This window comes from Notolepis coatsorum, assembly GCF_963971535.1.
Source record: "Notolepis coatsorum genome assembly, chromosome: 7".
Classification (NCBI taxonomy): domain Eukaryota; kingdom Metazoa; phylum Chordata; class Actinopteri; order Aulopiformes; family Paralepididae; genus Notolepis; species Notolepis coatsorum.
In genome coordinates this window covers 131,781,716-131,925,894 of record NC_140171.1, presented here as the reverse complement: position 1 = coordinate 131,925,894, position 144,179 = coordinate 131,781,716, and positions in this window count along the sequence as shown.

Below are 144,179 nucleotides of genomic sequence, written 5' to 3'. Positions count from 1 at the left end.
CTGTCCCAGGCACACCTAGGCCTATCCCAGCCATCACTTCTCCCAGACCCGGACTCCTACAGTCCTCCCCAAAAGACAATGAAACTGACTTGCCTACAGGTCGTTACCCCAGTAGAGTCAGACGCCCTCCTGATAGACTAACCCTTACAATTGGGGCAGAATAATCCCCAGGGTTCAGTCTGGGAATTGAGGTAGTCTACCCTCTTTCCCTAGTTCAGGCAAAGGTTACTAGCCAATGGAAGTTTAAGTTTAAATACGATTTGTTAAGTTAATTATAGAATGAGGGATACCAAACCGCAGTGACACTTAGTGTTTTTTGTTAATGTTTAAGTACTTACTTTTTAGGGGAACCTTCAAAGTTAAGGGGGAGGGATATGTTGTGTATTGACATTCTAAGTTTGCCCCTTATTAGATATCGTCACGCCCCCTGCTAATAAGTACTGCCGTCATTGTAATCACCTGTGTTGAGTTTTCCACTAAAGAGCTGTCAACTGGAATTTACCCGTGTCTCGTGTCTCCTCATTATTATATGTTATACTAAATAACCAGATGAGTATACAACAGTAATATTAATATAATATTAACATGGCCGATGATGAACACTCCACAAACGGTTCTCCTAAGCTAGATCGCCCGGAGCGCAGACGGCAGCCACCTCTTCACCTAGAGGACTACGTTGTCAGTCCAATACCTAGCTTTAAAAGGAAGTTAAATACGAATAAAGTAACTAAAGCGGATAGTAAAAGTATGCCAAACCCTAACGACCAGGCGACCCCGCCAGTAGAGACCCTAGTGGGTTCTAACGTAACTGACCAAGCTCACGGGGGGGACCAGGAGGGACATGACATGACTTTACCCCCTGACAACGCCAACGGGACAGTCCCCGGAGAGCTCCAGGATAAAGACAGCGCTCCAGGGACGGAACCCGACCCACTACCAGAAGAGACGCACACCCAGGAGATGGATCTCCTCGGAGCGCGACAGGAGAACGGATCTCCAACGAGCACTGCCAGAAGCCGATAACCTCCGCCTGTGTCTTCCCCCAGCGAAGCGGACAAGATGCTGGCGCAGGCACTCATCGCCACCCTGGCAGCCTCCACCGAGCGCGAACGAGCTGCAGACCAACGAGAGCGCCTTCACGCGCAACTCCAAGCGCAAGCCCTCAGTGAACGCGAACATTCTGCAACCGAGCGAGAGCGCTTCCAGGCGCAACAAAGGAGTGAAGACGACCGCATAAGACTGGAGACCAGACGCCTTCAGACGGAAGAGAACATTGAAAGAAGCCGCGCCGAGGCGCAGCACGCCGCCGCCAATGCGCAGCGCGACGCCGCTAATGCCCAGCGCGAAGCAGCGCGCGACGCAGCCCATGCCCAGCGCGAGGCAGAGCGCGACCGGCTGCAACCGGACCGGGAAGAACCGGACCACGCCGAGAGACTGAACAGAAGACTCCAGGACCTAGCAGAGGAAGAGGAGGAGGAAGAGGAGGAATGTCAAGCCGACCAGCAGCAACGTGCTCTGGACCAGGAGGCCCAGTGCAGCCCCGACCAGCAGCAACGTACTCTGGACCAGGAGGCCCAGTACAGCCCCGACCAGCAGCAACGTACTCTGGACCAGGAGGTCCAGTACAGCCCAGACGTCAGCCCCGAGGCACTGCGCTACAAACCCCCGACTCAACTCACGGGTGAGTTTGACGCACCGTCAGCACCGAGGAACAGCACCTGGGTACCCGACCTTCGGTACCCACCAAGTACCAGCCCAAGACGACACGCACAGGGAGACTCGCCCAGGAGGCCTCTCCCCCAACGCTCACCGATGTGCCAGCCATCCATGGCATCGTACCTTGGCACACCGACGTTCCCGGACTTCACACACGAGAACAGAGCACAGTACACAGAGCTACGAATGTGCTTAGAGACAATGATGTCCGATGTAACTGATGAACCGTACAAGTATGCTATCCTACTCAAGCACCTCAAGGTGCCCCGAGCGCACAATATAGGCATATTCCACCTCTACTACCCCATACACCGCGGCTCTAGCAGCACTCTACCAACGTTACGGACGCATATGGGACTACGTGATACAAGAGATAAGAGACATTGACCGTCTCCCCCCAGCCAGAGACAACAGAGCATTAGATGACCTCTCTATCAAGGTACAGTCCCTGGTAGGGATGCTGGGGTCCCAAAAGGAAAAAGGGATCTATGAACTGTACGCTAACTCTAATGTAGAGAGGATATTAGAGAAGCTCCCTCCCGCCCGACAAGAGCGCTTTCGGCGGCAGAGAGACCACCGTGACCCCAACGGCCCAGAGGCATCCCTCCTAGACCTGTCTGAGTTCCTCGCCAGGGAGGTCAGCAGCTTACGACTGGACACGTTCGTATGGAGTGGACCAAGCCCAAGACCAGGACCTCGGGGATCAAATGATAACCGCCGGTCGGTGACCGTTATGCACCAAGCCGAATCAGTACCCCAGCACAAGAACCACAACACCCCCTCGACAAAAGAGGAGTGGAAGATTGAATGCCAGTACTGTGAAGGAGAACATCGGCTGTATCAATGCAACAAGTTCAAGACGTTGACCACGGATGAGGTGAGTCAGTGGATCAAGGACCACCGCCGCTGCTTCCGCTGCGCGCGCAGCCACATGGCAGCTGAGTGCCGCTTGAAGAAGAAGTGCGGCAGGTGCGGTGGCGCCCACTTGGAGGTCCTGCATGACATCAACAGGCGTCAGCCAGGACAACAGAGTGGGCCCGTCGCGGTAATGTACCATGCCGAGGCGGTGGCACCAGTACCGAAGAGCCACCAGACCGCCCCCTACTGTACATACTGCGACGGCGGACACTGGATGGCACAGTGCGCCGAATATAAGACACTGAACCCCGCCCAAGTTGAACAGTGGCATGAGGCGGCCCAGGCGGGCGCCGCTTACCGCGCAGCACGGTGCGGGGCCCTCCAGAAGACCCAAAGCAACGACCAACAGGAGTGCTCCACATTGACCAGCATAGCGGGACCCCCCCGAGTGCTCATCAAAGTGGTCAGAGTGCTCCTGAGCTACGAGGACAAGGTCCTGGACACTTACGCCGTCCTGGACGATGGGTCTGAAAAGACTCTCCTCCTCGCTTCCGCCGCAGCCCAGTTGGGCCTGCGGGGTGCCAAAGGTACCATGACAATACGCACCATCAGAAGGGACCAGAAGACCATAAAAGGTGAAAGGGTCTCCTTCAAGATAGCAGCGGTGGACCAGCCCGAGAAGCAGTATAGCATAACCAACGTCTTCACCAGCCACGACATAGGCCTGTCCCAGTACACCTACCCCATCCCACAGCTGATGGCTAAGTATGTGCACCTACGTCAACTACCTATACCGCTTATCGACGACGCCACACCGACCCTGCTCATCGGCTCCGACCACGCGGACCTCATTCTCCCAATTGAGGCGGCCCACATCGGACCCAAAGGATGCCCAGTCGCGGTTCAGACCCGACTGGGATGGACGCTCCAGGGCCCCCTCTACGGACTTGACAGTCAACCCACGTCTGCACGCTGCCTACACACAAAGGTGAACGACACCGGCCACTCTCTCGTACAGCCCGTTGAGAGGCTATTGACATTAAGCGAGAGGCCTGTGAGAGAACCATGGGCACAAGAGGGAGTTCGGAACTCCACCCCACTCAGCTGCGCTTCAGACGTAGCTGACCTCGAACCCAGCACCCCAAGCGACTCCTTGACGGGGCGGCCGGAACCGGCCCCTCCTCAGACGGGGTACAGAGCAAACAAGAGAAACAGACGGAGGAGGAGGAGGCACAGCCAAGCACAGATCAAAGCAGTCTCAGGCCCGCTTCCTCCTAAGCCCCCCTTCATCCCGTCCAGTCGTCGTGATCATAGACCAGTCACTACCCCGAGCTGCGTGGCCGGCCGGCCGCGTAAGCAAAGTGACCACTGGTGCCGACGGAAAGGTCAGAGCGGCAGAAGTGCTCGTCCAAGGGCGGACATACAACCGACCCGGGGCGAGGCTGATAGAGTTGCCAAGGCTCCCCGACTCGCTTAATGACGACCATGACCCACTGACTTTGTGAACTGCCCTACCCTCACAACGGACATTGAGTAGTGGACAGTGCGGTTAATCTGTCTCTGCTTATCTAATTAGGTGGGACTAATTAGGAGGCGGCTGTTACGAAGGATCAGATTAAACCGAATATATATATTTATTGATTGATATATATTGCATAATATTTGTATATCGTCTGATATCCCTTGTGTATTCTTTGTACATATACACGGAATATCCCTTTAACCTAGTACAGACCATAATATTTCGTTCTCTTATTGGATAGCGATCCACTGGGCGCCACTGCCATACCCCCAGGGTCTGGTTCAAAGTCACCGCCATAGACTTGCCTGGACATGAACGGCTCTGCGCAAGGATACGAGACAGGAATAGGGCTGGTACTAGTTTGTTCACCTAACGTATAAATATGGCGCAGGTGAATACAGAAGTAGTTCGAGTTACCCAAGTGAAGCCTCACCCACGATACAACGTGCGGTGAAGTACGGCCTGTTTGGCCCCAAATAGAGCATTGAGACCGCGTGCGAATTGATAACTGAAGTATCAGAGTTTAACGCTGTACCGTCAAGTTCGACCTAGTTAATGTGAAGTACCGCGCACCGGAGAATCTACCCCGGTGAATGCAGAGCCCTTTTCCGGCTGGATTATTATTATTATATTGCTTTGGACCAGGCTGTTGGAGCGGAGGAGAATCGTCTACACCCCACTACTGTGTGGGATTTACCCGTGAGGAACATCACTCGAGCCCGTCTCTTGGAGAGGCTGGCCGGCTTTCACCTATGCTGCACGCATACTTGGATTACGGCTGCTGCTTTCGTCTGCCGATCAAGGGAGTAATGTACCGCCTCCCATAGCAGGAGCTTATTGATTCCCCGTTGATCCAGAGTTTGCATTCGAACATTTCCTCCCCCTGCTGGCCTACAACCGGAGGGACCCTACCAGTATCTCCCGCTACCTTACTAGAGTACCATAGATATAATTCCTAAGATTCAGGTTGTATTATTATCTCCTGCGTAATATGAGAATGGACATACGTTATTGATTTGCCTACGCACATTCCTTTGCCTTATAAGCGCACCTTAAGTAAAGTATATTATGTACTATCATTGCTGCTAATAAATATTCTTAAACCCAGTTTTGTGTGGAACCGTATCATTGTGGAGGTGTTCTCATCATATACCTGTGTACTGTATGGCCAGTAGTAATGTACATAAGACAGTAGTGGTTTAATGATACCATACTTATTAATACAGTCAGGGAATTGTACCCCTCAGTTACAATATGAATAGTAAAGTATTTTCTGGCAGCATTTCAACTCTATGAGCTGTGCTGCTGCCAGAACTGTCTTTATACTCTAGAGGGAAAGTTGACTGGCTATTATTAGTTTGTCTGTGTCACCATCAGAAATAGATTGCCCCATTGGCTACCAGCCCCTTCTGTGATATTGTGGACAGATGTGTTGTTCTTCTTGGCCCCAGGTCCCATTGTCTGGATCTGCTGTCCTGTCGGGAAACATGTGCAGCACTCTGTCAAGACCAAAGATCAAAAGATGACGACGTTGAAGAATGACAGACTAAATAAAAATAAACTTGGATTTGAATGAACCCTTTCACTGTCAATGAAAAAAAAAAAAAAAAAAAATCTAACCCTAACTAACCGTACTGTCATGCACTTGTCCTAATAAACTAACCTACACTGTAGCACTCAACACTTTGATGAACATTGTTGCTCAGCTGATAGAGTTGTGCCCTTCCTGATGGCTTGTCGTACAGAACTTGTAAGTCGCTTTGGATAAAAGCGTCAGCTAAATGACTAAATGTAAATGTAAATGTAAATGTTAACCCTTTCACAACCACACTACATAATGTTAACCCTTTCACTACCACACTACAGACGATTAACCGTCTGTAGTGTGGTAGTTAACGGGTTAACCGTCTGTAGCATGGTAGTGAAAGGGTTAAACGTCACCACTGCTGGAAAATGATGGCATTGTTTATTATCTCCACCAGACGAAAGCAGTAATCGGTGGCATCTGTGCATGAGTCCCGTCTTTCTTTCCGCAGCTAATCTCGCAAACTGCAAGGTCGATTTGAATGAAACATAGGATGACAGCAAGCCAGGGATGTGGATTTTGGGGAGGGGGGGGGGGGAAATGTCATTGTTGTCCACTGAAATACATATTCAGTATTAGGTTACAGACTTTGAACACAAGGGGGCGATACTACCCAGGTTTGCTGGTAATCAGCTATTTGGCACCCGTTTACAAAATGCCATAGTGAACCTATTGTCGTTGATATACCTAGGCAATTCAAAATCCATCATTGTCCATTGAAATAAGCACTGCCCCCTTTCATGTCTCATCATGAACCGTTTGTTGTAGAGACTTATAGGAGGTAAGATATTCCTTTATTGATCCCCTTGGGGAAATTCGGGTCAATGACCTTAAAATTTTAAATGTTTATTCCAACCATAGTGTAATAGTGTAATACTGTGTGTGTTGTCTGCTGCATGTCTGCTCCCGGCTGCCCTTGGGGGGAAGGACGACGGGATGGGTCAAACGCAGAGAGTAACATTTCATCTGTGACCCAAAAAGAGTGTGTGCTGCCCATCGCTGCATGACGACATTGTCAATGTGTGCAATGAATAAAGACTTCTTTAAAGTCCAGTTTAATCTTAATCTCCTAATCTTTCATCTTAATCTTAATAGTGTGTCATAGTGTAATAGTGTGCTACTATAATAGTGTAATAGGAATAGCGTGGGGAGCAGGGGCGTAATTTGCGGGGGGGGGTCCCCGGAAAATGTCCCCCGCATGATTTCAGAATGCAGTATTTGTCCCCCCCATGTTTTTACCCCCAAACCGCTGCAACTGCGCGGCCTGGCGGCCAGCACTGTGACTCGCTAGTCGCTACTACACAGTGCCGGCACTGCAGATTTACCCTACTCTTGGAATTCATTGCCAGATCCTCAAAGTCATACATAGGGGCGCTGTCTCGATAATGCAGTGTTATTAAAGCAGCGTGTAGCCGACGCATGAACCAGTTGGAAGCGTCAACGCGGAACTGGAAATCCGTTGGTAAAGAAATAGCGGCCTGGAATAATTTTTGGGACGCTCTCAATTCGCAGTAAAGGAATATATCTGCGGTTTCCCTGGCGGATGGCGAACAAGCCAGCCGATTCTACTATGAGTCATGACATTTGACATAGTCTATGACATCATACTTAACTTAAACTTGAACACGGAGGCAGTTACAAGAACTATCCGAGCCCCCGGGAGGGTGGTCGAATATCTTTTGCGATGTATGCAGGGAACAAATTGCAGAGGGGAGAGCTGCCTGTCGCCCATTCTAACGCAGGAGTCCTGGACCCCTGACAGGTAAGGTAAGCGATTTTAGATGTATCACTTTAAGTGTGCGGCTGTTGTCCGAATACTAGTGAATATTGAAAAATAAAGGCATGACATTTAGAGACGTCCCCGTCGTAGCGTTCTGGTGCGGGGATATGGGTCTCTCTGTGCAGGGGCGCAACAGCAACAGGTGGGGTAGGCTGGGCAGAGATGTATGCATCAAAACGATTACATTGTTTGTCTCGCATACATTCGATTTATAATGAGAGCACCTGCATTACAATCAAATGACTGATCTGTTATGTGTTATGGATCCGAGTCTCGAGAGGCACTTTATAATAGAAAAAAGACAGTGCAAACATGTATATGTCGCTTACAGTTTATTATGCCTATGCAGCTCGTTTATTTTGACAGAGTTAAAAAAAATTCACTAGTATCATTATATTAAATTAGCGGACGTGCAGCTGGACAAGCCCTGGCTCCACGATGACCACTTCTTACAAGAGGCGCCACCGCCTGGGAAAATGCGTATTGCACACCTGGTATTAGAAAAAATAAAATTGGAAGGGGGGGCGCCCCCCCCTACCCCCCCCCCCCCCCCCCCCCTGCGACATCACTGACCACGCCCCCTAATATGTCCCCCCCACCGCTAGGAACAAAGTTCCGCGCCTGGTGGGGAGATCTGCTTTCATTGGTCTATGTTTGCCCCATCCGTTACCCTTAAGCTCTGTGTAGGCTACTAGAAACTAAACAAGAGGCTATCGCCTGGTGGAGATTTGTGCACCTTTCTAGTTAAGTACTTTTATGTGAGTGGAAATCTGCATATCTGTACCTGAAAATATTTGTCGTCTGCGGGTGCAAAATAGATAATGTAATATCAGGATCCAGAGACACTACCATGACGACACACTTTACCCACACACTTTACAAAATCTATAATCCAGATTCCTGATTTTGAAGTTTCCAAATGGGTTGATCATACCCTTGCCATCTCCAGCGTCATGAGGATTGTTTTGCATTTCCTGTTGAAGAGCCTCATATTAAGCCATCAAGCGTGGTTGATATTGGTAGCTTGGCCATTACTGTATGTCCCTCAGTCTACAGAGTGTTCCTGGAGCCTCAGTGTGTCTGGTTGGATTTATCAGCTGACCGTGCCCTGCTGCTGACCTCCTGGCTGCCCGCTGGTATTGAGATGTTGCATTAGCAGACAGGAGCCTGGTGTGATATGGTGGCGTGACCCATCGTTATTGTTCAACACTACAGTACAGTTAGGGGTTATGTAACCAGCCACGACTTTTGGGTGTGACAAGGGTAAAGCTATTCAACATAATGTAGCTGTGACGCCTTGCATCACCAGATTGGTGATTTGCGTCTACAAACATTAACAAGCATTAAGCATTAACTTTGGCACATATTATTTCATGTGTAAATTATGAAGAAAAAATATATTTCACATGAGAATTTAGTCGTAGATCAAAAGGCACACACACCCATTAATTCTTCAATTCCATCATTTATAAGTTCTCCATTTTATGTTACAGCTATTTGGAATCACGTCTATCAGCCACAACACTCCCTGGAACATGTATTACGTTTGACTCAACTGTTTTGTTGATTTATTGTAGTGCTCGGACACATTACAAATGACCAGTGTGTCAAGTGCTTCAGGGGCTCACCTTGTGGTGAGAGTAATTGTACAGTAAGTGTGTTGGGAATAACTTCATTATGGCCATGTTGTTTTTTCTATGCTCACGTCACAGTTCCGTCCTTTATACTGGATACGACGTCCTTAATAAGTAGAACCCATCTTGTTTATTGTCTCTTCTGGGAAATTCATTCCAGAAAACGGAAAATAAGCCCAATCAGCTGAGAAAACAAACAAACCTTTTCTATCATGTGATCTGGGAGTCAAACTTATGTTCAAGTTTCAAGTTTCTTTATTAGTTGTCATACAGAAGTACAGAATACTTTTATACAAAATGCTTCTTTCTGTTACGCTCCAGAGACTGTGCTAGACAAAAATAGATAAGTATAAAATAAGTATAGCAAGTATAAAATAGAAGTCAAGTATGTAGACAAAAGTGTTCAGTATATACATATATACAATGTACAATTCAGAGTAGAAGTAACTAAGTTACCATACAATATACTATACAGTGCAAAGCAGAAATGGGATGAGGTACAATTTAGGTACAATTTACAGTAAGGTGTAATGAGGTATGGGTTGTAGTGCAAATTCTTTACCAATAAATATAAAGTGTGTTTAGGTGTTCTAAAGTGGGTAAAGTGGGTGATGCAGTGAGTTGTTTGTTTAAAGTGAGTGTGTGCGTGTGGATGTGTGTGCTGTGAGTGCATTTGATGGTTGTTACATAGTGTTATTGTTCGTTGAGCATCCTGATGGCCTGGGGATAGAAGCTTCTTCTGAGTCTCTCTGTGCTTGCCATGAGACTCCGGTATTGCTTGCCTGACTGCAGCAGTTCAAAGATGCAGTTGTTTGGGTGGCTGGAGTCTTTGATAATTCTCTTAGCCTTACCCATGCACCGCTTGTTGTAAATGTCCTGGGCCCTCATTTATCAACAATTCTTAGAAAGTCTTCTATCTTTGTTCTTAAGCACATAATTTAGAATGTGTGTGTGTGTACGCACAAAAAAAACTGGATTTATCACACATGCGCAGGGCCGCCTCAGGGGGTGTGCGAGCAGTGCGGTCGCACAGGGCCTCGCGGGAAGGGGGGCCTCGCACAAAATTAAAAAAATTAAATAAAAATAAAAACATATTTTATTTATTATTCTTTTTATTTTATTTAATTTTTTTGCGAGGCCCCCCTTCCCGCGAGGCCCTTTTTAATCACAGACCTAAAATCTAGTTTTGCTTATATGCTTATATATTTCACATTAGACACGTTTGTAGAATGTGTGTGACTTGTTCCTGGCTCTGCGGCTCTGCAGCAGACACTCACTATTGGAGCTCTGGGGCTCTGCAGCAGACATATTATTGGTTTCAACGAAGGGAGGGGTTACATCATGTGTACGCCGGCGTGCGTCAGCTGCATTTGACTATTTCGCACATGCAGCTTTGGAGGTTATGCTTAGTTATGCCAGCCAAGAGGAAGAGGACGGTCATTCGGCAGATGGACTGAAGATGAAAGTTGTTGCATGTTAGACAGTTCAGTCAGGCTAGCCATGTCGGCTTATCTAAAGGCAGGGACAGCTAGTTAGCTTTAGCTACGTTATAATATCGAGTGCTAACGTGTGGTTCAGTCGGGATAGCCATGATGATGTCGGCTAGTAGCTAGCTTAGCTAAAGGCTAACTAGCGTTAGCTAACCTAGAGAGAGCGCGTGCAGCATTGTTATGCCAAGATGAAGAGGACGGTCATTCGGCAGATGAACTTCGTCAACTCCACGTGGTTGTCTCCATCCTCTTGGACGTTTGGTGAGTTTTTAATGCACTCTATTCTATTCCCGCCGTGGATATATCTCTCTCGGGAGCCAAACGGGCCGGCTAGCTGTTGTAGCTAATGTTATATTGAGCCAAAGCGGGCCGGCTAGCTAGCGTTATATTGAGCCAAATGGGCCGGCTAGCTGTTGTAGTAGCTAACGGTGTGTGGCCTGGTGTCAGTACCTGGCTACTCTATTTGCAGTTAGCCTATTTAGCTGATGTCGGCCATTGGCTCCTTGCTACTTTGTTTTATCTGGTATAGACCCTCTTCTCTTTGGATTTAAGTGTTGATCTTTGTCCTTTTGGATCTATGTATATTCATGTTGCCTTTGTGAAGTTATCTTTTCCTTCTGTTTTGTTCTTCCATTAAAAGTTGAATATCCTTTAGGGGCTCATCTTTGCTTATCTCTCTCATCATGCTCTCTCTCTAACACACACATGCTCTCTCTCTCTAACACACAAGCTCTCTCTCTCTTTCTAACACACACAGACATGCTCTCTCTATATATATTTCTCTCTCTTTCTAACACACATATACATGCTCTCTCTCTAACACACACAAACAGACATGCTCTCTCTCTATCTTTCTAACACACACAGACATGCTCTATCTATCTCTTCAATTCAAATGGGCTTTATTTCACATTCTTGTATTTATCCCAGTAGGTATGGGAGTTTTGAGTTATTGTCGATGTTTTCAAAGTCTCTTTGGGTGTTTGCAATTTGTGGGAAGTATGTCTTGGTATAGTGGGCAGGTTGTTAAGAAGTGGAGCTCGGTTTCCACCTCATCTTGTGGGTCTGTCTTCGCTTGGGAGCCAGGTCTGCCTTTCTCGATGGCTAGGCTGTGTGCAGCACATGGGCTATGGCATCCTCTGTGGACCTGTTGGGGCGGTATACCAATTGCAGGGGGTCCAGGTTGATGGGGAGGGAGGAGCAGATGTAGCCCTTTACTAGCTTCTCAAAGCACTTCATGGCTATGGAGGTGAGAGCTACAGGGCGGTAGTCGTTGAGGCAAGCAGGCTTGGATTTTTTGGGTACAGGTATAATAGTGGACTTCTTCAGACAGGTGGGGATGACAGCATGTTCCAAAGACATATGTGAATACCGGGGCCAGTTGGTCGGCACAGACTTTTAGGACGCGGCCGGGGATACCGTCCGGTCCTGCTGCCTTCCTGATATTCACTTTCTTAAAGGTCCTCCTCACCTCATGTTCTGTTACCCTGAACACTGAGTCTCCATCAGCAGTGTCCCCCCCCTCCATTGCAGTGGTTTGTAGGCTGGTGTTGTTATTCACAGCCTCAAACCTTGCATAGAAGGTATTGAGATCATTTGCTAAGGAGATGTCACTGTTCAGCTTGAGGGAGGTGCCTTTGTAATCTGTCATCGTTCTGATGTTCTAATGGTTAACATAATGACGTCCTTATCGCAGGCCTTACAGGAATGGGTGTTTGCCAGGATAAGTAAATTGAGCCATATCAGGTCACCTGTCCCCCTGTACTCAGTCAAAGACAGCCACTATCGATACACACAATCTCTCTCCTGGCTCAGTGATAGTCTGTTGGTGGCGATCTCCCATCTTTTTGGGATCATTCATGTGCCCTTCTTTTATAGTCCTATGCCGTTATAGTCCATATAAACTTCAGACTGAAAATATATATGTGATCCAATAAATTAAAACATATAATCAAGCAGTGGGGTGACCACCAGGCATTATTATGTTTTATTTGAATGTGTGTTTGGACACTCCTGGGGTAGGTTCACTTTGACTGTTCTTCAGGGGTCAGTTGCACCATGTCTTACTAAGTGAAAACTATCCCTAGTTATAGCGTAACTTATTTACTAAATCAAGATTTAGTCAGTACTAAATTCAAATGAGTTGCACCACTCAGGCTACAGATGCAGCTCTTAGGACTCTGAGCTCTGCTCTGCACTGCTACTGCAGTAATCATGCACCATTAACCTGGCAGTGCTGTTAACGAAGCGTTAACGATACTGTGCCCTTGCAGCAGAGGTGTGATTTTTGGGGCTGGATCTGTAGTTATTACTAGTTATTACGAGCTTAGTAAGTATTTATACATACCCCTAAGGTGGTGTAAGTTATAACAAAGATAACCATGTATGTAGTCCATGTGACGTTAGTATGGTGATGGAAAGGACCATTACAATACTTCTATTCATTTTATTATTCTAATTTTTTAATTTCTTTTTTATGTTCTTCCATTTCATTTCATTGGTTGTTTTATTCATTGAAATTGTTTTTATTCATTTAACTTTTATCTTTATTTCCTGTAGCACTTTGAGATTTTCACAAATATAAAGTGCGGTACAAATTGAATTTATTATTATTATTACATACTACAAGAAGCCCCACTTAACCACATATCAAGTATCCCAGTGTATTTACATAATAATGTACGTAATGACCCTCGTTATATAATCATAAATATTTGTTGTATCTGAAAAAGCTCACAACAGACTATAAGTGGCTGGCTTGAGAGATGGTGTGAGTAATCATAGCTATAGCTAGCCAGCCACAGACATGTTAAAGTTAGAGTTGGTAGCTAACGTTATATCGATAACGGTATCAGCATTTCAGATAGCAAGGTTGAGAGTTACAGGATAATACGTTAGTTTGCTTGCAGTCTTTCCGGTTGCGAACTGTTAAAGGTCGCTATTCCAAAATATTGTGTTGTGGTTTGCGGCCGTTTTAAAAATATTAGCGTATACTAGCAGAGAATAAACACACATTATTAGCTAGGGTGTCTATTTCATGGAGCAACTAACTTCCTTGTTTACATTTAGCTTTGCTTGCAGATTGGCTATACAATTCGTACTGTCACGTTATGCAACAAATCTGTGTGTGTGTGTGTGTGTGTGTGCAGTCACGGACTGGGACCATAATTCCTACCGGGAATTTGACTCAGGCAGGCCAGGCCAGGCCGCGCCGCGTGTATGCTTTTACCAACCCAGTTGTGTTTCCGGGTTCCCGTTTTGCGCTCTGATTGGCCACTGACCTACACGCGTACGCCCCCCCTCGCTATCCCCTTTGGGGCGTGAGATATGAAGACAGATTTAACTGGGTATAGGAAGGCGCTACCATACGAGCCGCAAATTGCGACAACAACCCAATAATAAACACTCGAAACAGCTATTACCAGACAATTACAACAGCAGTGGTGCCTGCTTCAAATGTCACGTATTATAGGATATAAGCCCGTGTAGATCTATTCGAAATAATAAACATATACGCCCCTCTAGCAAAACATGACACAATGTGATCCTATCTCCGATAGAGAGGCTGGTCGCAGTTGAACGAACTCAAAACAACAAAACATGAACACATCAGCCCAGTTTTGGCCTCGCTCCACTGGCTGCCTGTTCGCTTTAGGATCGATTTTATATTAGCCCTAAATGTTTTTAAATCACTAAATGGCACGGCTCCTCCCTATCTGTCCGAGCTCTTGCACCACCACACCCCCCACGATCCCTCAGATCAGCTGACCAGCTGCTATTGGTGGTGCCTAGAACTATGGCTCAAGACTAGGGGAGACAGCTTTCTCCACCGCAGCGCCTAGATTGTGGAACAGCCTCCCCCTCAGCGTACGGACCGCCCAGACCGTGCAGGCTTTTAAATCACTTTTAAAAACCTACCTGTTCTCCTTGGCCTCCCCCCCACGTAATCACCACTAAACCCCTGGCCCTTCTATCCTCTTTGTTTTACTGTGTCCTACCTGTTTTTATTACTTTCATTGCTTTACTATGTTTTTAATCTTATGTCTTGCATCATATTATTTAGTTTGTATTACTTTAATTGCTTTACTATGTTTTTAATCTTATATCTTGCATCACATTATTTAGTTTTTATCAACCTGCCTGTGAAGCACTTTGGTGCCAGCTGCCGCTGCCTGGAAATGTGCTATATAAATAAAATGTACTTGACTTGACCGAACACATCGGGAGGAGAATGAATGAATGAATGAACCTGATGTAAACAAGACAAAAGTCTTTCTCTGGTCTGCATCCCCTTAACAATTGTATGTATTGAGCCGTACTGTATTGTACCCATTCTGCAATCTGTTAAATAAAGTTCTCATTCATTCATTCTCCTCCCGATGTGTTCGTTCAACTTGCGTCTCTGCGACCAGCCGCTCTATCGGAGATAGGATCACATTGTGTCATGTTTTGCTAGAGGGTGTATATGTTTTGTGTGTATTGAGCCATACTGTATTGTACCCATTCTGCAATCTGTTAAATAAAGTTCTCATTCAGTCATTCATTCTCCTCCCGATGTGTTCGTTCAACTCGCATCTCTGCGACCAGCCGCTCTATTGGAGATAGGATCACATTGTGTCATGTTTGGCTAGTGTTGTGAAGGGCCAGATTAAACCGAATATATATATTTATTTATATATATATATTTAATTGTATTTGTATATTCTCTAATATTCCCTGATATCCCTTGTATATTCCTTGTACAATATGCATTGAATATCCATTCTAGCCTACTGAACATCCCATAATAGTCTCCATTCTACTATTGGTCGAGACCTTGGTGCCAGGCTGCCATACCCCTCAGACCCAGTTCAAACGTACCGCTCAACATGTACGAACAAGTCCTAGTTCCGCGTAGGAATCTGGCTACCGCACCACTAATGGGACTATTTGTTCATAGTGCGTATATATACTGCGCTACTAAAGTAGGACTTCCTTTTCAGTCCAGTTTCTTACCCTCCAATAGAGTCACAGACGTGAAGCCTCCCCGCGACGCCACGTGTGGGAGTAAGGCCAAATTCGGCTTACCATCGGTATTGAGACATCGTGTATATTAATATTTGAATAGTCATATTTGGCACTATATCGTCGAGTTGGACGTAGTCTATTAAGCTAATAATAGTCTGTTAATATATAGTGCTTCGTGCGCAGTGATGCCGGTAACGCGTTACTAAGTAACGCGTTATTGTAATCTGATTACTTTCCCCCGAAAATAGTAATCTAACGCGTTAATCTTTAAAAGCCAGTAATCTGATTGCAGTTACTTGTCCAAGTGGCTGTGCATTACTATTTCGTTACTATCTCATCATAAATTCATAATGCAGGCGGAATGCAGTATTTTATTTCGTTTTCGACAGTCAAAAATACATTTTGAGCTGTTTTTCTTATTATTATTATGGAGTGACGTGGTGTGGCAGTGAAAGGGTTACACAAGAATGTGTCCCCGCGGCGTGACTGGCCTCTCTGTCTGTGAGTGACTCTGCTTTGGCCCAATCACATTCCCCATCCACAGTCTGCGAATCAGAGGCAGAGTAGGGCGGGTCTTCACAGCACGTCATGTGACATATGCACCAATCGTGTGACAGCAGGGCTCCGTTGTTATGTTCGTCTGAGAATTCATTTACAAAACGCTTGTCTAAACGAAGTGAAACCGCAAGAAGACTTTTGCGGTTTCTGTTCAGACTTCCACCCCAAAACGCTCGTTTAAACGTAGCCTCAGTCAAAATACTGTCTACCGCTAAAAACAGCACATCCAATTGCATTGAAAGCATCTGGAATCACAACACTAGCCGACGCTTCGACTATGAATTGAAAATGGGGGACCCTGATGTAAACAATACAAACGTCTTTCTCTGGTCTGCATCCCCTTAACAATTGTGTGTATTGAGCCGTACTGTATATTGTACCCATTCTGCAATCTGTTAAATAAAGTTTTCATTCATTCATTCATTCAGGTACAGGAGGACTTTCCCTATTGATTAATGTATATTTGATGGTGGCAGAGCAAAAGCTCTTATTTGCCAGATTTACAGTTAATTTACATGTTAAAGAGAGACTGATTGTATGTTTATAGAGAGACATTTATAAAAACAATTTAATAGTTACAGTTGATATAATTGAATAGTTCAGCCTGCATTTGTTAGATGTGAATAGATACACTGGTTTTGTACAACCACTGGCTGGCTGCTCTAATTCTGTGAGCATCATAGACTGTTGCTTTACCATACTTGATGGTACAGAAGCTGAAGCACTAGTTTAACAATTTACGTTATGTGCAGAGAAACAAGTTAAAAACAATTTATGCACTTTCAATAAAGCGTTTAAAAAAAAATGTTGGGGGAACGACGACGACTTCGTAACCTAGTTACTTTCAAAGTAACTAAGTTACTCTGATAATCAAGTAATCAGTAAAGTAACTTGGATTACTTTTTAAAGGAGTAATCAGTAATCAGTAATCGGATTACTTTTACAAGTAATCTGTGGCATCACTGTTCGTGCGGTGAGAATACTACCGTAGTCAGTACCCCATCGTTTCGGGCAGAGAACTGGCTGCTTATCCAGGGTGGTTGACCCCACGTGAAGCTGCACCCGAGGAGCCCCAGAGCCGACGAGCGAGTGGACCTGTATACCGGATTATTCTACCGACGACAGCCCGCCTTCCCCGGCACGGATTATGCTTTGTATACGTTGATTATTCCATGGATAAAGACCCCCGACACTGCCGTGTGTTGGAACCCCCCCCCCTGGAGAGGACGCAAGGTGAGGAGACGCTCTGCAAGACGAGGTCGCTTCACGTCTCTCCTCCGTGGACCGGAGGACGCCGGCCCACAAAGAGTCCACCTGCTTTCATCTGTGGTCCAAGGATCGCCGGCGCATTGAACGGCACTACAGTGGGTTCACCTGGGATACCCTTGGCCGGATGAGGCAGCCGGATTCTACCCCCCCCCCCCTTCCTACTCCTGTCGGCTTACAAGCGACCGGATTAACCCCCCCTAGTGTATCCAGTATATAATCATTAAAGTATCATTGCTGTTATTCCTTAAACTATTCCAGGTCGTATATGTACCACCTGCGCCTTCAGAGATTGGACATTTTCTATTGATATACCGACGAATACTCTTGCCATAAAAGTGCATACTAATTCCCATTCATAAATGTGATTGATTTGATTAAGTGCTTGCTCTACACACCATCGCTGTGTAGAAATAAAGACCTATTTCTAATTCGTACATTTGTGTTGGATCCGTTTCATCTACGTGACAGTGTTCATCATAATATATTTATGCCGTGTACTGGGTGGCCGAATATTAAGTACAAAGGTAGTGGTAGTAAGTATCATATCTAGTAATACAGTCAGGGAATTGTACCCCTCAGTTACAATTGGTCCTTCGAGCCGGATGGTAATTAGTGTAATATTAATATAGTGTTATTAATATTGAAATGGCCTATGATGAGCACTCCACGAAACGATCCTCCTAACCAACGCCCGCAGCGCGAACGACGGCTCCCTCAGTACTTAGAGGCTTACGCTGTCAGTCAACAACCTAGTCTTCTACTAACAGTAAACGCGGTAAAACTAGAAAGTAAAAGTATGTCTAACCCCAACGCCCAGACTACCCCGACCATAGAGGCCCCTACGGGTTCTAATGTAACTGACCAAGTTCATGGTGGGGACCAGTGGGAACCAGACATGACTTCACACCCCGCCAGTACTGAAGAAGTAGTCCCCGATGAGTCCCGGGAGGAATACAACGCTACCGAGAGAGAACTCGGCACGGAAGAAGACGGGGAGAGCACCGTGGAGATAGAGCTCCAAGGCTCCGCAAGGAGTACCCCGAGGGAAGGCTCCCCTATACAACCGCCTTCTCCCAGCGAGGCAGAGAGGACCCTACAGCAGGCCTTCCTCATCAGCCTGAACGCCGCTGCTGAACGCGACCGACTGCAGATCCAGCAGCGGAGCGAAGAAGAGCATAGACGTCTAGAAATAAGACGCATTCAGAGAGAAGAGAATGTGGCCCGAGACCGAGCAGACAGCCAGCGAGCAGCTGCTGGTGCTCTACGGGACGCAGAGCGCGACAGACAGCAAGCGCAACTAATAGAACAGCTGATCAGACGGACAACACCCTCTCCCTCCGCCAGAGGCTCCAGGAACTCGTCTAGACACACCTCCAGGGCGGCATCCCCTAGCCGAGTAAACAACCCTGAACTTGACCAACAGACGAGGTCTATACCCCCCACAGACCACCTCCCCCCACCGGTCCAAGCGAGACCTAGCAACCGGGAAGGAGCAGCATATCCTGTGGAGAGGCTAAACCAGAGACTACAAGCACTGGATGACCTAACTGAAGACGAAGAGGAAGAGGAGGAGAACCACGCCCGACGACAGCACAGTACTCTACCGGACCAGGAGGTCCGGTACAGCCCAGGCTATACTCCCGCGGAGCTGCGCTACAGACCCCCGACTCTATACACGGGTGAGCACGACCCGCACCGAGGAACAGCACCTGGACAAGCGGGCCATGGTACACTGCCGGTACCAGCCCATACCAAGGAGCGGGAGGAGACTCGCCTAGGAGGCCTCTCCCCCAACGCTCGCCGATGTATCCACAGTCAGCGTCATACATTGGCACGCCTATGGTACCCGACTTCACCCAAGAGAACCGGGCCCAGTATACAGAACTCCGCATGTGTCTGGAGACCATGTTGGTGGATGTATTGGATGAACGCCATAAATACGCCATCCTACTGAAGCACTTAAAGGTACCCCGCGCACATAATATAGCGCTCGCCTACGCGACTTCCACCACCCCATACACAGCAGCGCTGGTAGCATTGGACCAGAGGTATGGGCGCATATGGGATTACGTGATCCAGGAGATCCGACACATCGACCGCTTACCCCCAGCAATAGACAATCGAGCACTGGACGACCTGTCCATCAGAGTGCAGTCCCTGGTAGGGATGTTGGGAGCGCAGAGAGAGAAGGGGAGGCATGAACTTTACGCCAACTCAAATGTGGAAAGGATCTTGGAGAAGCTGCCGCCCGCTCGACAGGAGCGTTTTAGGCGACAGAGAGACCACCGAGACCCGAATGGCCCCGAACCGAACCTCCTCGATCTAGCAGACTTCCTGGCGAGAGAAGTCAGCAGCCTACGGCTAGATACATTCGGACGGAGCACCCCTGGCTCCAGAGAAGGAACCAGACGACTAAATGATGGAAGAAGATCGGTGACTGTGATGCACCAATCGGAGTCAGTACCGAGCAGCAGGAGCCACAGTACCCCCTCCAGAACGGAGAAGTGGAAGATAGTGTGCCCCTACTGTGAGAAAGAACACTGGCTAGCGCAATGTGACTCCTTCCCCAAGCTGAACGCGGAGGAAGCAAGTCAATGGATAAAGTCCAACAAGCGCTGTTTTCGCTGTGCGCGCTCACACATGGCAGCCGAATGCCGCTTAAAGAAAAGGTGCACCAAGTGCGATGGAGCCCATCTGGACATACTTCACGACAGTAACAGACGGCGCCCTTCACCCGCACCATCCAGCAGCAAAGCGAGCGTCATGTACATCGATCCCGCCAGCAGCAGTGGAGCCCGAGTACTCCTAAAAGTAGTGCGTGTGACACTAAGCTACCAGAATAAAGTCCTGGACACTTACGCCGTCCTCGATGACGGGTCAGAGAAGACCCTTCTGCTCGCCTCCGCTGCGGCCCAGCTAGGGCTGCGGGGAAGCGAAACCCAAATGACAATTCGGACAATAAGACGAGATTTGAAGACGATAAAGGGCGAGAATGTCTCATTCTCTATCGCAGCAAGCGGCCAGCCTGAGCGACGGTACCAGATTACAGACGCTTTCACCAGCCAAGAAATAGGACTGTCGCGGTACACATACCCCGTCGCCAAGCTGATGGAGAAATATGCACATCTGCGCAAGTTACCGATCCCGCTCATAGACAATGCTATGCCGACCCTGTTGATAGGCTCCGACCATGCAGACCTCATTGTCCCGATAGACCGGGTTCATACCGGACCCCGAGGCTGTCCTGCAGCAGTCGAGACCCGTTTGGGATGGACTCTCCAAGGCCCGCTCGCCAAATCTCTCAACCGAAGTACAGCCACTAGATGTCTCCACTCCCGAGACACAGAGGGAGAAACCGCACTCCTGCAACACGTAGAGCGGTTATGGACCTTGGAACAAATGCCCTTTAAGAACGGAAAGAAAGACATTCGCTCTAAAGATGACATTTACGCCATTCACCTCCTCGAGACAGGGACCAAGAGAGTCCCGGTCAACGGCGTGTTGAGATACGCCACGCCACTCCTGCGGCGAGAAGGAATGCCTACTTTCCACGCCAAGACAGACGCCACAGAACGGTACCTGCTGAACACGGAGCGGCGCTTAGCCAAGAACCCCGCCCAAGAGAGTGTATACCGCGCTGAGATTGAGAAGCTCATCACAGCGGGACACGTCACAAAGATGGACATTAAAGAGGCTGACCAGACCACTGAATCGGGGTACGTGCCTCACCACAAGGTCCATCACAACGGTAAAGACCGCATAGTATTTAACTGCAGCTACCAGATCGGATCCCAAAATCTGAATAAAGAGTTACTGCCCGGTCCCACACTCGGCCCCTCCCTACTCGGCGTTCTACTCCGCTTCCGCCAGGAAAAGGTGGCCATCAGCGGGGACATTAAAGGAATGTTCCTGCAGGTGAGATTAGTAGAGGAGGACAAGCCCCTGTTACGGTTCCTATGGAGAGAGAAGCCAGGAGATGAGCACCCAGCCATCTACCAATGGGAAGTCCTCCCCTTCGGAACGACGTGCAGCCCCTGCTGTGCTACATTTGCACTACAGAAACATGTAGCAGAGGACCCAGCAGCGGACGAAGAGGTCCGACACAGCGTAAAGAACAGCTTCTACGTAGACAACTGTCTACAAAGCCTTTCAACCCAGGAAGAAGCCGAGGCTCTCCTGATTAAACTCCGCGCCTCATTGATCAAAGGCGGCTTTGATCTCAGGCAGTGGGCCAGCAGCGATCCGCAAGTACTGCGCAGCCTCTCCTCCGAGGACAAGGCAGCCAGCAGCGAGACCTGGATGGCTACAATCCCGGGAGAAGCCCAGGAGATGACCCTGGGATTGGTGTGGCGATTCAAAACAGATTCGCTTCACTACAGACACAAGCCCCTGACTACGGAGCAGGGAAGGCCGGCGGCGGCGCCGACCACCAGACGGAGTGTGTACACAACACTCGCCCGACAATATGACCCGCTAGGATGTATTCTACCGTACACCACCAGGGCAAAAATGATTGTACGAGCATTGTGGGACAAGGACCAGGGCTGGGACGACCCCATTCCCGCACACCTTGCATCCACCTGGAGAGAGTGGGAGATGGAGCTCCACTCACTCCCAGGCGTTAATATGCGCCGAACCTACTTCCCACCCACGGTGAGGCCAGAGACATGTAAAATGGACTTACACGTCTTCAGTGACGCCTCAGAGGTCGCATACGGATCAGTAGCCTACTTGCGGGCCCAAGAAAAGGGGGGAGAGATCTACACAGCATTTGTCCTCGCCCGCTCGAGAATAGCCCCACGCAAGCAACAATCTATCCCACGTCTAGAGCTCTGCGCAGCCCTAGCCGGAGCGCACCTAGCCACGCTCATCCAACGTGAGCTCACCATACCGGTGTCTAGAACAATCCTGTGGTCAGATTCCACGACAGTACTCGCCTGGATCAAATCGGACTCATGCAAGTACAAAGTCTTCGTGGGAGTCAGAGTCACCGAGATTCAAGACTTAACCGAAGAGTTAACCGGAGAAACAGAGTGGCGCTACGTTGATACAAAACAGAACCCAGCTGACGTCATCACCCGGGGAATGCCCCTAGATGACCTCACCCGTCACAATGCTTACAGTGACGGCCCCGCATTCCTAAGACTCCCGGAAGGACAGTGGCCCATGCCTATCCCGAGGGAAGCAAGTCCAGAGGAGGTGGAAAATAAGAAGCCTGTGTTCTGTGGATTGAGCACTGTTATCTACCCAGTTACCCCCAACACACTCCTGATGGGGCGGCTAGATCCTGCATTACCCCAGACAATGTACCGGCCTGAAGAAGCGAACGGCCGACGAATGTGGAGGTACAGTCAAGTATTAGCCGACAAGTTTTGGAGCAGTTTCCTACTGCACTACCTACCGTCTCTACAGACCCGCCAGAAGTGGGTAAAGGAGAGAGACAATTTGACAGAAGGAACAGTCGTCATGATTATTGATCAATCACTGCCCAGAGCTATGTGGCCGGCCGGCCGCGTAAGCAAAGTGATCACCGGTGCCGACGGCAAGGTCCGAGCAGCTGAAGTGCTTGTCCAGGGTCGCACTTACACCCGTCCCGTGGCGAGGCTCATAGAACTGCCCCGACTCCCAGACACAATCGATGATGACCATGACCCTATAACCCTATGACTTTGTGAAGTTGACTGACCCCTACAGCAAACCCTTATGTGTAAATAGACAACGCGATTAATCTGTCTCTGTTTAACTGATTAGGTCTGGGACCAATCAGGGGGTGGCTGTTGTGAAGGGCCAGATTAAACCGAATATATATATTTATTTATATATATATATTTAATTGTATTTGTATATTCTCTAATATTCCCTGATATCCCTTGTATATTCCTTGTACAATATGCATTGAATATCCATTCTAGCCTACTGAACATCCCATAATAGTCTCCATTCTACTATTGGTCGAGACCTTGGTGCCAGGCTGCCATACCCCTCAGACCCAGTTCAAACGTACCGCTCAACATGTACGAACAAGTCCTAGTTCCGCGTAGGAATCTGGCTACCGCACCACTAATGGGACTATTTGTTCATAGTGCGTATATATACTGCGCTACTAAAGTAGGACTTCCTTTTCAGTCCAGTTTCTTACCCTCCAATAGAGTCACAGACGTGAAGCCTCCCCGCGACGCCACGTGTGGGAGTAAGGCCAAGTTCGGCTTACCATCGGTATTGAGACATCGTGTATATTAATATTTGAATAGTCATATTTGGCACTATATCGTCGAGTTGGACGTAGTCTATTAAGCTAATAATAGTCTGTTAATATATAGTGCTTCGTGCGGTGAGAATACTACCGTAGTCAGTACCCCATCGTTTCGGGCAGAGAACTGGCTGCTTATCCAGGGTGGTTGACCCCACGTGAAGCTGCACCCGAGGAGCCCCAGAGCCGACGAGCGAGTGGACCTGTATACCGGATTATTCTACCGACGACAGCCCGCCTTCCCCGGCACGGATTATGCTTTGTATACGTTGATTATTCCATGGATAAAGACCCCCGACACTGCCGTGTGTTGGAACCCCCCCCCCTGGAGAGGACGCAAGGTGAGGAGACGCTCTGCAAGACGAGGTCGCTTCACGTCTCTCCTCCGTGGACCGGAGGACGCCGGCCCACAAAGAGTCCACCTGCTTTCATCTGTGGTCCAAGGATCGCCGGCGCATTGAACGGCACTACAGTGGGTTCACCTGGGATACCCTTGGCCGGATGAGGCAGCCGGATTCTACCCCCCCCCCCTTCCTACTCCTGTCGGCTTACAAGCGACCGGATTAACCCCCCCTAGTGTATCCAGTATATAATCATTAAAGTATCATTGCTGTTATTCCTTAAACTATTCCAGGTCGTATATGTACCACCTGCGCCTTCAGAGATTGGACATTCTCTATTGATATACCGACGAATACTCTTGCCATAAAAGTGCATACTAATTCCCATTCATAAATGTGATTGATTTGATTAAGTGCTTGCTCTACACACCATCGCTGTGTAGAAATAAAGACCTATTTCTAATTCGTACATTTGTGTTGGATCCGTTTCATCTACGTGACAGTGTTCATCATAATATATTTATGCCGTGTACTGGGTGGCCGAATATTAAGTACAAAGGTAGTGGTAGTAAGTATCATATCTAGTAATACAGTCAGGGAATTGTACCCCTCAGTTACAGCTAGAGAGGCGTATATGTTTATTATTCCGAATAGATCTACACGGGCTTATAGCCTATAATACGTGACATTTGAAGCAGACACCACTGCTGTTGTAATTGTCTGGTAATAGCTGTTTCAAGTGTTTATTATTGGATTGTTGTCGCAATTTGCGGCGCGTATGGTAGCGCCTTCCTATACCCAGTTAAATCTGTCTTCATATCTCACGCCCCAAAGGGGATAGCGAGGGGGGGCGTACGCGTCTAAGTCAGTGGCCAATCAGAGTGCAAAACGGGAACCCGGAAACACAACTGGGTTGGTAAAAGCATAAACGCGGCCAGGCCAGGCCCATACAGTACATCAGGGGTCGGCAATTAGGTTTGCTCACGGGCCAATTTTTCCCCAAGCCATTGAATGGCGGGCCAGGACCAAAAAGAATGGCTAATTTAATATAATGAGTGAAAAATGTTGAACTCTGTAAAAATAAACGAGCTGCATAGGTGGCATAATAAACTGTAAGCGACATATAAATGTTTGCACTGTCTTTTTTCTATTATAAAGTGCCTCTCGGGTGCATAACACATGAACAGATCAGTCATTTGATTTTAATGCAGGTGCTCGCATTATAAATCGAATGTATTATTATTATTATTACACATGAACAGATCAGTAGGGTGGGCATTTGATTTGCAGCACCGCGGCGTGTGTATTATAAATCGAATGTATTATTATTATTAAAACACAACTCACCATAATGCAGCCCTGCCCTGCAGCTTATTATTGTTTCTGTTTCGGTCCTCCAAAATCCCTGCTAATGTTTGAAACATGTCAAATGTCCACTCGTGTTGAATGCAACTACTTTATCTTCTGCCAACTTGAACACAGTTGCTTCATTGCCTCGTGTTGCCATGTCAACACGCGAGAGTCACCTGTTGCGATAAACCCGTATTTTAAGTATGACTCCTGTTTATTAAAAGAAGCTTTATGTGTCTTGGAGGTCGTAGGCTCCTCTTCTGGCTCCTCAGTTGGTATTTCCCCGTTGCAAAGAAGCTATCCAAAGACGTTTGTTTTGTTAACGTTAGTCGCCCGCATGTTCGCATCCCAAACGCGGAAGTGAAAGTGCGTTAGGGAAAATATACACGCGGCCCGGTGGGACTATTCCATTGGTTCTCCCAGTCCATGTGACAATTTCTAGCATTTCAATTGGCTATAGTGACAGACATAGATATGATGAATAGATAGATACAGCTTCACAAAGACACTTTGGCGTCACGAGTGAATATTTCCTGCGCGTAAAATAAATATCATATTCTCAAAATAAACTGACGGGCCAGAAATGATTGCTGGCGGGCCCATTTCAGCCCGCGGGCCGCCTATTGCCGACCCCTGCAGTACATCCAATAAAGTGATCAAGTGATCAACATCCGGAGTTTCCACATCAATTTCAATGTCCATCTGATTCAAAACTCTTGTAGTAACACGGAAGAGCCCTTCGGAGCTAAACCAATCAGAGAGCGTCCTAGCAAACTGCGGCTACGAAAAAAGAATCACACATTCCTGACTGCTTGCCTGAACTTATTATGCGCAAATATAAACATGTATACCGACCTGGCCTGCTTCGGAGTTCAGTGGCCTGACTGCGGGCACAAACAAACAAATTTAAAAATTAAAAAAAGCATTTGCCAGTCTGCCAGGGCAGCCAGGCCATGCCATGCCAGTCTACCAGGCCACCGGGAAAACTCCCGGTGGTCCCGATGGTCAGTCCGCTAGTGTGTGTATGTGTTTGTGTCCTCAACACACAGGTGCAGGGTTTGGTCATGGATTCTTTGTCACAGGGCTATGATAAGCAACTGTAATGTTGACTTTTTTCATGCTCACAGTACGCCCGACTCTGTGGAAGCCAGAGTCATTAGAATAATGAATGGAAGCCAAAGTCATTAGAATAACATAAGCCTATAAGCACATAGGCTATACAGTACGCATACATATGTAATATTAATACAGTCTTGGGTTTAGTTCTTATTTATTTATCCACTGTCATTTGCAGTGTTGGTATAGTGCTTTTATTTATTTTCAGACATCACAATGCGTCGTTGAGGCATTTCTGTAAATGTAAAATGTAATTTTTTAACATACAAATATTGTCGTATTTATTATTATGATTATTTAATTCCAAGGATGTCTGTAGAATTGAAGTGAACGCAATCACCATGATTCCTCCCAAATAAAGCCCTTAACCTCTTAAGCCCTAGCTAGCCATATTTTCTGAAAATTGGCCTAAAAATACATACAAAATACAAGTAAATGGAAGATTGCTCCACTTTTACAAGGTCCATTTGCATGTTCTTGGTATCTAGGGACATCTATGGATCTCAGGGAATGTATTCCCAGTGTCAGAAATATTGTGTCTGTTACTAGGCTTGAGTAAATTAAGGAGAATATCAATTTCCTTTTTCTTCTTAAATCTTTTCATCTTTGACGGTGAATAACACCATGCTAACATTGACCAGACATGAAAAAGATGATTCAGCACCTTCTTGAGATCACGTGTACAAAGAATTTAAGCAAATGAATAAAGGGCAGATGATTTACATGGGGTTTTGTAGATTCAGTACTGAATTTTGCCATCCGGACACATGCAATTTGAAATATGAATATAGAATATCAGGCCTATAAATTACCTTATTATGGTCAATTCACACATCTATGGATCGGGCAAAATCTTGTCTTTCCAATGGCAGAGTTCAATCTGGATTTAGTACCACCAGGCGCCCCTGACAGGGCAGCAAATCCCAAAATCAGCCCGAAAAGTTAAGTGGAGCTACTGTAGGATGACATTTGCTCTTAACTTTTGTCTTAAGTCTGTTGGTGAATGAGACCCAAAGGAAGACGACATTTTTTTGGGAAATTCGCTTATTTGCCATCTACCCTGGAGTTAGACAAGCAGATACATACCCTTTTCTTCTCTGTGGATTTGCATTTTTCAAAAAGCAACAGGGCTTTTGAGGTGATGAAATCACTGTGCCCAGACAGCAGTGGTTCGGCAAAAAATTGTTCAAAGTATATATCTGCTTAGAAAACGAAAATGTCTAATTATTTTCTTTTTTATTTCTCCATGTGGTAAATACACAGGTCACAACATGTTTACAGGAACGTTTTGGAGTTGAATTTGGAGTGGATTTCATGACTGTTGGGAACTAGGTTACGCTGGCACACCTACTTCCAGTGGATGACGCTAAGCTAGGCTAACAGTGCAGCTGTTCCCGAAGCCTAATGCATGCACAGAGAAGAAAAGGGTATGTATCTGCTTGTCTAACTCCAGGGTAGATGGCAAATAAGCAAATTTCCCAAAAAGTTGGCGTGTTCCTTTAAGGCTAACCTGGTTTGACGGAGGACAGACAGCCAGTGCCAGCAGGCACCACAGCCAAGGAGGCTTATTTCCAAACCCTCTCAGCAGGCGTAGAGGACACCAAGACAGAAGGACAGACCAGACACATTTAAATGAGGGAAAGAATATATTTAATCGTTTTTTTTTTCAAATTAGCTTTCGGTCTAAAGGATCAAACCTGCGCCAAAAAGGATTAAATATCCAATTTCAGTCTACCTTAAGCTTACCGTTTTTAGATATTTTGTAAGGCTGAAATAAACAGAATGTTTCTCCCAGAAAAACAGATCTAAAAGCAACTTCAAACATTAGCAAATACAAGAAACATCACCGTTTGTTACGATTCGGCATGAAGAAGGACCCAATATGCGGTTAGACAGTATAAAGGAGACGGTGGTTGCTCTTCTCAACGGTGTTCTTTAATATAGAACTCAAGGCAGGAGCAAGGCAGGAATATAAACAATACAAAACAAAAAGGCACAGCGGCGCTGGCGCTAACTACAAACACGGACTGTGATACGAAAACAAAGACAAAAACAGTATACAATATCACTTACTGACTCCAAGTACAACAGCAGGGCAATCCAGACGACAGCAAGGTACAAACGAACGGGTAACACGGAGGTATGACGCCACAACAGGAAGTGGGAACAGGACAACCTAATATACTCAACCTAATTAACAATGATTACCAATGATCAACAGCTGGGGGAAGACACACTAGAACTGATACAATACAAAATACAATACAACCATCAAAGAACACACACAGGCTAAATACCAAAACACAGAATAAGAATACTAACACAGAACAAACCTAAACAGACAACACTTGTAATAAGGACGCTAATTGCCACATTAGGACGTTATTGATTTGAACCAACATGTTCAGGGCTGAGTGCATTGTCTGCAGGTGGCCGCTGGTGGCTCTCTGCCTGGGACATTCTCTCTCCCAGGCATGAGTTGATCTTGGAGCGTTACAACTGTTGAAACGTTCACAAGAGCCCTTTCATAGGTGTGCATGTATGTGTGAGGGTATTTGCAGTGGCGGCCGGCCGATAGTGGGCGCTAGAGCGCTGCCCTCCCTGGTTAAAAGAGAGAAGAAGAAGAAAATATATATATATATATTTTTTTTAGAGCCCTAGAAATAAAATAAACATGTTTAAAATGAATAATATTTACTCATTTTAAGTATGTTTGTGTTTCCAATGCACAATATAACGTTAATATATCAAATATAAATAATAGTTTTTCATTCACAGGAAGTCACTAGTAACTACAGATACAGCCTTAAATAGTCATGGAACAACTGTTTGCTGGCCGTTTTGACGCCGTTTTGCGTGGTTAATGTTAACAATGACCAGCGGGGGCGCTCTCATACAGCTGGTGACAACGTGCTGGACGAGCTCCCCCTCGGCAAAGTGAGAGAGAGGCAGAGAGAGAGTGGACTAGGAAGTAAATATCGCGTCTCGTCTGTTGGCAGTGGGTTTAGCTCTCAATCGGTAAGCTCTTAATGCATACATACATTACTATTGAAATGCATTTTTACTTAACTTTACAGCATTATTCAAACGTGATAGGAAGTTATGAGTCATCAGCCGTTTATATGCAGTATGTTTTTGCCTACAGATTATACAGTACATGGCAAATGGTGTAGCCGGCTCACATACAGTAGACTAACGTTACGTTACTTTCTCAGATAGCAATCTGTGTGTGTGTGTACTTATGTGTTGTACTAATTGTACTAATAATAGTGTTTACGTTCCATGTGTCCATATCCTGGCTGCCAAGAGGTGCGAGGTGCGAGCAGCTGGAGAACACGGAGCTGCGCCATGATCTCAGTCCTGGAGAGCAGCATCAAGGACATATAAACTGTACATTGGAAGAGGTCTACAAATATACAGCACTGTTGGGGGGGGGCTCTCTCGCATATAGTAATAATAGAGTATATACATTTGAGGGGGAATAAACTTTTTATGTTGAAACTTCTTCTAAAACTTGTTGTGTGCCGTGTTGGTCAGGACTCCCTGGAAGAAGATATATTGTATCTCAATGGGACATTCCTGGATAAATAAAGGATATAAAATTGTTTGATACTTTTCTGGATACTTTTCTTGTATCATAAACAGTACTGTATTTGCAAATCTGGTATGTCATTAAATGTATAGATGTAGCAGTACTGTCTATCTGTATGTCATATATGATGAATTGAAAATGGGGGACCCTGATGTAAACAAGATGAAAGTCTTTCTCTGGTCTGCATCCCCTTAACAATTGTGTGTATTGAGCTGTACTGTATTGTACCCATTCTGCAATCTGTTAATACAGTTTTCAATTAATGGCAGAGCGTCCTCTCCATAAAAAAACGATTGAATTGCTCAGAATTTTAAATTATGTCCCCAATAGGACATAATAATATTAATATTATTCCCCAGTATGACACAATAAACACAGAATGAATGCCCCCCCCCCCATAAAAACATACTGCCAAATTACCCCCATGGGTGTTGAAGACACTGTACCACCACAAGTCAGGAATTGAGAAAGAGAAAATGCAACTTCAGCCTCACGCTGCTCCAACTTTTCTTCCAGCATCGTGATATTGTAATATTCTTACATCCACTTGGACCATCACTTCTTCCCTTCCACCCTCATCTCCAAAACAGTTGGCGTGAACAAATAATACTAGAGACAGAATGAGTTTTGCTTCTTTTTTTGGTTTTTCTTTTAATCAGTGAAATATATTCCCATCCATATCCCCAACTTTGTGATTTTTACATACTGATCAGACGGAGGCAGAATAGCCTGCACATACATCAATGCATCTCTTGTAAGATATGAATTGCGGCATACATTTTCCCAAACATGGTGCTGTTGGCGTCAAGCACAGGAGGTGACGGGTGGATTGTCACCACCTGTTTAGCTAGGGCAGAGCGCATGTAGAGGGCATAGAAGAACCAGACGAGGCTGAAGATGCACAGGCCGATGGAGATGTTGATGAACACTTTGCCCATGTCAACCTTCTTCTTCTTCTCCTTGCGGTGCAAGGCAGCAGGATTCTCCTCTTTCCTCTGGAGGGGAGCAGCTTCACCGGTCACCACCCTCGTCCTCTGCCTTCCCATCCTGCCCACAGGAGCTGAGTGAAGAAGTGCAGAAGAGAAGATGTTTAGGTTCAAAGGGACAGTCAATGGCATGCTTGAGGAAGACCGGTAAGGTCGAAACGTTGCATCTACTGCCTTTTTTGTTTATTAAAATCACCTTGGAACTACAAGTGAGTTGCGAGCCCCACTTTGTTCTTATGTATTACTGTTTTTACAGTTTGGCTCAGCACCAACAAACGGAGGATGTGCGTTATTTATTTTTTCTGACTGTTCAAATAAATAACATGTTATTTTCACACTTGTTATTGTGTTATAAATGTTGATTGATTGATTGAAAACGTTATTAACAGATTGCAGAATGGGTACAGTACAGTACAGCTCAATACATACAATTGTTAAGGGGATGCAGACCAGAGAAAGACTTTCGTCTTGTTTACATCAGGGCCCCCCATTTGTAATTCATAGTGACAACAGCATCTAAAACAATATTTATATGTATATTTATATATTGTAAGAGTATATTTATGAGACAGTATATTTATTTTGTACAAGAATGTGAAACTTCCTATCACGTTTGAATAATGCTGTAAAGTTAAGTAAAAATGCATTTCAATAGAGCTTACCGGCAGAGCTTGCGGCATTGTGTACCCATAAACCGCGATGATTCTCATTTGAAGCTTAGCTCACCTGGCAGCGCGGCAGTCCTGCGGCCCGTTGGTTTCAAGTTCAAATCCCATCAATTTTTTTTTTTTAACGTGTATTCTTTCGCCGGTTAAGGTTAGGCATGGTTAAGGTTAAGGTTAAGTTTAGGCGCTGTTAAGGAGCTGGTTAAGGTTAGCGTTTGTCTTAGAGAATGGCAATAGACAGCCTATTTCCGCACTGCCGCTCTCTCGCACTGCTGCGGTCACATGGTCACATTGTCACATTCTTGCACTCCTCGCCAAGCGCGTTGCATGACGGTTAGAATGTTGACAGCGCCACTATATGGCCAAAATAATACATGGTTTTGAATTGATTGATTGATTGAAAACTTTATTAACAGATTGCAGAATGGGTACAGTACAGTACAGCTCAATACATACAATTGTTAAGGGGATGCAGACCAGAGAAAGACTTTCGTCTTGTTTACATCAGGGTTTGTATCTGAATGCTGGTTCAGATACAAAACTCATTCTCCTTCTAAAACAGACTGGTTCTTTTTTTTATCATTTTATTTTCAAGTCAAGTCAAGAGTTCAGAATTGTATTAAAACACACACACACACTAATTACAAGATACAAGATACATGAGTTATTTACACGACCAAGTACGTCAAATGTATATACACTCTTTTTCTGGTCACTTTTTGTATCACAAAAAGTACTGTATTAAATGAATTCACTCAAACTGTATGGTAGCCTTTTCCTTGGATCCTCTGATCGCGGGTTCCGCAAACGTTCATTCACTCGATCACGAACTTTATCCCATGTGATTACACTATAGCGTGCTTTAATTTTAGCAATCAACATCAATCTGAGGTTCTTAGGTAAAGCATGTTTCCCCCGTTTACCATTCCAATTGACTTTATGAGCCCACTTTTGGTAGGTTTCAAAGTCCACTAGCAGCATGAACATCCGCCCTGCATAGTCATCAGGCCGTGGTCTGCCTTGTGCGTCATGAGCATGATCGAACGCCTTTTGCTCGTCGTCTGCTGAAATACTTTCCAGTTCTATGTTGGGCAGGGCTGGACGCTGTCGCTGTGCTTTTTTCTGTGGTTTTGCCACTGGAACTGCAGGCACTGGCAGGCCGGGGTGAGACATATTGCGCACAGCAGGGCGTGCACTGGTTTCATCGCTGTATCCTCGCAGCCAATCAAATAGGTCAACGCACGTAACGCACTGTGCGTTGAAATATGATGTAATATGATGGAAGCCGGGCACGTTTTCAAGCGATCTATATCATCTAAGCAAGCAGCGTCTATACTTTCCGTAGCCGCATTTCTCGGAGACGCTCTCTGATTGGCCGACACCAGTTTCTACACTGGTTAGGCTTAGTTACTGTCATGTACAGAGGTCTAACGACCATACAGGATAGTAACTGGGCAGGTGGTACATGAGCAGAAACAACCCCCTCAGTAGAAAAATGCTTCTCAAAACAGTCCCGGGTAGGCAGATAGTAAACAAAGACGTTTTTCCAAATGGTAAATTATGTTTATTGTAATGTGGGGCTTCCAACCCACGGCCTTTTCCCAAAGGGAAAAGGGATGTTGTCAGTGGGGATTTCAACCCACAACACACACAAAGGAAAAGGGTAAGGGGAGAACAAACAAGGTGAAAAACAATAATAAACAAGGCAAACCCTAACCACACAACCACATGCCACGTGGTTGGCAATCTGGGACCGAAGGAACACTACTCTAACCATGTAGTTTACAGTGTAGGACGAATCTAATATGGCCAACAATATACATACCCCCCACAGGGTTTGGTCCACGCAGGCAGCACATAATCAAAAGTCCACACACCGTGGCAATTGGCATAAACCAGCAAAATAATAATAACTACACAAACAGTGGCAACCAGAGGCAACCTCACTCCACTTGGTCACTGGCAAAATGACACAGTGAGTCGCCCCGACGTGTGTGTGCTGTCAGCTACTTGTGCACCCGTCCCTATTGATGTGATTGCCATCAGCTGTCCCTCATTAGGCAATCAGCACCCTTCAGTATAGGGACGGGCAGCACCTGACAGGAAGAGAAGAAGAGATATCATTAGCTCTCATGTTCACACACACACACACATACAAACGATACTAATCTGATGTTCACATGGTCTTCCAAATACAGTAATAATGATAATGACCAACCCACGTACGTCACACCTCCCCCCATAAGAGCGAACCCGCAGGGTTAGCAAAACATTATCACTTATTATCAACCAACATCGGATTAGCACCAACAGAACAAAAATAAATAGAAATCACACTCCATATAGGCCACATGCCCCTATTTTGGGCCCACACGGTCAACCACCACCTCACCCAATACCAGATGCATCAGCCGTCGGACGTGGCTGGCACATTCCTCATACCGAGGCCATGACGGTATGCTGTAGTCAACCATACTCTAATTGCTCAATGGTGTTCGCACTCCCAACATCAACCCTGTGCGTCCTGTAAGGCACATTAGAACACAACACAGCATGTGAAACAACAGTCCTGTCACATCTCAACTCCGACGAGACGCGGGCAGGACTTTTCATTAGCCTATTCACATGACACCAGCGTGTCCTCCTCCGCCGCCCGAGCGTATGCAACATATACTTAGTGGCAGACACCTGTCCTCTTACCACATAAGGTCCTGAGAACCGGGCAGTGAGCACCGTACTAGGCGTGGGCAGCACAATAAACACCTCATCCCCCGCCTCAAAATGCTGCGTCACCGCCAACTTGCAAAACTCACCACAGACAGAGTCACCCAACGCTAGACCTTGGTCTCGCTTCCGCTCCTGTGCCCTAGAGACAGCACAAATAGAAGGGACATTGGGGTGATTATCAATCAATGCAGCACACAATAAGTTAGTAAATGGAGCGTCTCCAACCTCCACACAGGGACGACCTTACCCCCAGCGATATCATTCCCCATGACGAAATCCACGCCCTTTACGGGAAAACATGGGCGAACCGCGACCGGAAAGCAACCTGTGATCAGTGCAGACTGTACATGCACCTTATGCAACGGCACGCGCACACACCCCATGTCAATACCTCTCACCAATCCGCTCGACCGACAGGAATCCACATCCAATGGTAACACATCAGCCAGGATGAACGATTGAGAGGCTCCTGTATCACGGAGTATTCTCACCCGTTGGTAGTCCCCAACTTTACCCGACAGGGACACACAACCATCAAACAAAAAGGGCTCAAAAGAGCTATGCTGGTCAGGACATGACACCGTACCAATCAACCCCACCCCTTTCGGTTCCTGGGCTGACTCCCTGGTCTCCTGTCGATCCCTTAGCGCATGACAGTCCTTCACAAAATGCCCTTATTTTTTACAATAATGACACACCTTTTCAGACGGCGGTGAGCGTGGCCGGAATGCTCGCTCGTCACCCAAGGCATTTCGAGACGGCGGTGAGCGAGGTCGGAATGGTCGCTCGTCACCTCCGCGATACGGCGACCCCGACGGAGAAAACGCGCCCCCTCCTACATACACACCATTTCGTACAGAAACATTTTTGTGGATCATTGCTAACTCGTCACACAAAACTGCAGCTTCCTGGAGGGTAGAAACCTTTCGCTCCTCTAAATGTACTATCATGTGTTCGGGCACAAATTTTTTAAATTGTTCAATGAGGATTAACTCGCTCAAAGCCTCGACCTCATCCACCTTACATGCTTCACACCAACGAGTGAACATCGTCCGTTGTTCATGGGAAAATGCCACATGTGTTTGCGAGGGAGCTTTACTTAGTGCCCTAAACCGTTGCCTATACGCTTCCGGCACCAGTTCATATACGCGCAAGACAGCACCCTTCACTTTCTCATATACCATGCTGTCCTCCTTCGATAATAACTGGCATGCGTCCTGAGCCCTACCCGTGAGCTTATATTGCAATAATAGTGCCCACTGGTCCTTCGGCCAATGCGAAGCCCACGCTATCCGCTCAAAATTAGAAAAATATGTTTCCACCTCAGACTCTCGAAAAACAGGAACCATAGAAATATGCTGCCCAATATTAAAAATGCCCTGGTAACCTTCAGATGAGGGAGAAGAAGAGCCACCCCTCTCCAACTCCATCCTCCTTATTGTAATCTGGAGCTCTCTATCCTTCTCCTCTTTCTCCCCCTGGAGCACTCTCTCCTCCCTTCTCTCTTCTCTGTCTCTCTCCTCCTTTCTCTCCTCTTTTCTCTCCTGTCTGTCTCTCTCCTCTTTTCTCTCCTGTCTGTCTCTCTCCTCCCTTCTCTCTTCCCTGTCACGCATAGCAGCTATTTCCTCTGAAACAGAGGCACGTCCTGAGTGTACAGAATTATCACTGTCAATCTCCTCAGCCTTGGCACCGCTACCCCTCCGTTCCTGTATAGCACCACCTGTTCCCTCACTGGACTCACCAGACGCCTCGTCATGCGTGACGTCCTCCGAGTCATTTCCCCCGGCTATGGGCGAACTTACTATCTCCCTATCAACCAACCCAGCGAGCACAATTGCTTTCACCTCCTCTTTACTTCTTGAACTTTGGACCGCAATGCCATAATGCTTGGCGACCCCACACAATTCAGCTTTCGTGCAGTCATCAATCTGATCCCTCGTAGGATCCGCCACAAACAAATCCAAAGTAAAAGCCGCCCCAGCCATAGTCCCTACAGAATATGACTACACCACAAATAACCTACGCAAAATAACACAATAATAATAAACGAATCACAGGTGACAAGAAAATACCCCCTCACCAACTCCACAATATCCGTGCGTAACACATTTAATAATTACATTCCGTAGTATACAGCTCAACCACTCTGATCTACTGCCCACATCTACCATCTATGAAAACAATAAATAAATGCAGGTCTAACCACCTAACTAGGATCACCCACGTCACTCTAGCAATAGCATACCCCAGCTAAACTACTCCACTGCCGGGATGAGGCTACACATATCTTCAGTCGCTTACCGATTTCATTGCGCACTCCACCGGAATTACGACGCGTGCCCCCCACCCGCTAACCAAGTAGGCGATCCCCCTGTTACCTATGTGGCAGAAAAAACAGATTAGTTCAAGCATATCACATACAACAATGGTTTACATCAATCAAACTGTGTAGCACGGACAATGGAACCACACTAACTTACCCATTAGAAAACGCTCTCTTATCTCACCTGACATGCTTCAATCGACAAGTCACCCCGTTATTTTACCAACAAGGAACCATACAATTGCGCAAACTAACGAGCCCCCATGTCATGTACAGAGGTCTAACGACCATACAGGATAGTAACTGGGCAGGTGGTACATGAGCAGAAACAACCCCCTCAGTAGAAAAATGCTTCTCAAAACAGTCCCGGGTAGGCAGATAGTAAACAAAGACGTTTTTCAAATGGTAAATTATGTTTATTGTAATGTGGGGCTTCCAACCCACGGCCTTTTCCCAAAGGGAAAAGGGATGTTGTCAGTGGGGATTTCAACCCACAACACACACAAAGGAAAAGGGTAAGGGGAGAACAAACAAGGTGAAAAACAATAATAAACAAGGCAAACCCTAACCACACAACCACATGCCACGTGGTTGGCAATCTGGGACCGAAGGAACACCACTCTAACCATGTAGTTTACAGTGTAGGACGAATCTAATATGGCCAACAATATACATACCCCCCACAGGGTTTGGTCCACGCAGGCAGCACATAATCAAAAGTCCACACACCGTGGCAATTGGCATAAACCAGCAAAATAATAATAACTACACAAACAGTGGCAACCAGAGGCAACCTCACGCCACTTGGTCACTGGCAAAATGACACAGTGAGTCGCCCCGACGTGTGTGTGCTGTCAGCTACTTGTGCACCCGTCCCTCTTGATGTGATTGCCATCAGCTGTCCCTCATTAGGCAATCAGCACCCTTCAGTATAGGGACGGGCAGCACCTGACAGGAAGAGAAGAAGAGATATCATTAGCTCTCATGTTCACACACACACACACATACAAACGATACTAATCTGATGTTCACATGGTCTTCCAAATACAGTAATAATGATAATGACCAACCCACGTACGTCACAGTTACTCTTCGAAGTTGGTTAAGGTTAGAGTTTGTCTTAGAGCATGACGGCAAGTTCTTTCGACGGTTAAGCTTAGGCACTCTTTCAAAGTTGGTTAAGGTTAGAGTTTGTCTTAGAGCAGGGCGATAGAACGCCAGGTAGTTTGCAGGCTGTTCGATGCGGAAATGGGCAAAGACACAGCTCATCACAGTACTTGTGTTGGTGTGCCTAACTTGGCTAACAAGAAGCTATTTGGCTAGCTGGATGCAGTCTGGACAATGGATATACATCAACAGTCTGGGACTGTGGGACAGTGGACATATACACTTTATCAAGCCCTCCTGGACCACGTTTCAACTAAACAAAGTGAGTTAATGCGGTCTCTCTCTCTCTCTCTCTCTCTCTCTCTCTCTCTCTCTCTCTCTCGCTCTCTCGCTCTCTCTCTCTCGCTCTCTCTCTCTCTCGCTCTCTCTCTCGCTCTCTCTCGCTCTCTCTCTCTCGCTCTCTCTCTCTCTCTCGCTCTCTCAACACAGCGTGTTGTTGTTGAACTATAACATTTAATTTCGCCGCGGGTGACGCATAATGGATGAATGAATGAATGGTAACTTGTTTAAAATGACAAGATATATATGTGTTCAATATTGGATTGATCATACGTGTACTCGAGACTCGAGACTCGAGTCAGTATTCGCTTGGTCAGCTGTCCGCTTGCCCCAAACTGGCCAGTATCACGTCTTCGTCTGTTTGGCTCTCCATCCAATTCCTCTGCGTTGTGTACTTTTAATGGTCCTGATGTCTCCGATACCGGTTGATAAGATCCTTATCTCCCCCGTTAGTGCAATCCATAAACCATAATAATTCTCCACCTCCGTAAGAATTCGACACTTCGACACTGTGAGATACCTTATGAGGAAAAGCGTTGTGTTATTGCTATAAACAGAACCTCATAATCAGATGTTGTCAGATGTTATCAAATTGTATCGTCCTTGAAGAGTCTATTCTAATGATCTTTCGGTGTGTTCGTCTATCGTCCTTTTGTTATTCAGTCCAATAGTGTTCAGGCCTGTTCGTTAGCCTGAACCCTCCTTGTGTTAGCCGAAGCTAATGATGTCGTGGCATTCTTCCCCCCCCCCCCCCTCTCTCGTGATAAGAGGAGAGAGAGTCCTCTGTGTGATCTCAGTCCTACTCGCTCTCGGTCAGATTCTAGTCTGCCTTACACCCGGAAACACCGTTTGACTCATAGATCCTCGCCGTAGAAACGATAGCCCCGCCCCTCTTCTGGTTGTCAGGGCGATGCGCTGTCATGACAACCGCGTTTAACCTTTACACACACTTCAAAACGTTTCTCTACTGTTGCATTAAAGAGGTCACTCCTCTCCCTCGCTCTGGGCCTACAGTACACTCGCTCTTATCTGTGTTCTTCCAAGGAATGCAAAACAAAACACCCTCGCTGGCAGTGTATTCAATCCACTGGTCACCGTTCTATCACCATCTTTCATGCACATTTCGATCTACCATTTTAGCTGTGGTCCCCCCAATCTATACATCACATACATTGAAAAAGCACCCCAAATCCTTCAGCGGGGACGGGGGCACACAAAGAGGAGAGAACCACCCGCAGGGACGGCGGGCTATAGGCTAACGTCAGTGAGTGTAGTGGTCCCGACTGCGTGTAGCAGGGACGGCGGAGATATAGGCTAACTGTGATGCACCGAGTGAGCCACCATTGATCTAGTACTATGACCCGGACGGACATAAGGCGTTTCCTGAAGTGACGTCACGGCCGTGCTAGGTGCTAGCGTCTGATAAGCTTTTAGATTCGGCTCATTAATATGCACCTGTTGACCTGTTGTGACGTCGGCGTTTGATAAGCTTTTTTGATTCGCGCGTGCATGTTATTCGTGCGTGGACCTTTTTAACTCTTTCAGAGTGGCATTTCCAGTGTCAAATGGAAAAAAATAAATAATGAAATTATATACCAATGATGTAAACTACCCATAATCGATCAGTAGGGTTTAACCTAGAGGTTGGGCTTTAAACTATAACATTAACCGACATGCTGTTCACCTTGCCCCCGGGCACGAGTCAAGAGAGAGAATGTAAACAGCGTCTGACCCCAGATAGCAAAAGGTGTTAATTCAATGTTGATTTATGGTCAAAATGCTTGATTTTTGGTTAAGGTCGACGATTGATGGTGAATCACCCATTAACCGCTGAAGCAATTGACTAATGTTGAAAACATGTCATTGAATCAATATTGTTTTGTGGTTGCATTTTAATGATTGAAATGCCAATATCTAATAAATGTTGAATCAACGTATGCTGTTCAACGTATGCTGTTTGTCGTCATTAAGTTGGACCGATCCGAATTCCCCCCCCCAATTTAAACAGATATGGTACGTCCCAGCATGCAGCACTCTCTCAATGTGAACTGCATGGCAACAGAACAGCACGTCTGGATCCCCCGGATTTGATTCTACTGAGTGCTTTACAGTACGTTTTGGCTATATTACTTTTATCTTAACTGTGTTCTGTGAAAAATAACGTTATTGTGAGTGTGACCAGTGGATCTTGACGGCGTTGTGCATGTGCTTATGCTGCAGTTTGGTAGGTAAATATATATATACGTCAACTAAGATAAATATTCATGAATATTCGTTAGCGTGTGCTTAATATAACTCTGGAGAGTGTGCAAGTGGAATCGTACGGTTGTTTAAGTTATTTCGATGTAAATATATTCTAGCGCCAAACGAACAGAAATTGCGTGCTCCAATTGCGTGCGTTGGTACTGAATGACGTTGTGCGACTCAGCCAATCAAAAGCATGCTTATTGGGTGAACAGGAAGTAGTCAAGGAAGCACGCGCTAGCTGGCCTAGTAAACACGTGGATCCGTAAATGCAACGTTGCCTACCAGACAACGGGACCGCGTGTTTCTTTTTGTATTGCTCCTGGCTGTTCAAACAAATTTTACAGTTCTGCTAGCTACATGCAGTATTTAGCGAGCTGGGTTAGCCGGCTAGTTGGCTTTGAATCCCGGCTGCGGCTAGGTAGCCAGCTAGCTAAATGCACCGCGACGGTGATGTCACCAAACAAAATGGCGGCGCCCATGTTGATAAAGCGCTTCACATAACAAATCGTTTTTTCTTAGAAACTGCTTATTTTTATAACGTGATTTTTTTCTGTGGCTTATCTAAATACTAATTTGATGCTATGACTATGTTTATATCGCTATATGCTTCATCTCCCCTTTAAGCTTAGGCACTCTTTCTAAGTTGGTTAAGGTTAGAGTTTGTCTTAGAGCATGGCGATAGAACGCCAGGTAGTTTGCAGGCTGTTTGGCGTGCCACTGGTCCTGCTAATGTTGAATGAATGAATGAAAACTTTATTTAACAGATTGCAGAAGGGGTACAATACAATATGGCTCAATACACACAATTGTTAAGGGGATGCAGACCAGAGAAAGACGTTTTTGTCTCGTTTACATCAGGGTCCCCCATTTTCAATTCATAGTGACATTTATGACATACACATGATGACATTTATGGCATAGGGAGGGACATGCATGACATACAGATAGTATATAGTTAGACGTTTGGTTATATGCACGGTATTTTCTAATGAACAATATAAGAATAATATAATAATGAACTCTCTTGATATTGATCAAAATGTAGAATTATGCAAGCGTTTCACCCTGCACATTGCAATGCAGCACATTAATCAGGACCCTCCCCCCTTTTTTCTTTCTTTTTCCAGAATCACGTACCAGTTTCAAGAAGCCGCATGTTGCAGCAATTGAAGCAAAGACTTAATTGTTCTAGCCAAGTAAATACCACAATTTATGTACCATTACATTGACTATATAGTTAGACGTTTGGTTATATGCATGGTATTTTCTAATGAACAATATAACAATAATATAATAATGGACTCTCTTGATATTGATCAAAATGTAGAATTATGCAAGCGTTTCACCCTGCACATTGCAATGCAGCACATTAATCAGGACCCTCCCCCCTTTTTTCTTTCTTTTTCCAGAATCACGTACCAGTTTCAAGAAGCCACACGTTGCAGCAATTGAAGCAAAGACCTGTTCTAGCCAAGTAAATAGCACAATGTATGTACCATTACATTGACTACAGCACCTCATCACTATGTCATCTTATTCTCGGGCTAAAAGACGTAGAGTCAACAAATTAGTGAGAGAGACAGAGCAGGCTATCCTCACTGATTATAAGTTAATTGTTGCTGCTAATTCAAGGACAAACCATCACTCTTTAGAGAACACAGATCCTGTCACAAATTAAGCATCTTCTACGCAAGCCACATCAGCCTCTACAACAGGTAGTGAAAAGGTTGTCTGAAATTCCACATGTTGGATCCCCATGTCCCACAGATGATCCAATTTTGCGTAATATTCACACTGATGGGCCTGTCCCCCCACAGTTTACTTCTTCACAACAGTACAGGAAGGTCTCCACTCATCGGTTTACTTTGTCCACAAAGAAAGGAGACAATTGTATTGAGGTTGGAGATGGATTTGCATTAGTAGAGAATATTCTTAAATCAGAGGAAGAGGTATATATAATTTACAGAAAGTACAGACACAAACAGCCATACTACATGTATCCCTGTGAATCATCATACATTGGTACATACAAGGTCAGTGGCTTGCAAGAAGATATAGGGATAGGTAAACTTCGCTATATCAAGCGCAAATGTCTTCTCTCTCCAGACGGAGATGGTGCCATTTCAATACCACTACTTCATTTAACAGCATAACCATACTGCCCTACAAAGCTAAAGTGCAGTAACTATATTGACACACTGACTCTAACGTCGGATTTCGGGGCATGACTTACCTCATTAATAAATACACAATTAGTACAATATTACATGTACACAGATAACATGTTTGGCTGGCCAATTGAAACGCATAAAGGAAAACTCCAACATTTTGTGAAATTAGCTTATTTAACATCTTCCCTGGAGTTGGACAAGAAGATGCATACCTTTTTCGTCTCTCTGCATGCTTTGGGCTTAGGGAACGCCTGGACCGTTAGCCTAGCTTAACTTCATCACTGGAAGTGGGGCAGACATCTAGCCTAGTTCACTACAGTCAGGAAATATACTCCAAATACAACTCCCAAACGTTCCTGTAAACATGTTGTGACCTGTGTGTTTACCCCGTCTCCCAGTCACACAAGTCACACGAGTCTCCCAGTCACATGAGTCTCGTGTGACTGGGAGACTTGTGTGACTTGGAGACTTGTGTGACTTGTGTGACTTGGAGACTTGTGTGACTTGTGTGACTTGGACTTGTGTGACTTGTGTGACTTGTGTGACTTGGAGACTTGTGTGACTTGGAGACTTGTGTGACTTGTGTGACTTGGAGACTTGTGTGACTTGTGTGACTTGGACTTGTGTGACTTGTGTGACTTGTGTGACTTGTGTGACTTGTGTGACTTGGAGACTTGTGTGACTCGTGTGACTTGGAGACTTGGACTTGTGTGACTTGTGTGACTTGGAGACTTGTGTGACTTGGAGACTTGTGTGACTCATGTGACTTGGAGACTTGTGTGACTGGGAGACTTGTGTGACTTGGAGACTTGTGTGACTCGTGTGACTCGTGTGACTTGGACTTGTGTGACTTGTGTGACTTGGAGACTTGTGTGACTCGTGTGACTCGGAGACTTGGACTTGTGTGACTTGTGTGACTTGGAGACTTGTGTGACTTGGAGACTTGTGTGACTCATGTGACTTGGAGACTTGTGTGACTGGGAGACTTGTGTGACTTGGAGACTTGTGTGACTTGTGTGACTTGGAGACTTGGGCTTGTGTGACTTGTGTGACTTGTGTGACTTGGAGACTTGTGTGACTCGTGTGACTTGGAGACTTGGACTTGTGTGACTCGTGTGACTTGGAGACTTGGGCTTGTGTGACTTGTGTGACTTGTGTGACTTGGAGACTTGTGTGACTCGTGTGACTTGGAGACTTGGACTTGTGTGACTTGTGTGACTTGTGTGACTTGGAGACTTGTGTGACTTGTGTGACTGGGAGACTTGTGTGACTTGTGTGACTGGGAGACTTGTGTGACTTGTGTGACTGGGAGACGTGGTAAATACACAGGTCACGACATGTTTACGGGAACGTTTGGGAGTTGTATTTTGATTGTATTTGGAGTATATTTCCTGACTGTAGTGAACTAGGTTAGATGTCTGCCCCACTTCCAGTGATGAAGTTAAGCTAGGCTAACTGTCCAGGCGTTCCCTAAGCCCAATGCATGCAGAGAGACGAAAAAGGTATGTATCTTCTTATAACTCCAGGGAAGATGTCAAATAAGCTAATTTCACAAAATGTTGGAGTTTTCCTTTAAATGCTTCAAAAATGCAATGTGTGCGGACTAATTAGGAGGCGGCTGTTACAAAGGGTCAGATTAAACCGAATTTATATATTTATTACTTGAGATATATTGTATAGTATTTGTATATCGTCTGATATCCCTTGTATATTCTTTGTACATATACACGGAATATCCCTTTACCTAGTACAGGCCAGACCATAATATTCGTTCTCCTATTGGACAGCGACCCCCCTAGGCGCCACGGCCATACCCCCAATGTCTAGTTCAAAGTCACCGCTAAGACGTATAAATACGTTGCAGGTGGATACAGCAGTTAGTTACCCCAATAAGTTGAAGCCTTCACCACGATACAACGTGCTGTGAAGTGGGCCCGTTTTGCCCCAAAATAGAGCCTTGAGACCGCGTGCGAATTGATAGCTGAAGTGTCAGAGTTTAACGCTGTATCGTCGAGTTCGACCTATTCTATTATTAAGTATTAGTCTATTATGTATAGTGTATCGTGCGGCTACCGTTCTACAGTGACCAGCATTACCAACGTTTCATCGTACCGAGCTAGTGTGCTTATCCAGGCTGGGCGGCCTAACCTTGTGCCGCCATCCGAGGAGCCCTAGACGAGAACCGTGTGGATATGTACACTGGATAACCTACACCGACGACTACAGAGCCCTTTTTGGCTGGATTATATTGCTTTGGTCCTGTGGCTGGTTTAGGACGGTATGGGAATGGCTTGTAAGGAGAGATCATTATGAGTACCGTAAATTCTCATTTCAGCCCTTTGAAGATGAATGGTGAGGTGGTGCTGTGGTCAGTTGTACAGTTCCCAAATGGTGGGACAGCAGTAGTTCTAGAGAGCTGGTTTAATGCTAAAGACCAGACTGTGTTATGGCCCCCTAAACACATAAAGCTCACAAAAGCCCTTCGAGATGGACTGCAACCAGATGATAAATGGATCACCTATAAGGATGTACGTGAGCTTACTACGTGTGGTGAGTATTTTGTGCAACACATACACAAAAAGTGAGGATATGCACATATACATATATTTTTTCGTTAAACACTGGACTGCAGATATGTTAATTGTCATTTTCTCTCTGCTCTTTCCAGAGACCCATGATGAGGCCAAAAAACGAGAGACCAAGTACACCTCAACTATGTGTCCAACCTCTGAAATTGAATCTGAGGACGAAGGAGATCTCCGCCAGAAAAGAAGATCCAGGTACAGTGTTCACTTTGTTAAAGGGACAACTCTCCCTAGGGTGTTGTAAATAATGGCACTGCTGTTGTAGTTGCAAGTAGTGCTAAAAGGATAACACACAGTGGCCTGAGGGCCTATGTATTCAGACTTTAGCCTTGACTAATAAACGTAGTATCATAACTACATTTATTACATGTGTGTATATATATACTTTTTTTTAGGCCAAATCAGCAGTATGTGCACTCGGACTCTGATGACCACTCGAGTGGCGACGCCAAAAGAAAACGTTTTGCCAAAGCACCTGATGTGGGTTTCCCAGGTATTGATGCAATGCATAATAATAATAATAATAATAATAATAATTATTATTATTATTATTATTATTATTATTATTATTATTATTATTATTATTATTATTATTATTATTATTATTATTATTATTATTATTATTATTATTATTATTATTATTATTATTATTATTATTATTATTATTATTATTATTATTATAATAATAATAATAATAATAATAATAATAATAATAATAATAATAATAATAATAATAATAATAATAATAATAATAATAATAATAATAATAATAAACAGTTAAACAAATTAGTCTGACCATGTACCGACAAATTGAGCATTTTAATTTGATTGGACTTCTGCATTTCTTGCAGTTATTCTATAGTTGGCCCAAAATATATACATTATGAATAACATGCCAACTAAAATATGTTGTAGGACAGACTCCAAAATCGAGCCGGTCTCGTAAGGCGCTAAGATCCGGCAACCCTCCAGTTGTTGGCCAAGAGCCTACAATGAATGGTATGTTGCTATGAATGTTAAAATGCCAACTAGATGACTGTTTAAACATGATTTGTAGCATCTTCAATTCTCACCCTGGCTTACCTTTTTTAGATTCTTTGGATGGTGGCATGATCTACAGCTATTTAGATTCGTTGCAGACTCCTGATCCAAATAACAGTAAGTGAACCCATATCTGTGTTCTTGTGAGGAGCTTGCTGGCAGGTCGCTGGCATCATGCATGCAACAGAATACATGTTTACAATGTGCATGCCAGCCCACTACAAAAATTCAAAGCCTTCACAACTTGCAAGCAATGTCACAATAAAAATGTGTAGTTGTACATAATGCTTTTATATTGAGCACAATTTCCACCATGTTTGAGTCGCAACTTATTTTACATTTCCCCTTTGTAGATCTGGTTACTAGCAACTACCGGCAATCGCTAACTCAACATAATGGTGAGTTATCAAGCAATCTCATAACATAATATTCTGGCATGTTTAAAATATCTGTATTGTCTCGCATTGTCTTTGATATTTTTATTAAAGTAGTATTTGGCAGTGCACATGAAATCAGCTGAATGGAAATCAAAAATTTTCTCACATGGGGGATTACAATAGCGTCATTTGCTAATAACTTTGTGTATTTCCTACTGTGTTTCAGCCGAGATGCCAGGATTTGATATTGTACAGTACCACCAGCAGCAGCAGGCCTCACATGTCCAGCAGCTGCAAGATCGACAAAGTGCAAGTAGTGGTATGATACTGTACTCTTTCAGTAACAGTGTTTTGAGAGACGGGGATACAACTCCTTACACCCCTTCCTGACATAGAGCGACGCGAGCGAGTGAGAAAAAGTGATTAAAATGTATTCGTTTCAATCAGACTATCCTGACCTGCCGCGAGCGACAGTGAACTGAGCAGCGATGTCGTTCACCCCTCAAATATTCGCTCGCTGTGTCTCTAGTTGAGCGATTACGCGGCCGAGTCCCGCCCCTAAACACTTTTTATTGGTCGAGAATCCAGGTAACACACACTCGGACACGCGCTGCGTCATATCAGGACAGTGTCGTGTGCGATTTCGTCTCCAGTTCGCTCGCTTGCTGCCTGTCAGGAACCGGTGTTAGTGATTATGACAAATATGACATGTATGTTAATTTGACTGACAAGTCAGATTTTGTATTTTTAAATATAATGATTTGTTTCTACAGGGATGTCGGGATGCAGCTCGGGGCAATACTACAGTCCCCCTGGTCTCTCACAACATGCACAAAATGGTATGCCATTTTAGAGGGAACTACCACCAGTTTGATCCAATGCAGTCAAACTATAGTGAAATATATAACTATGATTTTGTTTCTACAGCGATGTCAGGATACAGCTCAGGGCAATCTGGTGTTTCACAGCGTAGACAGATGGCCGGCGATGACGGGCAGCTTATGAAAGGCAAGTCTATTGGACATGGTGTAATTCCTCGTGTGATTTGCTGCTTATTTTTATTTCTCACTTAATGATTTTAACTCTTCTTCTGAAGACCTTACCATCCAGAAGATGAATTCAATGCTCGCTGAATTACTTGTCGTGGTGAAGGATCTGTCCAGAGATGTGCAGTTCATCAAGACCGAGTTGGCTGAGGGCAACATATCTGGTGGGACCAGGGGACACGGGGTGGCCACCACAACCACTATGCTCCCCTTCCAGCTGCCAATCGCCAGTGAACAAGACTTCAATGAGGCAGAATCATTACTGATGGAGCAATCAGTCCGTCAAAAGATGGTAATTTATTGAACTGCATTCATTTATCAAATGTAGATCGTTTCAGTGTGGTCTTGTTCAGGGGAAAAATGTGTTTAGCACTTTCTAGTTCAAAACGTGTTAGAGCTTGTATATCTGCTATTTATGAAACGTTTTGAAATTGTTCAAATATACCGTTTACATATGGACAGGAGGGTTAATGTGGTTAAACCTAATGACTGGCATGGGCTGGAATATCAGTGCATGCATAAAGTGTGTGTATAAACAAGTTGGTTGCTCTGTGTTCATAAAATAAATGTTATGCTGTTTCTAACGCAGGGCCTTGATGCTGGTGATTCAGAATATAATTATGCTGTTGCAAAAACTTAAAAAAAAAAGTGTTATGTTGGAATAAAGTGATGAAAGTGCAACCTATAAGAAATGGACAACGTAATTGGTGAGCTTTAGAGGTGCATGGATACACATTGTATTGCCTAGATGGTGTCAGGCTAGGCGATTGCTTAATTCTCTTTCCTGTCCAGTCTAACTGGATGCTGACTGTAGCTTGTTACTGTAGACCTACAGAGTGAGTAATTGAGTGATTAAAAAAAATCGCACTCGTGTGAAGTGAGGGGTGCTCTTATCATCGTACATCATCTCACCTCTCTTCCTCACTTTTTTATTTTTGTGTCTATCAGCTGCTGCTCGACAGTTTGACCCCAAGCTGACCGACCAGGACTACAGCGAAACTGTCAAGAAGTGGCTTCGTTATGCGCCAGACCGGGAGGGAGGCATCTCAAGGAACCGAACTTAAGTCAAGCGAACCAGAGTCAAACTTAGGGTACCCCAGCACAGCACACACTGTTTCCCTGGTTCATACAGTACAAGGAATTACCCTCATGGACACTGTTTTTCCATGGACGGCATCTACTTGAATGACTTGCTGCTTCAGCCTGTTCTTGGAACCGAAGTGACCCAAACTTAATTGTCAAGCGAACCAGAGTCAAACTTGGGGTACCCCAGCACACTGTTTCCCTGGTTCATACAGTACAAGGAATTACCCTCATGGACACTGTTCTTCCATGGACGGCATCTACTTGAATGACTTGCTGCTTCAGCCTGTTCTTGCAGTGTTTATTTTTTTTATTTTTTATTTTAACCTTTATTTACCCAGGGTAGGTTCGCTGAGCACGGATGCTCTTTTTCAGCTACGCCCTGCTTCACATTCACAGAGTTCCATTCACACCTGGGAGCTGCCCAGGCCTAACAAAATTAATAGTTGCTTTCAGGTTGCCGACCGACCCTGCCGATTTAGGTGCGACCCAATATATTTTATGAGTTTTTAGAAAAAATTATAAAAAAAAAAAAAAATCATTTTTTTATTTTTTTTTTAATAAAGTTTCATAGAAATCTTAGTCAAACATTTAGTATTATGGATATTAAACATGCTGGCAGAGTACATGCATCCATGTTGTTGTGAACATTTTAATTAAATAAAGAAATTCCCTATCCATAGTCGCCGTGGGAAAGAATAAAATAAAAAAATTAAATAAATTCCCTACCTACCCATGGCCAAACTGACAACCAACCTGAAACCAACTATTAATTTTGTTAGGCCCCAGTACAACCACAGTCTGACACTGTTGGCCACTGAGCAACTCCACTGGAGCAGTTGGGGGTTTAGTGCCTTGCTCAAGGGCACTTCAGCGGTTGGTGTTAAGGGTATGGGAGAGAGTTATAGAAACATTAGGGGTGTAACGGTACACAAAATCCACGGTTCGGTACGTACCTCGGTTTTGAAGACACGGTTCGGTATTATTTTCGGTACAGTGGGGGGGGGGGGGGGGGGGGGGGGGGGGGGGAATCCAAAAAAAATTGCTTTTCATTTATCTATTTATTTAACTGTATTAAACAATATAAAACGAATTGGCCATAATTGACTGAGCAAACTAATGCTTACTGCTGTAACCTACTAATAACACTTAAGTAAATCTGAAGATTATTTATAGCAGATGCCTTGGAGGATAAGTCGTGGACAACTGTAGATCATCTAAGCTCCACTGTGTTTAAATTCAAATCCTCTGCCATTGTTATTTAACCCTTGTGTCTGAAAACTAAAGTATTATACTCTTATTAGGGGACTAAATTGAAAAACTCCATAAAAAGATTATGTTGAAATAATTTCCCACTTTCTTTTCCATAAATATTTTATTCAACTTCAGCCCTGATCATAACCAGTTTTTATATTATTTTTGTAATGAAATACTCCCACTTTTCTGAAAAGAGTTGTTAAATATGACAAAAAAAACAATATGTGGTGGTTATGATCGGGCTGAAGTGGAATAAACAATTTATGAAGAGTAAAAAAAAAAATACAAGATAATTAGTTTCTCAAGTTTCTTTAGTTTCTTTAATAGTTGTCATACAGAAGTACAGAATACTTTCATACAAAATGCTTCTTACTGTTACGCTCCAGAGACTGTGCTAGACAAGATAGTATCAAATAACATAGTAATGCATAAAAGATTATGCCACATATTATGTTGGCTACAAACATAATCACTGCAAAGTTATCAAACAAATACGAATCTGATCAGACACAAGGGTTAAGTTGTTGTTCCCTTTCTAATTTCCTCAAAAACATCTAGTCTAGTTAATGTGATCAATATTATTTGACAATTGATGCTTTTTGTTGGACATTTCAGTCAGTGAGCTCATACTTTGAGCTCATAAATTTATAGTTAAAATGATTGAGACAACGCAATCTTGTCTTCGTTGTGCATGAATGCGTGTGCTCACCACACACAATACGTGTGTCACTATTCTGGCAGTGGCTATATAGTATTGTTAATGAAAGCCTGTTATAAGGTCTGTTATTTTTTTGTGTGTAAAAGGTATGGTCACTGGAAGTATGATATGAGACCCTAGAAAATGGTCATATAAGAATTTTATTATTATTTATTTAACAATAGTGTGTTTAACAGCAGGAAAAAAACATGTAATGTTATGATGTATACATATCAGCAGCAATATTTTAATGTAAAATGTACATTAATCAGTATTGATTCCTTAACTTTACAAGTTACAAGTTTTTGATTGATTGATTGAAAACTTTATTAACAGATTGCAGAATGGGTACAATACAGTACAGCTCAATACACACAATTGTTAAGGGGATGCAGACCAGAGAAAGACTTTCGTCTTGTTTCCACCAGGGTCCCCCATTTTCAATTCATCAGGACATATATGACATACATGACATACAGATAGTCAGTACTGCTACATCTATACATTTATGACATACCAGATTTGCAAATACAGTACTGTTTGTGATACAGAAGGAGTCAAGAAAAGGGAGTATATACATTTGACGTAGAAACTGTACATTGGATGAGGTTGGGTGGGGGGGGTTGGGTACACTGGGATATTGACAACCATACTGGGTAATTTACATTGGAGGTGGTTGGGGGGGGGGGGGGGCACACTGTATAAGCAAGCAAAACTGTACATTGAGGGGGGGGAGACTCTGTACAAACAAACAAGTAGATGTACAAGTTACAAATGTACAAGTAGAGTACCATTTAGATTATGGTTGAATAAACATTGATGTCTAACATTGATTCAATATAAAATCAACTAAAATGTGCATGTAGATTACCATTTAGATTATGGTTGAATAAACATTGATGTCTAACATTGATTCAATATAAAATCAACTAAAATGTGCATGTAGATTACCATTTAGATGATGGTTGAATCAACATTGATATAGTATCAGTTATGGTTGACACCTAATGTTGATTCAACATGTAAGTCATAGACAACGATCTGTATAATTTCGATGTCAGGCTTCAACATAGATTCAATATTTCTGCCTAACCCTATTTCAACGTTGATTCACTCATTTTTTGCTATCTGGGACAGCTTCTCCGTATCCCAGCTGTCTTCTTGCCAAACCAATTATCCTCCTTAGATTTGTACATTTGTTAGGTTACTTGTAAATTAACAGCCAGAATGAAAAAATATTATGAAGAGGGACTGTATCAGCACAACCTAGGTCTCTACAGCCTCGAGCTGATATCACCCTCTGGGTGTGTCAGCACAGCCTTGGATACGACCTTGGGCTGATATCACCCTGCTGCATACAAGCCGAACCAGCCATCACTTAATCCTACCTCAAACATTATCATCATTGTTGTCACCATCATCATCATCATCGTGACGTCATCATCATAAAGCATCATCATCATCCCCCTATTCACTGTCAGTTGATGAAGCTCAAGCCTCAGACTGAAAGTCCCAATGGACAGGAAGAACAGTACATCTTTTCAATGTGTGTGTCTGCTCAGCGTGTCATGTGACGACTCCTCATTGACTGTGACCAGTTGTGTAAAAAGTACCCAGAAATTATACTTAAGTGAAAGTATGGGTACCGTCTCAAAATTGTACTCAAGTAAAAGTCAGAGTATCTGGCTAAAAACATACTTGAGTAAAAGTAAAAAAGTTTCTACTTTTAAATGTACTTAAGTACTAAAAAGTAAAAGTAAAAACTTTGTTTCTTGCTTCTGATAGCAGGTGTTTAATCAAAGATCCCCGCTTTCTAGGCTTGCACAAGGACCAATCAGTCAACATGGGTATGGGCAGGTTAATTTTCCATTGATGGGGATTTGATTGGCTGTTTTTAAATAAAGAGCGGCCGCAGGATTAATAACGTTAATATTAGTTCGGTCAGAGAAACAAATATACTAATTCAAATAGTTGGACCTGTGAGATTTGTACTTTGTACTTTGTTTCTTTTCTCTGAAAAGTAATTGAGTAAAAGTACAAGTATACAAACCTAATAATACTCTAGTAAAGTACAAATCCCCCAAAACAGTACTTAAGTATTTTAACGAAGTACAATTACTCAAGTACTTTACACCCCTGACTGTGACCATCCTCAATAATGATAACTGTGGCAATGACCCCCACCCCACCACAACTGGTTCTCATCTGCTCCATCATAGTCCACTGGTTGGTCTCTGGGTTGTAACATTCTGCAGTGCTCAAGTACCGTTAGAACCACCACAGATGTTTGTTAGTTCAGAGCGTGTCTGTACAATACAAAACTCACAGTACTGTAAATCATCTCTTGAGTAACAAACAAATTAATTCAATGAAGCTGCCTGTGCAGTAATCACCAGCTTAGTTTAGTTCAGACACACACACAACTTGACTTCCAACTTGACTTTGCGCTTCCTGGTGGCATACTGTAACAGAACAGCAACCGTGTGATGATCACCGCGCGGTCACTGTGGCAATATGGTAAAGAGTCCTAATGGCTGCATCTATCTGTACACCTGTAGCAGAAAGTCAAAACAAGGATATCAGTTAGTTTCCCACATGGATTTACAACATAACATAACATTTAGAAGCCAAAGTAAAATAAATGCATGTTTTATGTACTGTAGGACTGGAAGGTATACCGAGTACGAAGTTATACCCTCATGGATCCATGCAAAGGTATGGATTTTGATTATACTGTCGTCCATGATATATACATATCATTAATAAAATAAAATAGACCATTTTGAATGAAATAGCAGTCGTGACAATTGTATTACAAGATTTGTTAGATTTTCTAGAGGTGGGGGTGGGGAGAGGAGGGGGACCGAGAGACGAAGAATACAAATATCAACAGGAATTGGCTACTAATTATTATTATTATGATGATTATTATTACTAAATGTTCCTCAGGTCCATCCACCTTGCCATGCAGTGCTGTGGCGCTGGCATCAGTCCTCGCCTCATGCACGGGCACGATTAGAGTCCACTGGTTGGTCTCCGGGTCATAGCGGAATTTTTATTTACAAAAACTGCATCCACAGCACATAAAAAAAAAGAATTAAAAAAAATATGTACTGCAAGATCTTGCTTAATCAATATTCAATCTTCATAACAAATCAACTGCACAATGCTGGGAAGGGTTGCTATTCCTGGCTACAGGAACATTGTGATCAGAACAGCAAACAGCAAAACAGTGTCAATCACAATGGACCAGCAAAGTAAACAGGAAACAAGGAACTAAAATACACAGGGAGAAAATGACCAACACTGGAAACACTTGGGCTAATTGTCAATAGGAGACAGCAGGGAGGGAACATAAGATAAGATAAGATATTCCTTTATTGATCCCCTTGGGGAAATTCAGGCATCATAGCAGCATGGGGGATGGGGGGGGGGGGTACATCTAGTAAAAACAACACAAGCAGTGTAAACAAATAAGTCAATATAATTTACTATCTAACTAACTGAAATATACAGTATTCACAGTATCACATAAGGTGCAGTATGCATAAGGTAGTGTTATAATTTACTATCTAACTAACTGAAATGAAATATACAGTATTCACAGTATCACAGTATTCACATAAGGTGCAGTATGCATAAGGTAGTGTTATTGTCCTTTTTAGCTTCCTATTAGTTCTAGTTGGATGTCTGGCAGCAGTCCCTACCCACTGTTGGCCGCTGGTATGAAGGACTGTCCGAGGCGGTTAGTTGAGTGTCGGGGGGGGGGGGGTATGAGTCTGTGGCTGAATGTGCCTCTCATCTTGACCAGCTCGTCGTAGAGGGGGTGGGAGGGATTCTCCAGGATAGCAGCCAGCTTCCTTCTCATCCCCCTCTCTGCCATCACCTCTAGCCTTCCTCACCAGCTTGTTGAGCTTGTTGGTATCCCTCGAGTTGGTGTAACCCCCCCAGCATGCCACAGCATAGAAGAGGACGCTGGTCACTACAGACTGGTAGAATGACTGCAGCAGTCTGTTGCACACGTTGAAGGACCTGAGTCTCCTCAGGAAGAACAGCCTGCTCTGTCCCTTCCTGTAGAGGGCCTCTGTGTTGTCCGACCAGTCCAGTTTATTGTTCAGGTGTACCCCAAGGAACTTATATGACTCCACCACCTCCACTTCCTCCCCTCGGATGGTGATGGGAATCGGGGGGGGGGGCCTCTTCTTGCCCCTCCGGAAGTCTACCACCAGCTCCTTGGTCTTACTGGTGTTGAGTTGGAGGTGGTTGCTGTCGCTCCACCCCACAAAGCTGTCCACCAGGGCTCTATACTCCTCCTCATCATCGTCAGTGATGTAGCTTACGATGGAGGAGTCGTCAGAGAACTTCTGCAGGTGGCACCCACAATGAATCTACAGGAAACAAGAACAGGGAACTACAACTATGGAGCAAGACAGAGAACACTATGAACTACAAGAGACTAGACAGGAATACATAGCATAGATATAAGAGAAATACAAATACATATTAAACACTAAACTAAGAGGGGAACCTGCATAAACAAGAACATACCAGGACAGACTAAACAGAGAAACATGACTAAACAACTTGACTAGGATGGGAGAGAGAGGAGAGAGAGCAGAGCAAGAGATAGAACACATAGAAAGAGAGACAAGGGGAACACATAATGACAAGGGGAGAGGCAGAGCATGGGAGAACAGTCTATGGCCAGGCAGGAAGGGCAGAATGTTACACATGTAACGTTACTGTACATCCAAAGACTTAAAACTACACTAAATCAGTTTTTGTAATTAAAGATTTAGTACAATGACTATCTTGTTGTTTTAATACTTTTTTACAGAACGTATGTCCACATAATATTACCCAAAATGTTAGAACGGTTGTTGTTGTGAAGGTTATGACTAAAGCCCTTTGAAGTTTATCCATGGATATCAACAAAATCAAGCCGTTTATTGCATAATATACACAAGGTTACCCTGATTAGTCAGTCTGTCAGTTGTCATCTTACCCTGATCAGTCAGTCTGTCAGTTGTCAGTAGTTGTAAAGGATATCAGCTACAGTAGCTAGTCCCCAAACAAGTAATGAAACTATATATATATATATTTTTTTGTATCTCTCTTTCTCTGATTTTTCTCTGTTTTTTCCCCATCCCAATTTAGTCGTTGTGCCAATTCCCCCCCCTCCCCTACCTGGTTGTTGTGCGCATGTTCTCCTACTGGTTGGTACAAGGGAACCCTGAAGTATCCGCACGCTTCCTCCGACACGTGCGGCGACAGCCAGTGGCTCTCTTCTCACCTGGCAGCGAGGGCTCTCATTGGTGAAGTGTAATGCGTGGGAGGTCACGCTGCCTTTCTCAAGTCCTGCCTCCGCTGAGCAAGCGCCCAGACCTGACCTGTAGGCATTGCTGTCCACAACGCCAGTTTCGCAGCCACGGCTTCCCTCCCCCTAACCCAGCCAAACGAGTTAGTATAGTGATCAGCCCAAGCCAAGGCAATGCTGACTCCGGGAGTCGAGACCGCAGCCTCTTGCATTGGTGACGAGCGCAATCTCCACTACGCCACCTGACCGCCCTGTAATGAAACTAGTTTGCTACAATTTTGTTAATCTTAGAGGTTCAAAAACATCCACAGCAACTATGACAATTTATTTATCACTTGCTAGCACAGTTTTGTAATATTAATCTCCCATAGCAATCGATCATACTGGGCTCATGAATTTCCTTTCAATGAACATGCCCTGGTGAGGGCTAGATCCACAAAGAATGGATTGCACGGAGCAAGTTGCACCCTTCATTATGAATTGAAAATGGGGGACCCTGATGTAAACAAGACGAAAGTCTTTCTCTGGTCTGCATCCCCTTAACAATTGTGTGTATTGAGCCGTAGGGCCTACTGTATTGTACCCATTCTGCAATCTGTTAATACAATTTTCATTCAATCAATCACCGTGCAGATTGATTGATTGAATGAACATTTTATTTAACAGATTGCAGAATGGGTACAATACAGTACGGCTCAATACACACAATTGTTAAGGGGATGCAGACCAGAGAAAGACTTTCGTCTTGTTTACATCAGGGTCCCCCATTTTCAATTCATAGTGACATTTATGACATACACAACATACATGACATCATGACATTTATGGCATAGGGACATACATGACATACAGGTATATACTGTAGTACTGTTACATTTGTGACATATACGATATGCAAATATTATACAGTACTGTTACCCAGAGATCCTAACAGAAAATATATACATATGATGGGGAGGAGACTGTACATTAGGAGGGGGTGGGTGCGTGGGAGAAAATATATACATATACGGTGGCGAGAGAATATATACATACGTGGGGAGGAGACTGTCTATTAGGAGGGGGTGGGGAAATATATACATACGGTGGGGAGACAATATATACATACGGTGGGGAGGAGACTGTCTATGGGCAAGGCCAGATTAAGAATTCAGGCCTCTGGGCCAGACTCTTGTGGAGGCCCCCCACACACACCGCTGCCTCTTCGCTGTTGCTAGCATCAATAACGTTAGCATTCTCGTCCTCTCTGCCCGCGGCGCCTGGCTCAGCCTCTTTAACGTTGCTGCTACTAGTGCTAGCCAGGCTAGCCTTACCTGACGGGATGAAAAAAGTTGAGATAGTCGGTATGCTTTGCCGAAGTAACGCGCTCTTTCTGTCCCTTTCTTGTTTAGATTTTAACTTAGCAGCTCCGCTTTCCCACCGTTTAACTTTTTTATCCATGTTTTTTGAGTCTCATATGATACAGTGCTACTCGAGTCTTAGCCTACTTGATCAACTTGCAAGTGCAATTCTCACGGTCAGTGGTCACCTGACCTGACCTGACAGTGACCCCTGGACCTGGACGTCAGTGTCACGTCGACTCAACGGGCCGGACTGGGGAAATAATTCATACCAGGAGATATAGCGCGAAATATAGCCCCAGTCAGGCCACTTTTTAAGCGGGGGTCTGGGGGTCCCCCACCAGGATTTTTTTTGTTACAAAGACTTAATTTCCTGCATTCTGGTGAATTTTAGTGCATGTGAATCACAAACTAATGAGCCAACAATTGCTTAGTACAATGTACTGTTATGAACCTCAAATAAAACTGTTGTGGCACTAGCAATGCTACTCTCTCCACCTTCAAAAAGAAAAAAGCAAGAGCACAACATATTTGTCTATTTACTATTATAATACAGTTAACCGCTCTCTCCACCTATTCAAACAGAGCAAGAGCACAATACCATATTCACTTTACTGATGCACTACACATCAACAGTTAAAATAGCCCTTACACAAACATTAAATAACAGACCTTTCATTATTACAAAACTACCTGGCTCACTGCCTGGCTGTTACAGTATTCTGCAGAGTGCCATCTGCCATTCCATTCGCCGCCTCCACTGTCAATCAGTTTTATCGCCTGGTCCCGCCTCCACCAATCACAAGCGGCAGCACGGCTCCATTGTGTGTGTGTGATCCGAGGGAGAGAGTCAGATAGTTCTCCAACTCTGTCGCAGACAGTGAAATCCTGGTTGTTCCCCACCCACCTAGGTTATCTAACTATCGCGCCGCGCCGCCGCCACAACTAGAAACAATGGCCTGGCAAAAAAAATATATATATATAAAAAAAAACTATTTATTTACAATTTATTTATAGGGCCCGACAACACACGTTAATGTCCCCATGGGCCGTACAGGTCTTCTTTAAACAGGTCAAGAAGACAACATAACAATAAGTCAAGAACAGAACAAGAACACCATAGGGTCCAAACATTTTTTAGATGAATGCAAATAAATGAAAGAATGCAAGCACTCCCAGACATACCCCACGCGAAGGTAAGGAAAAACTCACTAAAACCTAACAATAGGGAAAAAAGCTCCACAGGCAGTGTGGAGGAGAGAAACCTTAGAAGGGCCGTTCAAGGGGGGATCTCCCTTCTTAGATGTTGGTGATAGTAGTGTTGCAGACGGACAGTTGGTAAGCATGCACTCATGTGTGTGGTGAAACACAGATGAGTGCATGCAATAGCAACTGTACATTTTGAAAAATTAAAGATAGAGCTAATAGCGATAGCAACTGAACATTTTGAAAGATTAAAGATAGAGTTGATAGCGGATCTATTTGAGGCACAGGGGCGGCGCAGAGAGGGTCACGTCCTCCCCGTCTTAGTCACGGGACATTCAACACTCCGGTTGAATCAAACAATCAATCATATTTTTATTTGCAATACAGAACATTTAATAAAAATAGATAGAGATGAGATGATACTAGTAGTCACTATAGATGCTGTGAAAGTAAACGCTGGATCTGATTATATATCTTTTTTTTTCGTATTTTAATAATTTTTTTACTAGTGTGTAGTGGAGGCCCCTAGTCACTAGGGGGAGCTCGAGGATATCCGCTATCAGCACCGGCGGGTCTCTGCTGTCTGTCATGATCCCAATCTGTCTCATTCGTGTCGGGGCTGGGATGTGGAGATGCGGGCGTGACAGCAGACTCTACGTCTAGTCTTCTTCTTCTTCTTCTTGTACATTTCCGGCGGACTATGCGTCTAGCCGTAGTGCCGCCCTCCACAGGACAGAGGGAGCACTATAGATTTCCAGCCCTCCCTATACGTCTAGTCCAGGGGTCAGCAACCTTTACTATCAAAAGAGCCACTTTTCCCCCCTCCCACAAAATAAAATGCTCAGGGAGCCGCACAACCTACCACAATTTACCCTTAAAATGAAGATAACACAGTGTATAACGTTTTATATATCCCGAAGCATACCCCACATTTAGCATAAAATGCAGGACAATTGCATACCCAAAGTAATTTGCGGTTTATTATACTTTATACGTATTGCATTAATGGAATTATAAAGCAACAAAAAGAAAAGTTTTGACTTTTTATTGCTGTTTTTAAGGAAAACCTCAAACTCTTATGAAGAGGAGAACAAATATGGGCTGTGTAGACCTACTTTGAAATAAAACACAGAAAAGGAGAAAAAACACTGGCATTTGTAGACCTACTTTGAAATAAAACCCTGAACTATGCAGCTCTATTTGAGTCCTTCCCTTATTTGTGGAAAATCTATAAAATAAAAAGTAAATTTTTCATTGTTCGCAAATTTCGCACCACATATCAGGCATAGGCTACAGGTAAGCCTGCATTGTTAGTCGTGAAAGCAAATTAATCTGTCCACGCTGAATTAAACCCTCTATTTTCCTCAGACTTTCCTTTTTTTGGATTTATCCATGGTTAGCTTACTGGGGGGTCGGAAACTCAAGATTAGCCACTTGCAGACGGCAGGGAGAGGCGCGGGGTGTGACGTACTGTATATTTTAGTTGATGAAATATTTTTGTTGACTAAATATTTTAGTTGATGAAATATTTTTTTCATTTCAGTGTCACAGTATGACATCGATCTCCAAAAGGAAAACAATATAATTATTATTTTTTTAAGTAAAATTTTCAAAATAAAAATTGGAGGCCCCTCGTCACTAGAGGCCCACGGGCCGCGGCCCAATAATCCGGCCCTGGGGGTGGGGGGGGGGGGGGGGGGGGGGGGTTGACATTTACAGTGGCCAGTTTCGAATTGCAGCCTCCTGTAGGTGCTCTTTAAGAGTGGTTTTGAATGTGGGTAGAGATTCACATCTTTTTACGGCTGTGGGTAGGCTGTTCCACATTGTTGTGGCATAATTGCAAAATGTCCCTTGTTTGTGCCGAATCTGCGTTGCACATGATTTGTGGAACTCCCTCTGGTGTTGTGGGCGTGGTATTCACTGACATTTGGGAAGTATTTCGACATGTACATTGGTACCTGTGTGGTGTAGTGTATCTTGTAGACCAGGCCCATTGCAAGTTGCTACTCTAAGCCTGTGAGGATAGGGGTTCTTGTGGAGCCCAATAGCGAACACAGGAGTAGAGAGAATGGAGCGGTTTTGGGTGTTTTAATTGTTTCCCCCCAAACAGACAAGAATCATGCAGGAACGTACAACAGATGGGGATGAATGTTCTTGGGGGGGTAGCACAGGTGTACTCCTTGTGCAGTATGAGAGAATGTTCCTTGGGCAGGTGCACTCCTAGTGCAGTGCGGGAGGATGGTAGACACCGGCTGTGTCGGGGTGGAGAACAGGAACCTCGTAGTCAGCACCAGGGGTCCAGACGGGCAATGCTGGAACGGAGGTCCTTGGGCACAAGAGAGGAAGGTTAGGACAGGGAATAATACAAGAGCGGGTCAGCAGGGCTTCAGGTCGAGACGTCGTACCTGGGTTTGCAGTTTAACACTGCGACGCCGGATGACAGGCTCTGCCAGATGATATAGAGCCTGCTTGATGAGGTAATCCCTTGCAGCCGCGCTGATTGATCCTCATCAGGCAGGCTCGGGCCCCGATCGCGACAAAGCCATCCTAGGTAGTAAAAGTGGGCAGGGGTGAGGTGGGTTCTAGGAGTAAGGTCAAGTAGTAGTCTGACCAGTTTGATTTTGTGATGTTTGTGATCTTGTTTTTAGCGCCTTTGAGGTGCTTTGGTACCATGCCGTGCAAGCATAGTCGTAGTACCCTTGAATGAGTGCTCCTGCCAGAGTCTTCAGGGTATTCTTGTTTACCAGAGAGGAGATCCGGTACAAGAATCTAGTTCGTTGGTTGACTTTTTTGATTACATTGGATGTCATTTTGTCACAGGAAAGATTAGCCTCTAAGATGGATCCTAGGTATGTAATTTCATCTTTCCTTGTGACAATATTGTCACCCACTGTAACTGAGAAGCTGTCGGTCTTGCTGAGTTTGTTATTTGATCCGAAGAGAATGGACTCTGTTTTACCCAGGTGTAATGATAGTTTGTTATCAGCAAGCCAGGTGCAGATTCTGCCTAGTTCCGAGCTGAGGGTTTTTTCAACCTGTAACTTGTTCTTGTCAGAGACCAGCAGGGCTGATTCGTCAGCAAACAAGAACAAGTTGCAGTCACAAGCTGACAACATGTCATTTGCATAAATTAGGAACAGTAGCAGTCCTAGTATGCTTCCTTGTGGAACATGTGTTAACCTTCTGTATTGTCACAGTGAAAGGGTTAACCCTTTGGTAGCGTGGCAGTGAAAGGGTTAACCTTCTGTATTGTCGCAGTGAAAGGGTTAACCCTTTTGTTCTGTGGTAGTGAAAGGGTTAACCTTCTGTATGTCGCAGTGAAAGGGTTGTGTGTGTGTGTGTGTGTGTGTGTGTGTGTGTGTGTGTGTGTGTGTGTGTGATCAAATTAGAACACATGAGTGTGTGTGTGTCTGTCGTTAATCAGGTTTACACCAAAACGGGTCTCTGAGATGTCATGTGAGAGAGAATAATAATAATAATAATAATAATAATAATAATAATAATAATAATAATAATAATAATAATAATAATAATAATAATAATAATAATAATAATAATAATAATAATAATAATAATAATAATAATAATAATAATAATAATAATAATAGATCAAATTTATATAGCGCCTTTCATAGAACCCAAGGTCGCTTCACAATCAGGACAAAAAATAGGGCAAGGAAAATAGGGGGGGGGGGAGGGGGGGATGAGGGAAGGTAAGGGATAATGGACCTAATCTAATCTAAACTAACTGATGGAGAAAAGCCTTGGTGAAGAGGTGTGTTTTTAGAGCGGATTTGAAGGTGTCCAGGGTTGGGGCGTTGCGGATTTCGGGGGGGAGAGAGTTCCAGAGGGTAGGGGATGCCACGCTGAAGGCTCTGTCCCCAAAAGTCCGTAACCTGGTGCGAGGGATGGAGAGGAGACCCAGATCAGAGGATCGTAGGTTCCGGGATGGAGTGTACTGGTGGAGGAGATCAGACAGGTATCGGGGGGCGAGGGCATGGAGGGATTTGTAGGTGAGGAGCAGGAGCTTGAAGGTGATGCGGAACTTGACTGGAAGCCAGTGGAGGTGGATGAGGGTGTGTTAGTGTGTGTGTGTGTGTGTGTCTATGCGTGTGGGTGTGTGTGTGTGTCTAGAGGTGTTTGTGTGTGTGTGTGTTTCAGACAGACAGCTGTATTTGTGTAACTTATCAAATCAATTTGCCATATGAATTAAATTGTTACTTCATTAACCTTCTGTATTGTCGCAGTGAAAGGGTTAACCCTTTGGTAGTGTGGTAGTGAAAGGGTTAAAGCCTCCAGTCTCAACAATGTCACATGACTGACTGCGCTTTTGAGCATCACACGTTCTGAATTCAGATCACCATCATCTCAACGTCAGTTCATCTTCAACCCTTCAACCTCAATGTGAGTTACATGCATGTACATTCTATGCTCTGTACAGTACATGGAAAATATGCTTTTCAGTGCTATCTTTGCCCACTTTACATTGTAACATTTGAAATACACATATTGATTGCTTTGCCAGACAGATAAATGGATAGATATAGGTTGTAGGCCTATATTTCCCACTTCTTCTTCTTGTGGTAATTAAGATACCAAAATATTGCCGTGCTTACTAATGTGCCACGCTACATCATAGCACATTTTCACCGCCTACTGCCATATTACCACATGTTGCTTTTTGACTTATCGTATTAATTTACATTGCCATTTTGCACTGGAAACATCTGCTTAGTGTTACATTTGCTACTGTACCGTTAGTGGGCTAGTGCTTGTTCACTTGAGGGTTGCAATTGATGCCTACATCTTGTAGTACTGAAGATCAGGAACATTTCTAGATGATTTGCAATATATATTGTATCGGCCATTTTTTTAAGTAGCTATACTTTAGCGCTGCTAGGATCCTGATGATAACACCCATCCTCCACTCACTTCACTAGCTCCCCATCACCGCCCGGACTGAATACAAAATATCCCTTCTGACCCATCAGTGCATCCACGGAAATGCCCCCCCCCCCCCCCCCCCCCCCTATACCTCACAGATCTCCTCACCCCAGAACCCTCTACTCGTAACCTTCACTCTGCCAGCATCAATCACCTCTGTCCCCGCAGGACCAAGCTCCGCACCATGGGTGACCGGGCCTTCTGCTCGGCTGCTCCTCGCCTGTGGAATGCCCTCCCTGACTACCTGAGAGCACCACAGACCACTGATTCTTTTAAAAGAGGACTAAAAACTTACCTCTTCACCAAAGCTTTTTTCTTAGTTTTAACCTTTAATACATGCCTTTGTGTGTTTTATCCCTTTTTTGTATGTTTTTATGCCTTGTTTTTAATTGCCTATGTTCTTAAAGCCTATGTGTTTACCCTGTAGCACTTTGAGATTTGGTTCCAAATGTAAAGTGCACTACAAATTAAATGTATTATTATCATTATCATTATCATTATCATTATCATTATTATTATTATTATTATTATTATTATTATTATTATTATTATTATTATTATTATTATTATTATTATTATTATTATTATTATCATTATTATTATCATTATCATTATTATTATTATTATTATTATTATTATTATTATTATTATTATTATTATTATTATTATTATTATTATTATTATTATTATTATTATTATTATTATTATTATTATTATTATTATTATTATTATTATTATTATTATTATTATTATTATTATCATTATTATCATTATTATTATTATTATTATTATTATTATTATTATTATTATTATTATTATTATTATTATTATTATTATTATTATTATTATTATTATTATTATTATTATTATTATTATTATTATTATTATTATTATTATTATTATTATTATTATTATTATTATTATTATTATTATTATTATTATTATTATTATTATTATTATTATTATTATTATTATTATTATTATTATTTAGCCACACCCTTTTTCACCTCTTGTCTACGCTGTAGACTATAATGTATGTAGCGTTGACCTAGTCCTCACATCAACACTATGATGTCAAAATTGCATAACGTTAGAGATTGGATGCAACCTTGATGAGGTTCCCTTCATTCCACAGCACCATGTTCTGTATGCCATCGCAACACGGTCTCATCAGAAAATGTAAATAAAGTACTAATCGACCACAGGAAAAAAAGTACATAATGTATGTTACCATGTTATTATAGCCATAAGTAATATATTCACATTTCGTATAGGCAAAGGTCCAAAACAAACACGGCGACCAGGAGTGGAACCAACAATGATTGCGGTCACTGGCAAGTGCTCTCACCACTAGACTAAGCCTGCAGTGGTAGGTAGAGTGCTTAGACCTCTATCATTTGATTTCTGGTCTATGGTGTTTTCTCCCAACCTAATGCTATGTTGGGCACGCCAGCTATAAATACCGTTGAATTTAGTTTAATAATAATAATAATAATAATAATAAACTGTATTTGTATAGCACCTTTCATACAGAAACTGCAGCTCAAAGTGCTTCACAACAGAAAAAAGACAGGCATAAAATTATCACATATTTAGTTTAATTACATGCTTAATTAATACGTTTAATTACATTTAGTTTAATTAATAGTTTAATTGTTACTCCTTCAGAGGATGGCTCGATGGTTTGTGTAAAAACTAACTTTGATAAATAATTCTTGTTGGATTTTCAAGGCCATCTTATCAAAACCTTCTTTCAACAAGTTCTTCTTTCGTTCTTTATGTATGAGACGTCAGCCCCGGTTACACAATTCCGTTGAGTAAGAAGAACACTGCAAAAGGCATGTTCCACAAAAAAAGTACAATGAGATCTTGTGGCTTTAGGCCTTGTATTTCACGCTCACTGATTCACAGGATTTACTCTTCATCTCTGGCCCCCAGTCATGTCCTTCAGTCCTCCCGCCCCCCCAGCCCCCAGCCCCCACCCACCCCAACACACAGTGTGGTCACATGCACAGAGCTGGATCTGCATGCTTCAACCTCAGCCTCATTACTGACCCCAGCCATACTGTAAGTACACAATGTCCAGGGCATGGAGGGCTGTGGATACCCCCTTTTAACCTGTTATGCTGTAGCCCTATTTTCAGAAAATCCGCCTAAAAGTACATGCCCAAGTAAATGGAAGATTGCTCCACTTCTACAAGGTCAATTGTACAAGGTGCATGTTCTTGGTATCTAGGAACATCTATGGGCCTCAGGGAATGTATTCCCAGTGTCCGGAATATTGTGTCTGTTACTATGCTTGAGTAAATCGTAATGAAACAAAGGAGAATATAAATAATAATTTTTCTTTGCATCTTTGACAGTGAATAACACCATGCTAAAATTGCGGGTGATCAGATTTAGCTCACTGAGCTCATTCAGCACCTTCTTGAGATCAAGTGTACAAATCTAAGCAAATGAATAAAGGGAAGATGATTAAATAGAAGGATTTGTAGATACATTACTGAATTCTGCCATCTGGACACATGCAATTTGAATTATAATGCATTTGAATATATAATATAGAATATCAGGCCTTTAAATGAGGCCTTTAAATGACCTTATTATCAAAGTCATACATCTATGGATAGGACCAAATCTCTTCTTTCCAATGGCAGTGTTAAATCTGGATTTAGTAATTTCCTCACATTATTCAGAAAAACTCTTATTTTCGAAAAAATATTTAAACATCAGTAAATAAATGTAGTGCTGAAAATATACAAGTTGACAGCTGTTTTGATAGGGTTAGGGTCTTTAATTTAGGCTACATTTGAAAAAGAAACACAACATTAATTAATACGGTCTGCATTGATCGATTTGATTGATCGATCCCTCTTGGGGGGCCCTACAGCTTAACAGGTTTTAATCAGCCTCAACCAAAAGCTACCTCACCTTCCAATGGGGGGGGGGGGGGTTACATGTGTGTACAGTATTTGTGTGTGTGTAATGTCACTAATGTGTGTACAGTATGTGTGTGTGTGTGTGATGTGTGTACAGTATTTGTGTGTGTGTGTGTAATGTGTGTACAGTATTTGTGTGTGTGTGTGTGTAATGTGTGTACAGTATTTGTGTGTGTAATGTGTGTACAGTATTTGTGTGTGTGTAATGTGTGTACATTATTTGTGTGTGTGTGTGTGTGTGTGTGTGTGTGTGTGTGTGTGTGTGTGTGTGTGTGTGTGTGTGTGTGTGTGTGTGTGTGTGTGTGTGTGTGTGTGTGTATGTGTGTGTGTGTGTGTCCCTTGTGTCCTTAATAAAACATGTTGAATCTCAGGAGTATTTCAATGTGATTTAATGTGAGACAGAGAGAACGAGATACATAGATAGAGTATGCTGTTGAATGCGGGCTTGTGGTGTGTGGTGTGAGTTCAGCTTGGGCGCAGCACTAAAAGCCACAAACCTAACTGGGGCCTAATGACTTTGGTGGGCAGCGAAGTGAGAGAGGCAAACACGATTATCCAGGTATACAGTGTATCGCTCCAAATGGCCAAACATGTCCCGTGCTTCTCTCAGGTTTACAACATGCCCTCCCCCCCTCCCCCTACTCAAAATCTTCTGCAGGGTAAACAATGAATGAAAAAAAGGGTTTGATCTAGGGATGTCCGATATTATCGGCCTACCGATATTATTGGCCAATATTGGCATTAAAATGTAATATCGAAAATGATCTGTATCGGTTTTCAAAAAAAATAAAAAGCAAATAAGAGCAAATTCTTATTTTATGTATTGTCAAAAGTATGCATAATGTTGTGTTAATTCATGACAAGAGATATGTAATGTTAATTACCTGAAATTATTCCGTTTCTTTGGGGGGGAAACCCAACATATATTGATATCGGTTGATATCGGTATCGAGTTGGACAATATCGCTATATCGGATATCGGTAAAAAAGCCAATATCGGACATTCCTAGTTTGATCTCATGATAGAGCCCAGAGTCTCATGCAAATAATAACACATACCCGATACCCGAGGAAGGGTTGTTTTTACAGTCTATACTTGTGGCACACGCCTACAGCAGCCAAATCTCAAACCAGTGTACATATGAATCAGCCCTTGTGATTGGCTGGATCAAGTCCTGTGGCACTGAATGTAAAACGTGACCAAATCTGAACACCCTCTGCTTTGTCAAAAGGACAAAGGGAAAATACATCAGGGCACCGGGACCTGTCCAATCTTCCTCATGAAAAGATGTCCGATCCAAAGGCATTGTTCTCCCCCTGCTGAATGGAAAGTCATTCCATGTAACTGATTGTTAGGGGCCAGACGTTTCCTGATAAGATGAAAGGGTGATGATGGCTGATGCTCATTAGCTTCTCCGTTCCTCAAGTGGTGCCTCTCCATCATCTCATCTCTGGCTCTGTGTTTCCCCATAGTCGCTAGGCTGGATCTATACAGGAGATAAAGATTGTGCGTGTTCTTTCTTTGTTCTCTTGTATTTGCGCACGTGCATGTGTGTCAACCGTTTGGTAGTGTGGCAGTGAAAGGGTTAAGCCTTCCCACATGGCTGATGGCTGCTGACAGGTGAGTGGGCAGAGGCTGTGGGTGCAGGCTTGTGAAACTGTGCCTCCCGGGTTCCCGCATGCTAATGAGTCACATGTGGTAGTGCCACGCTCCTGTCAGGCACTGTTCCACACAGAGACACAAAGAAACACACAGACACAAAGAGTCACAGGCATGTACTGCCCGAGGACACCGATAGTTGACTAAAGACAGTGCTCTGACACAGCGAACAGAATGTGGGTCATGCATCTTGAATATGTTTTGTTGTGTTTGTCATTCTGTGGTAGTGGACAAATGGACCTTTGTACCATTAGTCCACCGGTCCGTGAATTTGACTAATGTATGGGGGGGGGGGGTATTAAAGACTGAAACCAAAGAAGATACTGGAGCACATGATTCACTTAAATACTTCAGAATCAGAATCATCTTTATTGTCACATCTTTCTATTCTGTTAAAGCATAGAGGAGCATTCTTTGTTCTTGGCTCCTCTGCCTAGCAGCAGCATTAACATACAGTATATAGGACAAAGAAAACAATAAAAATATTGTTTAGATTAGTAAGAATGAGCAGCATAGCAATGAACAAAAAATGTAATTAATTTACAATACAACAATGACAAGGTAGTAGTCACAGTGTGGGTGTGATGGGTTCAAAGCGGCAGTAGAATCAGTGATAAAGTAGCTCTGGCTCAAACGACCAACAGTTCGACGCACACTGCTTCTTCTTCAGAGTTAAACAGTGTTGGCACACACACTGTGATCCAGTCTGTGGTGTGGTGGACGCTAATGAAAGCTTATTGCTGACTGCATGTGTGACGGATCATACTGGGTCTGCGTTGTGTTTGATGTTAAATGTCCCGAGGGGGAGTCGAACAGGGGGCTCTCGCGCCGCGGGCGACGACACAGGCCGCTGCACTAAGAAGTGAATTCACTCCTAACTACCGTACCTATGCGTCTATTAACCCTGTTATGAGGAAGTGAGTTTAACTTACCAGCCCGCACTGCCACAGTCACTCATCAACACACCTGTTTCCGTGACTGTGGACATACCCACGGGCTTCCCCGTTACACTCACCTCCCTAAACTCATGCCCCTCAGGACATCCGGGTCACTGGGCACCACTGTGACGGATCATATTGGTCTGCGTTGTGTTTGATGTTAAATGTTAATGTCCCGAGGGGGAGTCGAACAGGGGGCTCCCGCGTCCGTGGGCGACGACACAGGCCGCTGCACTAAGAAGTGAATTCACTCCTAACTACCGTACCTATGCGTCTATTAACCCTGTTATGAGGAATTGAGTTTAACTTACCAGCCCGCACTGCCACAGTCACTCGTCAACACACCTGTTTCCGTGACTGTGGACATACCCACAGGCTTCCCCGTTACACATGCTCTTCCAAGCTCAACCCTCTGACATTTCGCTTTCAGATACTGCAAACTTTGCCATTGACTTCATATGTAAGGCAGGCAGCTCCTTGGATCTCATATTCTCCCGTAACACCAGCATCATTAACACCACGGTAACACCCCTCCATGTATCTGATGTGTCCTCCCTCTCACTCCCCCACCAACCCCCCCCCCCCTCCTCTCTCTCTGCCAAAGACTTTCTTCTAGAAAAAAGTGGAGAACATCTGCAGCTGCTTCTCCAAACCCCCGCCTGTTCCAAATGCGGAATCGAGAACCTCATCCTTCACCCTGTCATCTTTCTCTCCCATTACAGACACAGAGGCCTTGACACTGGTAACGTCGAACCATCCCAATACATGCCAGCTGGACCTCCCCACTCCTCCAGACCATAGCACTAGACATCCTCCCATTCCTAACAGCAACTCGGGAGTGGTTCCCACCTCCCTAAAACAAGCAGAGCAAGCAGAGTCACAGCGCTCATAGAAAACCCAACCATGAACCCCACCGTCATAGACAACTATCGTCTCTCTTCTCTCCTTCCTTTCTAAAACACTTGAACATGCTGTATCCAAATAACTTACTGATTATCTCTTACATAATGACCTCCTAGACCCTAATCAGTCAGGCTTCAGGACTGGTCACTCCACAGAAACTGCCCTCATAGCGGCCACAGAGGCTCTTCACAAGCAAAGGGCCTCTCCTCTGTTCTGATTATCCTGGACCTGTCGGCAGCCTTTGACACAGTCAACCATCAGATCCTCCTCGCATCCCTCACAGGAATGGGAGTGACTGGCTCTGCGCTGGCATGGCTGACATCCTACCTCGATGACCGCTCCTACCAAGTATCATGGAGAGGGACCCTGTTGGCCCCCAGTCCCCTTCGGATGGGTGTCCCCCAGGGCTCAGTCCATGGACCCCTCCTCTTCTCCCTCTACAACAAATCTCTGGGTAACATTATTACGTCTCATGCCGTCTCGTATCATTGCTATGCCGATGATACTCAACTCTTCCTCTCCTTTCCTCCCTCAGATATCCATGTCTCTGAGCGAATCTCTGTCTGACATCTCCACCTGGATAACGACCAATCACATGGCCGCAACCTGCAGATTCCTCCTGAGCAATGTCAGAAGGATCCGCCCCTTCCTGACAAAAGAAGCCACTCAACTCCTTGTCCAATCAACAGTCATGTATCGCCTAGACCAGTGGTTCTCAACTGTTTTACACCAAGTACCACCTGAGAACGTAGCTGGTTCTCCAAGTACCACCATATGACCGACGTTAAAATACTGTCTATTCAGCTATGCACAGTTCACGCAGGAGGCAAATGTATTCCTAATAGCATTATTTATTGTTAACTTTTGTCAGACACAGCCACAATGTACAAAGGGGTAGCACTAGAACTAGCAAACTCTTCCACACAACTCATACAATGCAAGAGGCATTGAGAACATAATAACTAACACTCTCACATAGCAAGTGAGAAAATTAAGAACAACTGTATTTCAGCAAATGTACTTAATTCTCTCTCTCTCACACACACACACACGCACGCACACACACACACACCTACACACACCTACACACACACACCTACACACACCTACACACACACACACACACACACACACACACACACACACACACACACACACACACACACACACACACACACACACACACACACACACACACACACACACACACACACACACACACACACACACACACACACACACAGCATGTTGTTGTCCATTGACAACTCACATAAGCAGGGCCGGACTGGGGAAATAATTCAGGTTGGGAAATATAGTGTGAAATATAGCCCCAGTCAGGCCACTTTCTAAGTGGGGGTCCCCCACTAGGAATTATTTTGTTACAAAGACTTAATTTCCTGCATTCTGGTGCAGGAATCTTTTTAAATGTACCCTTTAAATGCCAGTGTTTGTGCTGGGCAACACAAATTATTGTAAAATTAAAATTAAAAAAACACATATTCAATACATTTTTGAATTGTAACCCTTTAAATGCCAGTTTGTGTGATGGCATCACAAATTATTGTTAAAAAAACACACAAAAAGTTAAATATTTTCAATATCAAATGCAAAGTACATTTTTCTGGGGGGATTATTACAGGCTAGGCATGTGTCAATGATTAGCAACAACACAGATGGATTTTTAGTTTTTTGTAATGTCAGATTTAACAACAACTCTTTTCAGAATATTTCAGAGTATTTCATTTTTTATCTGACATTACAAAAAATATAAAAATAAAAATGGTTATGATGAGGGCTGAAGTTGAATAAAAGATGTATGACTGTTTAGACCAGGGGTTCCCAATTTTTTTTCCCCCAGGGACCCCCAAACATCTCTGATGAAATTCCTGGACCCCCCTCCTAATAAAATACCATAAAATACTTTTTTTTGTCATTTTAATACTTTCTTTTGTCATTTTAATAACAAACTGCTTATACACAGGCATATGCATCATAATTAGACCCACTATGCTTCTTTGACTTGTGCCTTCAATCAACAAATCTAATCTTGCACCATATGTATTTAAAAATGTTGGCCAATATTCAAATCCTGTATTCATCCTCTCAAATCAGGCCCTAATGTGAACGGTTTGCATTTATGTTGAATGAAGTAAGAATCCACTGCAGTAAAAATATCCTCACCTCGAGTGGTGGTAGTAAGGTTGACTGACATGAGAATGTCCTGCTTCAGATCCTCATTTTCGATATATTGCACATAAACGATGAGCACAGCCTCGTCTGCGACAGTTGTAGTTTCATCAAGTTGTATGGCAAATGGACCCTTTCTAAGCTTTTCTGACAGCTGCTGCTCGCAATCACTTGACATCTTATCAATTCGGTCTTTTACTACATTGTTCGAGAGTGGTACTGATTTTAGTTTATCCGCCACCTGTGGGCCGCACAGTTTCTAAACCATTTTGATGCAGGCTGGTTTGATGAGCTGCTCGCCAATATTGTGCGGTTTCTTTGCTTTTGCAATTAAAAGCGAACACTCAAAGGAGGCTTCGGTAGCCTTCTGTAAATCACTGCCACCCCTGCTCCACGCTACTCTAACATCAACAGGCTTGTTCGCCTTGAGAGACTGTTCTTTCCTCCGAAAAAAGTCCGGATCCTTCCCAACGGTTTCTGGGTGCTTAGACGCCTGATGTCTCTTCAGCTTGCTGGGCTTCAGGCTCGAGTTTGCCAACTTTTCTCCACAAATCACACACTCAGGTCGTTTGTCTGGTGCCTCAGTGAAGCCCATGGTGATGTAATTTTCACGATTGCTGTAGGTCCTAACTTTTTTTGCAGATGAGCTGCCGTCATCTCCTTTTCGTTTGTCACACATTTTCGCCTCTGGCGGCTGACTGCAGACAAGCCGAGAAAGTTAACTAGCGTGCTAGGCTAGCTACAGAAAGTAATAATAATAATAATAACTTTATTTGTATAGCACTTTTCATACAGGGGTTGCAGTTCAAAGTGCTTCACAACAGTAAAAAATACAGGCATAAGCGAGCATAAAAAGATAGACAGGTAGCAAGGTATGGCAAATCACAGTGTTTCACATTAGGATCTAGCATCCCAATAGGCTCTCCGCTTACAGTTTTCAGTAACACAAATAGTAAAAATAGTTTAAAATGATTCAGTTTAAAAATAGTCAAAAAATTATAAAATAGAACGGACATAAAAAATACAGACATGAGCGAGCATAGCAAGGTATGGCAAATCACAGTGTTTCACATTAGGATCTAGCATCCTAATAGGCTCTCTATTCAGTAATACAAATAATCAGTGTTTCACATTTGGATCTAGCAAATAATTAAAATTGTTTAAAATGATTCAGTTTAAAAATAGTCATCAGTAAGAAGTAAAAAGTGCAATAACCGACACATGAATTTGATAGGCAGTGTACAAGAGTAGGCAGGGTAAGAATAGTGCAGGTAAGTACAAGTTGTTTCAGGATATCCCTGATGTTTCCTCTTGCCACTAGGTGGTAGCAGATATCTATCAGTGAAATGCCTGAGCAAAGAGATAGGTTTTAAGCTGCCTTTTAAAGATGTCTAGCGAGTTGGCTTCCCTGATGTTTTGGGGTAGTTTGTTCCATAGTTTTGGGGCATAGTTGATAAAGGCTGCATTACCGATCCTCTTTTGACTGCTTCTGGGAGCCTCTAGTAGTCCAGCAGCTGATGATCGCAGTGTTCTTGCTAGTGTGTAATTTATTAGAGTGTTGGCGATGTAGCTAGGTCCCTGTCCATTTAGAGCTTTGTATGTAAGGAGAAGGACCTTAAAGTCAATTCTAAATGTTACAGGAAGCCAGTGTAAAGCAGCTAAGACTGGACTAATGTGCTCTCTCCTTTTGGTTCTAGTTAGCAGTCGGGCTGCAGAGTTTTGGATTAGCTGAAGTCTCTCTGTGGTTTTCTTAGGGAGACCTGTGAAAAGTGCATTACAGTAGTCTAACCGGCTAGATATGAATGCATGAATTAGCTTCTCAGCATCGTTCTGATTAATAAATGGTCGTACTTTTGCTATATTTCTGAGATGGAAGAACGATGTTTTCGTCACTTTGCTAATATGAGAATTGAAGTTCAGTTCTGAATCTATGATAACCCCAAGACTAGTGACCTCAGATTTGATCCAAGGGGTTAGTCCCCCCAGGTTCTTTATTAATGTTTCTTTTTTAGTTTTGGAGCCGATAATTAGAATTTCAGTTTTGTTCTCGTTTAGTTTCAGGAAGTTCTTACTCATCCATTTATTTATTGCCAGTAAGCAGTCTGTAATGGAGCTAATCGCTGTATCATTTGGTTCAGCAGATATGTACAGTTGTGTATCATCCGCATAGCTATGGAAATCTACATTATGTTCTCTGATGATATCACCCAGCGGTAACATGTAAAGGGAGAAGAGTAAAGGACCTAAGCAACTCCCTTGTGCAACTCCATAGTTGTTGTCGTATATATCAGACATGTGATCTCCTAGTTTAACATAGAATTTCCTCCCTCTGATGTATGTTTTAAACCAGCCCAGCACATGTTCTGAGAAACCGACATGGTTTTCAAGACGATCGATTAGAATATCGTGATCGATTGTATCAAATGCTGCACTGAGATCTAACAGGATAAGGATGGAGATCTTATTCTCGTCAGAGTTTAGTCTGAGGTCACTGATTATTTTGGTGAGGGCAGTTTCAGTGCTATGATATTTTCTGAATCCTGACTGAAATTCTTCTAAGATGTTGTTTTCTTCAAGAAAGGAATTTATTTGAACTGAAACTATCTTTTTTAAGTACTTTACTAATGAATGGTAGGTTGGATATTGGACAATAATTTGCCATTTCATTACTATCCAAGTTAGGTTTTTTTAGTAATGGCTTTACAACTGCTGTTTTAAAGGCATCTGGGAAAATACCAGTCCTAAGGGAAGTGTTTATGATATCTAGCACAGGGCTTGAAACACTATTAAATACCCGTTTGAAGAAAGCTGAAGGTATAGGGTCAATGTCTGAGGTGGAGGAGTTACATTCTGAGACAGTTTTGCAGAGTACATCTAATGTGATGCATGTGAAACATTGCGTTACATTGCGTGGTTTGCCGCAATCAGCTTTATTTCCATCATGAGTAATGCTGGCCCTGATCAAGGTTATTTTGTTGTTAAAGAATAGTGCGAGTTCTTCACACTTAACCGTTGATGACTGAGGAGGTGTAGGGGCAGTGTTGAGTAGTACATTAATAGTGGAAAAAAGGATTCTGGAGTTTCCAGCATTTTATGTAATGATTTTAGAGAAGTAATCTGTGAAAAAGTGATACAGTCAACTGATTCGCGTTTTAGTGGCTACCCGGTAGCCTACTGTTAACGTTCAAAAATCATGTCTAGATGTTTATTTATTTATCTTTATTTTTTATTGTAGTGGAGAGACTATTCATGCTTCTGATGATAAAAATATGCTAATAAAATATTTCTCTGAAAGAAAAAAAAGAAAAAAGAAAAAAGAAAAAAAAAAAGACCTCAAAAATCATCTGTGGTCTGGCGGACCCCCTGCGCCCCCTGGCGGACCCCCAGGGGGTCCGCGGACCCCAGGTTGGGAATCACTGGTTTAGACTGCAATACTCTCTGTCACAGTGATCTCATGGTTGTTCCCCACCTAGGTTATCTAACTACCGTGCCGCCACAACTAGAAACAGTGGCCTGGCCTGCTTCTAAGTTCAGTGGCCTGACTGCACAAAAAAATATGTAATTTTTATTTTTTTAAATTAATATTTTCAAGTACCACCAGCAGTACCACCAAGTACCACTAGTCAGTGGTACGCGTACCACAGGTTGAGAACCACTGGCCTAGACTACTGCAATGTACTGCTCGCTGGTCTGCCGATCACCACCACCAAGCCCGTTCAACTCATCCAGAACGCAGCCGCCCGCCTGATCTCCAACCTACCAAAGTCAGCCCATGTTACCCCACTTCTTAGGGACCTGCACTGGCTCCCCATTGCTGCACGAATCCGCTTCAAGGTCTTCAACTTGGCATATTGCGTGGCGAAGGGAACGGCTCCCGCCTACCTCCGGTCAATGGAATTTTTTTTTAAATAAAAACACTAACCTTCTTACTGTCTTATACTATCATGCACTCTTCCTACTATACAAATATGTCTTTACTACTATGCACTCAACACTGCAACACCCAAGTGTCAGCACTGTTTGATGAACATTGTTACTCAGCTGTAAGAGTTGTACCCTTCCTGCTGAGTTGTCGTAACAGAACTTGTAAGTCGCTTTGGATAAAAGCATCAGCTAAATGACTAAATGTTAATGTTAAAAATTATATGAAATCAGAACAAGTTATCTTCCTTTTTAGATAGTTTGAGCTCTTTCCACTCTACTGGGGGCACGCTTCTCGAAATCCCCAAAGTCTGAGGTGTGACATCCTGCAAATGTACTTAAATGGTAAATGGCTGCATTTATATAGCGCTTTTATTCAAAGTGCTTTACAACTTGTTCCTCACATTTTACCCATTCACTCACACATTCACACACCAATGGCAGAGGAAACCATGCAAGGAGCCAACAGGAGCTCATCAAGTCAAGAGTTTTATTTGTCACGGCATACAAGCATACAGTGAAATGCGAGGGGTCTTGCCCGCAACGATTGTGCAATAATACAATAATAAGAATAGGATGAGAATAAGACATTTGTGCAATAATACAAGTAATATGAATAAGACATAACAGGTATATGTACATAAAGTTTACAAAAAGCATGGTAAGACATGCTAAGGTCCTGCGATAGTGCAATACACCGTTAGCTACGGATGAGGCACTGGGTCTTATGTACACTACTATACAATGCTATACTACACAATCTATAGTTATACTATGTGTCCTTATGCTAGCTTGCTATATCCATCTGTTTACTATACAAGAACCACTCCCGTTCTTGTTTTTAAAGTGACCTTTCATTGTGTAAAGTGACCGTTGAGTGTAAGCGTGTGCAGCATGTGTGTGTTCATGCTAAAGTGACTGCTAGTGTGTGAGCGTATACAGTGTGTGTGTTGTGTGTGTGCTCATGTGTGCTTGTGTGTGGAGAGTTCAGTGTTCAAGACTCTGATGGCCTGGGGGAAGAAGCTGAGCCGAAGTCTCTCTGTCCTAGTTGCTGGTGTTCGCAGGCGTTTGCCTGACCGCAGCAGCTTGAACAGGCTGTTGTTGGGGTTGTGGTAAAGCTTAGGTGGTGTTTCATATAAGGACTCGGACAGCGTGGCCATTTCAAGTAACGTCTTTATTATCTAACACAACTGCGCCTGCGCCACGCCTTACAGCAACAGCTATGGATGCCCATAAGGGACATCCACTACATCTCCCCTTCTCCCAGGAATAAACCTAACATCCTCAAGTATAAACATCCTCAAGTATATTCAGACATCTACTACAGACATCCATTACATCTCTCCTTCTCCCGGGAATAATATGTTGAATACTCTAAAGAGAACCATAATGATGTAACATTACATAACATTCCTGCACAGATAATACAGGTAAGTGCCTTCTAGCTGTAAGGTGGAGCACTCCTTTTTTTTTTTTTTTTTTTTTTTTACTGAACGTAGTCCTTGAGCCATTCTGGCGGCTTTATCTGCCGTCTTGGAACATCTCTCACTTTAGTCCCTGTACTCTCTCTCTCTAGTCAGGGCGCCTGGTGCTATTTCTTCCTCCGTTGTTTGCTCCTCCTGTGGAGTCGGTGTCTCTTGTGGCTCAGGAAGAGCTTGCAGATGAGCCCTGTTCCTCCTTACCACCTCTTCTCCTGCCCGGATCACATAGGAGCGTGGCGTGTCAGCCTTCCTGAGCACCGTAGCTGGCCGTTTTGAGGTGGAGATCCACACCGATTGACCCGGTCTCAGTTCCGGCCTCTGTGTGGCCCGGTGTCTCTCATTAAAGTTCTGTGTCTGTCTCAGTTTCAGTTGGTAGTCCTTTTCCTGAAAGGCCTTCGTTTTGGGCCATTGTGGTTTCAGGTGGGCAGGCGCCTGTGGCAGTGGGGAGCGGAGCTTCCTGCCCATCAGGAGCTCAGCAGGTGATGGTCCATGGTGCAATGGTGTGACTTTGTACGCTAACAGTGCCCTGTGTGGGTCTTCATTCTTACTCAACAGCGACTTAGCCGTCTTGACAGCCCTCTCTGCCTCTCCATTGCTCTGGGCAAAGTACGGGCTACTTGTCCGATCACGTGATTGGGATCAGGGCCGATCACGTGATTTTCAGAGGATCGGGATCGGGAAAAAAATTATAAAAAAATCGGGAGTAAAAAAAAATACAAAAACGTTTTATTTTATTCAACAAACATGACCATGTTCACGTCTTAAACTCATACTGAGGCCTTAGTTTTGGGTTTAAATTACATATCATCATTCATTTATTTATTGTCACACAGAGCAGAAGAATTTGCCAAAACAAATGCATTTCCTTTTATTTACACCATCGCACGACAGTGACGTATGCTGGAAATAGCAGATCTCACAACGTGTTGCTCCCGCAAGTAAACACGGGCAGGTTATGTCCACCTGATGACTCGTAGCAGCTAGACAAAATGTCAGAAGTTTGGAAGCATTTTAAAATTGAAACCAAAGCCAGTCCAATATAGCCAGTTGCAATGTTTGCAAGGCGGACGTTCAACATTATGTGACTAGAGCGAGCAAAGGAATGGGGGACGGCTGGTGCCAAACAGCTGTTTTGAATGCCTCGTTTGAATGAAGAAAGTTCACGTGGATATTGGATAACATTCGCTTTGTGAGGATTATTCGTCAGCGTTTCAGACCAAAATGGAGCAAATCATTACATTAGTCGAACACTGTGAATGTATACTAAATGCGCAAACAGATTTGAACAGAACTTTGAATATTTCTCGTATGGTGAATATAATGCGAGCCGCCGCGCTCAACTGGGGCTATATGATAGCGTCAATATATGAGCTACCTTGCAGTTAGCGTTACCTAACCATTAGCTGGCTTTAAAGTCAATGTTAGCTTGCTTGGTATCCAACGATAGCTCGGCAGACAGTGAAGTGATGCTACTGTAATGTATAGCTACGTGCCTAGCTAGCGTTAGCTAAAAGAGCCCTCGCAGTGAGGGCGGCTACGTGGCGTAGTGGGCAAGGCGCTCGCCACAAATGCGGAGACGCTGGGATCGCCTGTTCGATCCCAGCGCTCCACATTGCTTTCAGTTTAGCTGGTCGTCCGTACTAATACACATTGGCCGTATTAGGGGGTGGGAAACTGATGGGTGGGGATCGGGCGTTGTGGACAGCGACTCCTACAGGTCGGTTGGTGCACCTGCGCAGTAGAATCAGGAAGTGTCTGGGGCAGCGTGAGCCTCCCACGCGTTACTCCTCGCCACTGAGAGATCGAGCTGCGCAGGTGAAAAGATGCAACTGCTGTTACCTCAAATACCGGAGGGGACTTGTGCTATGTATGACTTAGTCCACATTGCAGCCGGCTTGTGGGAGGCAAGAAACAGCGTCCGTGACAGGGGAGGGTTGAATTGGATGATACGAAATTGGGATGGGAGAAAATATAGAAAATGGGAGAAAAAGTGGATCAAAAAAAAAGAGCCCTTGCAGTGAATCTTTCATGACTCTCTGCAAGCTAACTAAGCTTGTGTCGTTCGCTAACAAGCTAACTGGTGTGAGGCAGCTAGGCTAGGTAACATTAGCTAGCTATTAATAAATAGTAACGTTAGCTAGCAATCTTTCTTTACCACAATATCATTTTATTTTTATTTTTTATTTTCTTTTATTATTGCAAAACAAAAATTATTAAAAGTCAGTACTCAACACACAATGCATAATGAAACTAACAATCAAGGTGGCTAAAATGACATGCAAGTACAGAAACAGAAAACAAAAAAAAGTCTATAATAATATTTTGCCGTATACAGTGTATATCCAACGAAATTACCAATTATACAAATGCCTTATACAGGATATACCCCTAATACCTATTTTCTAAAACCCTACACACATATGCTCCAGCTCGAACCCCCCCCTCCCGGACCCCTCCTTGGATAGTACCTCCATTATCCCTCACTCCTAACCAGACACTACCATTATAAGCTAGCTTTTATTCTCTCCACCACTTCTAACCACATTGACATTTTGGATTCGTTGAGACCCAGAATTCTTGCTGTAGATATTTCTTGATAAATCACATCGAGATATGTAAGAAACCAAACCTTCCGGCACATTTTTTCCGGTTGAAACCAGCGTGATGCGATCAGTTTTTTAGCTACTGTGATACCCGATAAAACCAATCTCTTTAGCTGTGGATTTACTGCAAACTCAAAAACATCATTCAATGGTAATACAGAGGGGTGTACTGGTATATTCCAAGATACGAGTTTTGATAATTGATGGGTCACATCTTTCCAGAATGCCTTAACTGGTGGGCAGTCCCAATACATGTGCATAAATGTCCCTTCGTCTCCATTTGTACATTGGGAGAATTTTGAGTCTTGTTTAAGGCCCATTCTGTTCAGTCTTATAGGAGTCAAGTATGTCCTGTGAATATAGTTAAGATTGATTTGTTGATGGTCCGGGTTCCTTGATGTAAGACGGACATTTGCCCATGCTTCTTGCCAATCAAAGTCACTTTCCAGGTCTGGTATATCCCTCCTCCAGACAGAGTCTAGTTGGAGGGTTTCATACGAGACAAACCACAATATCATTTTATGTTCTTTACCTGTAACGTTATTTCACATTCATTTTTTCATCAGTCTCTTGTTGTGAAACTGAACTACGATTTAAAATGATTCTAATCTAGTTGACGTGGTCATGATTTAAGAATGGTTGTTGTTGTTTTTGTTGTTGTTGCTACTGCTGCTGGGGATGTGAACGGAGGGGCTTTTCTCGCTTCGCCAGTTTCTGACAAAAATGCGTCAAATTGGTTACTAATGTGAAATATCGGATCGGTAAAGATCGGTATCGGCAGATACTCAAAATCACATGATCGGGAGCAAAAAATTTAGCAATTTGCATACAGGCCAAACAGGTCCACTGACGATGCGGTCTCCCAAGTACTGCACAGCACCCTCTCTCACCTTGACCGCCAGAAGGGGGGCTATGTGAGACTGGTGTTCATTGACTACAGCTCAGCGTTCAACACCATAGTCCCCACCAGACTGGTGGACAAGCTGATCGAGCTGGGTCTGAGCTCCGCTCTGAGCGCCTGGGTACTGGACTTTCTGAGTGAAAGACCCCAGGCGGTCAGGGTGGGGGGTCAGACCTCCAACACCATCACCCTGAGCATCGGGTCCCCCCAGGGCTGTGTTCTGAGCCCCATGCTGTACTCACTGTACACACATGACTGTGTCGCCAAGTTCAGCTCCAACTCCATAGTGAAGTTTGCGGACGACACAGTGGTGGTGGGGCTGATCTCGGACAACGACGAGAAAGCCTACCGGGAGGAGGTTGAGGTACTGGAACGCTGGTGCCAGGACAACAGCCTGCTCCTGAACATTGGTAAAACCAAGGAGCTGATCGTGGATTTTAGGAGGAGACAGCAGGAGACACACACACCACTGAGGATAAACGGGGCTACCGTGGACAGGGTGAGCAGCTTCAAGTACCTGGGGGTCCACATCTCAGAGGACCTGACATGGACAACACACATAGACTCAGTTGTTAAAAAGGCGAAGCAGCGCCTCTACCACCTGAGACAGTTAAGGAAGTTCAGAATATCTGGGAAGATACTCCAGTCCTTCTACTCCGGAGCTGTAGAGAGCATCTTGACTGGAAACATCACTGCCTGGTATGGCAACAGCACTGCACAGGACAAGAATTTCCTACAGAGAGTGGTGCGCTCAGCCGAGCGTACCACGGGTATTGCACTACCAACCCTGCAGGTCCTATACAACAAGAGGTGCAAATCCAGAGCCTGCAGGATAATGAAAGACCCTCACCACCCCAACAACAGCCTGTTCATGCTGCTGCGGTCAGGCAAACGCCTGCGAGCACCAGTAACGAGGACAGAGAGACTTAGGCTCAGCTTCTTCCCACAGGCCATCAGAGCCTTGAACACTGAACTCTCCACGCACAAGCACACATGAGCACACACACAACACACACACTGTACACGCTCACACACTAGCAGCCACTTTAACATGAGCACACACACACATGCTGCACACTGTTAGATCCTGATCAATCTGGCCAGTACCACGTCTTCGTCTGTTTGGCTCTCCATCCAATTCCTCTGCGTTGTGTCATTTTAATGGTCCTGACGTCTCCGATACTGGTTGATTAAATCCTTATCTCTCCCCGTTAGTACAATCCGCAAACCATAATAATTCTCCACCTCCGTAAGAATTCGACACTTTGACAACGTGAAATACCTTACAAGGAAAAGCGTTGTTTATTGCCATAAACCGGAGCCTCAGCTCAAATGTTGATTGTATTGTCCTTGAAGAGTCTATTCTAATGATCTTTTGGTGTGTTCAGTCTATTGTCCTTTTGCTTCTATTCAGTCCACTGGTGGTCAGGCCTGGTCTTTAGCCTAACCCTCCTCGCGTTAGCCGAAGCTAATGATGATGTGGCATTCTCCCCCCCCCCCCCCCCCCCTCCGTGGTGAGAGGAGAGAGAGTCTCTTCTGGTTTCGTCCCTCTTAGTCTCAGTCAGATTTTAGTCTGCCTTACATCCGGAAACACCGTTCGACTTATAGATCTTCGTCGTAGCAACGACGGCCCACCCCTTTCTGGTTGTCATGTGCCGCGCTGTCATGACAACCGCGTTTAACCTTTACACACATTTCAAAACGTTTCTTTACTGTTTCATTAAAGATGTACCTCTCTCCCTCCTGCTCTGGGCCTACAGTACACTCTTATCTATGTGTTCTTCCAAGGAATTCAAAACATTCTCTCGCTGGCTGCTAAACATTCTGCTGGCTACTGGACCACTGTTCTATCACCCTCTTCATAGGCAAACCATGCACATTTTGATCTCTCTGACCCGGCACCGTTTTAGCTGTGGTCATCTCCCCCCGATCTATACATCACATACATTGAATAAACCCTGTTTCTCTCAACACGCTCACACTACGGCCACTTTACAGAAGGAAAGATCACTTAAGAATGTACAGATACCGATATGCCTACTTTGTTTACTTGTTATTGCACTATGTCGCTCTATTGGTTGGACTCTTATATTATATTATTACTTGTATTATGCACATCGTTGCGGGCGAGACCCCCCGCATTTCACTGTATGCCGTGACAAAATAAAACTCTTGTATCTTGTATCTTGTACCTGTACCTGACACACTGTACCTGACACACAGATACAGGTACAGTGTGTCAAGTACAGGTATACCTGACACACCGTACCTGTACTTGACACACTGTACCTGTATCTGTTGTAGAAGCCGGCATAACTCTTCTATATGTAATCATGTTATTACTACTCATCAATGACTCAATCTGGAAGTAGGGTATCATGCCACCTTTGACACCATTGAAATGAGGTGAAATAAAGATTGAATGAACGTCTTACAAACAGTATCTAGCCAGTGGAGCTCAAGCTTTTCATATTTTTTGTAGGGACCTATAGTGCCTTCTCAATAATTGCTGCTGCATAGTTGTAAAGGATGTGTTAGACGTGCCTCTCCATTGGCACACCAGTCAAAGGATGAAGGATCAGAGATGAAAGCCTTTTAACAGTTCATTTTCTTGCATCAATCTTCCATTTCACATATTCCTCTGCCACAGATGATTTGATGTCTATTGGAAACAAAGGGGTAAGTTAGCTAACAATGGCTCTAGCAAACACATACTCAAAGTCAAGTAAAGTGAATCATTAAACAAGGAAAACAACAGCCAATAACTCGCATCCATTACTCAGTGATGGGCAAGCTACTTGGAAAATGTAGCAAGCTACACTACAAGTTACTCTCGATTAAATATAGCTCAACTACAATGGAAGCTATCCCCAGAGAAATGTAGCAAGCTACACTACAAGAACATGGCAAAAATAGCTAGCTACATCGGCACTACCTTTTTTTTTTTTTTTTTTTACTTCGTGATCAAGTTTCCACCAAACAAATAGGCAGGAAAAAAAATTCTCAGTTTGATTGTTTATTATAAAACTGAAACAAGCCCTCGTCTGGCTTTTTGTGTCATCCTTTTAACATGAACTTGTATTATGTACAAAATCCAGGAAGGCAAGTTTAGCTGGGTGCAGCCTCTCCAAAAGAAAAGAAAGAGACAATTTGGTTTTATCAGTTTTTATAGTATAATTTGTTGATTACTTTTGATGCAGTAATGGTCTTTTTCTTTTCTATTCTATCTTTATGTATTATTTATCCCTAAACTCTGCATCTTCTGAAACCTGCCCACTTTATCAACCAAAAACACACTTCTTCAATATCTGAATTGTAACTGTTTTACTTAATTTTACTAGTATTATGCTACCATGTATATACTACTACCAACTATGCTAATATGTCTATACTACTACAGTATGTACTCAGAGTATAACACTCAAGCTTGACACTGAAAAACAATACTACTTATCCTTGGCTGCTAGATATGTACCACTCCTGCTGACTTGTTGTACACAATTTGTAAGTTGCTTTGAATGAAAGTGTCAGCTAAATGACCAAATGTATTTAAATATGTAACTCACAAAACATTCCATGGCCCCAAAATCATGTGGGGACCCCCCCTGGGGGTCCTGTCCCGCAGGTTGAGAACCACTGCTTTTCCCTCTTTTTTTCTTTTCTCCACCCCCATAATATTGTTCATTATCTGCCTACAGTGAAACATCATCATGATAGCAGCTATCGTTAGGTTATGGCTATAACCAAGTTCTGTTAGTTAGGGGTGACGCTTGGCATCACACTGCACTCCCTCGCGTACGTGCACGCGCACTGAATAAATTCCACAAATGTACCTTTAATACCAGTATTAGTCTGACCACACCCCTCATCAGCTTACCTTCATAAGCAGGTGTGTGGTCACCTGCTCTCCTCCTTCCCAAGCTTTCACCACAAGGTGAGGTCAAGGGCTGCAGCGGCCGTCTGATGCCAAGCGTCACCCCTAACTAACAGAACTTGGTTATAGCCATAACCTAACGTTCTGTTCCGTTAGGGGCTCTGCTTGGCATCACACTGCACAAAGGGAGGCCAAGCGGAGCCGCTGGCTGACAAATACACCCCGCTGACAGCCCCCCACAACCATCAGAACAGGGAGGGCCGAGCCCCCCCGACCCCCCCTAATGGAGGGCATCCCCCCTATTAGGGGCTTCACGGGAGGGCGACGGACCCGACCGTGCGAAGAGGCACTCAAGCAACTCAACGCACAGGGTGAGCAGACGTGGCTTGACCCCACGACTACACACACGCACAACCCGCATGCCACCCGGGAACGAACGGAGGAACAACCTCGTTACTGCCCCCAGAATCACGGGGTCAAGGGCAAACCCAACCCCGTGGCAAGGCCGTAGCAGCGGAGCGTGAAGGAAGACCCAGACCCACCAAAAGGACTGGACTCCCTGGAATGGGGGCCCGGAGAAGTCCATGATGCCAGCATCAAGACCCCACCAGGTGGGCACGTAGTGCCCCACCCCCCACATCGCCAGCGTATTCGGACAAAGGCCCCTCAGTTACTGCACCTGGTATTCCCAGGCGGTATCCCATCCAAGTACTAACCAGGCCAGAACCTGCTTAGCTTCCGAGATCGGACGAGATCGGGCGTGTTCAGGTTGGTATGGCCGTAAGCCGAGCGGGCCCTGTCCCCCCAATAGTACACCGCCTGGCACACTGACCCTGCAGAACAGGCAGTCAGCATGGCCGTAAGCACACAAAAAAGGTTAACCAACGGAAGCAGGCAGCGCACCGGGGAAAAACCAGGCAACAGGCTGTTAACCCTAGCCTGGAGACTGCGGACGAGACAGGCGCCAGAGGGGACAGCTGAACACAGCCACCCCGGCGGAAGGGGCGTATGCTGGCGTTGTTGAATGACCAAGCCTCCATTTAAAAAACCCCACCCAGAGGGGTTGAGGCAGAGAAGGCTGACACGATTGGCAGACGTCATGAACGTGCAGGGGCACCCTCAACCGGTGAACCCGAGAGTTGACACTGCTCCAACACACCAGGGAATCAACCACCTTGGCGTTACCCAATGCGGTGGTTGTTCCTATAACCCCTCAAGAAAAAACTCCAAAACACACCTGCGGGTATACACCGGCTATACCGCAGTACAAGTGTCTCAGTTTTCAAAAAAGGGTTAACCCAGGCCTACGGGTCGACGAACATTACCTCGGACCAGGCCTGGCGATACGGGAAGCACAGGGTCACCAGAGGAGGTCAAAGACCACCCCAACAGGCCCCTCTTCGCCATGCGCGAGAGAGGAGCGAAAAAGAATGGAGAACCAGCCCCTAAGCACACCGCACCTGGCCTTCCCAGGCGGTCTCCCAACCAAGTACCAACCAGGACCAACCTGTGTAGCGGCCGAGATCCGACGAGATCGAGCGTGTACAGGTTGGCATGGCCGCAAGCCATTACGACAGTGCTGAGTAAAAACGTACCCAACCAGGGTCCCCATAGCGCTTAACCCTGTGACACCCGGACCGACCTGGCATTTTTCCCCCTGAAAAAAGCCCAAGTCCCTCAGGGTACCAGAACAGCAGATCTGCATCCCCGGCGGACAACGGGTTCAACTGATCCGGACCAGCGTGACCAGAACCAGTCCCGTGCCCTAACCACGCCGACATGCCTACTCCAGGAGAAAGGGCAGATATGCGTGTCGATCTTAACATGAAAAGAAGGCGCCACCCAGACATTCGGGCGAACCGCGCCTGGTGGCCCACCCCAAGGGCGTGAGACCCCTCTACATATGTTCAGATCCATTCCGTCATCATCCCCCAGACATGAACGAGAATCTGTCGAAAAACCAACCCAGGTCGTGGGATTTGGTCGTCGGAAGAGGAAAAACCCCCATCTCAGTTGCTTTATAAAAACGCTGTTTCAACCACAAGCAACCAAGGCGTGCCAGTCAGTCGCCTGTTTACAGCGAGCTAGCACTATACGTGCGTCGGGACACACCCCCATCAATGAACAGGCTATTTAGACCTGTCATTGAATCCCCAAGGCGCCCAGGGGAACGACAAGAGGGGTGTGACACTTCCTAACTCCAACACTTTTTTAATAGAAAAGAAGGAAGCATCAACAGTATGTATCCCAGTCTACACAGCCAGGGGTAAATTTTTTTTCACATTTTTACATCCCACCACCCTCCCATAGGAAGGAGACGGGGATCCCCAGAGAGACTTCCCACGCGAGCTGTACAGATTGAAAAGAATATATTGCACCTTGAGCCATGTAAAAAATTGGTTTTAGGGCTCTCCGGGGAAGAGGCACTGAACCCATACACACTCAACAATCGAATTGAATCGAATACATATACAATAGAATAGGACACCTTCTAGAGGGTCCACTCACTTTGACAATCTGAGGAGGAAGGCTCTGTACTCTGATGGAGGCTCCCTCACATGGAAGAAGGAGTCCGAACTCACAGAAGGCCCGAATAGGCGCTTGGTGAGGAGGAGCCCTGACCACCCCCCTGAAACAGATCCATCACATGGACCTGAACAGCACACGGAAGTCCTACCAACAGAGACGCGCACGGTGACGTACTCTATGGTGGGGGAATTCCTGCGGTGCACACGCCCAATATACCAGGCCGTGGGACCAGGAAACTCCCCCCCCCCCCCCCGTAACGTGCCGAACCGCCACGTGACGGGAACCTTGAAGGACAGGGGGTGTACCCCTGACCGACAGAAACAAGGGGGAGAGGAAAGGTTACCAGTTCACCCCTTTACGACCCCACACCCATGATACGATGTAATGACAAAAAGAGAATATGACACAGTCATAGTCAGCTCTATGAAGCGTTTGACAGCTCCACACAGCGCATGAGCTAACCTGCTATCTGATTTTTACTAAGGAAAAAACACAGAATAGAGAGGGCTCTAAGAGCCCCGGTCCAACATACACATGTGCTTCTGTGGCCAGTCCAACCCAGTTGCAGGTCACATGACACACACAACCCATCATCACCTACAAAAAATGGCAAAAACACTCTACAGAGGAACGCCGTTTTTCACAATGAGAGAATACATAATTCTCGATTAGTATCGGCCACAGGCCTTGCTAAGCACACACGACAGCGACCAAACCATCTTTCCTTTTAGGAAAATAAAGTTTCTCCAGCAGTTTTAGCACAACCTCAGCAATCAAGCTAAGGGTTACATCGCATCCCTACCACACAAAAGACACAATTCTAGTGCACAACATGTCTGATAGGAGGATGAAAAAGTCCCCAGGGAACCGGAGGGAAACACAATCCTCTTATTTTACCCTCAATACGGCCAGTTAAAACAGGAAAACCTGTTAATATGTGAACACACTGTTCATTGTCATCACAGGCTGAGAAAAGAACATTATTTTACTCACTTGTCACCAAGCATAGCTTCATAGGTTAGTTACCTTAGTTGTGAGTACACGGTACATATAAACACCATGATGTTTCTCACACAACAACCAGATCATTTTCACATCTGTAACAACCACCCGATTTGCACGGAGAAGCTAACTGCCAGTGACAAAAACAGTACACACATAACTCGCGTCGTATCCTAAATGCATTGCAGCAACACACGTTTGGGAAAACATCGTTATCCACAAAACATTTAGAAAAGTAAAACCAGAAGACGTGTTATAAGGTCTGGTCAAACCTTGTCCTACCCGGAACGTAGATCAGCGAAATGCAGTCACAGACACCGTAGGAACACAGCCGCTCCTGTGTTGTTCGAACCGGGCAGCGTCGCCGCTCCAACCCGCACTACAGTCCTCTTTGTTGACGCAACCTTGCCGTCCTGGCTCAGGGCAGGGTCGACGAAACATCCCCTGTCAAGGATGACGTTGTAGTCAAGAGTGTAAAACATGTTACAATCAAAGCACGTTCAACAGAGTAGCATTAAGCTAACGGCCGCTCCAACCGTTCGGGCGCTACTGCCCCTGCTCGCGAGACGCGAGCTAACGGCGCACGCGACCAGAAGCGAGCTCGCGGCGGCGCGCGAGGAGCTGAAGCTCCCCGCGCCAGGCCTTGGCCTATAGCAGCAAGCTAACGTTACCTAGTGATCACGACATGCTAGCGCCGCAGCTAACAGCTGACTGGCTAACAGTAGGCCCAACCTAAGTAGGCCATGCAGCGATCCCAGCAGGCTAACGCAGCAGCTAACAGCTGACTGACTAACCGTAAGCTAAGCAGCTATCACCTGAACATGTATACAATGACATAACACTCACCCAGACAGGCCGCCGTTCTGAACCTCTCCTCACTTTTTAAGAGAAAAGAGAAACAAGATGTCAACACTGCTTTACAACAGTGATTTTACCAACACCCGACGGAATCAGCACAATACCAAACTGGCCTGTGTAGCTGACTTGAACATGGATCTGCCGCTATCGCACATCCATGCACATATCTCCTCGTGAAGGAACACTCTCATTTGGATATGAAAGAAGGGGCTTAACACGGGACAGAGAGAAATCCACTCGTCCAGAACACACAGTGTTGTGAAGGATCAGATTAAACCGAATATATATATTTATTTATGGATATATATTTAATAGTATTTGTATATCGTTTGATATCCCCTGTATATTCCTTGTACAATATGCACTGAATATCCCTTTAGTCTACTAAACAGCCCATAATAGTTTCATTCTACCATTGGACGAGAACCTGGCGCCAGCAGCCATACCCCTAGGTTCAAGTTCAATCGTGCCGACCAACATGTCGTGGCAAGCCCGGTTCCGCGTAGGAATACGTCTGGCGAAATACGAATGGTACTATTTGTTCACAGCGCATATATATATGGCGCAAGTAAAGTAGAACTTTCTTTTAGTCCATTAGTTCTTTACCCTCCAACCTAGTAACAGACGCGAAGCCTCACCCACGACGCACGTGTGGTACAGTAAGGCCTACTTGGCCTCAGAATAGGCATTGAGATATCGTGTGGATTAATAGTTGAATTGTCATAGTTTGGCACTATACCGTCGAGTTGGACGTATTTCTATTAAGCTAATAATAGTCTATTATGTATGGTGCATCGTTCGGTTAGAGTTATAAAGTGAGCAGCACCCCCATCGTTCCTGACGTTATCTGGAGTCTTAACCAGGCTGGGCAGACCACTTGTGGTGCTTGCATCCGAGGAGCTCCGGGCCAGGACGAGTGGACCTGTACATTGGATTACTTTACCCGGACGACGGCGAGCCTTCCACGGCTTGGATTATCTACATGCTTTGGGTGCTTTGATTATTCCATGGATAACGGCCAACACTGCTGAGTGTTGGAACTACCCCCCGGAGAGGAGTCCAGGTGAGACGGCGCTCTACACCAGTGAGGTCGCCTCACGTCTCTCCGTTGTGGACCGGCAGCTACCGTCCACCAGAGGGTCCAGCTGTATTCATCTGCGGACCGAGGTTCTGTGGGCATCGTGTTCAGGACTCTGAATTCTCCCAAGAAATCGTCGGCCAGATGGGATACCGCCAGCGGCTCTTCTAACCCCCCCCCTCCTACTGTCTTACAACCAGCGGGACCCCCCCCCCCCCCTTAGTGTATCCAGCTATAATCATTTAAGTACCATCGCTATAGTTCCCTAAAGGACCGGGTTGTATACTTACTCCCTGCGTAACCAGAGATTGGACATTCAATGTTGATTTACCTACGAATACTCATTTGCCATACAAGTGCATTTCAAATCATAAATGTCATCAAGTGAACGTTGTATATACCCTTTGCTATATAAAATATTCGATTTGTACATTTGTGTGGACTTCGTTTCATCAGGTGGGAAAGTGTTCATCATATCTATATCATGTACTGGATGGCCAGAAGTTAAAGTACAAGAGGTAGTGGTTTAATAATACCATACTTATCAATACAGTCAGGGAATTGTACCCCTCAGTTACAATTGGTCCTTCGAGCCGGAGGGTAACTAGTGTAATATTAATATAGTGTTATTAATATTAAAATGGCCTATGATGAACACTCCACGAAACGGTCCTCCTAACGTAGAACGCCCGCAGCGCAGACGACAGCCACCTCAGTACTTAGAGGATTACGCTGTCAGTCAACTACCTAGCCTTCGACAAACGGTAAACGCGGTAAAAGTAGAAAGTAAAATTATGTCTGACCTTAACGACCAGGTTTCCCCGACCACAGAGGCCCTAGTAGGTTCTAATGTAACTGACCAAGCTCACGGTGGGGACCAGGAGAGAGCTGACATGCCTTTACCCCCCGCCAATACAGAAGAAGTAGTCCCCGACCAGCCCCGGGAGGAAGACAACCCTACAGAGAGAGAACTCTGCACGGAAGAAGAGGAGGAGAGCGCCGAGGAAATAGAGCTCCAGGACTCCCCAACGAGTACACCCAGGAGCGGCTCACCTCCACAACCGCCTTCCCCCAGCGAAGCGGAGAGGATGCTACAACAGGCGTTCCTCGTCAGCCTGACAGCCTCTACCGAACGCGATCGACTTCAGGGTGAACGTGATCGACTTCAGGGCGAACGCGATCGACTCCAAGCACAGCAACGGAGCGAAGAAGAGCGCATACGCCTGGAGATGAGACGCCTTCAGACGGAAGAGAATATGGCAAGAGACCGGGCCGACGCCCAGCGCGCCGCTGCCGGTGCCCAAAGAGAAGCAGATCTCACCAAGCGCGAAGTCGAGCGAGACAAGTTACAAGCGCAGCTAATGGAGCAGCTGATCCTCAAGGCAACACCCTCTCCCTCCGCCAGGGGTTCAAGGAACTCGTCGAGACAACAGTCAAGGGCAGCGTCTCCTAACCGAGCAAGCGACCCTGAACTTGACCAACAGACCAAGCCTATACCCCCCGCAGACCCCCTTCCCAGACCGGTCCAAGCGAGACCCAGCTACAAGGAAGGAGCGGCATACACTGCGGAGAAGCTAAATAAACGACTACAGGATCTGGAAGACCTGATAGAGGAAGAAGAGGGAGAGGAGGAGAACCAAGCCCGACGACAGCACAGTACTCCACCGGACCAGGAGGTCCAGTACAGCCCAGGCTATACCCCCGCGGCACTGCGCTACAGACCCCCGACTCTATTCACGGGTGAGCACGACGCACGACCAGCCCCGAGGAATAGCACCTGGACCAGCGGGCCATTGTACCCTGTCGGTACCAGCCCACAGAGAGGCGCAAGAGGGGACTCGCCTAGGAGGTCTCTCCCCCAACGCTCGCCGATGTATCAGCCATCCACGGCGTCATACATTGCCACGCCGTCGTTTCCAGACTTCACCTATGAGAATCGAGCACAGTACACGGAGCTCCGGATGTGCTTAGAGACAATGATGGTGGATGTCGCTGATGAACGCCACAAGTATGCAATATTACTGAAGCACCTGAAAGTACCGCGAGCGCACAATATAGCGCTAGCCTATGCCACCTCTACGACCCCATACACCGCGGCCCTAGCAGCGCTGGACCAGAGATATGGACGTATATGGGATTACGTAATCCAAGAGATAAGGCATATTGATCGCCTACCCCCAGCAACAGACAATCGCTCATTAGACGACCTGTCAATCAAAGTGCAGTCCCTGGTAGGGATGCTGGGAGCGCAACGGGAAAAGGGCATGCATGAGCTATACGCCAACTCTAACGTCGAGAGGATTTTGGAGAAGCTGCCACCCGCAAGACAAGAGCGTTTTAGGCGGCAGAGAGACTACCGGGATCCTAACGGCCCCGAACCATCCCTCCTTGATCTAGCCGACTTCCTGGCGAGAGAAGTCAGCAGCTTACGACTGGATACATTCGGGCAGAGCACGCCAAGCTCCAGAGAGGGACCCAGGAGAATAAATGATGGAAGAAGATCGGTGACTGTCATGCACCAATCAGAGTCAGTACCGAGCAGTAAGAGCCACAGTACCCCCTCGAGAAAAGAGAAGTGGAAGATGGTGTGCCCCTACTGTGAGAAAGAACACTGGCTGTCACAATGTGACCTGTTCACAAAGATGAATGCAGAAGAAGTGAGTCAATGGATAAAGTCCAACAGGCGCTGTTAACGATGTGCGCGCAGTCACATGGCAGCCGAATGCCGCCTAAAGAAAAGGTGCAGTCGGTGCGACGGAGCCCATCTAGATATACTACACGACAGTAACAGAAGACGGCCTTCACCTGCACCATCGAGCGGCACCAAGGCAAGTGTCATGTACATTGACCCCGCCAGCAGCAGCGGCGCCCAAGTGCTCTTAAAGGTAGTCCGTGTGACATTGAGCTACCAAGATAAAGTCATGGACACTTACGCCGTCCTTGATGACGGGTCAGAGAAGACCCTTCTGCTTGCGCCCGCTGCGGCCCAGCTGGGACTGCGGGGGAGCGAGAACCAAATGACGATTCGGACAATAAGAAGAGATTTAAAGACGATAAAGGGCGAGAATGTCTCCTTCACTATCGCAGCAAACGGGCAGCCAGAGCGACGGTATAGGATTACAAATGCTTTCACCAGCCAAGAAATAGGACTATCGCAGTACACCTACCCCATCGCCAAGTTGATGGATAAATATGTGCACCTGCGTCAACTACCTATCCCGCTCATAGACGGCGCTACCCCGACCCTGCTGATAGGCTCCGACCATGCAGAACTCATAGTCCCGATTGACCGGGTCCATACAGGACCCCGAGGCTGTCCTGCAGCAGTCGAGACCCGCCTAGGGTGGACACTACAAGGCCCCCTCGCTAAATCTCTCAACCGAACAGCAGCCACTAGCTGCCTCCACTCCAGAACGACAGAAGAAGACACCACTCTCCTGCAGCATGTCGAGAGGCTATGGACACTAGAGACAATGCCCTTTAAGAACGAAAAGAAAGATATTCGTTCTAAAGAAGACATTTACGCCATCAACCTACTCGAGCAAGGGACAAAGAGAGTCACAGTCGGCGGAGTGATGAGATACGCAACTCCACTCCTGAGGCGAGAGGGAATGCCCACCTTTCACGCAAAGAAAGACGCCACGGAGCGCTATATATTGAACACGGAGCGGCGCCTAGCCAAAGACCCCGCTCAAGAGGGTGTGTACCGCGCTGAGATTGAGAAGCTAATCACAGCGGGACACGTGACAAAGATTGACATTAAAGAGGCCGATCAGACGACCGAATCATGGTACGTGCCGCATCACAAGGTCCACCACAACGGCAAGGATCGCATTGTGTTTAACTGCAGCTACCAGATCGGATCCCAAAATCTGAATAAAGAGCTCTTGCCCGGCCCCACACTCGGCCCCTCCCTACTAGGCGTGCTACTGCGCTTCCGCCAGGACAAGGTGGCTATCAGCGGGGATATCAAAGGGATGTTCCTGCAGGTGAGACTAGTGGAGGAGGACAAGCCCCTGCTGCGGTTCCTATGGAGAGAGAGGATCGGAGATGAGCACCCAGCCATCTACCAGTGGGAAGTACTCCCCTTCGGAACCACATGCAGCCCGTGCTGTGCTACATTTGCACTACAGAAACACGTCGCAGAGGACCCAGCAGCAGATGAAGAGGTCCGACACAGTGTGAAGAACAGTTTCTACGTGGACAACTGTTTACAAAGCGTTTCGACTCAAGAAGAAGCCGAGGCTCTCCTAATCAAGCTACGCGCCTCCCTGATCAAAGGCGGCTTTGATCTCAGGCAGTGGGCCAGCAGTGACCCGCACGTATTGCGCAGCCTCTCCCCCGCGGACAAGGCTGCCAGCAGCGAGACCTGGATGGCGACCATCCCAGGAGAAGCCCAAGAAATGACACTAGGACTAGTCTGGCGCTTCAAAACAGACTCGCTCCACTATAGACACAAACCCCTGACTCCAGAGCAGGGAAGGTCGACGGCGACACCGACCACCAGACGGAGTGTGTACAGAACACTCGCCAGACAATATGACCCGTTGGGATGTATTCTACCTTACACCACCAGGGCAAAGATGATTGTACGAGCACTATGGGACAAGGACCAGGGCTGGGACGACCCAATACCCGCACACCTTGCCTCAACATGGAGAGAGTGGGAGACGGAACTCCGCTCATTCCCAGGCGTCAATATACGCCGCAGCTACTTCCCATCCACAGTGAGGCCAGAGACATGCAAGATTGATCTACACGTCTTCAGCGACGCCTCCGAAGTAGCCTATGGATCGGTGGCCTACTTGCGTGCCCAAGAGAAGGGAGGAAAGATACACACTGCTTTCATCCTGGCTCGCTCAAGAATAGCCCCACGAAAGCAACAATCTATCCCGCGTCTAGAGCTCTGCGCAGCCCTAGCAGGAGCGCATCTAGCCACGTTAATCCAACGTGAACTCACCATTCCGGTGCACAGAACAATCTTGTGGTCAGATTCCACGACAGTACTCACATGGATCAAGTCTGATTCATGCAGATACAAAGTCTTCGTGGGAGTCAGAGTCACCGAGATTCAAGAGTTAACAGAAGCAGCGAGCTGGCGGTATGTGGACACCAAACACAACCCAGCTGACGTCATCACCCGGGGAATGTCCCTGGATGACCTCACCCGTCGCAACATCTACAGTGACGGACCAGAATTCCTCAAGCTCCCGGAAGAAGAGTGGCCTACGCCCACCCCACGGGAAGCAAGTAAAGAGGAGGCTGAGAACAAGAAACCTATGTTCTGTGGACTGAGCACAGTCGCCTCCACAGACCCCAACATAGATGACTGCATTACCCTAGAGAGTGCGCAGCAAAAGACATTCCTGTGGCACCACCCAGAGATTCAGTCCACCACTGACATTTTAGCAGCTGACTACGAAGAAGCAGAACTTCTTCTACTACAACGAGCCCAGAGAGACTCGTTCCCCAATGAGCTAGACTGTCTACAGGGAGGAAAGCCCGTCCCATCAGACAGCAGACTGCTCCACCTGGCACCCGAGAGTGACGCCCATAATCTCATCAGAGTGGGTGGTCGCCTGCGGAGAGCCCCCGATCTACCGGATGACATTAAGTACCCGATAGTCTTGAACAGCCGACACAAGGTCACAGAGCTGATCATAAAGAAATACGACGAGGATGTACACCACGCAGGAGCAGAGAGAGTCTTCGCGGAGATCAGACGTCGCTATTGGATACTTCAAGGAAGAGAAGCGGTGCGACGCTTCCAGCGAACCTGTCTAGACTGCCGAAAGTGGCGCGCGCAGCCCAGCATACCACGGATGGCTGACCTACCCCCCTGTCGCCTCCGACTCGGCGACAAGCCATTCCACTCCACAGGCATGGACTGTTTTGGCCCGTTGTATATAAAGAGAGGAAGAGGAACCGAGAAGCGGTGGGGTATTGTATTCAAATGCATGGCCACCAGAGCGATACATATCGAGCTCCTTCCGACCATGAGCACAGACTCATTCCTTATGGCCTTCCGAAGATTCACATCACGGAAAGGAAAACCGTCTACATTGTTGTCTGATCACGGGACAAACTTCAAAGGCGGAGAAAGAGAGCTGAGAGAGAGCTTCCAAGCTATGGGCCCAGAACTTAAGACCCACCTCGCTCCATCCCAGATTGACTTCCAGTTTAATCCCCCGAACGCACCCCACTTCGGTGGAACCTGGGAACGAGAAGTACGTTCTATAAAGACAGCCCTGTACGCCGTGCTTGGGGCCCAGACTGTGGCGGAGGAAGTCCTAATGACAGTCCTCACGGAGATCGAGGGAGTATTGAACTCAAAGCCCCTCGGTTACGTCTCAAGTGATGTAGCAGATGTCGACCCAGTCACCCCCAACACACTCTTGATGGGGCGGCTGGACCCCGCGCTACCCCAGACAATGTACAGGCCTGAAGAAGCGAACGGCCGAAGAATGTGGAGGTACAGTCAAGTACTAGCTGACAAGTTTTGGAGCAGCTTCCTACTCCACTACCTACCGTCTCTACAGACCCGCCAGAAGTGGGTAAAAGAGAGAGACAATTTGACAGAAGGAACAGTCGTCATGATTATCGACCAGTCACTACCCAGAGCTATGTGGCCGGCTGGCCGCGTAAGCAAAGTGATCACCGGTGCCGATGGCAAGGTCCGAGCAGCTGAAGTACTCGTCCAAGGGCACACTTACACACGTCCCGTGGCGAGGCTCATAGAACTGCCCCGACTCCCAGATACTATCGATGATGACCATGACCCCATGACTTTGTGAGTTGACTGACCCTTACAGCGGACCTTGAGTGGTAGACAGTGCGGTTAATCTGTCTCTGCTTAGCTAATTAGGTGGGACTAATTAGGGGGCGGCTGTTGTGAAGGATCAGATTAAACCGAATATATATATTTATTTATGGATATATATTTAATAGTATTTGTATATCGTTTGATATCCCCTGTATATTCCTTGTACAATATGCACTGAATATCCCTTTAGTCTACTAAACAGCCCATAATAGTTTCATTCTACCATTGGACGAGAACCTGGCGCCAGCAGCCATACCCCTAGGTTCAAGTTCAATCGTGCCGACCAACATGTCGTGGCAAGCCCGGTTCCGCGTAGGAATACGTCTGGCGAAATACGAATGGTACTATTTGTTCACAGCGCATATATATATGGCGCAAGTAAAGTAGAACTTTCTTTTAGTCCATTAGTTCTTTACCCTCCAACCTAGTAACAGACGCGAAGCCTCACCCACGACGCACGTGTGGTGCAGTAAGGCCTACTTGGCCTCAGAATAGGCATTGAGATATCGTGTGGATTAATAGTTGAATTGTCATAGTTTGGCACTATACCGTCGAGTTGGACGTATTTCTATTAAGCTAATAATAGTCTATTATGTATGGTGCATCGTTCGGTTAGAGTTATAAAGTGAGCAGCACCCCCATCGTTCCTGACGTTATCTGGAGTCTTAACCAGGCTGGGCAGACCACTTGTGGTGCTTGCATCCGAGGAGCTCCGGGCCAGGACGAGTGGACCTGTACATTGGATTACTTTACCCGGACGACGGCGAGCCTTCCACGGCTTGGATTATCTACATGCTTTGGGTGCTTTGATTATTCCATGGATAACGGCCAACACTGCTGAGTGTTGGAACTACCCCCCGGAGAGGAGTCCAGGTGAGACGGCGCTCTACACCAGTGAGGTCGCCTCACGTCTCTCCGTTGTGGACCGGCAGCTACCGTCCACCAGAGGGTCCAGCTGTATTCATCTGCGGACCGAGGTTCTGTGGGCATCGTGTTCAGGACTCTGAATTCTCCCAAGAAATCGTCGGCCAGATGGGATACCGCCAGCGGCTCTTCTAACCCCCCCCCTCCTACTGTCTTACAACCAGCGGGACCCCCCCCCCCCCCTTAGTGTATCCAGCTATAATCATTTAAGTACCATCGCTATAGTTCCCTAAAGGACCGGGTTGTATACTTACTCCCTGCGTAACCAGAGATTGGACATTCAATGTTGATTTACCTACGAATACTCATTTGCCATACAAGTGCATTTCAAATCATAAATGTCATCAAGTGAACGTTGTATATACCCTTTGCTATATAAAATATTCGATTTGTACATTTGTGTGGACTTCGTTTCATCAGGTGGGAAAGTGTTCATCATATCTATATCATGTACTGGATGGCCAGAAGTTAAAGAACAAGAGGTAGTGGTTTAATAATACCATACTTATCAATACAGTCAGGGAATTGTACCCCTCAGTTACACACAGGGATCACCAGTGTTAATGGTCGCGGCCCACTAGTTAAACTACAATGGTCTTCAGACCAAGGTCTTCTGTCGCCTAGGTGGCTGAACAAAGGACCCTAGCCTGGGGCCGGTTTCCATAAACATTGTCAAGTAGCCCCCATAGCACTAACAGACAAGTGAAGCCCGCCAGCAACAGTACTCACCCAACCTGAAACCCACCGCTTCTCACAACAGCGGCGCGTCCGACAGTTCAGCTGTGGCCTGACAGGTTTCACCCCAACAAACACAGCAAGGAACTGCAGTTGAGAAGCATGCAGCGGCGTGCTCCCAATACGAAAACCGGTGGAGGGTTTTTAGAATGATCATCATCTTCCAGACACTCCAGTACGAAGACAATATCGCCGTATTTTCTCGAAAATAGTGAGAGAGAAAATAAAGATATGATGTCAACGTATCTCCTTCCTTGTAAACAATATTTTTCTCCACGTCAACTAACAACACGTCAAGTGGGGTACTACCGAGGCACTTCCTTGTGGTGAAAGCGAGAAGGAGGAGAGCAGGTGACCACACACCTGCTTATGAAGGTAAGCTGATGAGGGGTGTGGTCAGACTAATACTGGTATTAAAGGTACATTTGTGGAATTTATTCAGTGCGCGTGCACGTACGCGAGGGAGTGCAGTGTGATGCCAAGCAGAGCCCTTAACGGAACAGAACTGTTAGTTAAAGCTGTTGACAAAAAGTGTACTGACTTGTGTGCTGTTTGGGAACAGTTGATTTTCATCAGCTCACCTGAATGTGTTCTCAAGTTAGTGCTGGACGTGTTGAGAGCAGCATATGTTTTAGCCGTTTTTTCAGTCAAACTCATAAATTTGTCCCAGATAGGGCCATGGAGAGGCATTGTTGTTATTGACATCATCATCTTCATCAATGCCATCGAACCCCTCTGCCATTTCGCGCGGACTGGTTCATGTAATCCGTTAAATTGCATTCATTCAGTACGTCTGTGTTTTGATTTTCACTTCCTGCTTTGCGGGTTGGAGTCCCGCCCTATCCTGCCTCTGATTGGCCTACCCGTAATGTTTTGGCCTACCATACCCAATCGTGAGTCGTCATACTCATATCTAAACCAACCAACCAATCATAGTGGGTTTTTTACAGGGAGTTTTTTTTTCTCCTCACAAATCTTCTAGTCTAGACTGTTTCTCCCGACAGTAGCGTGTAGCGTTTCCTCGTCGCTACGTCACTACTTCGTTCTATAAATAGCTCCGCTACAGAGACCGCTACCCTGGTTAAAAAGTAGCGATGCTACCAGCACGCTACTGAGAATTGTAGTTAAGCTATGTAGCGTCGCTACTTGTAGCTAGCTACTGCCCATCACTGCCATTACTTACCTAGTTTTTAGTCTACCTACTAGAAGTAGGAGGGGAATATAGTACATGTTTTGTCTGTAACACTTTATAATAACACTCAGTTATAAGACCTTTATAAGGTATTTGTAGATAATGAACTAATCATGAACAAATCATTTATATACATTCGTAAATTATTATTAAATCATTTATAACTATATTTGTATAACATTTACAAATTAGTTCTACATAATTTATAACTCATTATCAACATTGTTTGTACTTGATTTGTTCATCATTAAATAATGTTGTTTAATGTGTAGTAACACATTTGTAGATGCTTTGAAAAATTTAAATCAAAAAACGACTATACTGTACCTCCATTTATTTGTTCATGTTCAACAAATGATTTGTTAAGACATTCATAAAACATCGATAAATCATTTGCAGATGTGTGCCCTAATCTGAAGTGAAGCCTATTCATCATTAACAAATGTCTAATAGTTAATTATTTGTTTACTTTTTCATCACCTGTTACAAATGTTGTAGACAGCTTTCGGATACACCCTTCTTTGTGACATCAAACAGTGACAGAGTTAGGAGGACTATAGATAAATGCAATTTTATTAACATATAAAATGCATGTGCATGACATATAGTGTAACGTGGGTGGCCACTAGGACCCAGGAGTACCCTGACCAGGGTGTAGACGGAAGTCTCACGCGAGTGAGACTTGACTTCATGTTTGTTGCCGTCTGTTTGAATGGAAGCACGATATATTAGCAGAGCCAAGTTATTCGTGCTGCCCCACACTTTTATTAAGGTATGAGCAAGAGGTAGACGTGGGCAAATACTGCGGTCTCTGACAGGAACAAGTTATATTATCATACTGGCCATCGCGTCTTGCTCTTTGCCATTATGAGATAACTCTTATCTCCTAGCACCTACTGTGCTCACGAACAAACAATTTGCACTCACATGCACGTGACCAGGCCACGCCCCGCGTCCTGCTATAAGACGCCGGACATGGTCACACTCTACCTTCCTCTTTTTTTGTTTCCAACACGGACGTTGCAGTGCACTCCGTGAACTAGTTGTTATGAAACGCAGGGAGAAATTACACAATGTTGGGTTTTCGCCGGAGGTTCACCAGCCCCTGGAATCTTCTCGGCACATCCTAACAGCGCATCGGACCTGTCCTGGGGTTCCCTCATCTCGTGACAGCAGATCGAGGGACATAGTGTCACGGGTGGGGGTATGTGTGTGTCTGTGTGTATTCATGGAGCGGTGGGATCTACCCATGGGAGTTCCCTCTCTTGCGTTACAGGCTGTGCCGTTGGAGGAAGCTGATTGGCTGGCTGGCGCATAGGGGCGGTGCCCTGGAACCCCGCGAACTCGCTCAAAAGGGAGGCGAGTATTGTCAGCTGGGGGCGAGACACAGAAGGACAAGACCCGGAGCAGAGGAGGAAAGAGAAACCCGAGGACGTCGACTGGTGATATTGCTGGTACACAGGTACATTGCTGCTTCCAGAACGAAAACGGGAGTCGAGAGGACGGTAACAGAGGACGCGGGGCTGTAGGAGTACGAGGACACGCAACTCTTTTGTGTTTGTACTTTTTCTCCAGTGGAACCAGTTCATATCGGCGACTGCGGTGTTTCCCCCCGCAGTGGAAACGGGTGGAGCTTCAGACCGGAGAGACATTATCGCCACACCGGGCGCTGTGAGTAAAGAACGCAAGACAGTAGAATACGTGCCTGACAAGCGAACTGTTTCCCGAGTGGTAAATGAAGACATAGACGAACAGTGACTGCATTGGAATTAGGAATATTATTAGTAGCGTGAAGCTGAAGATTATCGGAACGGCATGCAGTAAAGCCAGTAAAACTGTGGAAGACTTGAACCTAGTATTGTGGATTCTCCATCCTCTGTGAACTACCTTTCTCTCTTTTCTAAATCATATGGAGGATATCTAATCCATTGTGCATTGTGACGAACCCGTGAACGGGGGGACCTTGCTCTTACTGACTGTGCCTTTCATTGCAGGCGGGAGGACATTATTGCACGCCTGGTGCTTGGAGTGCCTAAAACGCCCCAGTACAGACAGAACAGTTTTTAGCCCGAAGGCGGGAGGGGCTACGGGAGCGGAAGGAGGTGGCGTCCTTCCGGCCCTCACCTTCGGGCCCCGGTCATACTTAAAACCTTTGTTTTTAGTGTTTGTCAACTCAGCGCTTCCACTGCCCAAACCTAGGCTAGGGTATGAGAGGAGTATTCTAGGCCTAGGCCCTACCCCTAGCGGTGAGCAGCCCGTGCTATTTTATCCCAGCCCCCTTAGTTACTGTGTGAACACTTAGTGTGTATTTATCTACCTATATTCTCCCTAATCATTTGCCGTGGCTCACCGAGGGATGGTGTGATATCGATACCTATTTCAGGCTGTTTACAGTGAACCGTGTGGTGTGGTGTGATTCTAAATTAACGTTTGATAGTCATAGACCCGTGTGCAGGGCAGACCCTTTTTCCTTCACGTGTGTAGTGTCTCAGGGGCGGGGATAGGTGGCGTGGGTGGGAGTAACAGTCTGGGGGTGGGTTTACAGGGCATTGAGCGCTTCCTCCTTTTAACTACCCTAGGCTTAAGAGGCGTGGGTATTTTAATCTAGTCTAATAGTGTTTAGGTAGGTTTATGAATTATGTATTAAATTATTGCCTGTTTTTCTTAAATACCATTATGTAATAAAGTATTGCTTGTTTTTGCTAAACATTCTCTCCTTGTCTGTCTGTGGTCCTGGGGAATCTGTTGTGGTAGTTCAGCTGAGCTCTTTGGAAAGTACACCTGTGCGCTTGCACTTCCTAGCTGTAGACTGGGGTGCTTTTCATTGGGGTCTGGTGACACTAGCAGTCGAGCTACGTCACGCACAGGTATGGTCTGCGCTGCCAGGCATTGATGCTAGCATTTGTGATACTGCTCGTTGTCCCGTGAGACAGCCGAGTTGTGTATTGGCGCAAGGGGCAGGCTATTTGGGTAAACATGGTCATCATGACTCTGAATTGGATGTTTTCCCAGCTATCCTGGAGCGCGCGGCTAATGCTATGATGCTGGGTCACTGTTCCTTTGTTCCCCGCCATGGGCTGTCACCACTCTTCCCTCCTCTTAACCGGTTCATTGCTGAAGGTCAATCTGTGTCTAATGTGGGGGGTTTTGCTGAGGCTTATTTACCCCTTTTACGGGTGGATGGGCTGACAACAGGGCGCAAGGCAGGTGTGCCGTGGCTTGAGAGCCAGGTAGCATCGGCCCTTTGCCCTGGCATGGTTGAACGGTGTCCCACCCGGAAGCGTGATTTGGGTGGTAGTAATATCACTGCAGGGCTACGGTGTGTAGGAACCCACCCTATCGGGCAGTGTGGGGACCTCACGCCTTGCATGTCCAGCTGTAGAATGGTTCCTCAGCAATCCATGCCGCGGAGGTGTTCTGTGGCAGAGCTTTTGTCACCCAGTGTGATGTAAGCTTCCCCCGTATCAAACCGGCCCTTTCTGTCGGGGTCCTGTTGTGGAAAATGTGTATATGGAGTGGACTCATGGTGTTGATCACTGTGCAAGAGCAGAGACCCTGAGACGAATCACGAAAATGGGATTTTGGTCCCCAAAGCTTCAGGCACAAATTGACGTTACACTAGCCAGGTGTTTAACATGCTTACAGGGCAATGTGCGCAAAGGAGTACCGACAGTGGCGGCTTACACACCCCTCCCTGAGGGACCATTCAGACACCTGATTATGGACTACACGGTTTAGGGAGGGGGTAGGCACCCCGAACCTCTAGTCCGTAACAGGCGGCAGTGGGCTCGCAAGAGTCTGGGCGCACGTTAAACACATAATATAGTGCTGGGGAGTCACTGAAGGCCCTCGTGCGTAACGAGGTATGAAATAACATACCACTGTGGCACCGCCTAGTCGGCCCAGGAAACGTCGCACGTAAGTTGGTGTGGGCACTGGGTGGTACGTGGGCGACAGTCCACACCTAGGAGCAGGGCGGTGCACCGGAAGGGGCACGGCTCCTGCCGTGAACAGGCAAGGCTGGCGAAAACGGTCAATATTTCCATGCCCGGAGCAAGCGGGGTGGGGACAAGACCGTCGGTTTCTAAACTGAGTGGCTGATAGATACTACGGACAGTCAGCCGCTTGGGGTCCTGACTTGATGACGGACTATGAGGTCGCTATCGACTGGGTCGCCAGCCGGTTGGGAGAGCGTTATGACCCTGTTTATAGTCACAGAAACGCGGGATGTGGGACCGTGAGTGACTGGACAACAGTGGCATAAATGCACCTGGCTCAATGTACAGTCAGGCCACAGTAACCTTACTAGCCGATACAGGGTTAGTAGGCGAGTTGTGCTTCTGTGATCAGTGTTTTTGAAAAGAAAATGCTGGGAAGCAGAGGGGTGAGGGGTGTCAATTCAGAGGAATCTGGGTTGTCTCTCCTAAGATTGGAAAGGGACCCAGCCTTAAACTGCACCTGAAGGTAAAATAAGGGGACTTTTTCCGTTCATGAGAGGAGACCTTACCGCCGGAAGTGGAGACCTGCATCTCTGTTGGGGGAGAGGGGCCGGCGTCGGACAAGGCAGTCCTAAGAAAGGAGCTGGTTGTTGCGTCGTAGCGGACTGCCTAAACCTTACGGGGAGAGGTGCATCTAAGTAGGGGAAGGAGTGCATCCGAACGGGAGGAGGGTACTCTTAACTGGAAGGAGGTTAAAAGGGTCAAAGCGTTCTTGTTTAGTTAGACATTTAAAATTTATTATATGGCTAGGTTTCTTGTTTAGATTAGGCATTTAAACTTTTATTATATAAATATGGTTTCTCGTTTAGTTAGACGTTCACATTTTCTTGGTTATATGATTTGGGTGGGACTAGGGATAGCCCCAAATGGGGGAATGTTGTGGAAAATGTGTATATGGAGTGGACTAGTTTAATATAGGTCAACTAGCAGTACTGAAAGACACTAGGGCGACAGTCCGGCTGATGTTCTTAAAACAACTTTAAGATAGGGACAGATAGACATTTCGAGTACATCACATCTTGTGCTTTTAATCTTGTACATCACATCTTGTTCTCTCTTTCACACACACACATATACTCTTTCACATTCACACACACACACACACACACTCATTTTCACATTCACACACACACATATACTCTTTCACATTCACACACACACACACACACTCATTTTCACATTCACACACACACACTCATTTTCTCTTTCACTAATCTTGACTCCAGACTCCAGCTTTATCTCTCTTCAATGTTAAATCTATGTGTCATCTTAATGTACGTCATGTCATATCTGATATAATATGTCACGTCATCATATCTGTCATGTTGGGGCAGGGCTGGGAAGGTATTATCTGGGGGGCACGGGGGTTTGGGAGGGTAGAGTGTTTTTGTTCAGCTGTGGTGACCGTCTGCTAGATCCATAGCTCTGCTGTTAAACTTTCTTTCTTTAAATAAAATTGCTTGTTGAAATTGGAAAAATCGTCTCCTGCTGTGTTAACGACTTCTCAGCCACAACATTCCCTCCTTGGGTGCGATTGCCTCGTTGGTAGTGTCAGGGTGTGATATCCCGGCTCCACGAGACGCCCTGCTCGCGCGGTTGGCGGGTCCAGGGTTGGCAACGCACAGCGGGTGGGACCGGGCCGCCTATCTATGGTTCCTGGCGGACCACCGCCAAATGGCGGCGGGTGCGCTTTGGGATTATCATCACATATGGCTACAGCAGTGCCGTATGTCGAGGTGGATGGAGAGAACGCTGAGGCGGGGGCTTGTGTTGCAGTTTGCGCAACCCCACCCTCCGTTTTCAGGTTTGGTACAGACCCTGTTGTCAGGGTCAGCAGCAGTGACAGCTCTGGCCGACAAGATCCAATCTCTGTTAGCGAAGCAAGCCATCGTCGTGGTCCCAAAGGAGGACGCGATGTGTGGTGTTTACTCCTGGTATTTTCTGGTGCCCAAGAAATCAGGAGGTGTCAGACCTATTCTGGATCTGTCTGCGTTCAATCGGCTGATTGTGACGAGGCGGTTCAGGATGTTGACCGTCAAACACCTGATAAGCTCCGTCAGAGTGGGGGACTGGTTCACCTCCATAGACCTGAAGGATGCGTACTTTCACATCCCGATCTTCCCTCCTCACAGGAAATTCCTTCGCTTCCTCTTTCAGGTTGTAGCGTACGAATACCAGAGGCTGCCGTTCGGCTATTCTCTGGCCCCTCGCACATTCACCAAGTGCGTAGAGACCGCGCTGGAGCCTCTACGTCGTCAGGGGATACGAGTTATTTTCTATCTTGACGACATTCTGCTCCTCAGCCGGTCAGAGGAGGTCGCCGGGTCCCATTCCAGGCTGGTGGTGGAATTCCTCACCAGTCTGGGTTTTGCTGTGAACTGGAAGAAGAGTACTGCTCTTCCCAGTCAACAGGTGTAGTACTTGGGCTTGGTTCTAAGCTCAAGGCCCACATCGTTGCGGGCAAGACCACCCGCATTTCATTGTATACCTGTATGCCGTGACAATTAAAACTCTTGACTTGACTTGACTTGGTAACCCTCTCAGAGCGACGGCAAGTGGATATTCTCGGCGCGCTCAGGGGGCTCCGTCCTGGCAGGACGATTACGGCGCTGTCCGTGATGCGCCTGCTCGGTATGATGGCATCTGCTCACTCTGTGGTCCCTCTTGGCCTCCTCTTCATGAGGAGGATACAGAGGTGGTTTTCCAGTATGAAAATAGACCTGGTGAGAGGCAAGTGGAAACGACTGAAGGTTCCCATGTCAATACTGGGGGATCACGACCACTGGGGGAGGACTGGTACCCTCACCAGCGGGATCTCCATGGGCTGCACTCTGTCACACGTCACGGTCTTCACCGACACCTCCCTCACGGGATGGGGGGGGACGTGTCGGACCAATGCAGTAGGGGGCAGCTGGACGTGCCATGCTACCCGGTCTGCACTGCATATCAATGTGTTGGAATTGAAGGTGGTCCTTCTAGTCCTCAAGCGGTTCAGCCACCTGGTGGTGGGCGAGCACGTGTTGGTCAGGACGGACAACACGACGACAGCGTCATATATCAACAGACAGGGTGGAGTACGCTCCGTCTGTCTGCACCGGGCGGCGGTCGAGCTCTGGCTATGGGCGTCTCTCAATCTGTGCAGCCTGAGGGCGCTCCACATCCCTGGCAAGGAGAATGTGGGCGCGGATGTGATGTCGTGGGGCGGTCCTCATCCCGATGAGTGGGGACTACGTCCAGACATAGTCAGACAGGTCTGGGACCGGTTCGGGGAAGCCACGGTGGATCTGTTTGCGAGCAGACAGTCTCACCAGTGCCCCTTATGGTTCTTGGTCAGTCGGGGGGACAATCCTCCCCTGGCGGTGGATGCCTTCTCGATGTATCCATGGCTGCCCGGGATTCTCTACGCGTTCCCCCCATACACCTGATAGCTCAGCAGTTGGAGCGGATACGTCGGGAGCGCAGGACCTTGATCCTGATCGCGCCGGACCGGGGCATGGCTGTATGGTTCCCGGTCCTGATCCAGCTCTTGGTAGCCCCGCCGTGGCCTGTTCCTTGGTTACCGCGGGCCCTCTCTCAGGCACACGGATCTCTGTGTCTGTTCCCTGTTCTGGGACAGCCACTGAAGGTTTGGCTGCTGAGGGGCTGAGTCTGGAGGGGATGGGTCTTGACCCTTCTGTGGTCGACACCATCCGAAACGCATGCGCTCCCTCCACTATCGCGGTTTACGCGGGTAAGTGGCATGCTTTTCAAGAGTGGTGTAAGGTGGGGGGCTGGGATCCGGTGTCTTGCCCCCTGGACGCTGTTCTTTCCTTCCTTCAGTCTATCTTTGTGAGGTTTTGCCCGCTGCTCACTACCTTTTCTCTGTCTTCTTTAAGCCTACTGTTAGGAATTCCCTATTCTCTGTCTTCTTTAAGCCTACTGTTAGGAATTCCCTACTCACTCTCTCTAGCCCCCACCCTCTCGTTCTTTACCCTTAGTGGCCACACCTGTTTGATATTCTATTATCTCTCGCACCTGTGGTGGCAGGCTAATTAGTCCCCCTGTGGGCTTTAAATACCAGGGCGCTTCCCCTCGTTTTGGCGTGGGGTCGTGTTGTATACTTGCCGAGTCATATTCTCTAAACATCTAGACTCTTTCGGGAGATCCTCCGTCTGCCTATGCTGTTCCATTCTCCTGCGTCGAGATGTTTTGCTCCAGCCTTCGCCTGCTGTCGCCGTTGCCTGAGAGTGGGACTGGTCTGCGCTCCCTAGACTTCCACGGGAGGCATCCCAGTCATCCACTTCAGACCCCCCGCGCAGCTGTCGTCCTGACGCACATCCAGACCAGCGCAGACGCTCTCCAGTCCTCAGCGCGCTACGCGCATCTTCCAAGGACGCTCGAGCTTGGCACGCTCTCCAGACCAGCGCGCAACGCGCATCTTCCAAGAACCCTCGAGCTTGGACGCTCTCCAGTCCTCAGCGCGCAACGCGCATCTTCCAAGGACGCTCGAGCTTGGCACGCTCTCCAGACCAGCGCGCAACGCGCATCTTCCAAGAACCCTCGAGCTTGGCACGCTCTCCAGACCGGCGCGCAACGCGCATCTCCTAGACCTTCGAGCTTGGCACGCTCCCCAGACCAGCGCGCTGGAGCGCATCTTCCAGACCTTCGTGCTTGGCGCACTCCTCCTCGCAGACGCACCCCGAGACGTCTCTCTGTTCCGACGCGCACACCAAGGTGTGGCGCGCACTCTGTTCCTCGGCTCCGACAGCGGCTACCCGGTGGACGACATCCTCGCCACCGCCACTGTTCCGACGCGCACACCAAGGTGTGGCGCGCACTCTGTTCCTCGGCTCCGACAGTGGCTACCCGGTGGACGACATCCTCGCCACCGCCACTGTTCCAGCTCCCTGTTCCGACGCGCACACCAAGGTGTGGCGCGCACTCTGTTCCTCGGCTCCGACAGTGGCTACCCGGTGGACGACATCCTCGCCACCGCCACTGTTCCAGCTCCCTGTTCCGACGCGCACACCAAGGTGTGGCGCGCACTCTGTTCCTCGGCTTCGACAGCGGCTACCCGGTGGACGATGCCCTCGTCACCGCCACTGTTCCAGCACTCTGTTCCTCGGCTCCGACAGCGGCTACCCGGTGGACGATGCCCTCGTCACCGCCACTGTTCCAGCACTCTCTCCCTCGGCTCGGACAGCCAGCCGCCCCGGTGGCGATGCCTTCGTTCCCGTTGCTGTCCCTGTACCATTACGCATGCGCCTGGGTGAGTTTTGATTGTGATGTCACTCACCCAGCGTAGTGCCCTTGCCCCCGTTCCCGCTGCTGCCCCTTTACCTTTACGCATACGCCTGGGTGAGTTTTGATTGTGATGTCACTCACTCAGCGTAATGCCTCTTGCCCCCGTTCCCGCTGCTGTTCCTGTACCTTTACGCATACGCCTGGGTGAGTTTTGATTGTGATGTCACTCTCCCAGCGTATTGCCTCTGTTAGTTAGTTTGGACATTTCATCTCCCAGCGTATTGCCTCTGTTAGTTAGTTTGGACATTTCATCTCCCAGCGTATTGCCTCTGTTAGTTAGTTTGGACATTTCATCTCCCAGCGTAATGCCTCTGTTTTTGGTTCTCACTTAGAATAGTATTTTTGGACTTTACATCTCCCCCTGTGTGTTTGTCACACGAAGATATTATTACTTTGTTCACTTTGTTATTTGGACTGTTCTGCACCTGCTCTGTTTTTTCCCCTTTTGTGCATTAACTATCTCCTCTGTCCTGCAGAGCGGCCCAGATGATTTCCACCAGTCCTCCCAGTTCCTCCCTGTTTCCCAGCCCGCCTCCGCGGGCCTCAGTCCCCTCAGTTCCCTAGTTCTCCCCTTTCTAGTTCCACCTAGTTCCTGTTCCCTAGTTCTCCCCTTTCTAGTTCCACCTAGTTCCTGGTCCCAAGTTCTCCCCTTCTAGTTCCACCTAGTTCCTTGTCCCTAGTTCCCCTAGTCCCCGTTTCTCCTGTTCCCTAGCTCTCCTAGTCCCTAGTCCTCTCTCCCTAGTTTCTCCTTGTCCCTGGTTTACCTAGTCTCTAGTTCCTCTGTCCCAAGGCGTTCCCTTAACCTTCCCTTAGGCGTTCCCTTACTTTCCCTTAGTGTTCCCTTTTCCTGCCCGCCTCTTAGAGGCACCTTTCCTTCCCCTCATATTATATTCCTGTATTTGTGATTCTCCCTTAAAGGGACAGTGCCCTTTTCCCTGTATTTCCCTGTTGTTCAATAAATATCTGTTTCTTGGCAAACCATCATACCTGTCTTGTGTTGTGCGATTGGGGTCGGTTACAAACCATAACAGTACGACCCCACCAAGTCTACGACCCCAGCCAGCACAGACTGTGTATGTTGAGTTTGCCTTTTTTTTTTCTTGTTCCCTCTAGCTCCCCTGTTAGCCCTGTTAGCTTCCCTGTTAGCCCAGTTTAGCTTCCTTGTTAGTCCTGTTTAGCTCCCTTGTTAGCCTGTTACTCCCCTGTTTAGCTTGTTAGTCTCCCCGGTTAGCTCCCCTGTTTGCTTCCCGTTTTGCCCTGTTTGACCCCCCTGTAGCTAGCCATGCCCTGGCAGCTAACCCAGTCCCTCAGCAGAGCCCCTGTCTGCTAGCTTAGCCCCGGCTGCTAGCACAGCCTCTATGTTTATGCAGCCCTTGCTGCTGGCATAGGCCCTGTAGCTAGCCATGCCCTGGCGGCTAACCCAGTTTCCCTCTGCATGGCCCCGGCCTGCTAGCTTGGCCCCGGCTGTTAGCACAGCCTCTATGTTAATGCAGCCTTGCAGCTGGCATAGGCCCTGTAGCTAGCCAGGCCCAAGCAGCTAACCTGGTCCCTCTGCATGGCCTCCACTTTTTTGTGTAGTTTATCTCACACAGCTAGGACTGTCCTTCCAGCTAGCTTGTTCTCTCATGCTGGTCCAGCCCTGTCTGCCAGCCTGGCTCCGGCAGCTAGCGCAGCCTCTGTGTTGATGTGGCAGTGCAGCTAGCATAGGCCCTGTAGCTATCAGTGCCCTGGCAGCTACCCTTTCCCTCTGCTAGCCTAGCTCCGGCAGCTTGCGCAGCCTCTATGTTGATGTAGCAGTACAGCTGGCATAGGCCCTGTAGCTGTCAGTGCCCTGGCAGCTAACCTTCCCTCTGCTAGCCCTTTTCCCGGTGCTACCATGGTTACCCCTTTTGCTACCCTGCTTGCCCCTCAGTTCTCTAGACCCAGTTCCTCTAGACCAGTTCTCTAGACCAGTTCTCTAAACCAGTTCTCTAGACCAGTTCTCTAGCCCGGTTCTCTAGCCCAGTTCTCTAGACCAGTTCTCTAGACCAGTTCTCTAGACCCAGTTCCTCTAGACCAGTTCCCCCAGTTGCCCCTCTGCTACCCTAGTTACCCCTCGGCGACCCTGTTTCTTTTGCTAGCCCCACTCTTGTGGTGGCTTCCCCTGCTGGCTTGGCCAGTACCGTCTTGTTTTGCCCCTGCCACTCTGTCTGTATTTGTTTTGGGTCGCCGGGTGGCTCCCGTTGGAGGGGGGGATACTGTGAGGTTTTGCCCGCTGCTCACTACCTTTTCTCTGTCTTCTTTAAGCCTACTGTTAGGAATTCCCTATTCTCTGTCTTCTTTAAGCCTACTGTTAGGAATTCCCTACTCACTCTCTCTAGCCCCCACCCTCTCGTTCTTTACCCTTAGTGGCCACACCTGTTTGATATTCTATTATCTCTCGCACCTGTGGTGGCAGGCTAATTAGTCCCCCTGTGGGCTTTAAATACCAGGGCGCTTCCCCTCGTTTTGGCGTGGGGTCGTGTTGTATACTTGCCGAGTCATATTCTCTAAACATCTAGACTCTTTCGGGAGATCCTCCGTCTGCCTATGCTGTTCCATTCTCCTGCGTCGAGATGTTTTGCTCCAGCCTTCGCCTGCTGTCGCCGTTGCCTGAGAGTGGGACTGGTCTGCGCTCCCTAGACTTCCACGGGAGGCATCCCAGTCATCCACTTCAGACCCCCCGCGCAGCTGTCGTCCTGACGCACATCCAGACCAGCGCAGACGCTCTCCAGTCCTCAGCGCGCTACGCGCATCTTCCAAGGACGCTCGAGCTTGGCACGCTCTCCAGACCAGCGCGCAACGCGCATCTTCCAAGAACCCTCGAGCTTGGACGCTCTCCAGTCCTCAGCGCGCAACGCGCATCTTCCAAGGACGCTCAAGCTTGGCACGCTCTCCAGACCAGCGCGCAACGCGCATCTTCCAAGAACCCTCGAGCTTGGCACGCTCTCCAGACCGGCGCGCAACGCGCATCTCCTAGACCTTCGAGCTTGGCACGCTCCCCAGACCAGCGCGCTGGAGCGCATCTTCCAGACCTTCGTGCTTGGCGCACTCCTCCTCGCAGACGCACCCCGAGACGTCTCTCTGTTCCGACGCGCACACCAAGGTGTGGCGCGCACTCTGTTCCTCGGCTCCGACAGCGGCTACCCGGTGGACGACATCCTCGCCACCGCCACTGTTCCGACGCGCACACCAAGGTGTGGCGCGCACTCTGTTCCTCGGCTCCGACAGTGGCTACCCGGTGGACGACATCCTCGCCACCGCCACTGTTCCAGCTCCCTGTTCCGACGCGCACACCAAGGTGTGGCGCGCACTCTGTTCCTCGGCTCCGACAGTGGCTACCCGGTGGACGACATCCTCGCCACCGCCACTGTTCCAGCTCCCTGTTCCGACGCGCACACCAAGGTGTGGCGCGCACTCTGTTCCTCGGCTTCGACAGCGGCTACCCGGTGGACGATGCCCTCGTCACCGCCACTGTTCCAGCACTCTGTTCCTCGGCTCCGACAGCGGCTACCCGGTGGACGATGCCCTCGTCACCGCCACTGTTCCAGCACTCTCTCCCTCGGCTCGGACAGCCAGCCGCCCCGGTGGCGATGCCTTCGTTCCCGTTGCTGTCCCTGTACCATTACGCATGCGCCTGGGTGAGTTTTGATTGTGATGTCACTCACCCAGCGTAGTGCCCTTGCCCCCGTTCCCGCTGCTGTCCCCGTACCTTTACGCATACGTCCTGGGTGAGTTTTGATTGTGATGTCACTCACTCAGCGTAGTGCCCTTGCCCCCGTTCCCGCTGCTGCCCCTTTACCTTTACGCATACGCCTGGGTGAGTTTTGATTGTGATGTCACTCACTCAGCGTAATGCCTCTTGCCCCCGTTCCCGCTGCTGTTCCTGTACCTTTACGCATACGCCTGGGTGAGTTTTGATTGTGATGTCACTCTCCCAGCGTATTGCCTCTGTTAGTTAGTTTGGACATTTCATCTCCCAGCGTATTGCCTCTGTTAGTTAGTTTGGACATTTCATCTCCCAGCGTATTGCCTCTGTTAGTTAGTTTGGACATTTCATCTCCCAGCGTAATGCCTCTGTTTTTGGTTCTCACTTAGAATAGTATTTTTGGACTTTACATCTCCCCCTGTGTGTTTGTCACACGAAGATATTATTACTTTGTTCACTTTGTTATTTGGACTGTTCTGCACCTGCTCTGTTTTTTCCCCTTTTGTGCATTAACTATCTCCTCTGTCCTGCAGAGCGGCCCAGATGATTTCCACCAGTCCTCCCAGTTCCTCCCTGTTTCCCAGCCCGCCTCCGCGGGCCTCAGTCCCCTCAGTTCCCTAGTTCTCCCCTTTCTAGTTCCACCTAGTTCCTGTTCCCTAGTTCTCCCCTTTCTAGTTCCACCTAGTTCCTGGTCCCAAGTTCTCCCCTTCTAGTTCCACCTAGTTCCTTGTCCCTAGTTCCCCTAGTCCCCGTTTCTCCTGTTCCCTAGCTCTCCTAGTCCCTAGTCCTCTCTCCCTAGTTTCTCCTTGTCCCTGGTTTACCTAGTCTCTAGTTCCTCTGTCCCAAGGCGTTCCCTTAACCTTCCCTTAGGCGTTCCCTTACTTTCCCTTAGTGTTCCCTTTTCCTGCCCGCCTCTTAGAGGCACCTTTCCTTCCCCTCATATTATATTCCTGTATTTGTGATTCTCCCTTAAAGGGACAGTGCCCTTTTCCCTGTATTTCCCTGTTGTTCAATAAATATCTGTTTCTTGGCAAACCATCATACCTGTCTTGTGTTGTGCGATTGGGGTCGGTTACAAACCATAACAATCTTGGGTAGACTGTCGGCCTCGACGGTGAGGGTATACGCTGCAGCTATATCCTCTTGTCATGTGGGTTTTGAGGGTGGTACGTTGTTCAGCCACCCTCTTGTGAAACGTTTCCTGCTTGGCGCTCGGCATCTCAAGCCGGTGGAACGTTCTCTGTCTCCGAGTTGGGACCTCCAACTGGTCCTGGGCCGGTTGTCGGAGGCCCCGTTTGAGCCTCTTGAGCAGGCGCCATTGGAGCAGCTGTCTTTCAAGACTGCGTTCCTGCTGGCCATCACCTCCGCTAAGCTCGTGGGTGAGATGTGTGCTCTCTCGGTGCGGCCTGAGTGCCTGTCTATTCGGGCCGATAGCGGTGCGACTCTGAGGCCTAATCCAGTCTTCGTGCCAAAGAATATCCGGAGCTCTTTTTGCTCCAGGGATATTGTGATTCAGGCATTTCATCCACCTCCTCACGCTAGTGGGTTAGAGGCAAGCCTTCATCTGTCGTGTCCTGTCCGTGCATTGGGGGTTTACCTCAGTCGGACAGAGGATCTCAGGGCTGCCGATCAACTGTTGTTTGTTACGGTGGCCCTCGCGCGGGTAAGGCACTGTCCAAGCAGTGCCTGTCACATTGGTTGTGCGAGGGCATTTCCCTTTGCTACAGGTTGGCTGGACAGGTCCCCCCTGGGGGTGTCAGGGCGCACTCCACTTGTGGAGTGGCATCCTCTGCCGCCTTGTTAGGGGGGGCCTCGGTGGAGGACATCTGTGCTGTGGCCTCCTGGTCCTTCCCAGGTCCCTTCGTTAAGTTTTACCTCATGGACATGATTGGGGGTTCTGTCTCCCAGGCGGTTCTGAGGTCTGGGACCTCTCCTGCGTCCCGCCATTTGGTGGGCTAGCAGGGGTGTGTGGGTGTGTGCCACAGGGTGCTTTGTCACACGTGGTCCCGCCTGTGCTGTGCGTTTTCAGGGGTCTCTGGTTCCCCCTTTTTCCGCACTTTGGTGGAGTTGACTGCCTCCCCCCCCTCGTTAGAACGGGTGGGTGGACGGGACTCCCCTCCTCCCTGGTAGTGGGGCTTACGGGCCCTCAGGGGGTACACTTGTCGGGCCACGCGTCTGCTCTGTCCCATATCTCATAATGGCAAAGAGCGAGACGCGATGGCCAGTATGATAATATAACGAAAGGTTATCCTATAACCTAGTTATATGAATACTGGCAGAGCATCTCGCTCTTAGCGCCCTGAGGTCCCTTGGTTGGGTTTTCAGTGTTGGAAACTTTTTCCGAGGAAGGTAGAGTGTGACCATGTCCGGCGTCTTATAGCAGGACGCGGGGGCGTGGCCTGGTCACGTGCATGTGAGTGCAAATTGTTTGTTCGTGAGCACAGTAGGTGCTAGGAGATATAACAGTTATCTCATAATGGCAAAGAGCGAGACACTCTGCCAGTATTCATATAACTAGGTTATAGGGTAACCTTTCGTTACAGGTTGAAAAAACCCTCAGCTCGGAACTAGGCAAAATCTGCATATGGCTCGCTGATAACAAACTATCATTACACATGGGCAAAACAGAGTCCATTCTCTTCGGTTCAAATAACAAACTCAGCAAGACCGACGGTTTCTCAGTTACAGTGGGTGACAATATTGTCACAAGGAAAGATGAAATTACCTACCTGGGTTCCATCCTAGAGGCAAATCTTTCCTGTGACAAAATGGCATCCAATGTAATAAAAAAAAGTCAACCAATGAACTTGATTCTTGTACCGGATATCCTCTCTGGTAAACAAGAATACCCTGAAGACTCTGGCAGAAGCACTCATTCAAGGGTACTACGACTATGCTTGCACCTCATGGTACCAAAGCACCTCAAAGGCGCTAAAAACTAAATTACAAACATCTCAAAACAAACTGGTCAGACTACTGCTTGACCTTACTCCTAGAACCCACCTCACCCCTGCCCACTTTGACAACCTAGGATGGCTTAGAGTAGACGACAGAGTACAGCAACTTGCAATGGGCCTGGTCTACAAGATACACTACATGACCAAGGTACCCATGTACATGTCAAAATACTTCCCAAAGGTCAGTGAATACCACGATCACAACACCAGAGGGAGCTCCACAAATCATGTTAAACCCAGATTCGGCTCAAACAAGGGACTAAACACGTTTCGCAATTATGCCACATCAATGTGGAACGCCCTACCCAAAGCTGTAAAGGAATGTGAATCACTACCCACTTTCAAAACCACTCTCAAAGAACACCTACGGGAGACTGCAATTCGAAACTGGCCCCTGTAAATGTCCCAACCCAACCCCCTCCAATGTACAGTAAATGACGAAGTATGGTTTTGTCAATATTCCAATGTACAGTTTTGCTTGTACAGTTGTACAGTATCCCCCACCCACCCCTCCTACCCAATCAATTCCATCATTTCCTACCTACAACTCTTGTTGTGTAGACGTACTTGATGTGGTGGGCGCTAACTTTACATTTGAAAATGTGTTTGTTCCTAATGTGTCCTCAGTATATTGTGGTATGTGATGAACACAAGGGTAATAATTATTTGTATTTTCAGGCTGTATCGGCACCTATACAGCCTGAAAATACAAATAATTATTACCCTTGTGTGAATGAATGAATGAATGAAAACTTTATTTAACAGATTGCAGAATGGGTACAATACAGTACGGCTCAATACATACAATTGTTAAGGGGATGCAGACCTGAGAAAGACGTTTGTCATCATCATGTCTTGTGTCATCATCACATACCGCAATATACTGAGCACACATTAGGAACAAACACATTTTTAAATGTAAAGTTAGCGGCGCCCACCACATCAAGTACGTCTACACACCAAGAGTTGTAGGTCGGAAATTATGGAATAGATTTACCAACAAAAAAGGTGTTTAGCCTGCTCATACCTTAATAAAAGCGTGGGGCAGCACGAATAACTTTGGTTCTGCTAATATATCGTGCTTCCATTCAAACAGACGGCAACAAACATGAAGTCAAGTCTCACTCACGTGAGAGTGACTTCCGTCTACACCCTGGCCAGGGTACTCCTAGAGTCCTAGTGCCCACCAGAGCATGTGAGCGGAGCGGAGCGCTCGAGAAATCCGCTCTTCGCTCTAGACGTCTGGTTCTGCTCTCATTCGCTCATGTTGGCCCGCCCCCCCCCCCCCCCCCCCCCCCAAGTCGCTCACCGCTCGCTCACCGCTCACCTTCATTTACGAATCAAGCGCTCCCCGCTCCACAGCTCGCTCAGCAGAATTTTCTTTTTTGGAGCATGATGTAAATTTGCTTGATTTGACCAAACTACAACAGTCTGCACCCCCTGGGCCCCTTAACAATTGTTTGTATTGAGCCGTATTGTATTGTACCCATTCTGCAATGTTAAATAACGTTTATCCATTCAACTAAGATATGGTAGCTAGCCTAGCCACAATGCTATGGTCGATCCTATTCACGTTAGCATGTAAGCTAACAACAACAACAGTCTCTCGCTTTTTGAGAGACAAACTCTCCGCTCTTGGTGGTACATTGTGTTGATGTTGGTTTCGTTTCGTTTCATCAATAAATGAGGCAGAACACAGTGAATGTATAATTTTTTTTTTTGGACTTTGTTTCTCACTGAAAATAAATGTTGCGTTCAGTCACCCGGTGATTTAAAGATGGCGGATTCTACTTTGGACTTAGCAGGATGTGAGTGACGGTTCACCCTTCTCATTGGTTGAAAATGGCCTTCATGTTTGTACATCGCCACCTGTTGCTTTGGCTTGGAGCGGAGGAGAGCTCTCGCTCCGGAAGTCGCGCCGACCCATTTTAAAACACACTCCCTCGCTCACCTCAAAACCACCCGCTCCACTCCCCGCTCCGCTCCCGCGCCGTGCCGCTCACATGCTCTGGTGCCCACCCACCTTACACTATATGTCATGCACATGTATTTTATGTTAATAAAATTGCATTTATATAGTCCTCCTAATTCTGTCACTGTTTGATGTCACAAAGAAGGGTGTATCCGAAAGCTGTCTACAACATTTGTAACAGGTGATGAAAAAGTAAACAAATAATTAACTATTAGACATTTGTTAATGATGAATATGCTTCACTTCAGATTAGGGCAAACAATAGCATCTGCAAATGATTTGTTGAACATGAACAAATAAATGGAGGTACAGTATAGTCGTTTTTTCATATCCATTTTTCAAAGCATCTACAAATGTATTACTTTTACTACACATTAAACAACATTATTTAATGATGAACAAATCAAGTACAAACAATGTTGATAATGAGTTATAAATAATGTAGAACTAATTTGTAAATGTTATACAAATATAGATATAAATGATTTAATAATAATTTACGAATGTATATAAATGATTTGTTCATGATTAGTTCATTATCTACAAATACCTTATAAAGGTCTTATAACTGAATGAATGAATGAATGAATGAATAATTTTATTTCAAATGTTTACAAATAAATAAACAAACAAATAATCTTTCGAACATTTTCACAAATAAACAAACTAAACTTATAACTGAGTGTTATTATAAAGTGTTACCGTTTTGTCACCTTTCTGAAATTAAAGATGCTACGGTAAACAGCTTTACATTTAGGTTGACAGTTATTTAGAGTTAGATTGCATGTCCTCCAGTGATTTCATTGTGTTAATTACAGCTCAATGAAATGATGTAGATGAAAATATTACAATACCTATTGCAATCCTTATCACAATCCTTTATAATGAAATAACTGTTAAGCATCATACACTCGTGCGCACCCTCCCCCAGACCGACAGTAGGGCAGCATGTGGTAGTCTACCCTCTCCCCAGACTGACTGTAGGGCAGCATGTGGTAGTTTACACCCTCCTCAGACAGACAGTAGGGCAGCATGTGGTAGTCTACACCCTCGCCAGACTGACAGTAGGGCAGCATTTGGTAGTCTACACCCTCCTCAGACAGACAGTAGGGCAGCATGTGGTAGTCTACACCCTCCCCCAGACCGACATCAACTGGCGCTGCACTGATGGCTGCCTTTCTGATCGCTCCGTCGAGACTGTGCTTTCTTTTGTTAATTTTTATAGTATTAGGAGTTTTATTTGCACCAACTGTTGGTGCATTATATGTGTATGACCGTCAGTCAATCATTGACATTGGATTAAGGAAAACTTACCGTTTGGATTGCTCTCTGGATCGGATCGCTGAACAGCAGAAATGGCCCGCCGAGATCCTTTGTTATGGCCATGGCCAAGACCAGGAGAAGCCGCCGCGAAGACGTGGAAAGAGAGCCGGGGTCCGAAACAGACTGAGGTCCAAACGACACAGAACCACATTGCCCAGCATATTGTTGGCCAATGTGCAATCGATAGGAAATAAACTGGATGACATCAGAGCACGGATCCAATTCCAGAGGGACATTCGGGATTGTAACGTCCTCTGTTTCACAGAAACTTGGCTGAGTCCAGATGTCCCGAATCACGCAATAGAACCGGCAGACCACTTCTTCGTTCTCCGCAAGGACCGGACGGCAGAAGAGTCACTAAGGACGAAGGGAGGCGGCATTGCCTTCATGATAAACAAGGAGTGGTGCGATTTAGGCAACACAAAGGAACTGTCTAACCACTGCTCCCCAGACCTGGAGTTTATCACGATAAAATGTCGACCCTTCTTCCTCCCAAGAGAGTTAACGTCCATCATCCTCATCGGAGTGTACATTCCACCACACGCGAACACTGGGGTCGCACTTTCAAAACTTCACGACGAGGTAAACAAACTCCAGGCAGCCAATGTTGACGCTGCCATTTTGGTTTTGGGTGATTTCAACAGCGCGCGTCTTAAAAAGGTGCTGCCGAATTTCTATCAGCATGTGACCTGTCCCACCAGAGGCGAGAACATATTAGACCATGTATACTCGCAATTTAAGAATGGGTACAAGTCACAGGCTCTTAGTCCATTCGGTAAAAGCGATCACGCCGCAATATTTCTTTTGCCAAAGTACAAACAAAGTCTCAAGCGAACGCCGGTGGTCTCGCGAGAGGTTAAGCGTTGGGCCGTGACGTCAGAGGAGTCACTCCAAGCTGTACTGGAATGCACAGACTGGAGTGTATTCCGTGATAACACAGCCAATATTAACGAATACACCGAAACGGTGATTGACTATGTCTGTACTCAGGTAGAAGAAACAATCCCCTCCACCAAAATTAAAATCTACCCAAATCAAAAGCCCTGGGTAGACAAATCCGTCCGTGAGGCTCTGAAAGTGCGCACATCAGCATACAACACCGGGCTGGTGACAGGCAACATGGAAGAACACAAGATGGCAAGATACAACGTCAGGAGAGCAGTAATAGAGGCAAAACGGCGTTACAGGGATAAAGTTGAACTTCAGTTTGAACAGGCTGACTCTAGAGGCATGTGGCAGGGCCTCAGAACAATGACAGACTACAAAGGCACCCCCCTCAAACTGAACAGTGACATCTCCTTAGCAAATGATCTCAATTCCTTCTATGCGAGGTTTGAGGCTGTGAATAACAACACCAGCCTACAAACCACGGCAATGGGGGGGGGGGGGGGGGGGTCTGCTGATGGAGACTCAGTGTTCAGGGTAACAGAGCATGAGGTGAGACGGATCTTTAAAAAAGTGAATATCAGGAAGGCAGCAGGACCGGACGGCATCCCCGGCCGCGTCCTAAAAGTCTGTGCCAACCAACTGGCCCCGGTATTCACTGACATCTTCAACCTGTCCCTGGAACAGGCTGTCATCCCCACCTGTTTGAAGAAGTCCACCATCATCCCTGTACCCAAAAAATCTACGCCCGCTTGCCTCAACGACTACCGCCCTGTAGCCCTCACCTCCATAGCCATGAAGTGCTTTGAGAAGCTAGTGAAGGGCTACATCTGTTCCTCCCTCCCCATCAACCTGGACCCTCTGCAATTTGCATATCGCCCCAACAGGTCCACGGAGGACGCCATAGCCCATGTGCTGCACACAGCAGCATCACACCTGGACAAGAGGCAGGGGAACTATGTGAGAATGCTGTTCATCGACTACAGCTCAGCATTCAATACCATAGTCCCCTCCAAACTCATAGCCAAGCTCAGGGACCTGGGCTTGAACTATGACCTGTGCCAGTGGGTCTTGGACTTCCTGACGGGCAGACCCCAGGTGGTAAGAGCCGGCAACTGCACCTCCTCATCCATCACGCTCAACATAGGGGCCCCCCAGGGCTGTGTTCTGAGCCCCCTCCTCTACTCCCTGTACACACATGACTGCGTAGCACAGCGGAACAACAACACCATCATCAAATTTGCTGATGACACAGTAGTGGTGGGCCTGATCTCTGCCAACGACGAAAGGGCCTACCTGGAAGAGGTAGAGAACCTGTCACAGTGGTGTCAGGAGAACTGCCTCTCCCTGAACGTCAGCAAAACAAAAGAGATGATTGTGGACTTCAGGAGGTCGGGGGTCAAGGACTACAGCCCCCTCAGCATCGACGGGGCACCGGTTGAGAGAGTGAACAGTTTCAAGTACCTCGGAGCCCACATATCAAGTTCAAGTTCAAGTTCTTTAATAGTTGTCATACAGAAGTACAGAATACTTTCATACAAAATGCTTCTTACTGTTACGCTCCAGAGACTGTGCTAGACAAGATAGTATCAAATAACATAATAACATAATATAGCATGAATTTAGAAGAAGAAAATGAGGTCACAGTGTTCGGTATAGACATATGTACAATGTTCTGAGTTACCATATAATATACAATACACAATACTATGCAGTGTACTAATGTACAGTACTATCTAGTGCAAAGCAGAAATGGGATGAGGTACAATTTTAGGTACAATTTACAGTAAGGTGTACGAGTTGTAGTGCAATCCTTCATCCATAAATATAAAGTGTGGGGAGTGGGTGCTACAGTGTGTTTGTTTAAAGTGGGTGTGTGCTATAAGTGTGTGGAGTGGGTGCTACAGTGTGTTTGTTTAAAGTGAGTGTGTGCGTGTGGATGTGTGTGCTATGTGCGTTTGGTGGTTGTTGTTGTGTAGTGTTCATTCATTGTTCGTTTAGCAGCCTGATGGCCTGGGGATAGAAGCTTCTTCTGAGTCTTTCTGTGCTCGCCTTGAGACTCCTGTATCGCTTGCCTGACCGCAGCAGTTCAAAGAGGCAGTTGTTCGGGTGACTGGAGTCTTTAATGATTCTCTTAGCCTTGCCCTTGCAACGCTTGTAGTAAATGTTCTGGAGGGTGGGGAGCCCCCCTCCAATTGTGCGTTCGGCTGAACGTGTCACTCTTTGTAGTCTGCTTTGGTCTTGTGCAGTGCTATTCCCAAACCAGGAGGTATATCCGAGGACTTGACATGGACCACACACATTGACAGTGTTGTGAAGAAGGCACGACAACGCCTCTACTTCCTCAGGCGCCTAAGGAAGTTCCAAGTCAGTCAGAAGATCCTTAGGAACTTCTACTCATGTACAATAGAGAGCATCCTGACCGGCAACATCACCTCCTGGTTTGGGAATAGCACTGCACAAGACCGTAGCAGACTACAAAGAGTGACACGTTCAGCCGAACGCACAATTGGAGGGGGGCTTCCCACCCTCCAGAACATTTACAACAAGCGGTGCAAGGGGAAGGCTAAGAGAATTATTAAGGACTCGAGCCACCCGAACAACTGCCTCTTTGAACTGCTGCGGTCAGGCAAGCGATACCGGAGTCTTAAGGCGAGCACAGAAAGACTCAGAAGAAGCTTCTATCCCCAGGCAATCAGGCTGCTAAACGAACAATAATCGCTAAACGAACAATAATCACTATGCAACAACCATCAAATGCACACAGCACACACACCCACACGCACACACTCACTCAAACAAACAACACACTGCAGCACCCACTCTCCACACTTTAGATCACACAAACACACTTACACTTTATATTTATTGATAAAGGATTTGCACTACAACTCGTACACCTACTGTGAATTGTACCTAAATTGCACCTCGTCCCATTTCTCCATTTCTGCCTTGCACTATATAGTATTGTATATTAGTACACTGCACAGTATTGTATATTGTATGGTAACTACGTCTATTCTGCATCGAACATTGTACATATGTCTAAACTGAACACTGTGACCTCTTTTTTTTACTTCTAATTTTACTATGTTTTTATTTCATACTTATCTTGTCTTGCACAGTCTCTGGAGCGCAACAGTAAGAAGCATTTTGTACAAAAGTATTCTGTACTTCTGTATGACAACTATTAAAGAAACTTGACAGTAGGGCAGCATGTGGTAATCTACACCCTCCCCAGACCAACAGTAGGCCAGCATGTGGTAGTCTACCCCCTCCCCCAGACTGACAGTAGGGCAGTATGTGGTAATCTACACCCTCCCCAGACCGACAGTAGGCCAGCATGTGGTAGTCTACCCCCTCCCCCAGATTGACAGTAGGGCAGCATGTGGTAATCTACACCCTCCCCAGACTGACAGTAGGGCAGCATGTGGTAGTCTACCCCCTCCCCCAGACTGACAGTAGGGCAGCATGTGGTAGTCTACCCCCTCCCCCAGACCGACAGTAGGCCAGCATGTGGTAGTCTACCCCCTCCCCCAGACTGACAGTAGGGCAGCATGTGGTAATCTACACCCTCCCCAGACCGACAGTAGGCCAGCATGTGGTAGTCTACCCCCTCCCCCAGATTGACAGTAGGGCAGCATGTGGTAATCTACACCCTCCCCAGACTGACAGTAGGGCAGCATGTGGTAATCTACACCCTCCCCCAGATTGACAGTAGGGCAGCATGTGGTAATCTACACCCTCCCCAGACTGACAGTAGGGCAGCATGTGGTAGTCTACACCCTCCCCAGACTGACAGTAGGGCAGCATGTGGTAGTCTACACCCTCCCCAGACTGACAGTAGGGCAGCATGTGGTAGTCTACACCCTATCCAGACTGACAGCAGGGCAGCACAATGACAAGGGGGAAATTGGCATACCAGCCAAATTGGGGGATGGGAGCAAATGTAAAAGAAAATATATATAAAAAAAAAAGTTATTACCCTCAGGACTGAAACCATGAGAACACACTCATCACTTCACAAAAGCCAGGAGATGAAAATGTCGACAGCGCATCATGCAATCTTATTGAGAGGTGAACCGTGACAGTGTGGATGAATCTAGAGGCTTTTCTCTCCAAGGATGTTTCCATTTGTTTGAATTCACCATCTCCCGGGCCTGATAATAGGTGGATGTGGCTGTATGACAATATGGGGCATTTGAAAAGTGCCTGTGCTCTGCTTCTGACCTGCAGCTGTCTTTATCCTTCATCAGAGTGCATATCCTCTCTCATCAGCATTCTCCTCTGTCATGATGTCTCTCTCGCCTCCTGCCTTTATCTGCTTTTCAATATGTGGCAGCATAGTTTGTCCACTGGCAAGCTGCCCAACATTAACCCTTTCACTACCACACCACAGAAGGTTAACCTTTCACTACCACACTATACAGACGGTCTGTAGTGTGGTAGTGAAAGGTTAACCTTCTGTAGTGTGGTTGTGAAAGGCTTAAAGGAAAACTCCAACATTAGCTTATTTGGCATCTACCCTGGAGTTAGACAAGAAGATACATACAATTTTTCTTCTCTGTGCATGCAGTAGGAGTAGGAAGACACGCACCGTTAGCCTAGCTTAGCGTCAGTCACTGGAAGTAGGTTCCTCCATTAGCCTAGTTCCAAACAGCTTCCTACTCCTACTGCATGCACAGAGAAGAAAAAGGTATGCATCTTCTTGTCTAACTCCAGGGTTCCCAAAATGTTCGAGTTTTAAGATACATACGTTTTTCTTCTCTGTGCATGCAGTAGGAGTAGGAAGACGTGCACCGTTAGCCTAGCTTAGCATCAGTCACTGGAAGTAGGTTCCTCCATTAGCCTAGTTCCCAACGTCTTCCTACTCCTACTGCATGCACAGAGAAGAAAAAGGTATGTATCTTCTTGTCTAACTCCAGGGTAGATGGCAAATAAGCTAATTTCCCAAAATGTTGGAGTTTTCCTTTAACCCTTTGTCGTGTGGTAGTGAAAGGTGTGCCGCCCATGGATGCACGACGAGGACTCCGAGTTCTTTAATTACAGATGGCTGTTTATTGATGCAAATTCTTCAAACAGGCTAGCTGGAGCTAGTTAGCATCATAGCATCAGGTTCATCACCACCGTAGAACTACAATGCAGGAAATAATAACAGTCAATATTCATACAATTCAGTCAATAGAATTACAAAAAAAAAACGAAAAGTGTGAATAAGCTCCACTAACCACTTTGGCCTGCTTGCAGCTCAATGGGAGGGGGTTATCTTCAAAACTCTAACATTTTAGTCTTTTAGCTTTGACAAATAAAGTGCATAAATCTGCTGCACTGTCTTCTCCTACATGTCTGGGCACGTTCTGCCAGATCTGCTCAAACTACGGCAAGTCAGAGCGTGAGACAGGAAGTGATACGTCACATGAGAGAAAATGAAATATAAAAATAAACATGCGCCCTCTATAGGCGACAGCTGCATTTACAAAAGGGTTAACCTTCTGTATTGTCCCAGTGCAAGGGTTAACCCTTTGGTAGTGTGGTAGTGAAAGGGTTAACCAATCGTTCATGCTCTGATTACTGTACTGCAGGATACTCTGTCCCTCCCTCTTCTCTCCTCTTTGATTATTTTTGTTACGTTCCTGCATGTGGCTGTTGTATGTTGTTTGTACTTTTGTGTTGCCCCCCCCCCCCCTTTCTCTTAACACATGGCGTGTTAACTTGAACGTCTTTCTCTCTCTCTCTCCCTCTCTCTCTCTCCCCTCTCTCTCTCTCTCTCTCTCTCTCTCTCTCTCTCTCTCTCTCTCTCTCTCTCTCTCTCTCTCTCTCAAACAGTTTTCCACTGTTTTCTGGACTGTTCCAGGCTGCTGCCTCTGCTAGGGTTACTAGAGAGACTTTTTCAGTCCGGTGAAGAGGTGTTCTCGAAGGAGAGGTACATTTTGGGTTTTAAATACTGTAGAAAGGAAAAAAGCAAGTGTCATCTTTTTTATTTCATTTTAGGGAGAGCAAAGATGGCTGTGTATCTGGAGGAATAAGATAGAACAGATCTTGGATCATGATGCTGTATGTCTGTTCAGAAAAATTATCAAAGCTTCAAGCTTGGGACTTCCGGTTTAGCGTTAGAATGGAGTAGGTCGCATGTGACACAGCTGCTCACCCGTTATTTTTTTTTTCGTTTTAAAAACATATTTATAAACCATTAATGCGTTTAAAACTTGACGCATATATCAACTGAGACTATCAACTAACTATATTGACCAAAAGAATCGAGATGAAACCAAAGAAAAACACAACGAGTCCAAAAACAGTCGTAGAGGTCCCGCCGCAGGAATCAGGATTCGTACGGCATACAGCAGAAAATATAGACTTGACAGTGGCCGCTTCAAGTTCAACCCCATCAAACACCTCCTCAGACACCGAACATATCATCCGGAAAATGGAGGAAATGGGGAAGACAATGGAGAAGAGAATGGAGGAAATGGAGAAGATAATAACCGAAAAAGTAGATGCTATTAAAGAATCTATTGAAGGAAAAATTGATGCGCTGAGAGCGGACGCGACGCACATATTAAACGCACCGAGGCTCTGGAAACAGTAATGGAAGCCCACGAAAAAAAATTCGCTCGAATCTACAACGAAGTAGAGGTTATCAACGTTAACCTAACTGCTGAGATGAAGGGAAACTACAAAGAAATCAATACGGAGCTCAGCGATATAACGATGGAGCTTAAGCGAATCAATGAAGAACAGAAAGCCAAAATATTCGAGATGGAATATCAAAAACGCAAGCTGAATATTCGTATAGTCGGTTTGGACGAGTCAGTGAGATGTGCTCGCCCTGAAGAGTTTGCCACAGAATTACAGAAAATCTTGGGAACAGAGATCCTTCCTAATGTACCAGAGGTGGAACAGTGCTACAGATTGGGGACCCGTTCCATTGGCAATAACGCTAAGCCCAGAGTGGTATTGGTTATCCTGCGCCAAGTCAGAATAAAATAAATGATCATTCGTGAAACTCGCAGGATGAAAGGCAATCTGAAATACATGGATGTACCAATACACTGCTTTGAAGATTATTGTCGTGATGTAGTGGACCTGCGTGCCAAGTTCAAGACGGTGATGTCTCAACTATATCTGGAGAAATACAGACCCATATTAACATACCCCGCAATACTTCGCATTGTCGATAGAAAAGGAGCAAGGGTTTTCCTCAACTCGCCTGAAGATGCAGCCAAATACTTGTCTGCACAACACGCAGAATAGTGTATAAATGGCCTTTTAATCTCTGTTATGCAAGGTCACCATATAGTACAATCTTTAATGAACCGAGGATTTGGGACAGAGAGACCTACGTGCTCAGAGTTAGTGAATGCTTTCCCCGTCGGGTTTATATTATTGCGGACATATTGGATTCAAGATTGGAACACTACAGAACATACTGGAACATTCAAACAATGTAAAAACGACATATTGGAATAATCTAGAACATCTAGAGCATTCTTTGATATAGGGAACATTCTGGAATAACAGCAATACGTGGTCAGTCACTCTACCAGAAGCCCCTCGGGGGAATAATCAACAGATCTATATGCAGAACCACAGAACCATCATAGCAGCGGCCGGCTGAAAGATCATTCTACACAACGATCATCGCCCACCCCGGTCAGGGGAAATGCTGCATATACGTATTTAAAAACAGTTTTTTATTAATTGGAAATATTTCTACTACTTCTCCAATTTATACTTTAGATGTTTAAGCATAGCAATGCTCTTTTAAGATCTAAGTTAATGTTCTCTTCCTTTTACTTGTTTTTTTTTCATCCGTTTTCTCTGATTTATTGAGGCTCTCTCTTCAGTTCAATACCTCCATATTATTCATGGGTTACTATAAATTACACAAGTTCATATAAAATGTAAGTGATTAGGGCATGACAAATGAAGCTTATTTTTGGTCTTTATTTTTAGTTTTATCTTATTTAAATTTTTATTTTACGGGAAAGTGCACCAAGCCACAGTCGACATTCTACTTATGGTAGAATTTAGAGTGTTAGATCCTATGGTATACATAGGAATGTTAAGGATAATTGGATCATTCTGGGATATCCGGTGGTGCAAGGGAGGGAGTCATACGCAAAGGTTGTGTTCATGGAACACAATCCTGTACGACTCTCGGTGGGAGGGAAGGGTAGGGGATTTTTATTTGTATATATGTATGTTTTTAAGCTCGGCTCTCAACGGGACCTCACTAGTGGGAAGTATATCTATTACTGCCTCGCACTCTAGAAGCATTACCAAAAATTACAATACAACATGTATAGATTATGGCTAGTTTGAATATAATGATATGGAACACCGGGGGAATAAATAACCAACTCAAACGCAAAAGCGTGCTCACACTGATGAAAAAAGAACATGTGGACATTGCTCTGCTAAGCGAAACGCACATTCTAGAGAAAGACATAGATAAATTAGTGGACAACACATACCATAATATTAGTCACTCTTCTATTGGTACGAGAACTCGGGGTGTAGCCATAGTCGTTAAACGTAAGTTGAATATTGTACTAAAGGGAGTATGGTCTGATGTAGAAGGTCGGATAACTATAGCTAAGATTGAACATAAGAACAGGAAAATAGCGTTGGTAGCGGTATACGCCCCAAATTTGTATGAAGAAGATTTCTTCACTACACTAACCAATGCAATGTTAGACATTCCCGATTACTCATTTATAATAGGTGTGGATTTTAATGACATCTGGAACCCAAGGATGGACAAATCTTACCTCGCCTTTTCCAGCGAACAAAAAAACTCATCGAAGGCATTAAAGGATTGGTCGAAGATTACAGGTGTAAATGACTTATGGCGGTTACTTAATCCCACGACCCGAAAGTACTCTTGTCGATCTGCGAGACATAATACACTATCCAGAATAGATTATGTCTTTGCATCACAGAGACTATTTGATAATTATGAAGTGGAAATGATACCCAACGCACTATCAGATCACTGTTATTTACTCCTTAAAGGTACATTTGGTATACTATCCTCCCGAGCCCCAAGATGGCGATTTAACTCGTTGCTGCTTAATAACAAGGAATTCATTACACAACTCAAAGAAGCTCTTATAGTATTCCAACGGGAGAATGCAAACTCGGTGCAAGACCCCAGAATAATATGGATGTCGGTAAAGGGAAAGATCAAAGATTTCACGGATAGCTTTTCCTCCAAAATGCGCAAGAATCAATGCACAAAACTGGCTGAGCTGGAAACGCTTTACTCAACGTTATTTAATTCTCTAAAATACAACAACTCAACTCGACTAGAGAATCAAGTTAACGTACTAAAAATAGAGATCAATGCCATATACAGACAACAATCGGAAATACAAATACGCAGCACAAGACAACAGCAGTACTCCCATGGTTCCAAACCCAGCCACCTATTAGCCATGCGATTAAGAATTAATGCAAAATTTGCAGATATAACTACCATTAGAGCACAACAAGTACTTGTAACAGATCCTGTAAAAATAAACGATACATTCAAAGAATTCTACTCCGACTTATATAAATCAGAAACGACCTTCGATCAAAACAAAATGGACACATTTCTTAATCAAATTATTCTCCCTAAACTTTCAGAGGATGACGCTAAACAGTTAGAAACACCGATCACACTAGAGGAACTCAAGAAGGCCATAACCGCAATGCAAAGTGGTAAGGCTCCTGGAATAGACGGTTTCCCATCAGAAATGTACCTTTCTTGTTGGGACATAATTGGCCCCTTATTACTAAATATGATCTTATACTCAGTCAAGGAGGGGAACTTCCATAAGAATGACAATATTGCACTCATAACAGTCCTCCTTAAAAAAGACAAAGACCCCAACGAGTGCGGTAGTTATAGACCTTTTAAGCCTCCTCGGAACCGATATCAAACTGTACTCTAAGGTATTAGCCATCAGATTACAAAAGCATATGACGTCTTTAGTTCACCCGGACCAAACTGGCTTCATAGGAGGCCGCCTGATCACTGAAAACATAAGACGAATACTGCACGTACTTGATGCCGACAAGGAGGACACCATACCTAAGGCGATGCTGTCCCTGGATGCTATGAAAGCCTTTGACAGGCTGGAATGGTCGTATCTATGGGCAGTACTAGAAAGGATGGGGTTAGGAAAAGGATTCATCGATATGATTAAAGTATTATACAAAGACCCATCGGCCATGATTACAACAGGCACAATCATCTCCAAAATCTTTCCGGTATCACGCTCAGCCAGACAGGGTTGTCCTCTTAGTCCCGGACTGTTCAATCTATCATTAGAGCCTTTAGCACAATATATAAGACAATCCCAATCCATAGAACCAATCGTAATCAAGGGCACACAACAAAAAATGTGTTTATATGCGGACGATGTAATATTGTTCATGCAAAACCCCAACACCACATTGCCTCATCTTTAAGAGCGGTTTTGAATGTGGGTAGGGATTCACATTCCTTTACAGCTTTAGGTAGGGCGTTCCACATTGATGTGGCATAATTGCGAAACGTATTTAGTCCCTTGTTTGAGCCGAATCTGGGTTTAACATGATTTGTTGAGCTTCCTCTGGTGTAGTGGTTGTGGTATTCACTGACCTTTGGGAAGTATTTTGACATGTACATGGGTACCTTAGTCGTATAGTGTATCTTGTAGACCAGGCCCATTGCAAGTTGCTGTACTCTGTCGTCTACTCTAAGCCATCCTAGGTTGTCAAAGTGGGCAGGGGTGAGGTGGGTTCTGGGGGTAAGGTCAAGTAGTAGTCTGACCAGTTTGTTTTGTGATGTTTGTAATTTTGTTTTAAGCGCCTTTGAGGTGCTTTGGTACCATGAGGTGCACGCATAGTCGTAGTACCCTTGAATGAGTGCTCCTGCCAGAGTCTTCAGGGTATTCTTGTTTACCAGAGAGGAAATCCGGTACAAGAATCTAGTTCGTTGGTTGACTTTTTTTATTACATTGGATGCCATTTTGTCACAGGAAAGATTTGCCTCTAGGATGGAACCCAGGTAGGTAATTTCGTCTTTCCTTGTGACAATATTGTCACCCACTGCAACTGAGAAACCGTCGGTCTTGCTGAGTTTGTTATTTGAACCGAAGAGAATGGACTCTGTTTTGCCCATGTGTAATGATAGTTTGTTATCAGCGAGCCATATGCAGATTTTGCCTAGTTCCGAGCTGAGGGTTTTTTCAACCTGCAACTTGTTCTTGTCAGAGACCAGCAGGGCTGAGTCGTCCGCAAACAGGAACAAGTTGCAGTCACAGGCTGACGAGATGTCATTTGCATAAATTAGGAAGAGTAGCGGTCCTAGTATGCTTCCTTGTGGAACACCACAGCTCACTGTGAGGGGGGGGGGGGGGGGTAGAGTACCGTTTACCTCTACCATCTGTTCTCTCCCCTCCAGGTAGGATTGCATCCAGCTCACTGATAAGCTATCAAAACCAATTGCTTTTAGCTTGTCAATCAGAATGGAGTGATTGACAGTGTCGAAGGCCTTTTGTAGGTCCAGCATGACCATACCGCAGTATTTGCCCGCGTCCACCTCTTGTTTGATGTGGTCGTTCAAATAGAGGAGGCATGTGTCAGTGGAGTGGGACGTTCTGAAGCCAGATTGGAATTCGTAGATTAGAATTTTTTTCCGCCAGGTACTTTTCGACCTGTTCGAAGACTATTTTCTCCATGACTTTCGAGATGGAGGTAAGAATAGAAACAGGGCGGTAGTTGCCTGGGTCTAATTTGCTGCCCTTTTTGTGCAGAGGGGTCACTCTCGCAATTTTGAAGTCCTTGGGGACGTGTCCCTGTTTTATAGAGATGTTTATTATGTGAGTGATGACTGGGGTGATGGCGGCTGCTGCGTCTCTGAGGAATTTGGAGGGGATGTTGTCATGGCCAGTGGCCTTGTTAGGTTGGAGGGCGCTACATTTTTTGAGTACCTCATCGGTTGTTACCATTTCAAGTTTGAAGTCGTCTTTGTGGACCCCTAGGTTTTTGTAGTATGCTACTATGTGTTCTACCCCATAATGCCCTGAGTGGGAGGGTAGTTTGTTTACCAGTGTTGTGGCTATGTTTGTGAAGAAGATGTTTAAGTAATTGGCTACATCCAGCTTGTCTGTGATGAGCGTGTTGTCCGTCTTTATGTTTATGTTTGAGAATCTGGGTTCCATCCTAGAGGTTAATCTCTCCTGTGACAAAATGGCATCCAATGTAATAAAAAAAAGTCAACCAACGAACTCGATTCTTGTACCGGATCTCCTCTCTGGTAAACAAGAATACCCTGATGACTCTGGCAGGAGCACTCCTTCAAGGGTACTACGACTATGCTTGCACCTCATGGTACCAAAGCACCTCAAAGGTGCTAAAAACTAAATTACAAACATCTCAAAACAAATTGGTCAGACTACTGCTTGACCTTACTCCTAGAACCCACCTCACCCCTGCCCACTTTGACAACCTAGGATGGCTTAGAGTAGACGACAGAGTACAGCAACTTGCAATGGGCCTGGTCTACAAGATACACTACACGACCAAGGTACCCATGTACATGTCAAAATACTTCTCAAAGGTCAGTGAATACCATGATCACAACACCAGAGGGAGCTCCACAAATCATGTTAAACCCAGATTCGGCTCAAACAAGGGACTAAACACGTTTCGCAATTATGCCACATCAATGTGGAACGCCCTACCTAAAGCTGTAAAGGAATGTGAATCACTACCCACTTTCAAAACCACTCTCAAAATACACCTACGGGAGACTGCAATTCGAAACTGGCCCCTGTAAATGTCCTAACCCAACCCCCTCCAATGTACAGTAATTTACCTAGTATGGTTTTGTCAATATTCCAATGTACAGTTTTGCTTGTTTGTACAGTGTTTCCCCCCCCCCCAACCCCCTCCAATGTACAGTAAATTACCTAGTATGGTTGTCAATATTCCAATGTAGAGTTTTGCTTGTACAGTTGTACAGTGTTTCCCCCCCATCCCCTCCTACCCACCCAACCCCACCCAACCTCCTCCAATGTACAGTTTTTACATCAAATGTATATACTCCCTTTTCTGGACTCTTTTTGTATCACAAACAGTACTGTATTTGCAAATCTGGTATGTCATAAATGTATAGATGTAGCAGTACTGTCTATCTGTATGTCATGTATGTCATATATGTCCTGATGAATTTAAAATGGGGGACCCTGATGTAAACAAGACAAAAGTCTTTCTCTGGTCTGCATCCCCTTAACAATTGTGTGTATTGAGCTGTACTGTATTGTACCCATTCTGCAATCTGTTAATAAAGTTTTCAATCAATCAATCAATCACACGTAGTGTTATTATTGTCTAGACACACTAGGTAAGGAGGAGTGATGCCACTCATTGTATGTTTTGGACATATGTTTGGTTAGTGTAGGACGTAGGTAGTGAGCAGTAGGTTTTATTTGACCTTTTGTGTTTATGTATAGGTAGACAAGAAAGGAGCATCATTCAAGCTCCTTTTCCCTTCACCCCCCCCCCCTTTTCCCCTTGGTTGTGTGTCTCAAATCCACCATTGTCATTGTCTATTAGGCTACGTTTAGACAAGCGTTTTGTGAACAGAAACCGCAAAAGTCATCTTGCGGTTTCACTTTTAATTTTACGTTTAGACGAGCGTTTTGGGGTGGAATTCTCCGTGCAGACGACGCTGTAACGACGGAGACCCGCTGTCACACGATTGGCGCATATGTCACATGACATGCTGTGAAGAGCCGCCCTACTCTGCCTCTGATTCGCAGACTGTGGATGGGGAATGTGATTGGACCAAAGCAGAGTCACTCGCAGACAGTGGGTCCACTCACGCCGCGGGACAGATTCTTGTGTATTTAACCCTTTCACTGCCACACGACAGCCGGTTGTGTGATAATAAAGGGTTAACCTTCTGTCGTGTGGCAGTGAAAGGGTTAAAAGTACTGCCAATGTAGCCTTCAGGTGATCTCCGTTGAATATACTTGCTTTGTTTACGTCTCGGCTACTGGCGCATACCTGCTACCTGTGACGTAAGCAGTACGCGCGACCAGAGCCGTGACAACCCTTTCGTCATCGTTTTAACAGATTTATACGGTTTAACAGTTTAGACGAGAGCGCAAAGCTTTTGCGTTTCTAGGAATTCCACCCTGGAAGGTAGTCTCACTTTTTTGCGGTTTCACCCCGTAAAAACGCCGTTTCAACGAAAGGCACATCCGAAAAAATATTTTTGCGGATTCACCTGCTAGCGTTTCCGTCTAAACGGGGCCTTAGTCTGTTTTGTTTGTATATATAAAAGGCACAATATATTACTTTCTTTCACCTAAACTTGTTGTGGGCATTGCTTTATTTATCATTTGGTTCATTTATCACAAATTACAACACAATCATCCTTTGTTATTCACCCCTTCCCCTAGACATACTGGGGTTGTAACACTTTTGAACGGGTCTTTGGTACAAACAAAGAGAACTGAGTCATGCTTGGTGGGAGCCGTAGAGGGTGGAATTCCAAAAACTCCAATGTATCATCTACTTCACTCACACTCTCTCAATTCAAGTGCAAAATACTGAGTTTCTTTTCTTTTTTAACTTAAATTTGTATTTAACATTTATAGACATACAACACAACATTTACAGTGACATCCATAACATAACAACATACAGATATGGGTCCCTTGAATATGGCCTCATTCAGCCGTCCAGACCCCCGTAAGAGGAACCCCCCCCTTCCGCCCTCCCCCCATAGAAACCGAGCTCCCCCGCATCCCAGGTCCGTCCCACGCGGGGCCCAGCACTCAGCGACACGGGTACCTTGAATTTGATTGGGCCAGACCCAGTAGAGGGGCGAGGGGTGGTACTCCCCCCCACGAGCCAAGTCCGCTACCTCCCATGTCACCAAGCCCCCCACCCCACGCACAACGAACCCACAACCCACGAGATCCCACTCTCCCGGATCCCCCTGAGAGAAACCCCTCCCTACCGCCCTCCTCCCCGAGAGATAGAACACCCCCATATCCTGGTCCACCATGCACGGAGCCGAGCACCCAGAGCCCCCACCCGCCCCCGCCCGACCGCCAGGCCCCCGGTCCACGAGAGCCCCAAGCCCAGGTCCGCAGAAGGCCTAAGCACCACGCCTCAATGGCCCCCGACTCCCCACGACCCCAAGCCCGGTGCCCCCCCGGTCCGGAGACCAGACCGCCCGGCCATGACGGCCGAGGACCCCAGGAAACCACGCCCCCCCCACACCAATCCCACAACACGCAAGGCCCCCCCTCCCCCGGGTCGAACCGCCGGAACGATGGCCCCTCCCCCCGATCCCACTGAACCTACCGTACCTCCCATGTCACCGACATCACCACATACATTTATGAAATTAAAACTAACCACACAATAAGAAAAAATTACATGGATATAAATGGTTATATGGTTCGCACTCTTTCCCCGGTTGGCGGTTTGGAGGGGGATCAGCCCTCCCACTGGAGAAGCCCCCCCCCCCCAGAGATGAAGATACCCCCCGAAGGAGGCTCTCCAAGCCTCTCTTCATGTCCAACATTTTGAATTCTTGTCCTTCATATTTGTCCATGTGCACATTTAAAGCAACTGCTATTCTAACATAACTCTGAAGAAATAATATAAAAGAAGACTAAAGACAATTGGCACTTCCCAGGTAATTCCTTTTAACCCTGTTTGACCCCTGTTGGCGGGTTGGAGGGGTAAGGCTCTCCTGGAGAGGGCCCCTCCTATAACGACGGAGATGTCCCCTGTGGGGGTGTTACGACCCTGGCTCAAAGGCACGCAACCTATGTGCAAACCGACACCAAAACCCGTGTGTAACCCAAAATACTACTCTAACAATGAATTACTGATACCAACTAAAGAACAAGAATGAGAGAACGTGACAACTCTCTGTTACCACACACTCCTCTAACCACAGACAGAGTGTGCATGTGTGTCTCAGAGACTGGTTTTACCCTGCCAGCAGGTAACCAATCAGCAGCAATTAGCTAATTAGCAGCCCTCACCTGCATGCCCAGTGACACAGGAGTAATCAAGCTCATGGTACATAACAGGGGTTCTCCAATGTCCCTATTATTGTCCAACATTTTATTTTAATTTTTATCTTTCATATGATAGTACATTCCCAGAGCTCCCGATCAGGTCTCTGAATGTGATTCCCCATGTTCCCCGTCCTCTTAGCTGTGTGTCCTGTGTGTTAGTGTCTATAGTTTAGTCTAGTACGTATTATTTGTATTATATGTCCCGAGTCAAGTCTCCATTTCCCCAACTAATGTGTTCACCTTGTCTGTATTCCCAGTGGTCTGTGTGTTGTCTGCAGTATGTCTTGAATCATTGCCTCCATTCACTATCTAATTATATGCATAATGTGGTATTGAATCTTGGTCGGTGTGTATGACCTCAGTGCTCGAGTCCTGCTTGGTGTGTGAGACTTCGTTATTCGAGTTCTGGCTGGTCCGGTTGATCTCGTGCTCGGGTCCCGGTTGGTGTGTGTGGCCTCATCTTGGCCGGCCCGAGCGACCTCCGCGCCTGCATCTCGTGTGCGGATGGTCCGGCCGACCTCGGTGCCCGAGTCGCGGTTGGTCCGTTTGTATTCAGCGTTTCCCTGTCCCTCCCCCGGGGGCCGTCTGTTTCGCCTCTCCCGAACCAGCCTCCATGCTCCTCCTCCCCATCGAGTCCAGTCCGCGTGTTGGCCATGTTAGCTTGTAGCTCCCTCGCCCACCAGGCCTTGCTGCGGCCCCACGTCCCGTTAGCTTGTATCCCTTGCTGCTTCATTTTCACCGTGATAACTTCCATGTTAGCTTGCAGCTCCTTCTCCGGCCAGGCCTCGCTGCGGTCCAACGCCACGTTAGCTTGTATTCCCCGACCCTTCTCCAACTCCTCTCCGAGTCCATCGTTGTTGCCCTGGATGTTCCGCGTGTTAGCTTGGATATCCATTGCGTTAGCCTGTTTGCTAGCTTGTAGCTCCTGGTTAGCTACTGCGCTAGCCTGTTGGCTAGCCAACGCGCTGTGCATTTCAGCTTGGATGCCGGCCCTTAATCCATCAATGCTGTCTTGAATATTCTGCGTGCTCGCCTGGTTAGCCATTACGCCAGCTTGTATGTTCCCCGTGTTAGCTTGTGCGCTAGCTTGTATGCTATCTCGTATAGCTTGGATAGCTTTTGCGTTAGCTTGCACATTAGCTAGTAGCTCTTGGTTAGCCTTAGCTTGTAGCTCCTGGCCAGCCAGTATGATCGCTTGTATCCTCGCTAACCAGATGGGCTTCACGGGGTCTCCGTCCCTGCCTACCTGCGTCACGCTCGCCTGAGCTATTTCTTCCGTCATTTCCTCGTGTCTAGATCTTTCCTCCGGTGTTTGTACGTCTTCTGGGGTCTTATTTCTCTCACTTTTTCTTGTGGACATCTTTCCTTTTCTCTTATATCTTTGAATTGTCACCTTTTATTTTGTTTTAGACGGTTTTACTTCCCTTTCTCGATATTATTTGACCGGGAGTTCTTTCAATGGTCTCCTATCCACCCATCTCAAAACCGGAAGTCCTGAGTTTCTTTTCATCCGAAATTGCAACCATTCCAACAAGCATGATTCATTTACGATCTCATTGTTGTGAGGACTGCATCTGCGCTATCATCACACAGTCCCGACACACACACTTCCTTAGAAGCGCTCGGTCCACACAAACTACTAATCTACAATCAGAGGCTCCTGTCTGATCCTTGCCAGTGACAGAGGTGAGTATAAACATTTGACCAGCCCTGAGGACAATGTGAGTTTGTTCTACCATGAACAGTAGGTTTGTGTCGTTACCTTTTGACTATTTTGTCTATACCTTCGAATTGCATTTTCAAAATGACTGGCTGTTGTTTAATCCTCGTTTTGTTTGATGCATGTATTGTATCTACCAGCTGGTAACCCAGTGGCGGCTCGTCACTAGGGGCGCTCGGGCGCCGCCCCCCCTCAGGCCCTACCCTGGTTATATGAGAGAACAAGAAAAATAAGTTTTTAGTTTTTTGTTTTATAGCCCTATAAATAATATAAACATGTTTAAAATTAATAATATTTACTCATTTTAAGTATGTTTGTTTCCAATGCACAATATAACGTTATTATATAAAAAAAAAAAACTCGTTTTCTTGAACAGGAAGTGACTCACTTTTCTTTTTTTTATTATTTTTTTGTATTTCTCGGCCCGGGCTAGACGCGATAGCGCTCTGAGTGCGCGTCACGGTTTGATCGCTGTATCCGTCGCAGCCAATCAGTGCGTAACGCGTTGTGCGTTGAAATATGACTATTATGTTGGAATCCGGGCGCGATTTGAAGCGGTCTAGCCAGTAGCGTCAAGAATTTCTGTAGCCGCATTTCACGGAGACGCTCTCTGATTGGCCGACGCCAGTATTTTTTTCCGTAGCAGAATTTCACAGAGACGATCTCTGATTGGCCGAATCCAATTTCTAATGTTCCAATTCTAGCTTATTCCTAGGTTGGTCCGTTGGTGGTAGAGATAGTTGTGTTGTTGTGAGATGCAGCTGTTTGTCTTAGAGCGTGCCGTGACTGCAAGTTCTTTAGACTGTTAAGCTTAGGCACTCTTTCAAAGTTGGTTAAGGTTAGAGTTTGTCTTAGAGCATGGCGATAGAACGCCAGGTAGTTTGCAGTCTGTTCGACGCGGAAATGGACAAAGGAATGAAGTACTTGTGTTGTGTGGTGCTAACTGCTAACAAGCTAACACTTGGCTAACAAGCTATATGGCGGATGCAGTCTGGACACAGTGGACAGTGGTCTGGAATACATCAACAGTGGAGTATACACTTTATCAAGGCAAGCCCTCCTGCCCTGGACGTGTCAACTAAACAGTGAGTCTCTCTCTCTCTCTCTCTCTCTCTCTCTCTCTCTCTCTCTCTCTCGTTCTCTCTCTCTCTCTCTCTCTCTCTCTCTCTCTCTCTCTCTCTCTCTCTCTCTTTCTTTTGGATTGAAAATACGTGGATTATGGCTTGTTCAATATCGTATGTTTGAATGAATGAATGAATGAAAACTTTATTAGCAGATTGCAGAATTGGTACAATACAGTACGGCTCAATACACACAATTGTTAAGGGGATGCAGACCAGAGAAAGACGTTTGTCTTGTTTACATCAGGGTCCCAGATTTTTGATTCATATCGATAGTTTAATAGCTAGCCTTGGCTCGTTTAACAATATGCAAAATATGTGTACAGCCCTGTACTCATACTGAAGTTATTCTTGGTATATAATAGGTCTGATTGTGTAACGAATCGATTCCACGTCGCGCTGTGTGTGAGAGAGAGAAGGAGAGAGGGAGAGATCTGCGTGTGTTTGGAGACGGAGCGAGTTTTGTTTCTAACTTTTCTATTTATATATTGTGTTTCAAGTTGTGAATTAGACTATACTTTATTTGACTGGTTGTGTGTTGTTGTAGTAACAGCTGAGCGACTCGTTCATAAGAGCCGATTCATTGCCGTGAGCGTGAGTCGAATCGCTCACGTCTTGCCATGAGTCGGTTGCGTGGTACTGTACATGTTTGCAAAATGTTTTGGTATAGCGCCACTAGTGGAGAGAGAACCAGCAGCCGCTACTGTGGTAACCTAACCCTTGTTTTCTCCCCTGTAGCTTTTGTAATTATTGGCTGGTTAACTAACCCTCGTCTCTCTCTCTTTCTTTCGTCTAGTGTGGGGACACCGTTCCTGAACCGCCCACGCTCGTTGTTTTTTTTGCTCGCTTGCTCCCTCGTGTTTTAACCCCCTCGCCTGTCCCTCGTGTTAAGCCCTCTGGGACTCCCGACTATTCCCTGGAATTGTTTAGGTCCTAGGCAACCTTGACCCACTACATATACAACACGGTAAGACCCCATTCTACATTGTTAAGACACACACATAGTCACCTGCTTCCCGACACTTTTATTAATTACACATGTCATATCCCAGGCTTCCACCTGCCAACACTACACCACCACAGTAGTTTTTCTTTGTTGTTCTGTTTGCTTTGTATCTTGCATTAATAAATACATGCCGTTTGGCATTTTCCTTTTTAACCTGTTGTGTTGCCTTAATACGGGTCCCGTTCCTCTGTTCCCATAACACTCATTTCCCCTTCTGCCTTCTATATTGTGAATACTATATAAGCATTTATGTAAGAATGAATTGGGGATATTTTTGGACACAGGATATGGTCGAGGGCTGATTACTTAATTATGGGACTGTCCCCAAAAATATTGTTACCTTAATATAGACCTATATTTCAAACTTTGGTAGATGCTTAATATCACACATGTTGGATGTAAATGCAGCTGTCGCCTCTAGAGGGCGCATGTTTATTTTTATATTTCTATTTATCTCATGTGACGTATCACGTCCTGTCTCACGCTCTGACCCAGCGTAGTTTGAGCAGATCTGGCAGAATGTGTCCAAACTTGTCGGAGAAGACAGTTCAGCAGATTTATGCACTTCATTTGTCAAAGATAAAAGATTAAAGTACTAGAGTTTGAAGATAACCCCCTCCCATTGAGCTGCAAGCAGGCCAAAGTGGTTCGTAAAGTTTATTCACACTTTTCGTTTTGTTTTTGTAATTCTATTGACTGAATTGTATGAGTATTGACTGTTATTATTTCCTGCAATTGTAGTTCTACGGTGGTGATGAACGGAATATGCATCAATAAACAGCCATCTGTAATTAAAGAACTCGGAGTCCTCGTCGCGTGTAACTGTTCCGCAACAGTAAGTGACTTCCGGGGTAGGCCTGATTGGCCCCGACAGGCACGTGACGCGGCAAACTCAGGACGCGCAACGAGGCTGCTGAGAGCTGTCGCGCGGAAATAGGCTGTCTATTGCCATTCTCTAACACAAACTCTAACCTTAACCAGCTCCTTAACAGCGCCTAAACTTAACCGTTCTAACCTTAACCAACTCCGAAACAATGCCTAACCTTAACCTTAACCTTAACCATGCCTAACCTTAACCATAGAAAGAATATTGCCATTCTCTAACACAAACTCTAACCTTAACCAGCTCCTTAACAGCGCCTAAACTTAACCGTTCTAACCTTAACCAACTCCGAAACAATGCCTAACCTTAACCTTAACCTTAACCATGCCTAACCTTAACCGGCGAAAGAATACACGTTAAAAAAAAAATCACGTTAAAAAAAAAAAATTCGATGGGATTCGAACTCGTCAACAACGGACCGCAGGATCGCAGGACCGCTGCTCTGCGAGGTGAGCTGAAGCGCCGAATGAAAGTCATAGCGGATTTGGACGGTTACATCATTCCGCAAGCTCTGCCGCTCCGCTCGCGGAGCGTGCCGCGCGGCAGAGAAAGTTGCGCGTCACGTGCCTGTCGGGGCCAATCAGGCCTACCCCGGAAGTCACTTACTGTTGCGGATAAGCTATAAGCGTCCTCGTCGTGCATCAATGGGCGGCACAGTAGAACACTGGACTGTGGAGTTGAAGACTCCAAATGAGAAGTGAATCACGTCGGGGAGAGGATTGTCTGCAGTTGAAGATGTATCGTCGTGTCTGGGGAACCTTTCTGCCATGGAAGGAGCTGCAGCAGTGCGCACACGGCCAAACAAGCGAGCTCATGGAAGAAGACGTCTCGAGGTTGGCGCGGGTACAGAACACTGCCGTTGAACTTTTCCATGTATCAGTAGGATTTCGCAGCATCCATCTTAAAGAAGCAGCAGACTTTCCCCTACATTGAAGTTGAACTGCATAGGCAAACAAGCGAGCTCGTGGAAAAAGACGGCTCGAGGCTGGCGCGGGTACAGGACTCTCCCGCTGAACCTTTCCACGTATCAGTAAGATTCACAGCATCCATCTTAAAGAAGCAGTAGACATTTTCCCTACGTTGATATTGAACTGCATAGGCAATGCCATTCACCAAGTTGACTGACTACACGTCTCAGGTATTGACTTTTCAGAGAGAAGTATTGTTGTAGGCTACAATTGCATTGCAAGTGCGCACATTCTTGAGACTATATAAGGTTGTTTACAGTTTAATATTTTTGGCCATTTAAGAATAGGTTGATATTCATTAATGAAGTCTAGCTTTATAAGGTTAATTTAGAAAAGGCCATTCATAAAGGGTATATTCGAACTTAATACTTGCATTTTCATAATAGCCTACTAGGCTTACATTTTCATTTCGTTTTTGAATTTCATATTAGCCTACACATTTTACCAGTTTTCCCAGTATAGTAAGCTACTATAATATAAACCTAGGCCTATGGTTTATTTGTTATTTTTCGTGATTTGTATTTCACATTGAAGAAAGGTGTAGATTTGAATTAGCCTACAATGTTCAACTAAATTAAGCATTTTATTTTTGAATACTTAAGACATTTGTTGACACTTTTCATTATTAGGCTTACACATTTTCTTAGACTGAATTCATATTAGCCTACCCCTCTATTTACAGATCATAGTTCTTATTCCATAGATATGGTTCATAAATATTTAATGAATACATAATTGATTTATTTACTACACAGTAAACATGTCACAAAGGGGTGAAATAGAGCAGACTGAATCTCAGATTGAGACAGACAAGCTAGACGATAGTGAGCCAGTGATGGATCTAAAGGTGAACTTCAAAATGGCATATGAGAGGTGGAAGCACTACATAAATAAACTGAAAAGATCCTTCAAGTATAAGGATGACTCTGACCTAATTGAGACCATGGCCAAAATAAATTCAGCCCAAAGTGAGATTGATGGTATTTATCTAGAAATGAGAGACACTTTACATCCCGATCATCCAGACTCAGAAACCTGTAGAAGGAATGATACATGCCAATCGCTCACCAGGACTGCTAATACAAAGGCTCAGCAGTTCATCAACAACAAGAGGAGAACCAGGACTGCTAATAAAAGGTCTCAGCAGTACCACAACAACGGTGGTTCTGAAATCTCAGTGTCGCACAACGCAAGACAAGCTGCAGCGCAAGTAGCCGCAGCTACAGAGGTACTAAAAATAATGAGAGAGCGCCATGAGCAAGAATAAGAAATCCAAAGACTGGAGCAGGAAGATGAAAGGCGGTCGGCTGAAAACGACGCAGAGAACGCCAAGATCCACGCAGAGAACGCCAAGATCCAGGCAGAGAAAATATTCATCATGGAAAGTGCTGATAGAAGAAAAAAGCTGAATGAGAAAAAGAGAGAAGTGGAACGGTTAGAGGAACTCAAGAAACTCAACGCAGTTAAGGCAAAGCTAAAGGTTTACACTGAAAGCGTTCATAATGATGATGAAGAAGAGCATCTGTGGTTACCTCTTCTACACTATCCTTCAGCACATTCGCTAGCTCTCACCCCACAAGAAGAACTGCGTCCTCTTGCGCCTCCAGTGTTCCAACAAGGAGAGAGCCCGTCTCAACAAGGAGAGAGCCCTTCTCAACAAGGAGAGAGCCCTTCTCAACAAGGAGAGAGCCCGTCTCAACAAGGAGAGAGCCCTTCTCAACAAGGAGAGAGCCCGTCTCAACAAGGAGAGAGCCCTTCTCAACAAGGAGAGAGCCCGTCTCAACAAGGAGAGAGCCCGTCTCAACAAGGAGAGAGCCTGTCTCAACAAGGAGAGAGCCCTTCTCAACAAGGAGAGAGCCCGTCTCAACAAGGAGAGAGCCCTTCTCAACAAGGAGAGAGTGAGCGAGAGGAACAGGAAGAGTCTGTCATTCTGACTGGACAAGAGCCATGCACTGCCACAGCAAACGGTGTGAAGAATGAAGATGAGAATCAACAAGGAGAGATCCCGTCTCAACAAGGAGAGAGCCCTTCTCAACAAGGAGAGAGCCCTTCTCAACAAGGAGAGAGCCCGTCTCAACAAGGAGAGAGCCCGTCTCAACAAGGAGAGAGCCCTTCTCAACAAGGAGAGAGCCCGTCTCAACAAGGAGAGAGCCCGTCTCAACAAGGAGAGAGCCCGT